Raw genomic sequence first — 111,964 nt, 5'->3', positions numbered from 1 at the left:
AAAACAGAGGGTCCAAAATGATCACTCGAATCATTAGGACAACCACAAGAAAGAACTTCCTTTAAAATCGAATCATTAGTTACCTGCATAAAGTTACAGGAAAACGAAACAGCTTGCAATCTCTTCACAACCGACACGTCTGGAATTTCATTGACCCAAATATGCCCTTTAACAAGTGTATAAGAGATCAACGTCACCCGAACAAGCTCATGAATATGTTTAACGCAAGTAGTGTCAACAAAAGCAAATAAAGAACCAATGCTTAACAAATCAGACCAAGGTTGAGACACCTTCACCACCACACCCACCCTACCATCAATACTCCTAATGTTCTCATCGAAAATAAACTTGGCCGAAAAATCCCGTAATTCCACCTGAACAAACCTGAAAACTCTTCAGTATTTGGAGAAAAAGGAACTACCACGTCGAAACTGGACCCCTCGCAAGAATGTTGGAATAAGAATTCAAATCGTCACATTCGATCACCCGAACCAACGCACCCATCTTACTGAAAAACAAAACACGTGCCTTGCAATTGAAAAGGAAATCTTTCACCTTGGCGTCCACCAGAGGAGCTGAATCAACAATGAGCACACACTGATCCAAACGTTCGATAATAGAACGAGTTGGGGCAAGCGTTACCATGATAGGCCCTCACAGCTAGACAATCCACCATCACGTCGACAAGGCCGCCCAACATAGATAGGGTTTTCGAAGACATTCGAGTCATTCATCTCTTGAATAGCCAAAGAAGCATGTGCAATTTCTTCAAGAGAAATAAACGCAAAATGTTGAAACGACCACGATTTGATTTCCTTAATCGGACCAATCAATTTACCTTCCACCCTATCCTTCAAGTTCTTTTGCCACCTCCTCAAAAAAGCTAGAAGATTTACCCGATGGATTACCTTCACCTAGGCCTAAATCAAACACATGTCCAGGCCCATCAAAACTTCCACGGCCCACAACTACCTCACAACCCATCTTCTATCGCTCTCTTCTTTGACCCAAATCGACCCGAGAAACATCAACATTAGCCATCATGTTACTAACAGGTTGATCATCAGGACCACCCTTAGCTGCCCCTAAGTCAGACATTCGATCGAACCACACACCCCATTAACCTTCTCGTACCCCCACCGAACCCATAATATCATCACCTGAACTTTAACAACGAGCTCGTTTGCGTTTGCGAAAGCCTTGAGAATCTGGAGCCGCTTGAATCTTATCTAAAGAAAACATAACCGAGGGTGACATATCAAAACTCAAACCAGCTTTAACAGAAGAATTACAATGACCATCTGCCTTTTTACCCGTAAGCACCGGATAAGAAAAACCAACATCAAATATCCATCAACAAAAACTCCAACACCTCGAGTAAAGTGCTTAGTCTGCAACCCAAGGATCGACGAAGCAACTGTATCCGTCGTAGCATCTGTATCACCAATTCGATCATCACCATAAAAAACAGAGGGTCCATGTAACACCTCGGTTTTTCTGTAGGTGGAACGACGTTCCGAAGTGGAGGAACGACATTCCAAATGGAGGAATGACGTCCCAAAACCAGGAACGACGTTGTGATCAAGGAAATGGGTATCATTGAACAGAACGAGAGGTCATTTCAAGAACGAAGTTATCATATTAAGGAACGACGTTCTTAATAAGGAACAACGTTCCATTTGCAGGAATGACGTTCCTTCGTCAGATCTGAGATTTAATGCGTTTTTAAAGGGTTTTAAGTGGGGACAATTTGGTCTTTTCACACATGGATGGCCTTATAGCTAATCAATCAGTTTTAGATCCATTTCAATTGCATTTTCCACCCACTCAAACACTCTCAAACTTTCTAGAGTGAGAAACCCTAATTCTTGAGAGAGAAAGCTTGATTTAGAGAAGAAGGAGGTTGAATCTCACCAAAGTGCAAGAGTTAACCTTGTTTATCTTGTTTCTAGCTATCTTGTGATACTAGTGGTACGTCCTAACTCCGATTTTCTTTCAATTTGGTGTTGTAGTTTGGTATTGCATGTTCTTGATAAAACCCATCTAGATTACAAATGGGTGTTTGAAGCTAGTTGTGGGTCTGGTTGACCCTTGTTGGTGGGTTTTGGGTTGTAAAATATTTTGGTCATGTGTAGACTTGCAATTTGGGCATAATCACTATTATTAGTGATTTTGTTGTTGAATGGAACCAAATGGGTGTCTTTGAAAGTTGATTTTGGGTGTAAACCCGATTTGGGTCAAAATGGGTCATTTGGTTGATTTGGGTTATGAATTGCTCCTAGCAATTGACCATAAGATGTTTTAGGTTGAGTTTGGGACCAAATCACTAGTTTTGGTGATTTGGGGAGTTTGGGTCTTGTTTGACCAAGTTGGTGATTTTGGGTGCAATTGGGGTCAAAGTTGGACGTATGGGTTTTAGGTCAAGCTACTAGTATTTATAGCTTGATGTTGTGTATATGATAGGTGACTTGCTCTTGGATCAAGCTTAAAGTCCTAGAGAGGTTGTGACTCGCCTAATTGCTCAAGGTGAGTGGAGTATTTATATGTGTGCGTATATAAATTGTTTGCTTGCGGGTTAGTGGCGAGTACTATCCGATTGTGAAGAATTTTACTCTTCATTGGCCACTTGGTGCATTGTGGTGAGTGATGTCCCTAATATAAGACTCGGTATTCGTTGGCCACATTGCGTTTGGGGAAAGTGGTGAGTGTGATTACTTTGAAGTCCACTCTTCGTTGGCCACTTGTGAGGATGTGGGAAGTGTTACCAATTGAGACCACACTTTTCGTTGACCACATTCGGGTGTACATGGTGGTGCCATCCGGGAGGCGCCTTCGTTGGCCATGTACACGGGTAACAAAATACGTGCCTTGCAATTGAAAAGGAAATCTTTAACCTTGGCCTCCACCAGAGGAGCTGAATCAACAATGAGCACACACAGATCCAAACGTTCGACAATAGAACGATTTGGGGCAAGCGTTACAAATGACCATGAATGACCCTCAAAGCTGGACAATCCACCATCACGTCGACAAGGCCGCCCACATAGATAGGTTTTCCGAAGACATTCGAGTCGTTCATCTCTTGAATCGCCAAAGAAGCATGTGCAATTTCTTCAAAAGAAATAAACGCAAAACGCTGAAATGACTACTATTTGATTTCCTTAATCGGACCAATCTTACCGAAAGCGTCTTTGAGCATATTTTGCGATACCCTTTCCAGTCTGCCGATAAAAATTGAATCACCCATCTGAGCAGGATCGTCGAAGGATATGATGAAGTGGAGTAAAGGGTTTTTAATTGAAATTAGTTGATAATTGAAGATGAAAGGAAAGGATCCCCAGCTGGAACCGTAGTGAAAAATGAAATTGATCGGAAATCAAACCCTCTGGTTGAAATTGGTACCGTTGAAAGAATTCACACGTGGCCACCAGCTTTCCCAAAATAAGGGGGATCTACTACTTAATGCTCAAGGAAACATCCAACATGTATAATTCATCCACCTATCTTTCTGATCTCCTTTCTTTCTATTAATCCTATTTTTGACTTTGACCCGTTCAAGGTAAAAAATGAGGTTGATGGTGTTGGCTACAACTGAAGGACAAAGGACAAAGGAAAAAGGACAAAGGAGAGCCATAGAGTATGCTTACTTCTTCATTTTTTTAGGTTCTCTTTAAATTTATGTGATGTTTAAGTTTTGTTTAATTGCTATATCTTTTATTGAAGTATCAATCTAATTTAATTTAACTTCTAATCTAATATATCTAATCTAACTATATATAAAAGAAAGTCATAATTATGTAAGCGTATTCAATTTCAAGTGTTACATAATTATTTTAAATCATAATTTCACCATTGATTAATGTGATGATGTCAACCATTAATTTGTATTTTAACCATTGATTAGAATTTCAACCAAAACATGATTTTGTCTCCTAATTAGTTACCAGTTTTCCTTCAAATTAGTTATTTGTATCCCTCATAATTAATCATTAATCATTAATTGTTAATGATTATTCAATATTAAACCACTTGAACATAGCTCAAGTGGCCACCGAGTTCGTAATGAAGCATAAGACCCATGTTCAATTCTTTTTAACGCTCAAGATTGAATTAATTAGACTCTTGACTAGAGGTGGCGTCAATGTGCACAATTCACCCTGTTACAGGTCTCGTCGCTTAGGGGGCTTGTTACCCAGGGGTTTTGCTCGCTAGTAAGGATCTAAATGTGGTTGTCAGTAGTGAAGTTTTTTCTACGAACCTAAAAAAGGATTATTCTTTATTAAATATTAAATATGAAATATTAATTATTAATTTCAACAAAATTTCCTCCACAACTACACATCACCCGCAACACCAACTACCATAAGAAATGAACTGACTTTACTAAGTGAGCATATAACATGCTAACATACACATCAGACTTCCCACAAAATGTGTGTTTGTTTTAACAGGGAAACAAAAGTTTATAGTGAGAGCTTAAGGCATATTGCGAATATACTAATGCCCGACCACGTGATTATATTGGGATGGTTTTGACGACACAAACAATTCAAGAAAACTCATCCAAGTTTTGATTTAACTTGTAGATCATTTTCCAAGTAATAAACCCACTTATTAAACATTGACTTGTAGCTTACCTGGTAGTGGCCTGCCTCTCTTAGCGAGAGGTCAGGAGTTCGACTCCGCTGGACTGACTCAATGTTATCCCTGACCTAAAGTATCCACCCAGACCGCCTTTCGCTTAATGCGGGGATAGCGGGGAGGGGAGTTTTACCGGCCATGCCCTCGGATTGGTCCGGGTTTTTTCCAGGGCAGTAGTTGGGGGCGGATTATACAACTATGGGAGATGAACCCGTGGGTGGTTAAGTCCCCACAGGTGATCCCAAACTAATGCCCAAAAAAATAAAACCACTTATTATTTAGAAAACTTGAACTTACCTGGAATTTCAATGCATCCTTGAGTTGTTTTACCACAGTAGCTATTGCAGGTCGTTCAGGCCGATTAATGAGTAAGCATTCATATGCAATCTTTGAATATGTAAACAAAGAATTTGAGTCAATTTTATCTTTCAAACTAGCATCAATTATTTCCTCTAGTTTATGTTCTTTGTAGGATCTTCGAGCCAGTTGATCTAGATAACGCCGATTGTCCTGCACATTCATGTAGCTCAACCTGCCGCATAAGACCTCAAACAATACTACCCCGAATGAATATATATCCGATTCTTTAGTAAGAATTCCTGTTCTCCTATACTCCGGATCCAAATAAGCATCCGTGCCGCACGCATGCGTCACAATATAACTATCATTATCATTTGTAAGACCTCTTTTGGAAAGTCCTAGATCCGCAATCATAGCTTTCAAGTTGTGACCCAACAGAATGTTTCCACTTTTAATATCCCTGTGGATAACTCTATGATTATCTGAAACATGGTTGTGAAGATGATCAAGACCGTAAGCTGCATCGATGCATATATTAATCCTTTGCTTCCATGTGAATGTACATGCCCTACTCAGGTACGTATCAAGGCTTCCATGCTCAGCATACTCATATATAAGAATTTTTTCATCTCCTTGTTTACAGAAACCAAGAAAGGAGACGATGTTTTGGTGTTTATAACGAGACAACAGTTGAATCTCTGTTAAGAACTCCTTAATCCCCTGACCACCTTTAGACTCTTTAGTACTAAGTCGCTTTACAGCAACCGTCCTAAGTTCCCCGGAGAGTAAGAGCTCTCCTTTGTAAACTTGGCCGTATCCTCCCTTTCCGATAAATGTTGTGAAGTTTTTGGTGGCTGTTACGATATCTTGGAAGGGCACACTGAGGTGATCTGACTCTATAAGAGACGTCATCTCATGAAATTATAAAGAGATTCAAATTAAGATAATTAGCAGCAAATGAGATGATGATCACTGCCTCTGAATGAAAAGACCAGACTTTTTAGATGTCTATATGAAAACAAAAGTCAGACTTGATTTATGTCTATCTACCTATACAAGAAAATAATAATAATAAAAAAAAAAATATTATGTTATTTAATTTCCACGTTTTTAGTTTTATTGGATTTTTAAATGTACCAGTTGAAATTGTTTAATCTCAGATCGATGGAATGTCATCTTGATGATAAACTACCTACTTGTTAAACAATAACATCTCCATCATGACCAAGCCTTTAGAGCCGGTCAAAAACTATAAAAAAATCCATCATTTTGATTTTTAAGGTACTTATGGAAATTGTTTAATGTCCATATATGACAACAACAACAACAATACCCAATCCAACGAAAGTGGGGTATGGGGGAGGTGAGTGTAGACAATCATTACTCGTACCCTAGATTAGAAGGAAGTCACTACTCCACCCGCGGGTATAGAACCCGCGCCTAGATAAGGTCGTCCCTCCCTCTACTCTAGCGCAAAAGAGATTGCTTCCTAAAGGACCTCCGGTCCGAAGAGCTCATAAGAACGAAATAGAGAGGGCAAATGATACGTACCTGTACGAGTAATGAGCGCCTAGCAAGAAGCAACCATACACAGTAACCATAAAGGGGGACACATATAGCAGTAATGCACAACAGTAGGGCAAAGAGCATGAATAAAATAGTGCACATAACCATTTAATTTCAGGTAGACATACAGACAAACAAAATATATACATATACATATACATATACATATACATATACATATACATATACATATACATATACATATACACACACACCGATATATATATATACCACACGAAAGCATGAAGAAAAAAAAAACTCATGCTTAAACATAAATACATATAGATACATTCGTAGATATATATACCTAGGTACAGATACAAGACAGACAAACATACATACACCAATACATGCACTTAGATACATAGATACATATATAGATACAAACATATACATCGGTACATATATATAGCCTAAAAACATATACATAGATACAAAGGCATATAAACCATGTAGAGGGGTATAAATAGTGTGGTTATTGAATATCTAGTTATAGTTATATATGTAGTTGTATAATAAAAGTAACTAACACAATGAAAAAAAAAAAAAAAAACCTACTCAATAATTCTAATTCTACTCCTCCACAGGCTCCTATCAGAAGTCATGTCCTCCGTCAGTAGGAGCTCTTTCATGTCAAGCTTCAATCTATCCTCCATCCTACGTCTAGGTCTACGCCTTCTCCTTACGCCGCCAACGGCGAGGGTCTCGACTCTCCTAACTGGGGCTAAAAGTGGGCGCCTCCTAACATGCCCAAACCATCTAAGTCGTCTGATGCAGAATCGGGTAAACATGTTGAACTTGTTAATGGGCTGAAAAATATTAGACCAATAAATATTAGGCTGACAAATATTAGGCTCCTACAAGATTACTTTGGAGAAACTCAAGTTGGACCTCCCATTTGGGCTGATGGCTTGTGAAGGAAGCAATTAGCAAGGCAGATTTGATGTTATTTGGAAAAAAAATTCGGTGGCATTTAAGCAATGAAATCGGTGGGATTTAAATTCCATAATTATCCATATTTTGTTACCTATTATCTTGTTTCTTTCCTATTATCTTCTTATTAGTTATTTGTATTTAAAGGGATTTAGATTATTTTGAAAGTCAGTCTTTGATATTATTATTTTTGAGAATAAAGAAGCCGAGGCTTTGTTTATCATATTCGTGTTCATCAATTGTTATTTCTGTTTGGCCACGATTCTTTTACATTATTTGGTATCCAGAGCTCAGGTTTTGGCCAAACAATGTTTCGTGGAGGTTATCGAGGAGGCTATTGCAGAACCGCCGACCGAGGCAACGATGGAGATAATCGTAGACACGCCGAAAGAGGCAACGAAGACCCTCGAGACACAGAAATTGAACGATTATATAAGCGAATCGTCGAGTTGGAACTGAACCAACAACGATTCCCTGCGCACTACGATTCGGATAGAATCGATTCATAATCCATTTATGATACTGAACCCATCTATGATACAGATTGTGAAGATGGAGAATCCATTTATGATACCGAACCCATCTATGATACTGATGGTGAGGTATCTTTTTCTTTTTTTTGAATGTGATTATAAAAGTGATTTGGAGGTAGTTACTAACAAAGACACCAATATGCACAATGAAGATGTTGATTTGAAAATTAATTTCAAAAAAACTGATCTTGGTCTAAACAATATTGGTGAGGACCACCTCCCCGTTGCAATATTTGGCACTTTCATTGAAAATAATATTGTTCGTGTTGTTCGTAAGGATCTTTTAAAATCTTCGGTCCTTGAAGTTGTAGACTCGAGGACGAGTCTTTTCGAAGAAGGGGAGAATGATGCAGAATCGGGTAAACATGTTGAACTTGTTAATGGGCTGAAAAATATTAGACCAATAAATATTAGGCTGACAAATATTAGGCTCCTACAAGATTACTTTGGAGAAACTCAAGTTGGGCCTCCCATTTGGGCTGATGGCTTGTGAAGGAAGCAATTAGCAAGGCAGATTTGATGTTATTTGGAAAAAAAGATTCGGTGGCATTTAAGCAATGAAATCGGTGGGATTTAAATTCCATAATTATCCATATTTTGTTACCTATTATCTTGTTTGTTTCCTATTATCTTCTTATTAGTTATTTGTATTTAAAGGGATTTAGATTATTTTGAAAGTCAGTCTTTGATATTATTATTTTTGAGAATAAAGAAGCCGAGGCTTTGTTTATCATATTCGTGTTCATCAATTGTTATTTCTGTTTGGCCACGATTCTTTTACATTATCGTCCTTCCCTAAGTTTGTTGATGATGTTCCCAACTTCCAATTTCTCCCTAAAAACTCCATTTGGTATCATATCTAGCATGGTCTTACCACACGTCCATCTAAGCATCCTCATTTCTGCCACCTCCATCCTCCTCTCTTGGGCCTTCGTCATTGGCCAACACTCTGATCCGTACAACATGGCTGGTCTAATTGCCACCTTAAAGAATTTACCTTTCAGTTTAAGTGGGACCTTCTTGTCGCACAACACCCCTTTCGCAGCCCTCTACTTCAACCATCCTACTCGTATACGATGCGTCACATCCTCATCTATCCTTCCCGAAATGTGAAGCATCGAGCCTAAATATGTAAAGGACTCTTGCGGGGGTAGAATCTGATCCCCAATTTTGATATCCACTATATCGTCGTGTTCCTCTTCGCCCCCCTTGAAATCGCATCTAAGGTACTCCGATTTAAGTCTGCTAATCCGTAGGCCATTTGATTCTAAGGCGATCCTCCATTGCTCTAGCCTCCTGTTAAGCTCATACTGAGAATCCGAAACTAATACAATATCGTCGGCGAAAATCAGGCACCATGGGATGTTGTCTTGTATCCTATGAGTCAACTCGTCTAGGATCAAAGCGAAAAGATAAGGGCTAAGGGCAGATCCCTGATGTAAACCAACCTCTACCGGGAAAAACTCTGTGTTTCCTACCATCGTAAGTATACGAGTCTTCGCCCCTCGTACATATCTCTAATAGATCTTATATATCTACTTGGGACTCCCCTAGCATTAAGAGTCTTCCAAATCAGCTCACGCGGGACACAGTCATAAGCTTTTTCCAAGTCTAAGAACGCCATGTGTAGGTTCTTTTGCTTTTCCCTATACTTCTCCATAAGGCTTCTAACTATGTGAATCGCTTCCATCAACGAGCGTCCTGGCATGAAGCCGAATTGGTTCTCTGAAACCTTTGTCTCGCGTCTGAGCCTCGTCTCGATCACTCTTTCCCAAAGCTTCATAGTATGACTGAGTAACTTTATGCCTCTATAGTTACTACATAATTGCGCATCTCCCTTGTTCTTGTAAATGGGAATAACCTCACTGAGTCTCCATTCCATAGGCATATTTGCGCTTCTAAACGTCGTGTTGAAAAGGTTTGTCAACCATCTAACCCCGTCACCTCCTAGGCACTTCCACGCCTCAATCGGAATTTGGTCTGGTCCTACTGCTTTGTTTCTTCCCATCTTTCGTAGGGCCAATCTAACTTCCTCCTGATTAATCCTCGTGCAGAAACAGTTGTTTTGAAACTCCTGAACCTCGTGGGGTTCACCGTTCCGCTCTGGTCTTCCCCTACCGAAAAGGGATGCAAAATATTCTTCCCATCTTTTCCTAATAAGGTCTTCTCTCACTATACTTTGGCCTGCTACATCCTTGATATATTTGATGTTACCTAAGTCCCTCCTTCCTCGCTCCCTATCTTTGGCTATCCTATATATGTCATTAGCTCCCTCTTTAGAGTCTAGTTTTCTATATAAGTCTTCATATGCTTTGTCTTTTGCAATTGCTACGGCCTTCTTAGCTTCTCTTTTAGCTTCTTTATATCTTTCTTCTACCCTAGTTCTCTCTTCAGGTGTCCCTTCTCCAAGAGTAATGAGCTCCCTAAACCTCATCTGCTTTAACGCGACTTTCGATTGGACATCGTCACTAAGCCACCACGACTCTCTTCTACTCTTATGGGCTCTCGATGTCCCTATAGCCACTCCTAAGGTCTCTTTTGCCACATCTCTGATAGCGGACGCCATACGATTCCATATCTGGTATGCGTCCATAGGGGCAACGTAATCCTCTTCTACACTCAATCTATTAACAAAAATTGCTCTAAAAGTCTTTGCATTCGCTCCATAGAGGTTCTTCCAAAGGATTCTAGGTTGTACAGCCCTAGCCCTCCTGCCAACTCTTCCCCTAGTGACTAGGTACATGACCAGCAATCTGTGCTGGGAGGAGCACGTCAAAGCTGGAAGGACCTTACAGTCCCTACATGTCCTAAGTTCCCCTTTACGAAGAAGCAAAAAGTCAATCTGGGTGCTGCGACCCCCGCTATGGAATGTGGCTAACTGAGCATCCCTCTTCTTGAAGAAAGAGTTTGCTACCACCAACTCGTGGGCAATGGCAAACTCAAGAATTGAGCACCCCTCTTCATTTCTAGGACCAAACCCAAAGCCACCATGGGCTCCCTCATAACCTTCTGCCTCCACTCCTATATGTCCATTCAGATCACCACCTATAATCAGTCGATGGTCGGCTGGGCACCTGATGTGTAACGTCCTCCCAATAGGGTCTGGAAGAAACGTTACTAATATCAAATAAACCAACATATTATAATACGAGAACAATACTAAATGAGAAAATTTAACTTTATTGAGTACGCAGCGGAAAATGAAATGTCGTTACAATAATGGAAATAACGATAAAGTAATTGTTCATATGCAGAAGTAATAAATGCGATATCTCTTGATCCTAAGTCCAAGTAGCATCACATAAGTAGTAGATAAGAAAGCTTGAATCAAACAGCACCTGAGACAAAACATGCTAAAGTGTCAACCAAAAAGGTTGAGTGAAGTTCATAGGTTTAACAAAAGTAGTTATCGTTGTTTTTAGACCACAAGATTTAGTTGTAAAGTTGATCTCCCGCAGGATCAAAAAGTAGATCTCGCAGATCCAAAAGTTATGCCAGTGCGTGATATTTAGACTAAACGTTCAAGTTTGCCCCATGACAAGTTGTGTCTGTCCTTGTCGGTTTAAATTTCATTATCAAGTAATACAAAGACTGAGTCAAATGTATCGGGGACGTTACTCCCGATAGGCCTACCCCCAATAAATAAGCATGCCGCAGCACTTAAAAATATCACTGTAGGGACTTAGTCGGACGTAGTCGGGTATAGCATAGTTTTAGCAGTTGGTACTTGTGTCTAAATTGTAAATAGTAAAAGCAGCATGTGTCTCACCCCAAATAAGTTAAATAAGTTTGCTAGCAATAAAGAGTGGGGCTATGAATTCACCTTAGTAAGTAGAGAGAGTTATTCCTCGGAATAGAGAGTTGAACGAGTGAGCAGGAAAGTCAACCTATTGACATTTAAGAGTAGTTAAGTGTTTTGCCCATGTTTAAGTTTAAGTATGTGTTTAAGTATAGTTTGTTTTACTAAGTTTCTATTCCTAGTAAGTTACTATTTTTATAAAGTTTCTATTTTTAGAAAGTTTCTTATTTTACTAAGTTTCTATGACTAGAGAGTTTCTACTTTTATGAGTGTTTCCATTTTAGGATACTTGCCGTATTAGATAAGCTTCCAATCACCCCTTTCCCTTCGAATGGCTAATTTAGATCTAGGGGCTTGAGCCATAGGACCCTTTAAATCGGAAATCCAAACCCTCTGCCTAGAATCTCGTAGAAACCATTCGTCAAGAAAGTTCGAAGATCTATACATCTCTAATACATATCCCAAAATGTTTTTGTGCTACAATATAATTAGTAGGTTATAGGTGCTAGTAATAGTAATAGTGTATACATGTTAAGTACTAGTATAAGTAGTATTAGGGTTTCATTAATTAGGGTTAGTTAATTAAAGTAGTAATTAATAACTAGGGTTTAGTAATTAATGTCCTAGGGTTTCATAAATGTTTAGAGTTTAATTAATTAGGGTTTAAGAATTATAGTTTAGGTGTAATTAGGGTTTAAGGTTTTAATATGTATATGTATATATAATTCGTATATATATGTATATATATATATAAATATTTTTTTTACATGTATATATGTATATATAAATCTAGGTGTGTTTATGTATATACTTATGAATAACAAGTTTATAATATGAATATGAATTATCAAAGATCAAAGTTTATGTAAATAGTTTAGGGTTTATGTTATACCTTTGAAGATTCAAGATAATTAACAAAGAAAAGATGAACACGATGAAGATGGAAGATCAAAGCCTTGAAAATCTTGAAGAACTCCTTGAAGATTCTTGAAGAACACGAAGAACAAGCTTGAAGATCCGAATACCACAAGAGAGGGAGAGGGAGAGATTGTTTTTGAGAGAGGATTTTGGTGTGATTTGTGAATGAGAAACTAGGTGTTTATATAGTGCAAGTATTAGAGTGTTAGTCAACATAAGGATGTTCTAATTAATGATTTTATTTTGTTTTATAATTTTTAGTCAACAATAGGTGGTACTAGTTTATAATTAGTCAACATAAGGATGTACTAGTTTACACTTTATTTTTAGTCAACATAAGGATGTAAGATTTTTTTAGTCTCATTATTATTACTATTATTATTATTATTATTATTTTTACATTTACTACATGATAAGTATTATTTTCTTTTTACTAATTCATGACTTGTATATATTTAGTTCCCAATTGTTTTATTATTTATATAAATGTCACTTTTTATTTATTACTTATAGGTTATTAGTTATAATATTACATAAATGCATAAATTTTAATTAGCAGTGAGTGTCGACTAACAGTTTATTATTTTCATCTTTTATTAACTTGTCAATTTTTGTACAAAGTTAATTAATATGTTTTCTAACTCTTAACACTTAACAATTGTTGATTAAAGTTTAATCATTAAGTTTTAATTATATTGTTTGGGCTTTTAATATTGGAAAAATATAGAATGGAAAAAATGAGGGTCGTTATAGTACCTCCCCGTTATTGAAAACTTCGTCCCGAAGTTTTTAGGTAGTTTCCTCGTTTGCATCAGCAGTTGAGAAGAGATGGGGATATTTCCGTTTCATATGGTCTTTGCGTTCCCAGGTATATTCGGGGCCTCTACGCGAATTCCAACGGACTTTAACGATAGGTATATTGCTTTTACGCGTTTGTTTGACCTCTCCTTCCATGATTTCTATAGGTTATTCAACGAAGTGCATTTTATCATTAATGCGAATATCATTCAAAATGATGATGTTATACAAGTCATTTCAGTAAATTGGATACATGAAATGTGTTATGAATAGTACTGAGCTCATTTAAAACCTTGAGCATTTTATGCCACAATATTAGGGCAGACAAACAAAGAGGAGTTCGTGAAAATCACAGTCATGAAATTTGATAGAGATCTTCATTGTTTACAACAAGAATATTTTAATGATGAATATAAGTTGAAAAATAAAGTTTTATCACTATTGAATAATATGGATAAAACAATTCGTTTATAGGAAGAGTATAAATGAAGCTATCATAAAAGAGTGAAATGAGAAAATTAAATGTTCGCCTTAACTTTTGACGTAGTCACGATTGATTTCCGGAATTCAAGGAATTAAAGGAAATCTTCGTAATCTATAAGATTTGATTCTCCGGTATTTACGAAATTTTGAGATTTGTTTGATTAAATGCGGTGATTTGCCTCGATTGATGTGTTTGGAATTTTGCTATAAATTAGCTTCTTTCGTTTCATTATCTTCACCACTTCTATACTTTCTTTCTCAATTCAAACTTTCAAAAGATTAAGAAAATGCTTAATCCAGTTCTGATCCTGGTTATTATATTGACCATCTATGCAGTCATTCTTCTTTTTCTTTTACCGCCAGAGGAATCTGTTTACTTCTACTATGCTCTTGGGGTTATAGTGTTTTTAATTATCCCGTGTCTTTATATTGCTATACGCATTGATATACACGGTTTGTAATTTCGGAGTCGTTATCGGGCTTTATATTTTCCCTTATATGTCGGAGCTTTATGCTTTTGTTTCTTCTTCCCGACTTCAAGTCAAGCGAGTAATGGTCCAGAATTCATAGGTATGAAGTTTCGAATGATCATAATATATAAAGTAGAAAGGAAATGTAATAGCACGATTTGATTTGTCATATTACCAGAATATCCGAAAAAGACCGAATCATCAAGAAAAATATTTTCTTGATATGTTTAGAGGTTAAATAGAATGTAAGAGTCGTGTAACATGGAAAATGATGATTATAAAATCTATGAATCATCATCTTCCATTAAAAACTTAGCATGACTTACTGTAATATAATCACGTTGGCCTGACGTCATTATATTATTCTAACTCATGCTTCAATTCCCAACACTTCTTCAAAGCATTTGTAATTTAAACTCGAATTTTACAGAATATAGAAACTAAAATAGTTTCCTTTATAAAGATATCGCAAAGAGATACTTAATTGCGGACATGAATCGTTATGAAGATATCTTCCGAAATATAGAGGATATTTATGATGATATTTTGGAATTTCTAAGTTCGAAAGTTGATGAAGAAAAATTTTTCGCAAGCTTTTAACATGACTTCGGAGCAAGATATTCTCTAAAGATTTCACCGGATCCAAAATTACCTGGATTCTTTGAATATAGGGTTTGGCCCTTATGTTTGTCCTTGGTCTCCTCCATGGTTAGCTCAATCCGTTTTTCAGTTCCAAATTTTCTTTTGAGCTTTTCCAACGTACCATTCTTTATTATCAAACTGTTGGCCCTTAAGACCATCTACAATTTTTCTGTTTCCTCTGCATTTAATGCAGCCATATTTGAATCATCGGTTATCAATCCGAAATGGTTTCAAGAAATTTCATTTTTAGATGATTAAACGCTGATTGCGATCGTCAAGATTCAAAGGATGTTTTCAAGAATTTTGAATTTGAAGTGTTTAAGCGTAAGATGCATCCATCAATGGATCTAACGGTTGACGAAGAAATGTTGTGATTTTCAAAAGTAAGGAATGGTAAGTTCGGTGGTTTGATTTGATAATTCATCATAGAATACGAATGAATATAATTCATGAATGTAGTGATCTTTTAGGAAGATAACACTTGCTAAAGCTTTACTTAAGTTCCGATATGTCAAAATCAGAGTATGTAACTGAATTTGTATGAAAATGGTTTTTCTTTGGTGAACATATACATATATCATGTGAATGTAAGTAGTATAGTTAACAACTGCTGAATCAGAATGGAAGAATGTACAATGTAACATATTTATATGAGATATGAATATCTCTCGGTTTTACTTACCCGTTAAAATATTTTTTACAATTAACAGTTTGTACAAAAGAGAAGATATACTTTCATATATGTATTCTTCAGATGTAATCATGGTTTTAATGAGTTAATATAATATTAAACTCATTTGATTTGCTGTTGAAACGAGAATAAATAATCTCCAAAACCTTAGAGATTTCATAATTGTCGTGAAATATTTCGCTAATGAAGTTATGAATTAATACTTCATCGTTCATTGTTATTGATATATTTCGGTATATGATGTTGGTGCTCTTGGAATTCTTGTGAAATTCATAAGGCACTAATGATATTTTCTAGAAAGTTTCGAGTACATCGAAAATTAAAGTATACAATCAATCATGTATTTGAGTAATACACTTGGTTTATTACGAAATGGAGTTTATTTTATTGAAGCAATGATTAATGATTGTTAAGTTATTAACAAAAGATGTACATCATAGCATATTGTGATATGAATTAACCATGTAGTACATACTAGTTAAGATTCACACGTAATAGCTTAGTACGAAAAGATTTATTATTGTTCCAATCCATATATATAAAGTATACATATGTAATTCTTTAGGAAGAATGAGTCAATACATCTTAACTCATTATTACTAATATTCCTTGGTATCTATGGGGCGTATGATGTTGATGTTTGAGGTACTGAGTGTGATGTTGAGGCGTGGAATGCGGATGTTGTCGTTGGTGAAGCTGGTGATGTTGGTGGTGATATTGGTGGTGATGCCGATGGTACTGGTGGTACTGGTTATGCTGCTGGTGCTGCTGCTGGTGTTCGTAGGTTTCGCACCATATTCTCCAGAGCCACTACTCGAGCGCGAAAGTTCGTTGACTTCTTCTATTATTCCGGGATGATTGGCGGTTCGGACAAGTGGATGAATAAGATCTAAAATTTTAGATATTATATATTCGTGACTGGATATCCTGGAAATGAGGGTGAAAATAGTGTTCCGAACGGGTTCGCCAGTAAGTGCTTCAGGTTCTTCACCAAGAGGTGAATTCGGTTGGTGGAAGGGATCACCTTCTTCTTGTCTCCATTGATTAAGTTTACTACGAACCCATCCCCAATTCATCCAAAATAGATGATGGCTGATTGGTTGGTTCATTCCGGTTACGCTGCCATTGGAGCTCGAAGAGTTCGAGGAATCCATATTATGTGTTCGGAATTAGGGTTTTTGATATGAGATTAGTGTTGAATACTGGATGATATATTCGTCTCCTCGAATACGTGTATATAGCAAAAAGATTTCCGTAATTTACGGAGGGAATTTAGGAAAAGTGTTAGACAAAATCTATTGGGATAGATACGATAAGATATAATAAGATATGATGTGTCTATACTTTAATAATGGCAGTATGACGTGTCGAGATCATAAAGTGATAAGTATGTAATCTAATAATCTTTTGATTAAAGACTTTCAATTCATATACTGTGATAACCCAATGACATTTTTCGATTCACAAACCGATGCATAAAGGCATAAGGCATATAGGTACGTGATATAACAGGGAGTTATATACGTTTGAGTGTGAGTAGTAACAATTATAAGAGTTTCAAAATCATGGATAATATTTCATGTAATACATATGTAATACACATAACCATGATAGATGACTTATGAATGTCAAGAATTTCTGAAATCATTGTGTCGCATTTAGATGCGGTGGTGTAATTGGATAGTACTCAGGAAAGTGAGCAGAGTTCTTAGATTAGCTCGGCATTCTAAGATAAGTAAAGTTTCTAAAGTATAGTGTAGCATTTAACAGTTAAAGGCAACAATTAAAGGCACTATGGTCAAGGAAAGTTGTAGTCCTACATTACGAAAGAGACTTTGATTAGAATCTTTAAGTCAAGTTTAGTAAAGCAAGATTGTTAAGATTATAAGGTAATCCTAAGTGCTTTAAGTGTAAGGCAGGAAAGGTTATAGTTTCCTAGATTGCTAAGGCACCCTAGTTAGCAAGTAAGGCACACATAAAATTGCAATCCTGGTTCTCTATAACAGCCTGGTTATGCTCTGATACCAATCTGTAACGTCCTCCCAATAGGGTCTGGAAGAAACGTTACTAATATCAAATAAACCAACATATTATAATACGAGAACAATACTAAATGAGAAAATTTAACTTTATTGAGTACGCAGCGGAAAATGAAATGTCGTTACAATAATGGAAATAACGATAAAGTAATTGTTCATATGCAGAAGTAATAAATGCGATATCTCTTGATCCTAAGTCCAAGTAGCATCACATAAGTAGTAGATAAGAAAGCTTGAATCAAACAGCACCTGAGACAAAACATGCTAAAGTGTCAACCAAAAAGGTTGAGTGAAGTTCATAGGTTTAACAAAAGTAGTTATCGTTGTTTTTAGACCACAAGATTTAGTTGTAAAGTTGATCTCCCGCAGGATCAAAAAGTAGATCTCGCAGATCCAAAAGTTATGCCAGTGCGTGATATTTAGACTAAACGTTCAAGTTTGCCCCATGACAAGTTGTGTCTGTCCTTGTCGGTTTAAATTTCATTATCAAGTAATACAAAGACTGAGTCAAATGTATCGGGGACGTTACTCCCGATAGGCCTACCCCCAATAAATAAGCATGCCGCAGCACTTAAAAATATCACTGTAGGGACTTAGTCGGACGTAGTCGGGTATAGCATAGTTTTAGCAGTTGGTACTTGTGTCTAAATTGTAAATAGTAAAAGCAGCATGTGTCTCACCCCAAATAAGTTAAATAAGTTTGCTAGCAATAAAGAGTGGGGCTATGAATTCACCTTAGTAAGTAGAGAGAGTTATTCCTCGGAATAGAGAGTTGAACGAGTGAGCAGGAAAGTCAACCTATTGACATTTAAGAGTAGTTAAGTGTTTTGCCCATGTTTAAGTTTAAGTATGTGTTTAAGTATAGTTTGTTTTACTAAGTTTCTATTCCTAGTAAGTTACTATTTTTATAAAGTTTCTATTTTTAGAAAGTTTCTTATTTTACTAAGTTTCTATGACTAGAGAGTTTCTACTTTTATGAGTGTTTCCATTTTAGGATACTTGCCGTATTAGATAAGCTTCCAATCACCCCTTTCCCTTCGAATGGCTAATTTAGATCTAGGGGCTTGAGCCATAGGACCCTTTAAATCGGAAATCCAAACCCTCTGCCTAGAATCTCGTAGAAACCATTCGTCAAGAAAGTTCGAAGATCTATACATCTCTAATACATATCCCAAAATGTTTTTGTGCTACAATATAATTAGTAGGTTATAGGTGCTAGTAATAGTAATAGTGTATACATGTTAAGTACTAGTATAAGTAGTATTAGGGTTTCATTAATTAGGGTTAGTTAATTAAAGTAGTAATTAATAACTAGGGTTTAGTAATTAATGTCCTAGGGTTTCATAAATGTTTAGAGTTTAATTAATTAGGGTTTAAGAATTATAGTTTAGGTGTAATTAGGGTTTAAGGTTTTAATATGTATATGTATATATAATTCGTATATATATGTATATATATATATATAAATATTTTTTTTACATGTATATATGTATATATAAATCTAGGTGTGTTTATGTATATACTTATGAATAACAAGTTTATAATATGAATATGAATTATCAAAGATCAAAGTTTATGTAAATAGTTTAGGGTTTATGTTATACCTTTGAAGATTCAAGATAATTAACAAAGAAAAGATGAACACGATGAAGATGGAAGATCAAAGCCTTGAAAATCTTGAAGAACTCCTTGAAGATTCTTGAAGAACACGAAGAACAAGCTTGAAGATCCGAATACCACAAGAGAGGGAGAGGGAGAGATTGTTTTTGAGAGAGGATTTTGGTGTGATTTGTGAATGAGAAACTAGGTGTTTATATAGTGCAAGTATTAGAGTGTTAGTCAACATAAGGATGTTCTAATTAATGATTTTATTTTGTTTTATAATTTTTAGTCAACAATAGGTGGTACTAGTTTATAATTAGTCAACATAAGGATGTACTAGTTTACACTTTATTTTTAGTCAACATAAGGATGTAAGATTTTTTTAGTCTCATTATTATTACTATTATTATTATTATTATTATTTTTACATTTACTACATGATAAGTATTATTTTCTTTTTACTAATTCATGACTTGTATATATTTAGTTCCCAATTGTTTTATTATTTATATAAATGTCACTTTTTATTTATTACTTATAGGTTATTAGTTATAATATTACATAAATGCATAAATTTTAATTAGCAGTGAGTGTCGACTAACAGTTTATTATTTTCATCTTTTATTAACTTGTCAATTTTTGTACAAAGTTAATTAATATGTTTTCTAACTCTTAACACTTAACAATTGTTGATTAAAGTTTAATCATTAAGTTTTAATTATATTGTTTGGGCTTTTAATATTGGAAAAATATAGAATGGAAAAAATGAGGGTCGTTATATGATGTGTCGCGAGGTGTATATAAAATACTATTAAATTTTACAAGGAAATACTATTAAATACGATACAATTTTACACAAGATATTTATTTATTTATAGAATGGATATACTTAAACCTTGCTACAACACTTATAGGCAGTGTACCTAATCGTACAGTAGTGTAGTTTTTAGTAAGTCCGGTTCGTTCCACAGGGAAAATCTTTAAACAAAGCTTAACGCTATATTAGTTTACTTTTATAAAAATACAAATATATATACAAGTAATATTATTATTATAAAGGGGGGTTTTTACCGTTTAATGACCGGTTTGTCGATTTTAAAACTTTAGTCGCAGTTAAAACCAAATGTAAAATATTAAAAATAAATACAAGACTTAAATTAAAGCGTAAAGTAAATAACGATAATGAAATTGCGAATAATAAAAGTGAGATAAAATAAACTTGCGATAATTAAAAAGTACGATAATTAAAAGTACAATTAAATACAATAACAATAAATAAAAATGCGATAATTAGAAGTGCAATTAAATATAAAATAAAGGAAATTAAATATGAAATAAAAGAATTATGCTTATTTAAACTTCCGTAATCATGATGTTTGACGTGTTGATTTTAGTTTTATGCCCATGGGTTAATTGTACTTTGTCCTGGATTATTTAATATGTTCGTCTGATTTTTGTCCATAACAGTCCATCAGTCATAAATATAAAGTGCGAGTGTCCTCGTCAAATTATTCTTATACCCGAAGTTAAATATTCCAACTAATTGGGGACTTAAACTGTAACAAGATTTTAATACTTTGTTTAATAATTACACCAGGATGTCGACTGAGTGTAACCCAAGGTTTTAATATTTTGTTATCAATTATACCAAGTGTCCTTGTACATAATTTCACCCGTGTTTTAATTATTCTAGTGGCTATTAATCCATTCCCGTGTCCGGTTAAATGAACGATTATTCGTACATATAAATACCCTGCCCATCGTGTCCGATCGAGTGTAAATGGTTATTTATAGGGACGCCCAATTGTAAATCTTTATATTGACATTAACAAACTATCATTTAGTTAAACAAATATAAAGCCCATTAATAGCCCATGGTCTAATTTCCACAAGTGTCGTTCTTTTATCCAAACCCCAATTATGGTACAAAGCCCAATTACCCAATTTTAGTAATTAGCCCAACATCATGATTACTTCGGATTAAATAAGCATAATAATAACTTAGCTACGAGACATTAAATTAAAAAGGTTGAACATAACTTACAATGATTAAAAATAGCGTAGCGTTACACGGACAGAATTTCGACTTACATCCTTACAACATTCGCTAAAATACCCTTATTATTAGAATTAAAATTAAAATTAAAATTAAAATATAAATTATAAATATAAATATTACGTATGAATGGAGAAGAGAAAGATAGATGGATTTTACGTTCACCAAACTGCGAATTTATAGGCCTGTGAACTGAAAAAGGAGCTCATGCGATCGCATGAGCTTTGCTCTTCAAGGCCATGCGATCGCATGGCCAGCTGGGGAGGCTCACATTTGGTTGTTTTCTTCTGCCGACGGTTTTATAAATAAATATAATATATTAAATAATTATAAGAATTATTTAAATATTATATTATATTTATGTGCATAGTTGATTTGTAATTTTTAGTCCGTTGCGTCGAGCGTTGAGAGTTGACTCTGGTCCCGGTTCCGGATTTTTGAACGTCCTTGCGTACAATTTAATATCTTGTACTTTTTGTTTTGAATCTTGTACTCTTGTAATTTTGAGACGTTTCTTATCAATAATTGGAACCTCGTTGATTGTATTTTGTACTTTTGAGCTTTTTGGTCGTTTGCGTCTTCAATTCGTCGAATCTGTCTTTTGTCTTCACCTTTTATTATTTAAACGAATATTACTTGTAAATAGAACAATTGCAACTAAAAGCTTGTCTTTCTTGAGGAATAATGCTATGAAATATATGTTCGTTTTTAGCATTATCAAATATTCCCACACTTGAGCGTTGCTTGTCCTCAAGCAATATCGTCTTGAAATACTAGAATCACTTCTTTATTCTTCACATTTGTACATCAGTGATTTCTATACGGCGGTATAAACAATGGTAGTAACGATATGGTTTACAGTCCCACATGACTATAAAAATTTAGATCCATTAAGGAAATTGGATCTTTATGAAAACATTTGATCTTTTGAAAATTAAATCTAGTTTTTACCCTAGATAAGTTTTCCGGAATAACCCTTCACCGGTGTTTGCAAAATATTTTTGTGGGCTTGGTGGGTTTCAGATTTGAAAATTTTAGCTCAAAACTTATGGTTTTATGTCACCCACTTGCTAACCTTGTATTAGGAAAGCAACACGTCCAGTTTACTTGTCCCGTATATTACCTTTTGGTAAACTACCGTCCGGTTGTAAAGGAAAGCGTTGAACAAGCAACTGTTAAGGCAATGTCCTCTGACATGCTTTTAATTATGGTCTATAACGTGTCGGACGCAATTATTATCCTTTGTAGGAGCAATAGTAAAGCTCACCCTTATAATTTGTAGGTTTGGCACAAGGTCCTGTCTTTGACCACTATGCAACCACCGTTCTTACGGTTGACACCCGATTTGGTTCAGGTGACCTAATGAATTCCAGGTGAATTCCTAGGATTTTACGTTCAATGGTAATGAACGCATTGAAAATAGGGTTTTCAGAAAACAAATCGGTTTGTAATTTTGATCAAAATATTTTCTCGTTCAAGCTCGAGTTTAGATATCATTGAATTCCATGAGTTTGAATTCTCAATCTTTAAGGTCAATCTCTAGGATTGAGTAATATCAGGCTTAAAAGCTGATTTTTAATCTTTAAGGAGATTATCCTTTCTGGGGATCTGATTCATTATTCTTATCCAGCTAATTTGCACGGTGCCCCCCATTTTACGAGATAAATCCTTCTCATGGTTAGGATAAATCTGACCACTTGGCGACCCTGTTTAATGCTGAGGTCCGTGGATTTCCTGCTGATTTTAGTGATGACTTTTCTAGGTTTTTTGTCAACCTACAGCTGGTCTGGACGACAACTTCATGACCTAACTCAAGAAGCGCGTTTCTTTTTCGGAAGACTTTACTTCCTTTTAATGATGGAATTGATTCATCGTGTAGATCCATCTCTTCTTTTCTTTCATCGGGTAAAATAGTTTAGTTTAGTCCAAAGCAAAAGTATTTTCGGTTATTTGTTACAGAAATATGTGACATATGTTTAAGATAACTTGGTAATTTTTCCCACACTTGGCTTTTATTTTCCTTTTTATTGTTCTCTATTCCATTTTAACTGAATTTTAACATTTTGGTTTGTTTCTCAATTTATGTCCTTTTCGAGGTAACAATAATTTCGGTGTTAACACCTAGTTTTATCGTTCATAAATATGTATAAACATGATTTTGAGTTCATTTAATTGAAAATTTTAAAAAATTTTACTAGAATTGGGTAGTTAGTATATAAGACTAGGGCTGTTCTTTATTATCAGAGAGCACTAGATTCTAATACAACTACTACGTTACTAGTATTTTTAATGGTAACCAAGTGTATAAAGATAAAAATTTTAAAAATCCGAAAGAATTTAACCCCTTCCCACACTTAAGATCTTGCAATGCCCTCATTTGCAAGAAATCAGTACAATTTAAATTATTGAGGTGATTAGCGTAGAAATGATTAAATTTTACCAAAGTTTCCAAACATATTGGCGTTTGTTTGCTGAATGATAAATGGTGCATATCATTTGTTCATTTCGTCTGTTGTTACATCACATTTATTTGTCATCTTGTCGTCAAAATTAGTAGCTTTTGCTGAACTTAATGCCAGCCTTTGAAAATGCGCTGTTTTACCCTGTTTTGTACAATCGACAATATACATACATACAAATATAATCATGCATGACAATTTGAAATGGGACTTAATATCCCACTTTCAAATTCTAAATATGAAATATTAGTACACAATAATAATAAAATAATAAAAATTACACAAATATATCCAATAACATAAGTTTAAACATGAAAAAGTCAAAAGATAAAAACATAAAAATCATAAAAATAACCAAATGGAACTAAATCAGTCTGGATATGGGTTCCAGTTCATCTCGTCAGGTGGGTTCCATTGTTGGTTATAGGTGTTTTGATAGGCTTGGTTATAGTCATACCGGTTAAAGGGTGGTCGGATATCGAGGCTATGTGGCGGAAAATGAGCAGGTCGCGTAGGTACATAGTTATTTGGTACCTGATATGATAGCTGGCTCATGATTTGGTGTTGATGAACTAACCAGCTATCGTGTTGGCGTCGCCTATAATCCTCGTATACTCGCTCGGAGTTCCACTGCTCATACATACTATGTCTTGCCGCGTTCGTCATTGCTTCCTCATCTATACGAACGTGGACGTCAAGAATAGCATCTCGAAAGACATCCCTAATGTCTTCCGCCTCCTCCATTCCCTCGTCTGAGCCTCTCTCTACCTGAGGATGAGATCCCTCATAGGGTACTGCCTGGTTACGTCTACTTTTCAATACCTTAGCACCCACATAAACTTTCAATCCTAAGGGCTCAACCTGTTCTCTACAAATCTGTAATGGACCCCCTTGGTTCCTATCAACACCTAAATACTCTCCAATGAGAGTAACAAAAATACCTCCTCCTATTATACTCCCGTCCTGCATTCCCTCTACCATTTTAGATAAATAAAAAGCAACACAGTAAGGGATATTGACAAAGCTTCTAGGATCCCGAATACACTTTAGGTAGAATAAAACATATAAGGTAATTTTTTCTTTATTATGACCTCTTTGTGTAATCGAGTTAGCCAAAAATCTATGAATAATACGAAGCTCGGCTCTGTCAATATGTGTATAGGAGTGTCCTCCTGCTCGTGTAAAAACATCAAAATGTGACATACGCCTCCAAATGGCGTCGGCGTCAAAGTTACTATCTACCCGTTCACCATAATGAATCAAGTTTGTACAATCGGGTAATAGCAACTCACCAGGAGTATATATCTGTAAGGCCCTGGCCATGTCCAGCATGGACATTCTGTACATCCTACCTCCAAGGATAAACCTAAGAAATCTTCTATCATCTATTCTAACTATATTTGTATCAAGTGATACAGTACTCATCAACTCAACACACCATTCCTTATATACAGGTCTTCGAATGGTGAAAAGACGTTCCCAATCTGTAAAAGAAGAACTGCCATACCTTTGAACTAAAAGTTGTCTAACACGGTCAGCTAGATGGACCGTTTCCAAAGGGGCCCAATCGATTACCCTTGGCACCTCTACATTTTTTGTTACCAATTTGAATTTGTTCCTTTGATATGTCTCGTAATCTCTCCATCTTCTATCAAATCTCAGATTAGGATGTAGAGTGTGCTCAGGAATCGTTGGGAATTCTACTGGCGGCCTCATTGGGAATACTATGAATTCCTCAACAAACTGTACCGGATCATAATAAGGTATGTGCTGATCAGGCTGTTGTTGTTGTTCCTGTTGTGGTTCTTGTTCGTGTTGCATTTCTGGTTCTGGTTCTGGTGCTGGTGCTGGTCGTCTAGATGATGATGCTCCTGAACCTCCAGTATCGGATTTCTGCAAAACACATTAAACACAAAATTTGTGCATCCAAATATGCATTAGTGTTAGCAAAATAACAACTTAAAACAATCACTATAACATGTTAAATCAAAATTAAACTTATACACATTTTCACAATTTTTCACAATTCTACATTTTTCAAATAAGCACATATGAAAATGTATACAAAATTCATAAGCATTTAACTCAAATAACATGTCAAAATAGTCATTACTAATAATTAAACAAGTCTCAAATGGCAATTACATCAAATTAATCAAGTTCATGAATTTTGGACTTAAAAAGTCCACTTTAATCTCCAAAAATCATGTTTAGGATCATTGTTTGGATCATTTAACTATCTAAACATGTTACACTACTCAATTTAGCAATAATTCATGACAAAAATCGGCCATAACCTGTTTATATCAAAAAGCCCCAAATTGCTCAAGAACACAAACCCTAGATTTCTAAAAATTTTGAAGTTTTTGGCTTCAAATCATGTTAAATAGCATCAATCTAGGTTATACATGCATAAAATACTAACAATTTAACACTAATTACACTAGAAATTAACAAAATTGCATTAGGTAAAAAAAATTGGTAATTATCACAAAAACTAGGAATTTATAGAGTTTAGGGGTGTAATTTTTACCAATTTGCTGAAGAATGAGAATCTAGGCATGATTAGAGCAAGAAATTTGATGAATTACGGTGGAAAAATGGCGAAAATTGGTGAATTTTTGGGTGAGTTTCGTGAATGTATGTGTGTGTTTGTGGTGAGGCAGAACCGAACTGCTGTATGTATCAGGCCCGCATTTAGTCCCCATGCGATCGCATGGGTTTCAAGTGCAAACCCCATGCGATCGCATGGGGTACCGGCTACAGTGATTTCTGATTTTTTTTTTTTTTTATAAAACCTTATACTTTATAAAACTTATAATTAATTAAATTTTAAAAATTTTGTTTTCCTTTAGGAGCGAGGGCGTTTCGGATCGTTGACATAGTCTGTCCCTCGACAAAATTTTAAAATTTGTCAAATCAAAGCGCGGTTTTTAAAAGTAAAGATTTTTTTTGGGTTTTTTAATGTTTTTGGCTTACTTTAATTCAATAAGATTAAAAATAATGATAATAAAAGTTCTCGTCCCTCCCTCGGGTAAAGCAATTTCGGTTCAAAGACCTAGTCTTCAACTTACGACGAATTTTAAAAATCATATTTTTAACTTAATGAGATAAAGTAAATTTTTGTTTTTAAATTCACACAACTTAAATATAAAATTCAAAATTAATGTTAAAAATTCACACCAAACTTAATTTAAAAATTCATATTATAAATTCACACCAAACTTATATTAATTTTTCAAATATTTACAATTTTAAATATATTGATTTTACAAAGTTTACAATATTAATTTAAGATTTATATATTAATTTTAAAAACATGGTAAAAATCAAATTAAAAATCTTTTTGGCTTTTTATCCCACTTTAATCAATTAAATATTATCAAAAATATACGCCCCTCTTTTCGGTAAAGTAATTTCGGTTCCAAAACCTAATTTAACTCATGACGAATTTTTGAAATATTTTGTGTTAATTGATTAAAGATATTTATACCTTAAGAATAAACGTTAAATTTCGCAGTGATGTAATAAATTTTTGTATGATATCAATAATTTCGGTCGCCAAACCTAATTTTATTCAATACCAATTTAATACCTTATAGCGAACAAATTAGCGTTTATTATCAAAAGGTTAAAAAAAATAAAAACTGTACAGACTTACCTGTGAGATAGTATTCTTAGTTATATGATCTATCCCATTCATTTTTCCATAGCTACATAGGCGTAACCTCGAGCATTCAGTGTTTTTTCTTCTAAACATATGAACGGTCCGTCTCTGCATAAAGTAACAAATTCGGTATTTGAATAGGTTTGATTATTTGAACATTTACCTCCATGTGACCATTTTCCGCATTTGTGACATCTTTCTAGGTGTCGTGCTCTTCTTTTCGCTGCGGATTTTGATTTTCCTTTACCAAATTGTAACTTATTATCTTCGCATCTGGATTCTTTTCTAACTCCGTCCAATCTTTCTCTGATTACTGATACTATTTCACTCGGTAGTGTATCATTATTACGTTTAGTGATCAAAGCATGTAGCATTAGACCATGGTTTAGTTCACAGGCAGTCTTCATTTCCTAAAAAAAATAAAAATTCAGAATGGGGGGAGAAGACTAGTTCTTTAGGGTCTGCTAGGGAAAGACCATTCGGATTCCATTTTCGAGAACTACATGAAAACAGACAATCTAACTCTAACAGAAATACATATTATCCTTTAAAGACTTGATTCTCCCTACACTTAGTTAGCTGTGGTGTTGAAATTGTGATTAACTTCGTTGTCGACTTCCATCGGACTATCTATGTAGTGTTTAACTCTGTGACCATTAACTTTAAATTCAATCCCATTTGAATTTATTAATTCTATCGTTCCGTATGGGAAAACTCTTTTAACTATGAATGGTCCAGACCATCTTGATTTCAATTTTCCAGGAAATAGCTTGAATCGTGAATTGAAAAGAAGAACTCTGTCTCCTTCTTTAAATTCTTTTAAACTTCTGATTCTTTTATCATGCCATTTCTTCGTTCTTTCCTTATAGATTAACGAATTATCGTATGCTTCATGTCTTAATTCTTCTAATTCGTTTAGTTGACTTAACCGTAGACGTCCAGCTTCATGTAAATCAAGATTACATGTCTTCAAAGCCCAAAATGCTTTGTGTTCAATTTCTACTGGAAGATGACATGCTTTTCCATAAACAAGTCTAAAAGGTGTGGTTCCAATTGGAGTTTTGTAGGCTGTTCTAAAAGCCCAGAGTGCATCCTCCAATTTAATGGACCATTCCTTCGGATTTGATCCTACGGTTTTCTCTAGAATACGTTTTAAAGCTCGGTTGGTATTTTCAACTTGTCCACTTGTTTGTGGATGATATGCGGTGGAGATTTTATGAGTTACTCCATATCTTTTAAGAACTTTCTCAAGTTGATTATTACAGAAATGAGTACCCCGATCACTTATTAAAGCTTTCGGTGTTCCAAACCTTGCAAAAAGACGTTTTAAAAAGTTGACTACAACTCGTGCATCGTTAGTTGGAAGAGCTTGTGCTTCCGCCCATTTAGATACATAATCAATGGCTACGAGAATATAGAGATTATTATGAGATTTTGGAAATGGACCCATAAAGTCAATACCCCAAATGTCAAATACTTCACATACTTGGATGACATTTTGTGGCATTTCATCACGTTGACTTATTTTTCCGGCCCTTTGACATGCATCACAGGATTTGCAAAGAAGGTGTGCGTCTTTGTAAATTGTAGGCCAATAGAATCCAGCATCATAAACTTTTCTTGCTGTTAGTTGAGGCCCATAATGCCCTCCTGTTGGTCCTGTGTGACAATGGTTTAAAATTTTACTAGCTTCATCTCCAAATACACATCGGCGTATTATTCCATCTGGACAACTTTTAAACAGGTGTGGATCTTCCCAAAAATAGTGTTTTATATCACTGAAGAATTTCTTTCGTTTTTGGTACGATAATCCTTTTTCAAGGAATCCACAAACTAAGTAGTTTGCATAGTCTACAAACCCTGAGATTTCATTATAATCTATCTTCAATAGATATTCATCAGGAAAGTTGTCTTGTATGGCCGATTCATTTAGAACTTCTAATTCGGGATTTTCAAGACGAGAAAGATGATCAGCGGCGAGATTTTCTGCTCCTCTTTTATCTCGGATTTCAATATCAAACTCTTGTAAGAGTAAGATCCAACGGATTAATCTTGGTTTAGCATCTTGTTTTGAAAATAGGTATCTAAGAGCAGAATGGTCGGTATAGACCACCATTTTTTCTAGAACGAGATATGAACTAAATTTGTCAAAAGCAAAGACAATAGCAAGGAGTTCTTTTTCAGTAGTTGTATAGTTCGTTTGTGCTCCTTGTAACGTCTTACTAGCATAATATATAGGTTGAAATCGTTTTTCAATCCTTTGTCCTAAAACGGCTCCCATTGCAAAATCACTTGCATCGCACATTAGTTCAAATGGTAGATTCCAATTTGGTGTTATCATGATCGGCGCATTAGTGAGTTTCTCTTTAAGAATATTAAAAGATTTGATACACTCATCTGAAAAGATGAATGGAGCATCCTTTTCTAGGAGTTTATTCATAGGAGTGGCAATTTTAGAAAAATCTTTTATGAAACGTCGGTAAAAACCGGCATGCCCTAGAAAACTCCTAACTCCTCTAACATTGGTGGGATGTGGAAGTTTAGCAATTACATCTACTTTAGCTCTATCCACTTCAATTCCTTCTTTTGAAATTTTATGTCCAAGAACGATGCCTTCTTTAACCATGAAATGGCATTTCTCCCAATTAAGTACTAGATTTGATTGTTCGCATCTAATAAGCATTCGTTCAAGATTAGCTAGACATGTTTCAAATGTATCACCGAAGACCGAAAAGTCATCCATGAAAACTTCCATGCATTCTTCTATCATGTCGTGAAAAATCGCCATCATGCACCTTTGAAAGGTTGCAGGGGCGTTGCAAAGTCCAAATGGCATGCATTTGTAAGCAAAAGTACCATAAGGGCACGTGAACGTGGTTTTCTCTTGGTCCTCGAGTGCTATTGGAATTTGAAAATATCCGGAAAATCCATCTAGAAAACAATAGTAACTATTTCCGGCTAATCTTTCCAACATTTGATCAATGAAAGGTAAGGGAAAGTGATCTTTTCTGGTGGCGTCATTTAATTTTCTATAATCAATACACACACACCATCCTGTTACAGTCCTAGTAGGAATAAGCTCATTTTTCTCATTTGTAATGACAGTCATGCCACCCTTCTTAGGCACGCATTGAACTGGGCTTACCCATGGACTATCAGAAATTGGATAAATTAGACCTGCATCTAGCAGTTTAATAATCTCTTTCTTAACTACATCTTGCATATTAGGATTTAGTCTTCGTTGGCGTTGCACATACGTTTTATGACCTTCTTCCATAAGGATTTTATGTGTGCAATACGAAGGACTTATTCATTTAATATCATGAATCTTCCATGCAATGGCTGGTTTATGAGCTTTCAACACAGAAATGAGTTGTGATTTCTCATTTTCAGTAAGAGAAGACGATATTATTACAGGTAATTCAGATTCACCATGTAAATAAGCGTATTCCAAATGGTTTGGAAGTGGCTTTAATTCTAATTTCGGAGGTTCTTCTATCGATGATTTATATCGATATCTGTCTTCTTCTTTTAGCATTTGAATTTCTTCTGTTGTTGGTTCATATCCATTAGCTATAAGTGTAGCTAACATTTCAGCTTCATCAATTGGTTCATTACCTTCTCCTAAAGAACATTCTCCTGTTCCTTGTAATTCTGGAAATTCTTCTAATAATTCTGCATGTGCATCTATAGTTTGAATATAATAACATGTATCATCTGCAGATTGTGTTTGTTGCATTGCTCTATCAACTGAAAAGGTAACACTCTCATCCTCTATACTTAGGGTCAGTTTCTTACCGAACACGTCTATCATTGCTTTAGCCGTATTTAAGAATGGTCTTCCTAATATGAGAGGAACTTGAGAATCTTCTTCCATGTCCAGAACAACAAAATCTACTGGAAATACTAAAGTACCAACTTTAACTAGCATGTTCTCCATTATCCCTCTAGGATATTTTATTGATCTATCGGCTAGTTGTATGCTTATTCTGGTTGGTTTCAATTCTCCAAGGTCTAGTTTAGCGTATAGTGAATATGGCATTAGATTTATACTAGCACCTAAGTCTGCCAATGCTTCTATTGAACTAAGACTACCCAGAAAACATGGAATTGTGAAACTTCCTGGATCAGATAGTTTTTCTGGTATCTTATTCAACAGTACTGCTGAACAATTAGCATTCATGGTAACAGCCGAGAGTTCTTCCATTTTCTTTCTATTTGAGATTAGATCTTTCAAGAATTTAGCATATCTAGGCATTCCTGAAATCACATCAATGAAAGGAAGATTTACATTTATCTGTTTAAACATATCCAAGAATTTGGATTGCTCGGCTTCAAGTTTCTCTTTCTTCATTTTACTCGGGTAAAGAAGTGGTGGTTGGTATGGTTTAACATAAGGTTTAGCCTTAACTGTGTTATCTTCATTAACCTTTTCAACTACCGGTTCTTTTTCCTTATCTTGATTAGGTTGTGGTTCTTGTGGAGTAGGAATAGCTTCATCAGAAGTTACAGGTATTTCAGGTGGTTTAAGTGTTGTACCACTTCTTGTGGTAATGGCTTTAGCTGTTTCATTCCGGGGGTTAGCATTTGTATCACTAGGTAGACTTCCCGGTTTTCTTTCACCTATTAACCTTGCTAGGTTACTTACTTCTTGTTCCAGATTTTGAATAGAAGCTTGTTGATTTCTAAATGCTTGAGCATTTTGTTCATTGGTTTGTTTCTGAGATGTGAAAAACTGCGTTTGAGTTTCAACTAGCTTCGTCATCATGTCTTCTAAATTCGGCTTTTTATCATCGGTTTGTTGTGGTGGTTTGTTTTGAAAATTAGGTCTTTGCTGATTGTAATTATTATTGGATACTTGTTGATTGCTAGGACCTTGTTGGTTGTTGTATGGAATATTTCGGTTATAGTTCTGGTTTTGATTGTAAATTGGTCTTGGCGGTTGATAATTATTCTGATAATTATTTCCAGGCCTTTGGTTTATGTATGAAATATTCTCTCTTTGTTCCATTGTTAATTCAATACTGAGACAATCTTTTGTCAAATGTGGTCCTCCACACTGCTCACAACTAATTCGTATTGAGTGAATATCCTTAGTCATCTTTTCCATTCGTCTCTCGACAGCATCTATCTTTGCGGAAATGGAATCTAAGTCATGGCTAGAATCGGCTCTAGCTGCTTTAGATGATCTAACGATATCTTTTTCTTGGTGCCACTCGTGTGAGTGGGAAGCAGTGTTATTAATTATTTTGTAAGCATCAGTTTCGGTTTTCTTCATAATAGAACCACCAGCTGCTATATCTATGTCTTTCCTTGTAGTGATGTCGCATCCTTGGTAGAATATTTGTACTATTTGACAGGTATCTAAACCATGTTGCGGACATCCTCTTAATAACTTTCCAAATCTTGTCCACGCCTCATATAGAGTTTCATTTGGTTTCTGTGTGAACGTAACAATTTCTCCTTGAAGTCTTACGGCTTTAGATGCAGGAAAGAATTGTTTAAGAAATTTTTCAACTAAAACATCCCATGTATCAATCGCCCCTTCAGGTAACGATTCCAACCAATCTTTGGCTTCTCCCTTTAAAGTCCAGGGAAATAACATGAGATATATTTGTTCATCCTCCACTTCTCGGATTTTAAATAGTGTGCAGATCCTATTAAAGGTACGTAAATGTTCATTTGGATCTTCCTTCGGCGCACCACTAAATTGGCATTGATTAGTCATCATGTGTAGAATTTGTCCTTTGATTTCATAATCTGGCGCATTAATGTCTGGATGAGTAATTGCGTGACCTTGGCCAGTGCGTTTAGCTCTCATTCGGTCTTCCATACTTAAAGGTTCCAGATTCTCCATAATTGAATTTGTTGAATCGGAATCACTAGAGGATTCTGATTTAATGGTTCGTTCCTCAACAATCTCTGTTTGAATGATTGGTGGTTCCGGAGGAAAATTTAATGGTTCAGGATCTAAGAATCGTTCCTGAATATTCTCCGGATTCTCAATTGTGAGGTCGGGTTCAAAAAATGAATTATCGGAAATTTGAACTGGAGTACTTGGTCGACTGGATGACGATTCTAAAGAAAAATCAACGGCAGTAATATTTGCTAAATGTCTTGATCTAGTTACAGGTGGTGAACGTACAAAAGGCGGTGAACGTCTTGCTCGGTGCATTCACTGAATATCCTATTAGTTTTTAAAAGGAAAGAAAAATTATAATAAGTTATCCAATCAATAGACTTTTCTGATTTTGCCCACGTTTCGAATAGCCAAAAGATGCAGCAGAGGGGCAGGATTCGTTTGGTCTCAATATAATTGAGGACTGTTTGGCTCCAATAACCCGGTCCACGTACAAATCCAACTATTACTACGAACCAGAAAATTTTGATGTCTATCAATTTAACCACTTAAAATAAATTTTCGTAATTTTAAGAAATTTAGATAAGAAGTAGAATAAAAATCTATGTCCTAAAAACTAGAATAGCGAGAAATAAGAAAGAAAAAGAGTTCGTCGGAAAAAGATCGAAAAAGAAAAATAAGAAAGAAAGATAAAAGGCGACGGAAAAATAAAAGAAACTTATAAAACTTAAAAACACTTGACTAACCCAACCTTATCACTACAACTAACTTAAAATTATAATCGCAAATTGAGATTACTAATTGGAATGATAATTGATACATAGGTAAAAGGTGTCTAAAAATATTAAAGCTTACAGGAAAAACTATATCCCAAATGGAAATAACTTAAAAAGAAACTAAAACTTAAAAAGGCGTCGCAAAATTCTAAAGTACCTAAATCTTAGTCTAAAGAAAAACACTTAAGGGATTTTACGGCAAAGCCTAAAAATCTAGAAGTAAAAATAACTATGGCAAAAACTAAGTTTAAAACTAAATATGAGCTAAAAATACAAATATTACGCTAAAACGATTAAAAAGGGACAAAATATAAAAATATACAAAAAGTTGTAAAAATTACAATTTTTATAAAAATATTATTTTTATATTATTTATTTTATAAAACTATTAATTTTACAATTTAATTAAACTAATTAAACTAAATAATACAAATAATAAATAAAACTAAATTAATATATTAATTAACTAATAAACCCTAATTAGGGTTTTAATAATAATAATAATTAAAATATACTCCGTAATTAATGCAGTTGCAGTCTGGCGTGTCAGATGGGCTCATGCGATCGCATGAGTCCTAAACAATCCGGCCATGCGATCGCATGGGCTAGGGTTTCGGGCCACAGAGTGGGCTGCTACAGTACCGGACTCGAGTTTTAATTTTTTTTTTTTCTGTTTTTGCTGTAAAATATAAAATATATTTATTAATTAAATAAAACTTATATTTTTACAAACTAAAAGAAATAGAAATAAAGAAACTTTATAAAACTTAAATATTTACCAAACTCTAAAAAAAATATTTATATTTTTGTTTTTCTTTTAATATTTTTGAATATTTAAAACGTGTTTTTACAAAAGCGTACTAAAAATAAAAATCTTTTTTTTATATATATATTAGCGTTGCGCTTCCGGCTTTTAAGCTAGATTGATTCCCCGGCAGCGGCGCCAAAAATAACTTGATGTGTCGCGAGGTGTATATAAAATACTATTAAATTTTACAAGGAAATACTATTAAATACGATACAATTTTACACAAGATATTTATTTATTTATAGAATGGATATACTTAAACCTTGCTACAACACTTATAGGCAGTGTACCTAATCGTACAGTAGTGTAGTTTTTAGTAAGTCCGGTTCGTTCCACAGGAAAAATCTTTAAACAAAGCTTAACGCTATATTAGTTTACTTTTATAAAAATACAAATATATATACAAGTAATATTATTATTATAAAGGGGGGTTTTTACCGTTTAATGACCGGTTTGTCGATTTTAAAACTTTAGTCGCAGTTAAAACCAAATGTAAAATATTAAAAATAAATACAAGACTTAAATTAAAGCGTAAAGTAAATAACGATAATGAAATTGCGAATAATAAAAGTGCGATAAAATAAACTTGCGATAATTAAAAAGTACGATAATTAAAAGTGCAATTAAATAAAATAACAATAAATAAAAATGTGATAATTAGAAGTGCAATTAAATATAAAATAAAGGAAATTAAATATGAAATAAAAGAATTATGCTTATTTAAACTTCCGTAAGCATGATGTTTGACGTGTTGATTTTAGTTTTATGCCCATGGGTTAATTGTCCTTTGTCCTGGATTATTTAATATGTCCGTCTGATTTTTGTCCATAACAGTCCATCAGTCATAAATATAAAGTGCGAGTGTCCTCGTCAAATTATTCTTATACCCGAAGTTAAATATTCCAACTAATTGGGGACTTAAACTGTAACAAGATTTTAATACTTTGTTTAATAATTACACCAGGATGTCGACTGAGTGTAACCCAAGGTTTTAATATTTTGTTATCAATTATACCAAGTGTCCTTGTACATAATTTCACCCATGTTTTAATTATTCTAGTGGCTATTAATCCATTCCCGTGTCCGGTTAAATGAACGATTATTCGTACATATAAATACCCTGCCCATCGTGTCCGATCGAGTGTAAATGGTTATTTATAGGGACGCCCAATTGTAAATCTTTATATTGACATTAACAAACTATCATTTAGTTAAACAAATATAAAGCCCATTAATAGCCCATGGTCTAATTTCCACAAGTGTCGTTCTTTTATCCAAACCCCAATTATGGTACAAAGCCCAATTACCCAATTTTAATAATTAGCCCAACATCATGATTACTTCGGATTAAATAAGCATAATAATAACTTAGCTACGAGACATTAAATTAAAAAGGTTGAACATAACTTACAATGATTAAAAATAGCGTAGCGTTACACGGACAGAATTTCGACTTACACCCTTACAACATTCGCTAAAATACCCTTATTATTAGAATTATAATTAAAATTAAAATTAAAATATAAATTATAAATATAAATATTACGTATGAATGGAGAAGAGAAAGATAGATGGATTTTACGTTCACCAAACTGCGAATTTATAGGCCTGTGAACTGAAAAAGGAGCTCATGCGATCGCATGAGCTTTGCTCTTCAAGGCCATGTGATCGCATGGCCAGCTGGGGAGGCTCACATTTGGTTGTTTTCTTCTGCCGACGGTTTTATAAATAAATATAATATATTAAATAATTATAAGAATTATTTAAATATTATATTATATTTATGTGCATAGTTGACTTGTAATTTTTAGTCCGTTGCGTCGAGCGTTGAGAGTTGACTCTGGTCCCGGTTCCGGATTTTCGAACGTCCTTGCGTACAATTTAATATCTTGTACTTTTTGTTTTGAATCTTGTACTCTTGTAATTTTGAGATGTTTCTTATCAATAATTGGAACCTCGTTGATTGTATTTTGTACTTTTGAGCTTTTTGGTCGTTTGCGTCTTCAATTCGTCGAATCTGTCTTTTGTCTTCACCTTTTATTATTTAAACGAATATTACTTGTAAATAGAACAATTGCAATTAAAAGCTTGTCTTTCTTGAGGAATAATGCTATGAAATATATGTTCGTTTTTAGCATTATCAGCACCCCCTCACCACCTCATCTAACAATTCCCAAAAACTCTTCTTTTCCGGATCACCTAAACCCGCATGAGGTGCGTATGCACTAATGACCGTGAAAGTCTCCTCCTTAATAATTAAACTAACCGACATAATCCTATCGCTAAACCTGCCCACGTCAACAACGTTATCTTTATGTAGTTTTCCTAAAAAGATACCTACCCCGTTCCGTGCTATCCTAGAACCCGAGTACCACAACTTATAGTCCTGAATCTCTATCGCCTCTTCACCCTTCCATCTAGTCTCTTGAACACACACTATGTCTACCTTACTCTTAAGAAAGGTATCAACGAGCTCAATCCTCTTACCAGTCAAGGTTCCTATATTCCAACTACCCACTCTAATCCTACCAACGGTGGCTACCCTACAACCTCCTCTAACCCCTCTAGGCCTACCTACATATGAAAAAGAACATTTCCATGTGAAAAAAAGAATATTTCCTTGAGAGCCGCAAAATATACGATTCACATTAAAACGATGCAGGTACAGATCAATTTAATATTAACGTCATTGGTCCAAATCACTCATTTTTGCAAACTTGCATGAACGTGTTCATTTTTCTTGGAAAATAAATATTTTTATTTATGACATGAGAGTGTATTTGATCAGTTCATTATTACCACCAGAAACCTGCAAAATCTATAGAATATCACAAATTTGCTGGCAGTAGTAGTTCAATGCAACTTTAAACAAATAAAGATTGAACTACTTGACTATATCTCAAAGAGCGTCAGGTGGTTTATTTTCTAATGTAAGATTGTGCCAGTGAATTGCGAGATGTAATGAAAACAAATGTTAAGCTCTATAAGACATGAACAACTAGAAATTTTTAGAAGACGCGGGTTTAGATAAATTCATTATTAACGTCTTGAGTCCAAATCACTAAATTTGGCATAGTTTAATGCTACTTAAAAAGATCAAATTAAATACTGACTTCAGGTTTTATACAAATGCTTCAATTTGTTAAAAATAAATTCTTAACAGCTTTGTCAGTTGTAGGCACATTCTTTTAAGTGAATGAAGTCTGAATCTGGATATACGTTAGATTGCAATAAGATTTAAAGGATGTAATGACCTTGAGCTGTTGAATCTGAATCCCCCAGATGGAACTTGAATATTAGTTCTGACTATAGGTGGCAAACCGAGGCACGACTCCAGATCGTATAACTTCCTTAATAGGCAGACTTCGTTATGTCAAAGAAGTAACACATCCACTAGCAATGACTAAAACCGTTATTTACCTACAAATCAATTTAAAAAACTGGCTAGTTGCTTCTATCTGGATATTCCTATCAACCATTCAAAGACCAATTTACCCACAGGAGGAATCTACATTTAACTTCAACGTGAAAAATGCAAACATTTAGCATATATTGACATCTTCTTATGCCCACACAAACTCAGCCACTACCGACACACTATATATAAAAATTTCACACCTATTTATCTAACACAACCTAATCATAATTGTTCATTTAACTGCAGCTAACAGAAAGCCTTTTCCTAAACAAGATAGCAAAAACAGAATTAAGAAAACTGAAAATCTAGGCACCAAATAAATTTACACACTTCAGTGCATTCATAAACATGAAAGTAGACAAACAAGCCAGAAACACAGGCTCCGAGTGTACACGTGATACAATTAGAAACGTAGGACAAGAAATACAGGTGAATAACAATACCATCTTAGGTGTGATAACAAACTATCAATATGCAGAGTGTTGATCCGAACTCATTGTAACTGTTGATCTGAACTCATTGTAACTGTTACTGATCAGAGTCGATCTCTACATCCGAGAAAGAAGGAAGAGGAAGTCAAACTGAGTAGTGGAGTCAAAAGAATAGGGCTGCATATATATCTCAACAAAATAGTGCATGCACTATTTTCCACTACTTAAGGATGTCACCCCATGATCACATACACGTTTCATGGGCGTGCATGATAGTTGCCTCAATTACTTAAATTGTTATAAATAGAGTATTTGAGAGAAAAGAAACGGAGCCTCATATTTTAAGTTCTTGCATACTTCAAATTTGAGAGAGATAGATTGATAGCCTTTTATCACCAAAAGATAAAAGAGAGGAGCCTTTAGTATTATTGTTATCAAAGAATGCATATACTAAAGAGAATGGGGAGAGCCTTTTAATTACTCAAGTCTATTTTGCATGTAGTTAAAAGAGAGAAAAGAAATAAACATCTTTTTACCCCATATTGTGTTTTGTTTTTATTTTCGTTACTTGTTGATCTTCCCAACAATTGACAAATACAACCTTACATTTCATCCTTACGAGATCGTAGTGTTGTTTTAAATCTCGTAACGGATCATAGGTATTCAGAGCACTCTTTTATGCGTGTGACAAATTAAAAGCTTCCGCGAGTTCTTTCTTGATTGCAAAGAGAATGGCCAAGAAAAAGAAAAGGAAAAAGAAAAAGAAAGGCTAGTAGGCGCTAGTCATTTTCGCCGGAGAAGAATAGAAGTTATCCAAGTAGGATCCTAACCAACTCCAAGAAAAATAAGTTGGAAGAGTCAATGGTGCAATAGGTTCCATTTTTTTTTCCACCAGAAATGTGGGCTTCACACCCATGTTCATCACACACCCATAATTCCATATCTTCATGCATGAGATATAGAGAATTAATTTGCTTCTTTTACATCGTATAAAAAAGTGTAAAGGAAAGAGAGAAGTCAAGCCTCTGAACTTGTAATTACTAATTTATGTATGCAATTACCGGAGAGAATCATAAAAGAAAGCATTTACCTCATAACTCACTTTCTTATGGGGTATGTAAAAAAATAAAAACAACGGAGTCCCACCAATCGAGTCTAATATGGAAGAGAATCAATGAAGAGAAAAAAAATGATTTTATCAGGGACGTGGCAAAACATCTTCATCATCTTCAATTCTAGGATCAACAGGAGTCGATCATTGCCGGAGAAGGGAAGGTATGATCAGGGTCGATCTCTACATCCTAGAAAGAAGGAAGAGGAAGTCAAACTGAGTAGTGGAGTCAAAACAATAAGGCTCCATAAATATCTCAACAAAATAGTGCATGCACTATTTTCCACTATTTAAGGATGTCACCCCATGATCACATACGCTTTTCATGAACGTGCATGATAGTTGCCTCAATTACTTAAATTGTTATAAATAGAGTATTTGAGAGAAGAAACGGAGCCTCATATTTTAAGTTCTTGTATACTTAAAATTTGAGAGAGATAGATTGATAGCCTTTTATCACCAAAAGATAAAAGAGAGGAGCCTTTAGTATTATTGTTATCAAATAGTGCATATACTAAAGAGAATGGGGAGTGCCTTTTAATTACTCAAATCTGTTTTGCATGTAATTAAAAGAGAGAAAAGAAATAAACATCTATTTACCCCATATTGTGTTTTGTTTTTATTTTCGTTACTTGTTGATCTTCCCAACAATTGACAAATACAACCTTACATATCATCCTTACGAGATCGTTGTGTTGTTTTAAATCTCGTAACGGATCGGTTACATACACCTGTACAGAATTCGATGGAGTATAAACTAAGGATGTCATTAGTCTCAACTGATTGAGTTACACCAACTATGATCATCATATGATGGAGTTTGATGAAAGAAATTAAAACAACGACACTCGAGAACTAGGCCACGTCTCGACCAGAATAGGAGCATCGCGGTCGCGACACAACGATAGAACGGGATGCCTGTTTGGATCAACACATCGCGACCGGGAAAGTCAGGTCGCGGCCGCGACACGCATCTGACGGGAAGAACTTTCCAGAATCGAGTTTAGCTTGCTCCCTAAGTCGTTTCCTTGTTGAGTTTTGCCCATATAAACACTCTATTGTAACCCATACATTGTATCACGAGAATAATCAATAAAATTTCCCTAGTTTGGTCCGTGGATTAAAGTAATCAATCAGTTGATTACATATAACCACGTTAAATCTTCGCGTTCTTATTTTCTTTATTTTTGTCTTCGTTTGTCTATTGTGGGAGAGTGATTTTCTGGGATCACTCTTATTGTTGGGTCCAAATAACCCTAACAATTGATATCTAGAGCTCAAGGTTTTCGAGTTGGGAAGATGGCGGAAGACGGAAAATTTAGAATTGATAGGTTTGATGAAAAAGAAATCCGCTTTTGGAAGATGCAAATCGAAGATTACTTGTATCAAAAGAAGCTACACCAACCCTTGTTGGAGGTCAAACCTGAAGGCATGGATGATGCCGATTGGTGTCTTTTGGATCGCCAAGCTTTGGGTGTGATTCGTCTCTCTCTCGCCAAGAGCGTTGCATACAACGTTGTGAACGAGAAAATGACTTTTGCATGTTTGAAGGCTCTCTTTAACATGTATGAAAAACCTAAGGCGGCGAATAAGTTTTTTATGTGACAATTGTTCAGTACGAAGATGAGGGAAGGTTCGAGTGCAACGGATCACATCAACGAATTCAACAATATTATATCAAGGCTTGAATCGGTAGATCTCAAGTTTGATGATGAACTAAAAGCACTAATCTTGCTTTCATCGTTACCGGAAAGTTGGTCGGGTACGGTCACCGCGGTTAGTAGCTCTACGGGAACTACTAAGCTATCGTTTGAAGGTATTAGGGATTTGATTCTCATTGAAGACACTCGTAGGAGAAACTCGGGGGAATCGACATTCGGATCCTTGTTAAGTGCCGACAACCGAGGTAGGAAAATTGATCGTGGTGGTGGTGAGAAGAAGGGTAGGAAGAAGTCTAAGAAGCGATATCCATCAAAGGACCGAAGTGAAGCTATTTGTTGGGGTTACAATCAAAAGGGACACTTTCAAAGGAATTGTAAAAATTCTCCGGCGAAAGGTGTCAACTTTACCGCGGAAGATACAGATGATGCACTTTTGTGTAGTGTTGAAGATTCGGTGGAGTCTTGGATTTTGGATTCAGGAGCTTCATTTCATGCCTCACCTACTAGGAGTTTGATGACGAATTTTCGATCGTATCAATGTAAGGTTAGACTAGAAAACAATAAAAAGCTTGAAATTGAAGGTATAAAGAGATGTTGTATTGAAGACAACTCTTGGTTCTAATTAGACTTTGAAAGACGTGAGGTTTATTCCTAAGTTGAAAAGGAAGCTTATCTCGATTGGTCAATTAGATGAGGAAGGTAACGCGGTTACTTTTGAAAATCGCCAATGGAAGGTGGTTAAGGGTAGTAGGATCGTGGCTCGTGGACATAAAAGGGGAACACTTTATATGGTTGAGGTGTTTGATGAAAACACGGTGGTTGCTACGGTTGATTTTGGAGATAGTTCTACTCTATGACACCGAAGGCTCGGGCATATGAGTGAAAAAGGTATGAAGATGCTTGTTTCGAGTGGGAGAATTCCGGATTTGAAGAAAGTGGAACTTGGGTTTTGCGAACCATGTACGTTTGGGAAGCAAAAGAAGGTGACTTTTAGGAAATCGGGAAATGCACCCAAGTTGGAGAAATTGGAGCTAGTTCATACGAATGTGTTTGGTCCAACGAATGTAGAATCACACGGAGGTTCTCGCTATTATGTCACCTTCATTGACGACTCCGCTAGAAAGGTATGTGTTTATTTTCTTAAGCTAAATTCGATGTATTTGATACTTTTGTGAAGTGGAAAGCTATGGTAGAGAATGAAACTAATTTAAAAGTAAAGTGCTTAAAGTCAGATAATGGAGATGAATATGGTAGTCTTGAGTTTAAAGACCATTGTGTAAAGCTCGGTATTAAGATATTAAAGACGGTACCGGAGACACCGCAACACAATGGGGTCGCCGAACGTATGAATCGTATGTTGAATGAAAGGGCTAAGAGTATGAGACTACATGCCGGTTTGCCTAAGATGTTTTGGGCAGATGCGGTTAGTACGGCGGCTTATTTGATCAATAGGGGACCCTCATCACCATTGGGCTTTCGAATTCTCGAGGAAAGTGGCAAGGTAAAAAGGTGAGTTATGGTCATCTTCGAATCTTTGGGTGCAATGCATATGTAAAGACCAAGGATGCGGATAGAGACAAGCTTGAGACTAAGTCAAAGAGGTTTACTTTCATTGGTTACGGTTCGGATGAGATGGGTAATCGATGTTGGGATAACGATGCTAGAAAAGTTGTTCGTTCGCGTGATGTTACCTTTGATGAAGATTCGGTTTATGGAAAACCGGAAACGGGGAGTCCTAAACCGGATTACGTTACTTTTGACGATGTTTCTATTGATGATCTTGCAGGTTCTAGTGGGAGTTCGAATAACAATGAATTGCCAAATAATGGTGAGGCGTCACAAAGTGCTAATGATGAAGATGGTTCGGAAAGCGGTGAAAGTTCCGAATACAGTGAGAGTTCTAGTGATGAGGAGGATGATGATGGAACCGGTCCAACGATACTGGTTGCTCCTACAATAAGACGTTCTACTAGATTGCTCAAGCCTAATCCTAGGTATTCTTCATCAACAAACTACTTGCTCTATCCGGATCCATTTTCTGGCTACCCAATACCTTCTTGCTGCTGATGTGGTGTAATAAAAAAAACTTCATTCCGTAAGACTAGGGTTTACGATCATGCAGTTAAACTAAGTTGTTCAAATACAAGCACAGATAAACTACATATAAAAATTTCAACGCGCTAATGCAGTCGGTGGGATTTTTAGTTTTTTAGTCAAACTGGTCAAATGGGTAAAAAATAAACCGAAATCAATCAAACAAGTTTTTTTTTTTTTTTTTTTTTTTTTTTTTTTTTTTTTGCAATAATAACTAAAACTCATATATAAAAGGAAGTCGTTTTCCAAAGGAAAACGCCCTTAACAGAGAATACAAAAAAACGAGATAAACGGGGAAGCTCGCATCTAGAAAACAACCATCTAAACGAAAATACCTATAAACAAGCCTCTCTAACAACCCGAATACCTTAAAACAAACTAACCAATACTAAACCAAATACTACATGTAAATACCAAGAAACAAACCAAACGATCAAAGTGAAATCAACAAACAGAAAAACTAAACGAATAAACACGCGACGTACCCAACCTATCAACCACTAAGTCCCGCCCTTTTCAGTCAAACAAGTTAATAATTGACAAAACTGTACATTAAATGGAAGCATGCATCCAAGTATGCTATTGGGCCGGGTTTACATAATCCCACGCCCAAATTCGATTAAAAAGACCCGTCCCAATCCGGACCCGCCAAGTCCCCATTTCTCATTTAGTTACTAACTAGCGTGCAAATAGGTTTTTTCACGGGTATTCGGGTCCCCATTTATTTATTAACTATTGGGTAAACAAGTTTTTCCAAGAGTATTTGAATCTTTTTTCGGGTATACGGTCCGGGTAATCGGGTATATGGGCCGAGTAATCGGGTTTACGGGTCTGGGCCCATTTACCCAGCCCGAACCCCGCCCAAACATATCGGGAGGGTTTCAGGTTTCACCATCGGGTACGGGTTTTCTTCCCATCCCTCCATCCAACCATCTGAATTGCTTAACTTGATAGCATGTAATCATTACGAACCTGTGTGAAGATTGCGGCTAGATCATCTGAACCATATTCTTCAGGACAAAACGTTTGAGTAGACATTCCATAATCAACGTTTCCATCCCTGATCCATGAAGGGTTATGATCAACATGGGTCCCACTACCTTCCCCATAATTAACATCTCCCACTCTTGGTCATGAAGAATTATCAGCAACGTGGGTTCCAATATTGTCCCCGGTCAAGAAAATTCCGTTACTACCTACTGTTATTTGACACGAAGTGTAGTTACGTTGAAGTACATTCAATCTTTCTTGAATATTATTTGTATGTTGAGACGGGTGGGCGGTCAAATCCATGGCTTGTGGGGCCCAGTCATGCGATTTGATGTGATTTACAATGTTTGCATAACTGTAGCTTGGAACAAACCCATCTATCGAATTTGTCAAAATTCATGAATTACCCATGGCAGTTGTAGACTCGGTCCTATGATTGGCTGAAAAATCCACCATGTGAGAGTGCTTGATTGGCACTCACAACACGTTGTCTCATAGCATGACTTTGACTGACCTATCATTGGTATCAGAGTTTGACTACTCATGCCTGACAAAGAACATTGCAAAGTAGCGAGTTGATTCGGCTCCATACTTACGGGAACCCCGTGAAGGAAATGTAGGATCGTTTCAGGTCCACCAACATGTACAACATATAAGCTCATGAGTTCCACATTACTCTAAACCAATTTGTGATAGAGTGAGGATCACCGAATTTCATCATCTTGCGTCCTGTTTACTTTCTCCCTGCTTCCGCTCTGATACCACGTGTAGGATCGTTTCAGGTCTACCAACATGTACAACATATAAGCTCATGAGTTCCACATTACTCTAAAACCAATTGGTGATAGAGTGAGGTTCCCATAAGCTTATATACATACATTTCTTTCTATCAGTTTCCGATGTGGGACTATCTTGCATTTCCTTAACCGATTATCTCCAGCAGAAAATTTGTTTGTTTGCTGATATTACCATTTTGTCCCTGCCAGTTCTGGGTGGGACCGTTTCTCATTTTGGGATTCTCAAAGCTAAATATGTTTCTTTGATTAGCCAGTGGCATAGAAACAGGAGAGTACGAGTTAGTTGACCCGTAACCTACGTTTGGCTTATCCATAAATGAGGTGTTAATCCCGCCTGATTGTTGGGACCCGCTGAGACTTCTAAGATAATTCCGATATTTCTGCAACAAATTTATATTGGCATTTTTAAAGCATATACAGGAAGAAGTCATCAACAAGCAACATCAAGGACATAACTGGAAATAAACAACAATAAAATCAACCAAATTCAATACACAGTGACTTTTTTTAACCGACGACTGATCCATAATATTATAATATAATATAATATAATATAATTGATTGATGATTGATGTATTAACTTACACATGTTTACAATGACTACTATTGAATACAATATCCAATATATGTTAGGAAGAAAAGTTAAGAGTTATAAGCATTTAAGTACACTTGGGGTGAGTTTTGACCCGTTTCATTATTTAACTAGAGTCTACCTGAAGATGGCTGGCTACATTTTCTCGTGTTAGTCCAGGAACATTCATGACCTCCAGAATTTTCTTCGGGACAGCATCTGCGTGGATACAATATTCAACAACGTAAAGGGCAAGTTGGTAATTTAGTAACCAGGCATTAAGACGATCTTAATATATAAAGAAAATGATAAAAGAAGTTTATATACTTTCATATCCAAGATGACAAACAGCTGCAACAAACTGTTCATGAAGGTCTCGGTTCCAAGCAACACGAGGCTTTTTCAAAGAAGAAGAATCATCTCTTTCGTATGTTTCTTCCTCATCTTCTTTCCTTTTCTTTGTGATTTTACCATTTTGCCCTTCATTTGCAGAAGATGACTCAGGATCTTGCTCATGTGATTTCTGCTCAATATCTTTCCATTCATGTTTCTTTTTTCTAATCACATGTTGCCAGATGTTACGTAATGCCTCTATACGCACGGGCTTTATTAGATAATCACATGCACCGTGTGTAACACCCTTCATTACTACACTCTTGATGTCATCAGCTGACATCACTGATAGCTGACATCACTGATATTTTGAAAATGTAGTTAGTTAAATTACCCTGTCGTTGATAAAATGTTGTGTATGTGGCAAAATGTATATAATTACCATTATGGGGTCAACATGAACTCATACCATTAATTTTGATCCAAATTCATGTTGTCCAAATTTTCATTAATTCTATTCTAATTCTAATAATATAATCAAGGTGCCAAATTGACTATAAAACTAATATAGTTTCAATAATAAGTTTATATATTTTTTAAGAAATAATCTAAGACTGTTATTGCGTTCAGAAAATACGTTGGATAAGTTTTGGATCCTTTGATGCTTTTCTCCTTAGGTAATTTGGTTACCTATACAGCCTGTTAGACATAAAATACCGGATCCATTAATACATAATTGGGTCGATTGTGCCACCTTTACGATGTTGCATAAGCTAGTGCAGCGGAATTTAAAATACACGATCATGGGTAATGCCATTAGTCCTAAGATTGTAAACTATCATTCATCTGCACATGCAATGCACATGGACTCATGATCCGGAACCAATCGCAATTTGCAAACAATGATAGTGTAAATGAATACTTACACGCTACAGATTAGAATTCAACAAAAAGTCAAACAAGTGGTTGACTTACTTATAACAGGAAGGTCCATTTCAAGTCCAATGTGTACAAGGAGTTTAAATCCATCCATGTCAGGCATATGAACATCACTAATTACCACATCATACCCATTTTTATTTTCCCTCAGTAATGATAAAGCAACCTCAGCTCTGTTGCATTTAGTCACTGAAAATAATAAATTAAAATGAATAATTAAATAATTGAATAAAAACCATTGGGTCAGTTACTACAAGGCATACATATTTAATATGTACGTATGTACACGAACTAACATCAGTAAACTGAAAACAAATACTCCGTAACAATTCTCAATTGGGGTGATTCACAAATGACAAGTCAGTGAGGATTTTATACAAACAGTTGGTGTGTGTACCTTGATATTTGCAGTTTGTTAACATTGTCCCTAAAATCGTTAGACAAACAGAGTCATCATCGACAGCAAGCACGCGTAAACCATCCGGAAACTGATCGGCGACATCACTATCGGCGACGCCGGAGGGTTTCCGAGAAGCACCACTTGAACTAGACATCATCACCTGTTAATGAATAGCCAAAATAGTAAAACTCCGTAAATATATATAGAACAGGGTAAGTTTTGACTTTTAGAGAGAGACAAATGGGGGATAATAATTGGTGGATTTGAGATTTATATTTGGACATGATTTTGTCCTTTAATGCCTCAAAATTTTTGGACGCTTTGTATTTTTGTCAAATTTATTGTAAAATTTCTTTTCATATTTAACTTTTGTTAATCATGGAATGTAACCCGAGTTTAGAAATTTATGACCCAATTCGGTTCCAACTTATTTATCTCGAATATGTGTATTAAAAAATTGGACAATGCTAATTATAATGAATATAATAAGTATTTATTAAGTGTTAATTAAATTTATAACGTATATTGTTTATACTTGATGGAATCACTCTATTAATGAGAAGCTCGCAATACCCAACTATGACAAGAGTTATCACATCAGCGCCACATCAATGTATTCTCACAAGAACTAACTTAAAATTAAACATTTTCAACCATAGCATACTTAATCAAATTTTAAAACTACAATAAAATTTAAAGTACATATAAATTTAAAATAGACTAAAAATAAAAGTAGAATACATTTAAAATTAGATTAAAATTATACTGTAAAACTATTCTTCGTCTTCGCTTGATCATTTTCATCTTCGTCATCGGACTTGTGTGAAGGTCCCACTTCATCTTGATTGTTTGAAGGTATCAATGTTGTGTCGAATACGATAATTAGGTGGAAGACTCCATACGTGTTCCACAAGCATATCTCGTAATAGTCGATGAATTCCAGCATATTGTAGTTTCACGTCCATCCGAAGTTCCGCGTCAACCCTTTCTTGGATTGTTCCTCGTGCACGCCTGATATCGGCTAAAAAGTCACGTTTTCACCCCGGTATTAAGGCCCAAAAACAATAAAGATTCGAACTTTGTCTGCAAAATACCCACTTCGTCGGTTAGAATTGAAGAACAAGTAATTACGAAGGCGGTGCAAAAAGAATCAAGAGAATCGGAGCTAAAACGAAGATTCTAGAGCGAAAACGGTGAAAGACAAGAAATCAAGTTACGATCCAGGGAATCAAGGCTGACCAGCAAGCCATACGGCCTGCCATACGGCCTGCCAGTATGGAAATGGCCTGCCATATACGTGCCACCACACGAGCCACCATACGGCCTGCCTTGCATACGGCCTGCCAAAAACGGGCTACCATACGCCCTGCCATACGCCTTGCCAGGCGTATGCTGGCAAATTCCAAGTCTATTTAAAGGGTCTTTGTCATTCATTCCAACACACACTTCAATTCACTTCTTTCTCTCTCTTGTACAATATTAGTCATACTCTCAAGGCCTTCGACTCCGTGCGAGAAACCTAGTACCCGGAGAATAACGCTGAAGATTGTATTAGGAGCGGTCTGGAGTGTTGAAGTTGTCACTTTTGTATTCAGAACTCGTTTAATCTACTGGTACTTCCATCCTTTATCTTATATAATGTTTTATGATATTATTGCCATGATTAGCGAGTAGTTATCTTTAGTGTATGCTATGATGTAAGCAGTTATAATGCCGAAATAATATTATGGTCTGTGTATGTTGTCGAAGTACTTTCCGATTATGCTTTAAACTCAATTGCTTTTCCAACTAATAGAACGTAGTTATAGGCTCTGTTATTGGGAAGTCGCGAACCCCGATTCAGAGTACACTATCTGTGTCACCCCTTGGTAAGAGAAGTCTATAGGATACAACGTAAGATCGACCGAGGCACACCGGTTGTAGTAAGTCTATCGAGCTTTGGATTCCGACTGAGGACTCTTTCGTAGTGAAACATCTTACTAGGCTCCTAGTAAGTCTATGAGCCAGCATTCCATAATCTCGGCAGAATAACTGATGAAGTCATAGTATGCACTTACTTTAACCTTATCTGAATTACAAATTTTATCGCATTTACTTTATCTATCTTATAAATTAGAAAATCCCAAAATAAATATTCACTACTCCCTAACTATCTTAGGCTACAATATATGTTCGATGTTACTGATATCTCAAAAATACGACTCTAGGTCATATTTCCCTTACTTATAAGGAGTAGTAAGATTTAGGCCCCGCTAAATATAAATTTAAAACAGTACCCTCTCCCACGAGTGGCTGATCCTGGCGAGTCGCGGCCTAACGACACCGCGCAAATAAAAACCGTCCGTTTCGGCCATATCAAGAGAGATACCTAGTTTTTGGCGTCGCTGCCGGGGAACTGGTATCAGGCAATACTGCTCTCTATCAAACTTATTCGCAAGCATTTAGCGGTGCCTAAGAAAGACAATTATACACAGACTTGGTTATTGGATTTTCCGAACAGTCGCCAATTATATTGGGACCAAAAGGATCCTGCCTCTCCGTAGTCAGCCTGGCCACTTGGTTTGTTGAATAGTTTGTGTGGAACATTGTTACCGAAATACCAGGGAATCAGTAGCCAGAACCAAAAACATATTCCACCATAGGATAGTTAGTTAATTAGATTAGATTACTTTAGATTACTCTAGTTTACCTTAGATTAGACCACCTTAGATTACCTTAGATTACTTTAAGATTAAATTAGATTACCTTAGAATTAGTTTAGTTTAGCTTATTATAATTTAGCTTATTTGCGAAAATTAAAAACAAAAAGGCATACCCAGTGTATGACCCAAACCCGATCTAGACCAGGGCCGTTGTTATTCGTACCTGATCCAGACACAATAATCTCTAAAGCACGCAAGGAAGCACGAATCAGAAACCAAATGGCGTTACGCGTTACTTTAGCAGAAAACACGAAACCCTCGATTGAAGGTCGAGGAGGACCAATCAGATTTCCAGAGATTCAAGGACACTCGTTCGAGTTAAAACATCACATCATCCAGCTCATTCAGAATAGCTGTCAATTTCATGGATTACCGAATGACGATCCTAATTCTCACCTTGATAAATTCATATCTCTTTCGAACTCCTACAAACAGCCAGGGATAGGACAAGATATAGTCCGGCTATACTTGTTCCCCTATTCTCTCACTCATCATGCTCAAACTTGGTTTGAAGGACTGGAAAAAGATTCCATCACGTCATGGACGGAGATGGCGACTAAATTCCTAACCAAATATTTCCCTCCTTCTAAACAAACCAAACTGAAGAATGACATCATTAACTTCAAACAAAGTTATGATGAATCTGTTTACACTGCATGAGAGCGTTTCAAAACCCTGCTGAAGAAATGCCCTAATCACCAGTTAGAATGGTCAGCCCAAATCTGTACCTTCTACAATGGTCTTACGGTAAATCAAGGACGACGATCGATGCAGCAGCTCAAGGGAATCTGATGAACCAAACCGCAGATGAAGCATGGGAATTGCTCGAGAACATGACGATGCATCATCATGACTGGAACAGTGGTGAAACAACTTCATCATCTGCCCCACTCTCTGCACTTAACAATCAAACGGAGGCCATCAAATCCCTCACGGACAAGATGGAATCTCTTGCTAAACAACTCGGAGAATTGAAGACGCAACCGCAGCAGGTTAACCAAGCTCAGGCTTGTGTTAATTATACCAACCCGCAACCTACTGAAGACTATCAAGTTGAGTACGAAAACCCTGACGGTTCAGTCTGTTACGTTCAATACCCAGCTCGTCCACCAAATCCCGGATTCAATCAACCACCAAGGGTTAATCAATTTCAGCGAAGCAATCAACCTTTCCGCTATCGCTATCCACCTTATCCAGCCCAACAATCTCAATTGACCTACGATCAACCACTTCCACTCACTGGTCCCCCAGTTGAGGAGAATTCCCCTACCACCTAGATTACAAAAGCAGCTAACTCCACTCTCGGAGCTGATGATCAGTTAACTCAGTTCATCCAAGGACAACAACAGTTAAATCAGAGAACTGCAACCAGACAAGATCAGACGGAGATACTAATGAGAAATCAATTGGCTCTGCTCAAAAGTTTGGAAACGCAGCTCGGACAGTTATCACAACGCCTTGAAACCCGACCGCAGGGAAGATTGCCAAGTAATACTATCCAGAATCCCCACATAGAAGAAGCAAAGCAAATGGATTCCGTAATCCCAGAGGAAGAACCACGAAGAAGGTCAACTAGGCTCAAGAACAAATCAACATATACTCAGAAGCTGACCCCTGAAACTCCAGTTCGCGTACCTTATCCTGGAAGGCTACAAGAAGAACCATCCAAGCTTGATTCCTTCAAACTTGATGGCAGATTCCTAGACACTATGTCCAAAATTCCCAACCAGAAGAGATACATCCGAAGGCTTCTATCTACAAAGGAGAGGATACCAGACTCTAACAAAATACCACTGAGTGAAGAATGCTCTGCATTACTCAGAAACTCTCTACCACCTAAGCTAGGAGATACGGGTCGATTCGTTTTCCCGTGTTCAATCTACCAATCTGGAACGATTCATGCGCTAGCAGATTTAGGAGCAAGTATCAACCTAATCCCCTACTCTCTCTACAGGAGATTAGAGTTAGGAGACTTGTCACCAACCAAAATGACAATCCAACTTGCCGATCATACAATTCGATATCCTAAGGGCATAGTTGAGAACGTCTTGGTGAAAGTCGACAAATTCTTGTATCCTACGGATTTCGTAGTAATGGATATTAAGAAAGACTAACACACCCCAGTAGTGTTAGGAAGACCTTTCATGAATACGGCTAGGACTGTCATTGATGTGTACAATCAAACCATGATCTTACGATCACATGGGGAGAGCGTTACCTTCAAAATTGACCGACCAACCGATCTTTCTGGACAGGCAGAGATGTTTGTTTTTTTCCACCAGACGGATCACTTCCGATGATGAGTCATTACCACCAGCCGACGATATCGAGATGGGTGTCGAATCACAGTCTGTAGACGACCCAGAAATGGAAGAAGAGGATCCCAGCGAAGAAATAGAGGAAAAGGAGGAATCTGAAGAGGAAGAGGAAATGGAAGACGTAAAAGAAACTGCGACAACACTCGTTCCAAGCACTGAGCGTCATGAAGAAATAATAAGGCTTGAAACGGCAGATCACAGTTTAATCATTCGCTTCAAAAAGAAGAACGACAAGGCTGAGGTTAAGGATATAGAAATTGATCCTGTAAGTATCAAAGTGGAGAATCAGAAAACTGAAGAAACCCGTTCATCAGACGCATCCTCAGAGGAACCGGATACCGATGATGACGAGGAAGAGCATCACGAAGACATTCTGACTAACTCACACTCTCCAACCGAAGTAGATCAAGGGGAGCCGGACTCTTCTTCAGATCAAATTCCGGTTATATCCACACATGCAGACATGATTACCTTCATCAATGATACCGATGAATTTGAAGACATTCTCGAAGCCATCCGAAAGTCAACCATTGATTTTTCGCTACGCTTAACAGAACGAATCATGGCTATCAGAGAAGAGCACCACCTCTATCTCCGAAGAAAAGACAATGATGTTGAAATCCTAGAAAAACGCATTCAAGACTTTATCAATTCTCTTCACGATCATATCTATCACGAAGAAAGGCAACAAGAGCATAATTCAGTGGTTCGCACTATTCTCGAGACAAGATTCTGTCGAGATCAGAAGATCATTTACTCTAAGGTTTATAACGCCTTAGCCGGATCTGCACTTCCGTTCTCACGAAACGAACGAGCACTACTGACTCTCATCCGGAAGCATATGGATCTTTCCACCGGCCGCTCGACTTATCACTCTGATTTGCAAATGATCGAGGATATTCACAGTCTTTTCGCTCTTCTGGATAGAGATAACTTCGAAAGCACACCAGACAGACTAGTGATTTACGTAACAATTGATCACCACGCTGATCTGATTATCAAAGAGTTACAAGACGCTGTTATGGAGGAAGCAAGACGAAAGAATCCGTTCTCTCATCTTGAACCAGATCGAGTCAACATTGCCACGAGTGGCTGATCCTGGCGAGCCGCGGCCTAACGACACCGCGCAAATAAAAACCGTCCGTTTCGGCCATATCAACGCCGAACCAGACAATAATTCTCCTCGAGTGCATTAAATGCACGGTCATTGTCATCGGTTACCATATTTTGTAAGATCACACATGTTAACATAATTCTTCTAATTTTGCGAATATAATATGGTCTTGCCGGTTGTTGAATAATTTGCCATCGACCTTGTAGTATTCCAAATGCGCGTTCAATATCTTTTCTTGCCGATTTTTGATATTTTTTGAATTTTGAGTTTTTTGGATTGATCAGATTTATGAACGACTTCACTAATATTGATCATTCCGGGTAAATTCCATCCGCCAAATAATAACCCTTGTTAAACGCACACCTTTTAATCGAAATATAAGTTTGATTGTTGTGTTTGAAGGAAATAAAGTGGTGTATTGTTTGAAAAAATATAAGTTTTATGTGTATATATACAGTGAATATAAAAATAGATAGATTAAATGTAAAAGAAATAAAGTTGCAACGTTCAATTTTCTGACCGTTACAATCGTCCTCGGTCATGCATGAAAATGAAAGAAACAAGGCGAATGGGCAGGACGGTAGCACGGCAGTTGGTAGGGCAACTTGATGTCATCGACGCCTTGCAGGGTGGTGGTCACATAGGCTGCAACACGGAAGCATCGAGATACAATACAATATACTCATACATTTTATTTACTAACTCCCACAATATACTCATACATTTTATTTACAAATTGACTTTATTTACTAACTCCCACAAGAAATCAACATACATTTTATTCTTATATATATATATATATATATATATATATATATATATATATATAGGGGCATGATCAATGGGGAACTAACCAAGCGGGGGGAAGCAATTTTTTTTTTCGTTTTTTTTTTTGAATTTTTTTTTCAGGCATCAAGATCACACGAAAATATGAACATTTAGAAAAGACACTTCGTGATGAATGATATTATTTAGGCGGGAAAACGATCGACAAAAATAACATTCAAGATAATATTGTTCGTGAAGAATGTTAACGTTTTTTTTTCTTCATGTTTTGTGAGGGATGACTTTCTCTACTTTTGAGAGTGTTTCACTCTGGGTGGAGAAATGACTTGTCTTTATTCTCGAATATGGGAAGGATTGTCTACATCTCACCTCCCCCATACACCACTCATGTGGTATTGGGTTTTGTTGTTGTTGTTGTTGTTGTTGTTTTTCATGTTTTGTGAAGTAAAATTTAGCCCGATTTAGGGTTTAGGGTTTGGTATTTTGGGTTTATTTCATAAACCCAAAACACCAAACCCAAAACCCTAAATCGTTCGTGTTAAAAACTCGATCTAAATCCTAAATCTAAACCCTAAACCCTAAATTTCTAAACCCTAATATCTAAAACCTCAACATACGCTTGAAAAACACGGTAATTGTTATATATTAGTTCTTCGAGCGTTTTCCTGCCAAAATAAAAACATTTATCACAAAGTGTCTTTATTAAATGTTCATATTTTCATCCAATCTATAATGTTCGTGAACAAAGTTTTTTCAAAAAACGAAGAAAAAAAAGATTTTGCTTCCCCCGATTGGTTTCTTCCCTCTTGATCCTACCACTATATATATATATATATATATATATATATATATATATATATATATATATATATATATATATATATATATATATATGATTACATATAATATATGATATAAATATAAGTAAGAATAAACAAACAATTTATTTTTGGAAGAGTGCTACGGCGAACGTGAACAACGGAAGTCAACAATTGTAATTATATATATATATATATATATATATATATATATATATATATATGGGCAAGATCAATGGGGAAGTAACCAATCAGGGGGAAACGGGAGGAAGCAAAAAAAAATTCGTTTTTTGAAAAAACTTTGTTCACGAACATTATAGATTGGATGAAAATAAGAACATTTAGAAAAGACACTTCGTGATGAATGTTATTATTTTGGCGAGAAAACGATCGACAAAAATAACATTCAAGATAATATTGTTCGTGAAGAATGTTAACGTTTTTTCTTCTTCATGTTTTGTGAAGTAAAATTTAGCCCGATTTAGAGTTTAGGGTTTAGGATTTAAAGTATTAAATGGAAGTTGTACATCATATGAGAAGTTTCAAGTTTCAGTGGCTCTGTTAAAAATGGGAGTTGCGTAGCTTGAAATGTCTTCGTCGGGTGACTCACGTAGTTGTCCAATAGTTAGGTACACATCTGATGAACGGATGAACTGTCTACAAGGTTGATGTTTACACATTGTAGCTAATGCGTGAAGAGTGCGATGTAGAGGTGACTCTTTGATGTCATCAATCATGTTTGGGTCGAGTGCAACAACAGAGTAATCTGCAACCACCTTAAACAAAGCCTGCAGGGACCCACCATGTAAAAGACATACATGTCAAACTAGATAGTCAAAAGTTGTACTACTTGAAGTTTATGTATCAGATATATTTAAATGAAAGATGATAGTGTATATATAGTTACTACCTCCATTGCTCCTTTAGAAATCATATCTTCACTAAGTTTATCTGAGTGGTAAGAAAGACTGTAAAGACAAAAAGCAACATTCCTCTTCGTTATGTTGGAAGTCTCTGCTGAAATCAGCAGTTTTCCAAGTTGATGTATGCACATCCTCAGGTGTTCATAGAAAAGATCACTATTGTGTGTTATACTGGAAATCTATACAATAAACAATGTCATGGAAGTGCTTATTCAGTGTATATAATTAAATATATATATTGTTGCAGAATAACTAGTTGAAAACACAAAGGCATCTTACAGCAAACACAGCCATTCTCTGGGCGTAGTTGTCCTTATCGAATAACAGATCAACCAACAGGCTAATGATGTTGTATTTCGCCTATAATATAAATAGCATCATGTGATGAAGAAATTAAAAAAAAAAAAAAAAAAAAAAAAACACACATGCACGATCAGTGGTGTTTGCCAGATATAGAGAATGATCACTATGGTTGGATTTTGTCAGCAAATAACGATTAGTGCTTACGAACAAGCTATAAAAGTAGGAGCTATGCTTGCACATTTCTCCTATAGCCCTGCACGTCCAGGCACGTACATCTGGATCTTCATGTGTAAGGAAAGCTTTCAACTGTTGTAAGATATCTGCTCCGTTTATTAGCTTATAAAACTCCTGCGTCCAAATGCTTGTTCAATAACGCATAATAATGATGATATTATCATTGCTTTTAACATGGCTATACCTATTTCTACTTCTATTTCTACAAAATTCACGATACCAGACAACTTGGAATTGCAATATATTGAATTTCATTTATAATAAAACTTAAGAAGACCTTCAAGTAGTGATTGAATTCCTTAAAATTATTAATTAAGGTTACTGTTGAAAAGTAATAACTAGCTTATAAAAAAATAAGATTTGGTTCGAAATGTTATTTATGGGTTTTGTACTCTTACATTTTCTCTAACACAGAGTTCTAACTTTTCCGGCAGACACGTCTTTAATTTGTAGAGGATGACTTACACCGGTAGAATGTCATCGGAGAAGTAGACGGATGAGCTTTTATTTGATACAAAATAGATAAATTATATAGTTCACTCATTCAACAAAAGAGTGGGGGATTGTGGAACCCAGACTGCGAGTGAGTAATTTGAACGGAGTGGAAATTTGAAAGTCACCTTAAGTCAATCTTTTAGGGAACTAAATTATTTTATTTAAAAATTTATGTTATCACATGATGTGTAAACATGGTTAAGCAAAGCCTATACTAATATAGAAGAAGAAAGTACTGACCTTGTCCATTGAAGCTAATTTTGAAACAAAGACCAGAAGTTTTAACTTGACATCAGTTGGTGATGAATCATCAAGTAGCCTTTTCATTAAAATCGGATTCAAGAGTCCTTTCCCAACAAGTTCAACAACCAGTGACCGATGATCTACCATTATGAATAGAAGGTCAAGAGGTTCTTCAGTATCCTTTAACTCCAAATGTTCCAAACACTTGATTATTTGCCCAGGAAGTCCTACCTAAAGATTTAATAGCATTAATTATTTGCAAAATTTGTGAAACAGAGATTGCAAAACTTGAGAAACACGAATAGCTAAAGGCCCACCCCAATATAATCTGAAACATAACAAAACCACACACCCATGCATCCCTGAAGATTTAGAAGCATTAATTATATCCGAAATTTGTGAAAGAGATCATGCAAAACTTGGAACACCTGCAATTTTTCTTTGCATGTGGGCTTTTTTGAAGATGTAATAATTACAACTCAACTATCTAGTACCCGGCCTAATTATTTTCAAACAAGTATGATAAAACTATAGAGAAAATGTATATAAATACATATACACACCTCTAAAAGGATTTGAATATAATTGTCCATGCTTGCTTTTATTTCTATAACCATATCTTTCATACTTTGAGTCTCCATGTCTCGAAGTTCACTACTTACCTAAGAAGCATCAAATGGAAACCTCAAAAGATAAAATACAAAATTAACCGCATCTTTGACTCCACTTTTCCCTCCACCAGGTCCAACCCAATACCGTAAAAGCTTAAGATGGACATCAGATATTAAATCACACAAAATTTTTACATTTTCACTTGTAAGCAACACCTGGCGATAAACTGAACTGCCTCCTTTAAGACACCATCTTAATAAACTAACTGTCCACAAAATTCCAAGAGGTGACAGTCCAATTTCATGTAAATGTTGCTGCTTGTTTCCTAACAAATTAATAAGACTTTGAGAGATATCACAGCTACCCAAGTCCTGAATAGCTAAAGTCCCACCCCAAAGTAATCTGAAATGCAACAAAACCACGCACCCATCCCTGATCCCGTGCCAGTATGAGAGCATAACTTTACCACCTTGAGCGCCTATGGTTGTTGGCATCTTGAGATAATCACAAAGTGTGGCACTCGGTGGGATCAAAGGTACGACTATTTCACGAATTGATGTTGCAACGGGCTCATTATTTTCAAGGGAGCACATGTATCCAAGTGCCAGCATAGCGGACACAGAATGGGAACGAAAATACTGTATTCCATCACACAAAGAGTAATGGTGGGCTAGATCAGATAGGCGTGAAAGTTGAGTTTCACGTGACGATGTAAGCATAATAACTGCAGTATTTCCTCCTTGCGAATCGTCTATGGAATGTGCAACTGAGGCTATTAAAAGGCACGAATGGAGAACCAAGTCATTTGGATCAGATACTTTTGATACTTTTTTCTGGCTGTTTGTGTCTTGTTGTTGAGGATCTCTATCGAATGAAGCACAAAGATTTATTATTGAAAAAACTTCTGAAATGATTGTATTTTCACCACCTCCACCAACCACTGATGAACATGAACTAGAGAGACCACATTTTTATACAGGCAACACCTTAAGATTATCTGAAAATAGATATTATACCACTCCTCAGGTAAGGTAATGCATGATCAACTACTTATTAGTGAGTTGGTTTGGATACATTTTTATACTCTTATCTGGGTCAAAAGAGTACAATAAAATAAAGATCAAAAGGGGTCTAATCGGAATCAGGCAGGTCCGATATTGCCGAGTGCATTACAAATGAAACAACCTCCAAAATCGTATCACTCATGGAAGTAGACCATTATATTTGAAACGGTTGTAGAATTAGCTTTAATCAATTGAAGTATTAGATTACTTTATTTAATATGGTGACGTATCACGTAACACTCAGGATGAGCATGAAGGTTGACAAACAGGGGATCATGATAATGAAGTGGAGTCCAAACAGATGTCGAAAGACTGATTTTCACCAATTTTATAAATAATTTGGGTTATCTCAAAGTAATAAACTTCGCTAAGTAAAATAACCGGTTATGACTTGATGTTTTTCGGGTTAGCCTGACCCATAGTGACATGTACCACAACAATTTCCCATTGTGACCCATTATCCAACTGTTAGGACTTAACTTTACATAGAAAGCCTTAACTATCACCTGAATTACAGACGGCCATGAGGCTTCCAAGCGCTGGCGAAGACAATAGAAGATAGCAACCCTTATAGCTTCGGACCTGAGGAGTTCTTGCGTAACTGTTTCCACTATTTCTTCATAATTTTTATCGATGAATGGTTCACATTCATCTCCTAAAATGTTAACTTGATCCAAAGAGTTGGAATACATTGAACTTAATGGAAATACAGGTTCATTTTCTTTTGTAGATTGAATCTCAAAAGCATGCATCAGTGACCAAATAGTCTCACATGCTTCACAAGCAGCAAGTAACAAATTTGAAGAGCCAGACATGAGACTTTTACCACAAGTCGCTACACATGAAAGCAAATCATCTATGACACATGATGCTTTAGCATGATCCAACATCTCTATAAGAGTGTTAGTCGCCACCTCGGCATGTTTGGTGTCCTTGGAAGCTTTGAGATGATGTGCTACATTGGATATAATAATTCGAATGCAGGCAACAGATTCATATACAAGTCTCCCCGATGCATCTTCAGCGCAACCAGTAACCTACATATACCAAAGTTCGAGATATATTCCCTAGAAAAGTTATGCATCTATTATAGCACAGGTTGAGATTATAACCTCTTTATAGAGCTCCACTACGGCAACCCAATGCCTGATATATGAATCTCCAACCCCACCTCCATTATTATCCAATAACTTTCTTAAAAGTGAGAAACACTGCAACAAAAAGAGTTTTCTTATAAGTAGCACCATCCAATTAAGAACAAGGCAACATAAAGAAAAATGAAGAGGGTAAAAAAAGAAATAAAATACATAGCAAACCATTGACCTATAAAATAAGGTCATATGTTTCAAAAGAAATACGTTGATTTCTTCACGTTGATTTTGGATTATGAATAATCTCATTATGTAAATGTAATAGTTGATATTTTCTTTTATACAATGTTTGATGGTAACCTAGGAGGCTCTTCATCTTACTGATGAGGAGTATTACTCTTATCTTTTATTTCAATTTTTTTGCCTGAAAATATAAAATAAAGTTCTTTAATAACAACCAAATGCTTTTTGTAATCTTGTTAACAAACATGACAGTTTCGTTGGAGAAAAAGAAATGTTATTCAACTTCTGCCAATTTACCCAAATTAGGTCTACTAGTTATTGAGTCGACAGCAAGCAAATCGGTGGCTTGACTGACTCTTAGAGCCTAAACTAAATTTCAGGCAAGATTTAAAACCCATGGAAATTTGATTTTACCATTTTCATGGCGCCTCAATTATTATTTTTTTTTAAATTTTTTCCTACTTATTGGTCGGAGGTCCACTCGGAAGCAATCTCTATATCCGTCGAATAGAGGGAGGGATGACTATCTCTACTTTTGAGAGTGTTTTCACTCTGGGTGGAGAAATGACTTTTTTTTATTCTCGGATAGGGGAAGGATTGTCTACATCTCACCTCCTCATACACCACTCATCTGATATTGGGTTTTGTTGTTGTCGTTGTTGTTGTAGGTCTATTAATTTGGGTTGTATTTTATCTCAAACCGGACAACAAAAAGTTTAGCCAAAAGATATACCGAAAGTTGTCTAAAATGTATTTCTGATATAAAGTAGTTTTAAGTTTTAATGCGGTAGCCAGCTAGCCTTGCATTAGTCAACAAAAAAAGTAGCATACCTTAATCAGCAAGTCATCTAGCAAATGTAACTGCCCTCTATTGTAATCTGACTTTTTCATTCGAAGAATGTTGACAGTAATACCCATGTGTTCCCAAAATATCTCATCTGCCACCCCTTTAGAATCACATGCACCAGTAGCAACTAAGTTTGTAACAACACTCAGCTCGGACTGGTTTGACGTTGAAACACCGTCATCCCTGTTGTCATAAAACCTCATAAGATAACAACACATTACAGAACACACAAATTCAAGAAACCAAGGTCGGACAATATGTTATATCTTTTACACTAAACAAAATATCAGGAATTTACATATACAGATTACTGAGTGTAATATTTTATTATATATATGTAGACATAGTCTAAACTTTTATTTTTTAGTAGGTAAGCAGTTGTGGTTCGCATATCTGCTTCAACAGTCCCCTGCAACGGACATTCGTTAAAAAATATCATTAAAATTTACTCATATGTGTTGCACACGAGGGTATATCCACCCTTTTATCTTTTTCTTTTTTTTCCTTAAAACAATTTACAAGTCACCCATTTCAATTTGAAGTAGAAATGCATATTCATCATGGGTTTGATTTGCGTAGTGAATCACAATGAAAATACAATTATAAGTGTTGTTTTCGAAGAAACAATCTTAAACCCACCTATAAAGTCAGGGCTCGAAAAAATCATAGTGTTGACTTTTGAGGGTTTCATATTTAAATTTACAAACCCTAACCACCAAAGTAAAACACCTTGTATCATCCTTACTCATTTTCAATTTTCCATTGTCATTTCCATACATCAAAACCCTTATCTTTATCAAACTGCAAGTCCTAGATCATCAAGATTATGTCGCTTTTGTTACTTTATTAGGCCTAAACAAATTTTTTACGAGAATGTCACAGAAAGATAAAGAGATGACCAAAATTCAGGCAAATTGATCAGTATCCAATTTTCTTGAAATGACATCGCCTCTGAGTTCCTCTCATATGTGTTTTCACCGCCGCCAATAGAATCAAGCAACTGTAACGTAACACTGATCATCACTTGAAATAAATAAAAATATTATCTATGTATATTTAGTGACATACTAATATTATTGTTATTACATTAAGATAGTGTAGTGCTAATATCAAAATATACTTTTGTAAAGATTCAACTTGTTTCTGTTTGGATCAATTTTATGTATGTATAAAATGTATAATATGGTTGAGTAAATACCAGTGTCCATAGTGATAAGGACTTTCTTAATGGGATTTGTTGTAAGCTCATCCCTAGGAGAATCTTTTATCCCTTCATAGTTCGCTAGCTTAGGGCCTTTATCCATTTCATCCTGAAATTCAAATTCTAAATTGTTAAGTATGTCGATCTTATGAATTATTGATCTTGACATAATTCCGGTTTCATCTAACATAAAAGATTGACGCCCTTTGAACAAACAATTTGAAATATGGTACAAAAAGATAGGAATTATTCCCATAGTTATTAATATATAGTAAACATGCAGTGAGATTATCATACTCCTTCCAATACGTACTGTAGTCCACTATTATTTCTTTTCTCATTGTTCTAAATTAATTTTTCATTATCAAATAAGAAAAGTAAATTTGAACAAATTTACCTATTGTCAATAGAGGAATATTCAAATGAAACCAACTTTTAAATTGAGATTCAAGGGACCAATCAGAGTGTGATACGTGGCGCGATAATCACAAGTGATTGAAAAAAAAAAAAAATTTAAAAAAAAATTTTTAATTTTTTTTCCCAATTTTTTTTTTCCGAATTTTTTTTTTAATCACATGTGATTGAATTTGACATGCAGTAAATCACATGTGATTCAGCATGCCAATCACATGTGATTCTGCATGTCAAATCCAATCACATGTGATTGAAATTTTTGTTTTTAGTAAAATGAAGTAAGTTTGCGCTAAAACATTTAAACGCCTTTGATCAAAACTTGGTCAAATCACATGCATGATCTAAAATCCATGAAAATTTGATTCTACCATTTTCGTGGCATTTTTTTATATTTATTTATTTATTATTATTATTATTTTTGGCCGGAGGTCCGTTTGGAAGCAATCTCTTTACCCGTCGAACAGAGAGAGGGACGACCTTCTCTACTCTTGGAGTGTTTCACTCGGGGTGGAGAAATGATTTCTCTTTATTCAAGGATAGAGGAAGAATTGTCTACGTCTCACCTCCCCCATACCCCACACATGTGGGATTGGGTTTTGTTGTGTTGTGTTGTTGTTGGTCAAATCACCGAATTAAAGTCTGAAATTTTGAAAATATGATCAATAAACGCTAACAAAATTGATCAAATCACCTAATTAAAGTTTGTTTCCGGTTGAAATTTTTTTTTTGGAAAAAAAAAAAATTTGAACTTTTATTTTTCAATCGCATGTGATTGGATTTGACATGCAGAATCACATGTGATTGTGTTTTACAATCACATGTGATTGGGTTTTACAATCACATGTGATTGGGTTTGACATGCTAAATTTAAAAAAAAAAAATTCAAAAAAAAATTTCTTAAAAAAAGATTTTCGAAAAAAAAATTTATTAAAAAAGAATTTAAAAAAAAAATTAATTTTTTTTTTCAATCACATGTGATTGTCGCGCTCTTATTGGTCCATTGAATTTCAAGCAAATTATTGGATTCATTGTCAATAACCAATACAAAATTTACATAAAGAAAGAAAATATGAAAGTTAATAGATTAAGAGTAAAATTATCATTGTATATACGAGTAACAGAATAATAATGATCGTGTTAATTTATGTAACAATTAAATTTAGACTAATTCTTCTACAAAGACACCCAACTGACCTCATGAGGTTGAAACCCCTCAATGACAAAACAAACCTAGGAATGTAGGTAATCTCTAAACAGAAAAAGCAATAAAACACCGGCTTGGCCTTTCGCCTAATGAAATTTAGAACATCAACAAACGACTCATCTGAGTTGAGCTGTGTGGGTGCAGCAGTGAGATGCAAGAGAAAACTAGATGCCAGAAAAACGAGACTACTTGGAGATAGGACAACCCTTATAGTTGTTGATTTGACAACAGGACTAAATGTCTCTTGAAAATCAATCCCCGGAATTGTGCCGGAATTGTGCCGGAATACGAGTCCCGAATTGTGTCGGGTTTTAACCTAGCTCTGATACCATATAATTCCAGGACAATTGTATTGTGTTATTATATCTCAATCAATAGATTACATCAAATATATATAGGCTAATACAACTTGGAACCTAAGTCAATACTAAACCCTAAAGCACATGGGCTTATATATGTCTAATAAAATCAAACTTCTGATTCCTTTTTCTTTCGATTACAACGTACCAATCATCATTGCTGATCCATACGAATCTTCACCGAGGCACCATTGTTACAATGAACAAGTCACCATCACACAACCGACTAGTTCTTTCTTCTTTTTCATACTAGTCCGCTCTGAGCTTGTTGTAGATTTACATTCTAATTTGGGGTTCTAAGGTTTTGTCGATTTCTCAAGATCACAATTTTTCATCAAGTTGAAAGTGATATGAGTTTACTGATTTGATCTTATTTTCTGAAGGGTTTCATTTGTTTGTTGGTAATTTGATTTTGTGGGAGTAGGTTAAATCGGGGAAAGCTCACAAAAATGTACATCTCACCGTCCGTTATGAAGCTAGGGATGGCACCCGTGACCAACGGGCACGGATCCTTAATACCAGCGACCCGCCTGCCAAATATTTTTTACCAGCGGGTATCCATTTACTCGTCAACGGGTAAATTTTTCTACCCGTACCCGCGACCCGCGGGTACCCGCAATCTCCGAGTAAACCAGCAATTTTACAAAATGTGCACTTTAACTAAGTTTTAGTCACATATACCCACTATCCGCGGTAAACGCGCGAATAATTATGAAAAAATTAAAAAAAATTAAATTATATAATATATAATTAAGTATATGTATTCGGGTAAACAGGATTACCCGCAGGTAGATCAAACGAGCATCACGGATTGACGGGTCGAGTATTACCACGACAGGTATGAAATAATGCGACCCGCCAACTGGTACAAAATTTATACCTGACCTGTGCCCGGGGGTACATTTTTCATAAATACCCGCCCGTCAAGAGCACGGGTACCAGCGGGTCACCGGTACGACATTGTCACAGAAATTACCCGCCAATTTCTCTGAATTTCAATTCCCAAACACTACCGTAACAAACCACCTGTTCCACAACATTGTCACGTCGGCAAAATCTCCTCCGCCACACAACTACACATCACACACATACAACAGACCGTCATACCCACAACACCCATTATCATGTGTCCATAACAAATGGTCTAACTATATTGACTAAGCATATAACAACACATACACATCAGGTTTACTAAAAGTGTATATATTTTAGAAGGGAAACACAAGTTTACAATGAGAGTGCGAGGTATTTGTGAAATTATTAATACTCGGACCACTAGATTATATGGGGATGGTTATGATGACACAACAATTCAATAAAACTCATCCTAGTATTATTCAACATGCAGCTCGTTTTCAAAGCAGTAAACCCACTTAATATTCAGAAAACTTGAACTTACCTGGAATTTCATTGCATCCTTAAGTCTTTGTACCACAGTAGCTATCGCAGGTCGTTCAGGCCGATTAATGAGTAAGCATTCATACGCAATCTTTGAATATGTAAACAAAGAATTTGAGTCAATTTGATTCTTCACACTAGGATCAATTATATCGTCTAGTTTATGTTCTTCGTAGTAGCATCGAGCCAGTTGATCTAGATAACGCTGAATGTTAGGTACATTCATATAGCTCAACCTGCCGCATAAGACTTCAAACAATACTACCCCAAATGAATAAATATCCGACTCTTTAGTCAGAATTCCTGTTCTCCTATACTCCGGATCCAAATAACCATCTGTGCCACACGCATGTGTCACCACGCAACTAACATTTTCATTCGCAAGACCTATTTTGGAAAGTCCTAAATCCGCAATCATAGCTTTCCAGTTGTAACCCAAAAGAATGTTTCCACTTTTAATATCCCTGTGGATGAGACTATGATTTTCTGAAACATGGTTATGTAGATGTTCAAGACCGCTAGCCGCATCGATGCATATATTAATCCTTTGCTTCCATGTGAATGTACATGGCCCACGCAGGTAGGTATCAAGGCTTCCATGTTCAGCATACTCATATATAAGAATTTTTTCATTGCCTTGGTCACAAAAACCAAGAAGGGAGACGATGTTTTGATGTTTATAACGAGACAGCAATTGAATCTCTGTTAAAAACTCCTTAAGACCCTGACCAGATTCTTTAGACATTTTAATATCAAGTCGCTTTACAGCAACCATGGTAAGTTTCCCGGAGAGTAAGAGCTCTCCTTTGTAGACGGGGCCATATCCTCCCTTTCCGATGAATGTTGTGAACTTTTTGGTGGCAGCTTCAATAACCGGGAAGGGCAAACTGAGGTGCTCTGATTCTTTAAGAGACGTCATTTGAAATCATAAAGAGATTCAAATCAAGATTGCAAAGGAGATGATGACTGCCTCTGAATGAAAAGACCAGACTATTTAGATTAGATGTATATATGAAAAGAAAAAGTCAGACTCTATGTCTCTATCTATCTATACAAGAAAATGAAAATTATATGTTATTTCCTCCTTTTAAGTTTTAGTAGACTTTACTAGTTGAAATTGTTTAATCCCAGATAGAGTGTCATCTTGGTAATAAGCTACCTACTTGTTAAACAAGAACATTTCCATTATGACCAAACCTTGAGAGTTGGCCAAAAAATATATAAAAAAATCCATCATTTCGAATTTTAATGTACTAGTGGAAATTGTTTTATCCCAGATGGAGTGTCATCTTGGTACAGTAATAAGCTACCTACTTGTTAAACAAGAACATTTCCATTATGACCAAACCTTGAGAGTTGGCAAAAAATTATATAAAAAAATCCATCATTTCGATTCTTAATGTACTAGTGGAAATTGTTTAATCCCAGATGGAGTGTCATCTTGGTAATAAGCTACCTACTTGTTAAACAAGAACATTTCCATTATGACCAAACCTTGAGAGTTGGCCAAAAATTATATAAAAAAATCCATCATTTCGATTTTTAATGTACTAGTCGAAATTGTTTAACCCCAGATGGAGTGTCATCTTGGTAATAAGCTACCTACTTGTTAAACAATATGTTAGGACTCAATTTATTGATGCAATTTGGTCTTAGAGCATTTTGTAAGAGTGTGGTATGTGACATATAAATACCACACTTGGACTAGAACTCAAGCTTAAGCCTTCATAATTCACCTCACCCTTACACCTTAATACACACACAAACACTCTAAACTTGTAACTAACCTTTCACCTATGTAATCTTGGCACTTGATTGTTCATAATACAGATTCATAACTGCTACTGCTTTGTTATTCATATCAGTCATCACCTTCATCATACCTATACATACATATACATATACGCAAGCTTATATACATATCAATAGATACGAATACTCACACGAACACGAATCCAAGCTAGATTAAAAATAACCTCTACATGTGGTATCAGAGCAGAAGAACAACAGTTCATCGATCCAGAAGCTTGAATTCGTCACTTTAATCTCTGTTCTTCATACTTTGACCGCAGTTGACTTTTTGAGCAAAAAGTTTGATTCATCTGTTTTAGATCAAACTGAAAGCTGTTACAGGTTCTAAATCGTTCACTAAAGCTTCTTCATCCTTCAATATAGGTTAAAAACGTCCAGAAATTCATTGATCACAAGTCAAGGTTTCGGTCAACTTTTGATCTAATCAAATTGGAACGAATTAGGTGTTGTCAGGATCTATAAGTGATCATCGAGTGTTTTTTAGACGATTTCAAACATATTTTGTGAAGGGATTAGTTCCTGAAGAGTTCTAGATCGAAATTTCAGTTTTCATGTTCATCAATGGCACCAAGCTTCTGTTCTTCATAAAATCAGAGGTTTGATTGAGTGTTTGCAATAGAAACTGATCGAAAAGTGTTATAGTAAGTTGTATACGGTTACCTGAATCTAAGTTTTGCAGTTGTAGTCGGAATTTTCATCGGAAAATTCATAAACTCGCTGGAAGTTCACCGGATTCTTCATCAGGTTGAATAACCGTTTTTCATACGTTTGATTAGACCATTGAGTTCACGAGTGATTCAATTGACTACTGAAACGTACGTTTAGCTAAACGGTTGATCAACAATTCATACGAGTGTTTGGAATTAGGGTTCTTGGTCGATCTGTTTTGGGGAAAACGTACAGGAGGAGGAAGACGTACACAGGAAGTAGACGTGCATTTGTGTTAATTGACCCATTGATAACTGATTGATCTTTAGGCCCAACTAGCTGAAATCTTGAATCAAGGCCCATTAGCTCAATTAAAGTCACCTGGTCCAATCAACTAATTTTTTTTTTGAACGGCGATTTTTTTGACATCAGTAGATCATTTTTTTCAACGACCCTCATTATTTGCACGTAACACATACGTTTGGGCGGAAACCCGAACCCGATCGACGGTACCCGGGAACACATCCATTCGGGCAGTGGTTCGGAAGGGGTCCGTGAACGAATCCGGTAAAACCTCCCTATAGGATCAATATATACCCCCATTATTTGTGTTCAATTGGTTTAAAGAAAATCATGTCATCCCTAAGGATCGAACTCATGACCTCTCCCTATCCCATGACACAAAGTACATGGGAATAACCGTTGGGCTATGCCCGCAAGTTGGAATTATTTGTTTTCTTATATAAAATAATAATAATAATAATAATAATAATAATAATAATAATAATAATAATAATAATAATAATAATAATAATAATAATAAACAACAAAGACTTAGACCACTCCCTATGGGAGCATTATCGGTAGTTACCCGTCACCACCCGTTCATTACCCACATAATGCCATAGGCACCAATTCATTATAGACATTAGTTATAGAGCTTTCACCATGGATTTAACAAGTGCCTCTTAATTCATTATAGGCATTAGTGAGGTCTACTAGTACCTTTTTGTAACAAAATACCCCATTCAAGATATGTACAAGCATTAATGCATATTATACAACCTTTTTTTATGAGCATTGTACAAGTATTAATCCATATTGTACAAGCATTCATATATATTTAACCGTATTTGTGTTTATTAATAAAAGTGTTGTTTTAAAAAAAATGTGATTATATGTACAATTGATGACGTGACAGTTAAGAGGAAGATATGTTAGCCATTATAGGCAGTGTGTAGTTATAGGATTTTATGAGTTAGTTATAGGATTTGGGTGTTGATGTGGCGCTGATGTGAAAGGTTAAAAGGTTAAAAGGATAAATAGTTTAGTTACGATAGTGAGTGGCCTTATATTAGTTTGTAAAGCCAAGTCCACGTAGGTTTATAAGTCCACGTAGGTTTATTAATTACATGTGCCATGCCATTTAACTGTTTCATGCCCAAATCATTTTACTAGTTCAAAGCCAAGTAAGTTTTTCAAAAACCATTTTAATTGAGAAATTCTGATACGAAATTTATTTTTTCAATAACTTTATCAAAATTTCGCAAATTTTCAGGTTTCGTCAGTTTTCACGAGAAATCTTGATACGATTATCAAATTGACTCTGATAAACAAGAATCAATTCTTGTTTGATATTCGATTTTCTTCTATATCTTTGGTATTTCACACCTTTTCCAGATTGTTTGAACCATTCAAGACTCGAAAACGACGACTAGAAATTCGTTACCTCTTGAAACAAATACAAAGGATTTGAATTATCTCAAGATACTTGCCCTGTTCACTAAAGCTGCGAATCATCAAATATCAAAAGCCAAATCTATAAACAACCAACTACGGATTACATCTGAATCTTCATCCAATCAAATGTCTAAATTCAAAGGTCATTTTGCACGGAATTGCACGAAACTCGTGAAAAACGATGAGTACTATTATCAACACATGATGCTATTAGCCAAACAGAAAGCTTCGACTGCGAATGAGCATGAAGATGATCAAGCAAGCTACTGTTATATGGCTCAACAAACATCATCAAAGGATGTTGAAGGATCTGTTTCTGCTAAATCGGAAGCAGAAGACACCAACCCTGAGGTACCAACTCTTGTCGAATTTATTGTATAAACTGAAATAATTAAAAAATTGGTCAGGGACGTTGTGTAACACCCAGTTTTTCAGTTACGCGTTATTTCGAACGTCATTCGAAATACGAGGCATGTAAGCGTATATTTGGATCCCAAATAAAGTTGGAGTTGAGGTTCTAAAACCTTACCATTGGATAGTAAATCTCATTACGTTTCCAACGATATTTGATTCGTCAAAAACGGAGCTACGATTTGAAAGTTACGACCAAAACAAGTTCCAGTTTCTGTCTCAGTTCATTGGGACGCCGTCCAGCCATTTTGGACGCCGTCCAAATGGCCTGACGGGCCAGCTGTGATATTTTGAAGTTTTTAAAAGAGGGTATTTGAGTCTTTTCACTTGGGGGTCGTTTGGGCCATCAAAACTGATCTAAATTCATTCTTATCCCCATTTCCACCTTCCCAAATACTCTCATCCATTCCTAGATAGAGAGGGGCCATTTTAGAGAGAGAGAGAGAGCTTGGTTTGGGGAAGAAGAAGGGTGAATCGGGTCGAGTCGCGAGTGTTAATGATGTTCACCTCGTTCACGGCTACGTTGTGGTAGTGTTGGTAAGTTCTGAATCCGAATTTCATTATTAAGATTATTGTTTGAGTTAGAGTTTGTGCTAGTTAGAGTAATAACCCACTTATTCTGAAATTTGGGGGTTTTTGGGTAAGATTCGTGTAAGTAAACCCGAATTGGTGACTTAGGGTTTTGATTGATGAAATTGTGAGTTTGGATCTTGCATGTGTTGGTTAAACTTAGAACACTTGTGTACTCGTGATTTTGGTGTGTGTTGACTTGATTTTTGGGTGTAAACCCTAATTTGGCTCAAATGGGTATTTTGGGTCAAGTAAGCTTGATTCGGTGTCAAATTAAGTTTTGAGTCAAGTTTTGGTAAATCAAGTATGTGAATACTTGATTTAGGTGTTAGTTGGTGTTTTGAAAAGTTAATCACTAGCCGTTAGGGATTAAAGTTGTTTTTGGGACTTATGTCAAAATGGGTTGACTTGATGGGTTAAAAATTGGTAATGACACTAGTTTGGTTTAAATGGTGTCAAGTATAATTTAGGTTAAATTGTACTCGTGTGATGGGCCAAAATTACCACCCGTAGTGGTAATTGGTGAAGTCCCCTTTAGGTGTCTAAATGGGCAGTTTGTGGAGGTCGGTATAAACCCTTGGTTGAGGGTGTTGGAGTTAAATTCTCTCGTAGAGAATGTATGTTGATTGTTTGTATATCTATATGCATATTATAGGTAAAAGGTTGCTCGGTTATAAGTGGAGGCGATTTACATACATGACTTGTGCGGGCATTTTGAGGTGAGTGGAATAATTATGCGTACATATATATGACGTATTTATTTGTGAATGTTATGGTATGAACCACGTGCTGGTAGTACCATAACATGTGTGTGACGGGTATTATGGTGTGAACCACGTGCCGGTAGCACTATAAAATCATGATGTGAACCACGTGCAGGTAGCATCAAGTGTTAACCACGTGCCGGTAGCACTATAAAAGAGTGAGACTCAAATGCGTATGGTGTGAACCACGTGCCGGTAGCACCATAGCGTTATGGTTAACCATATTGTGTTTGTTGATTGTTTAGCATATTATATTGTATTGTTTGAGTATATGCTATTGGTTATGCTAGCTTGCAGTATTGGAGGTTATTAGCTTTATACTTGAGATGGTTTGCTAATTATATTGCTAGCATGTATGAGGTATGTGAGTAAGTGTATGCAAGTAGGTACATTATATATGCATATGTATAATTATTGCATTCACTAAGCTTTATGCTTACCCCTCTCGTTGTTTACCTTTTTACAGGTATTGTGTTACGAAGCTAACTAGTTGTTAGACTAGATGCTTAGGAGCGCTTGGGCTCGATGGGGTAGCTTTTGGATATATGAATGCGGATTGGGGGATTGGTAGTCCTCGAGATTTTGCTCTTGGTATCGGGTTGAGTTGTAGAGTCCTAATCCGTCTAAAGATATAAATGGGTCGAAATCGCTATATTATTGTAAGACGGGTCGTTGTGGGCCCGGTGTAGTAAAACTTGTTTTTTTTATTGTGGAAATATCTTAGTTTTTCTTAATATGTCATGCTGTGAAAAGGTTTTCGTTTAAAAGTGTCGGGAAGCGAGTTTTCCGCTCATGTAAGTTGGACCCCGGAGACAGCAAACTTTAGTTCATTTGTACGCCGTCCAGATCTTCTGAATGCCGTCCAGGTCTTCTTTGCTGGACGCCGTCCAAATAACTGGACGCCGTCCAGATGTACTGCATCAGATTTTTTTTTTTAGTGTGTTTTTGAGATAACGAAGTCGGGTCGTTACAAGTGGTATCAGAGCATAGTCTAAGTGAATTAGGTGACCTTGGAATAGGTGCCTAGTCTTAGACTTATTGGCGATTATGCATTATTTGCGGGACTTGTTGGAATACGGGTCGGATTGAGATTGTTAGTGCCTTAGAGTAGGTGACTAACTATGACTTCTGTTAATCCAAAGTGTGATTATGTGGGGCCTTATTTCGTGTGTAAATTAGTGCCTTAGATGGATAGTGCCTAATGTAAGTAGGCGGACTTGAACGTTGTTTTAGTGATAGTCACCTAGGTTGTAGGTGGACTTGTTGTTGCGGTGTACTTGTGTACGGTTATTATTTATATTGTATATAGGTATATATACAGGTATCTATTTGGTGCGGTGTCCTAGGGATCAATCTATTAGAGAGATTCGAATGTTTGGCGGTTTTGAGTGATCAAGTTCAAGGTAAGGACTTTGGTCATTCGGGTACTAGGAGTTAATCGCGTGTTATTTTGTGTGAATGTCGCGTCAGTCTGGGTAAAGTACTTTGCGTGACCATGCGAAAATGGTAAGGTACGTAATTGTAATAGTGACTGATCACCATTATTACAACCGTGTATCTTGACATCAAGCATGACATGATGAGTACCGAACGGAGGAATCGTGGCATGGTTGGGGTAGATTCGGGATAAATAAGGAATCTTTTATTGGTTCCTAGGATATGGTTGTCTCGGGTGATGTGCTTGTAGTCACATCGGGTTCATTGCGAGTCGGGAAGTGTTACGGTGGATTTGGTTAGTTAAGTGAGTGAGCCAACTCACGAGTTTGGCGCGTACTTAGTCACCCTAAGTAGTGGGTGCACTATTGAGATTGACATTAGTTGTAGTTACCCATCGTAACTTGGATAACCGACTAGTGTGTATGTGTGTGCGACGAGGGCTATGTTTGGGGAGGAGCTTTTTGAAGCTTTTTCGAGCTTTTAGCGTTTAACTTTTATGAAAAAAGCTCCTATAAAATAAAAAGCTTCGTTTGGTTATGAAAGCTTAAAGCTTTTGTTGAGATGGAAAAAGCTTCAAGAAGCTAGTTTATGAAACGCTAAGTTGAGTAGCGTTGAAGAATTTTTACTAGCGTTTGGTGTTGACTTTACCTACATACCCTTCAAATTATTAGAACCCTCCACGTAAATCCAATTGCCAGGCATCCAGATTTTTAATAATTAATATATAGAGACATATCAATATCAATTAATATTTAATTTAATTAATAATCGATGTACTTTTTATATATAGAGATATAGATATAGATATACCGATATAAAAGATATAAAAGCTATTGATATTTTTAATTTATAAATATTCAATATATAATCGATGTATTTGAATATAGGATACTGTGATATTATTATATACTCCGTATTAAAACATAAATTAATATTATTATTATGATATACAAATATAATATATATATATTTACACATATATATGTGTGTGTGTGTGTGTGTCTGTATGTGTCTATATACATACCAAATTAATGATATTTTTTCCGTGTCTATTATATATGTTTTCGGTTATTTGGTAATAACTATGTTTTATTAAACTAAAATAATGATATTTAAGTATTTTTTTTCTAGTGTCCATTTTTGTCATTTTACTCATTTTATAACAGCTCCAGCTACTTTGTCAAACAATTAAATACATTTAAAAAGCTTCAGCTAAACGCTTTCAGCTAAACGCTTGCAGCTAAACGCTTGCAGCTAAACGCCTGCAGCTAAACGCTTGCAGCTTCCAGCTAATTTTACCAAACATACCCGAGGACTTAAATCCCATAATGGGATGTATCAAGTCTAATGATTGTAGAATTGGGTTACACTCCGTAGAGTGTGTGGTTAGAGAATCGTGTAAGGGTTCTAGTTGTGAGTCGCCTTGATATCGGCAAACCGAGGAGTGTTTGGGTCATTAAACTCATGGGAGTAGGACCCGTATGACGATGATTGCGTCAGTGTATTAGCGTGTTATGCATTATAGGGTAACATTCCTAACGGAATATCCCTTGTTGTAGTGGTTGTGTCGACATTTAGAAGGGTGTAAGACTTGGTGTTCTAAGCAGCTCTTAGCGTTAGACGAAAGGTTTCGTTAGGCTATATCATTTGGCCTTGTGAAAAATTGCGGGTAGCGTGTGATCGGTAGAAACTTTCGATAAGATAATAAACCGTAAGGTTGTCGGGTAAGTATGACTTCGGGTCATTATTATAGAGAGATGGGTGTATGGAACCTAAAGATCGATTTTCTAAAATTCGATTGATTGTGGTGGGAGTCTGCATGACACTGCGTCAGGTGCCTTTTTATACCTACTAGTGAAATGTCAAACTCCGGTAGTGGTGTGATCACTTTGTGCTTAGGATTCCCGTGAGATACTCTTGGAAGCAGCGGAGATTAAAATAGTGATCGATGGGTGATAGTAATTCGGTGGTTGCGAAATTCGAAGTTAGAGAGCATTGCAGTAAATACTTCTTATGAAGTGACGGGTGCGCGAAGCTTGTTGCTCTTAAGTGATAGACGGGTAAAGATGACCGGTGAGCTGGTGATGGACTTAATGGTCGGTTAGGCCAAAGGTTTTGGTGAAGAGTTGATATTGCGGTCGATATAATTATTGCGCCGGATTGGTCACTCTTCTCCATGAGAGTGAGGAATTGTTAATAAAGGTTCGTTGCGAGGAAGGTCGGGTTATCTCGACTGAGATGCACGACTGATTAGGCGGAGTGGCATATGCCTAGTCGTAGAGGTGTATGTGAGACTTTGGTGGAGTTCGCTTTGCGAACGGTGAAGGACTGTTATTTGTAATTGTGGTATGAAGGTGCGATGTTGTCGCGTGTACGACATCTTAAGTGAAGGTGCATGTCGGCTCTGAGAGCCTAAAGTGAATTCGTGGTGACTTGGAGTATATGACCGACGATGAGGATGGTCATGTGTTTCGTGGAATGATAATTCCGCAGGATGTTATCATCTTGGTGGTGAGAATGTGGATCTGAATCCTTAGTGGGGGAGTTTTTACTGCCGCCCGAGGAAACTTCGGTGGTATTTGTATAGTGAAATGTCGGGGTGTACCGTGCTAGGCCTCAGCAGGAATTCGGATTTCCTAACGAGGAAGAGTGACGGGTTGGTGATGTCGACTCGAGATCGTGCATTTACGATTGTGAGTTACGATTTCGGAATGATATGTGTAGAGATTGTGATGATAGAATCGAGCGTGGTGTAAGATTTCTTACGTAAGGTGGTCGTATGGTACCAAAGGGCGGTATGAGACCAAGTATGCAGTTGGAGACCACGGAAGTGAGAAAAGGAAGCTGTCATTGCGGGTGCTCTCGTAGTGAAAAATCTGGGTTGTCATGAAAACCGGATAGGATTATTGGATGGGAACGAGTTCGATATCGTGGCGAATGCTGTATTTTCCCTGTCGAAAAAAGTGATCTTAGAAATTGTCAGTGGATCATTCCACTTTATGGACGATTGTGAGGCGGAGAGTGTCGTTTCTGACTGTCTCCCGTAGAGACACGCGAATGTTGTTTGTTTGTGAGAGTGTGTACCCCAGTGATGTGACCCGTAGGTTGCATTGAAATGTCGAGGCCATCCTTAACGGACGGTCTAGGTAGGAAGGTTCACCCGGCGTTGGTAAATATTCTGTGAGTCGTGTGGCGAATTACGGAAATTTCGTGATGATAATTCGCCATTGACGTGATTCTAGTATACGATTAGTCTCCATGCTGGTACTAGGAAGCCGTCTTGTGTGGTTATGTGGTAGGGATTAGAGGAGGAACCCTGCGTCGAGTGTTGATGTTTTGCTCAGCACGTGGTGTATTATTGTCGTCCCTGATTAATCCAGTGACGGATGGTCATGTGCGGATCGATTGATTGAGTAATGTGGTTACGAATGTAGCGTGTTGCGAGTTGTAGCGAGAACCTGAAGGGATATGTGGTGTTTTTCGTATTTTCCTAAATGGAAATTCTGGACGTTGAGTGTGTGAGATATCGCTTGTTGCGGTAGTGCACGCTAGTGATTATTAGCGTGTGGTGAGATCTTAGAATTCACGGAAGATGTTATGGATGTCGGGCTTGTTTGTGTTTCGTAGGATTGAAAGGCACGACGATGATGGTTGTCGGTGAAATGCTCTACTTTTAAGATGATTGTGAAGTGTATAGTACGAGTTTGGATACTCGGCGTAGGAGCAAACGGTTGCAGTTGTTTTGACTCGTGGGTTAATTACCCGATATTGTTGTTAAATGTTGAGTCAGTGCACGAAGCGAGAATTCAGGTGCGTGATTACTACATGTGTGACTTCGCGTTGGAAGCGGAAATGTTCGAGGGATAAGTGCTTAACTTCTAGTGTTGGTGCGGATCACGAGGACGTGATCCAATTTAAGTGGGGGAGAGTTGTAACACCCCGTTTTTTAGTTACGCGTTATTTCGAACTTCATTCGCAATACGAGGCATGTAAGCGTATATTTGGATCCCAAATAAATTTGGAGTTGAGATTCTAAAACCTTACCATTGGATAGTAAATATCATTACGTTTCCAGCGATATATGATTCGTCGAAAACGGAGCTACGGTTTGAAAGTTACGACCAAAACAAGTTCCAGTTTCTGTCTCAGTTCATTGGGACGCCGTCCAGCCATTTTGGACGCCGTCCAAATGGCCTGACGGGCCAGATGTGATATTTTGAAGTTTTTAAAAGAGGGTATTTGGGTCTTTTCACTCGGGGGTCGTTTGGGCCATCAAAACTGATCCAAATTCATTCTTATCCCCATTTCCACCTTCCCAAACACTCTCATCCATTCCTAGAGAGAGATGGACCATTTTAGAGAGAGAGCTTGGTTTGAGAAAGAAGAAGGGTGAATCGGGTCGAGTCGCGAGTGTTAATGTTGTTCACCTCGTTCACGGCTACGTTGTGGTAGTGTTGGTAAGTTCTAAATCCGAATTTCATTGTTAAGATTATTGTTTGAGTTAGAGTTTGTACTAGTTAGAGTTATAACCCACTTATTGTGAAATTTGGGGGTTTTTGGGTAAGATTCATGTAAGTAAACCCGAATTGGTGACTTAGGGTTTTAATTGATGAAATTGTGAGTTTAGATCTTGCATGTGTTGGTTAAACTTAGAACACTTGTGTACTAGTGATTTTGGTATGTGTTGACTTGATTTTTGGGTGTAAACCCTAATTTGGGTCAAATGGGTATTTTGGGTCAAGTAAGCTTGATTCGGTGTCAAATTAAGTTTTGAGTCAAATTTTGGTAAATCAAGTATGTGAATACTTGATTTAGGTGTTAGTTGGTGTTTTGGAAAGTTAATCACTAGCCGTTAGTGATTAAAGTTGTTTTTGGGACTTATGTCAAAATGGGTTGACTTTGATGGGTCAAAAATTAGTAATGACACTAGTTTGGTTTAAATGGTGCCAAGTATAATTTAGGTTAAATTGTACTCGTGTGATGGCCAAAATTACCACCCGTAGTGGTAATTGGTGAAGTCCCCTTTAGGTGTCTAAATGGGCGGTTTGTGGAGGTCGGTATAAACCCTTGGTTGAGGGTGTTGGAGTCAAATTCTCTCGTAGAGAATGTATGTTGATTGTTTGTATATATATATATATATATGTATATGCGTATTATAGGTAAAAGGTTGCTCGGTTACAAGTGGAGGCGATTTACATACATGACTTGTGCGGGCATTATGAGGTGAGTGGAATAATTATGCGTACATGTATATGGCGTATTTATTTGTGAATGTTATGGTATGAACCACGTGCCGGTAGTACCATAACATGTGTGTGACGGGTATTATGATGTGAACCACGTGCTGGTAGCATCAAGTGTGAACCACGTGCCGGTAGCACTATAAAATTATGATGTGAACCACGTGCCGGTAGCATCAAGTGTGAACCACGTGCCGGTAGCACTATAAAATGAGGCGTGAACCACGTACCGGTAGCGCCAAAGTGTGAACCACGTGTCGGTAGCACTATAAAAGAGTGAGACTCAAATGCGTATGGTGGGAACCACGTGCCGGTAGCACCATAGCGTTATGGTTAACCATATTGTGTTTGTTGATTGTTTAGCATATTATATTGTATTGTTTGAGTATATGCTATTGGTTATGCTAGCTTGCGGTATTGGAGGTTATTAGCTTTATACTTGAGATGGTTTGCTAATTATATTGCTAGCATGTATGAGGTATGTGAGTAAGTGTATGCAAGTAGGTACATTATATATGCATATGTATAATTATTGCATTCACTAAGCTTTATGCTTCCCCCTCTCGTTGTTTACCTTTTTACAGGTATTGTGTTACGAAGCTAACTAGTTGTTAGACTAGATGCTTAGGAGCGCTTGGGCTCGATGGGGTAGCTTTTGGATATATGAATGCGGATTGGGGGATTGGTAGTCCTCGGGATTATGCTCTTGGTATCGGGTTGGGTTGTAGAGTCCTAATCCGTCTAAAGATATAAATGGGTCGAAATCGCTATATTATTGTAAGACGGGTCGTTGTGGGCCCGGTGTAGTAAAACTTGTTTTTTTTATTGTGGAAATATCTTAGTTTTTCTTAATATGTCATGCTGTGAAAAGGTTTTCATTTAAAAGTGTCGTGAAGCGGGTTTTCCGCTCATGTAAGTTGGACCCCGGAGACAGCAAACTTTAGTTCATTTGGACGCCGTCCAGGTCTTCTTTGCTGGACGCCGTCCAGATAACTGGACACCGTCCAGATGTACTGCATCAGAAAAAAAAATTTAGTGTGTTTTTGAGATAACGAAGTCGGGTCGTTACACGTTGGCAGCTTGAAAAGAGAAAATAAATACCTGAAAGAGAATCTTAATTCTTGAAACTACGATTTGCAAGAAAAATCATCAACTATTTTTGAACTCGTTATAGAAAATGATACTTTTTCTAAAGAGGTTGATGTTTTCAAAAGTGAAATCAATAAACTCAAAGCTGAAAACCTTACTTTGAGTTAAACATCATGTGTGTCACAAGTGACACCAGTTCAAGTTCAAGCTACCATTGTTGAACTTGAAAAAGAGATTGAGGAGTTAAATAAGACCATTAAGTCCTTGAAGATTGAAAGGACTGGGCAAACCTTGAGAGTAAATGCCCTTCAGGAAGAACTTGAAATTTAAAAAGCGAAACAAAAAGAATTTCAACCCGAGATTAAACAATTAAATGATAATATTTGTGATTTAAATCACGAGATTTTAATGAAATGTGGTGAAAATCTAAAGCTTTCAAAAGATATCGAGTCTTTCAAAAAGCAAATGGATATTTATGTGGTGTATGAGTATCACATTCCTTACAAGATGGAGAACTTTTTTTTAACTAAATGTCTCTTTCGAAAACGTGCATACGAAGGCCAAAAAAACAATGATTTGAAATTTAAGCATTGTGAGTCAAAATCTATGGTTGGGTTTGCGAGTCAGGCCCTGCATCATTAGTTTCGATGAGTGGAAGTCAAGTGATATGATCTTACTGGGACGAACTGGATAAGATCCAAAGCCAACCCTGGGTTCCTAAGATAGAAGGAAAGAAAGGAACCGGAGGAGAGCCCGACCAAGCTATAAGCTCAAGTGTAGAACTCATTCCCAAAAGCTAGCTTGAAGGAGGAGGGAACACCCAAGTTTATAACCACTAATTAAGTTTGTTCACCCACCGATGTGGGATCCCAAACCTTAACTAATGTGGATCGTAACAATACCCCACCCTTAAAGGGCCAACGTCCTCGTTGGACACCTCGAAAGATGAGGCTAGCTCTGATACCAATTGATATGATCTTACTGGGACGAACCGGATAAGATCCAAAGCCAACCCTGGGTTCCTAAGATAGAAGGAAAGAAAGGAACCGGAGGAGAGCCCGACCAAGCTATAAGCTCAAGTGTAGAACTCACTTCCAAAAGCTAGCTTGAAGGAGGAGGGAACACCCAAGTTTATAACCACTAATTAAGTTAGTTCACCCACCGATGTGGGATCCCAAACCTTAACTAATGTGGATCGTAACATCAAGCCCAAAAGTGAAAAGGAGTCGTGATCAAGTCATAAAATACAGTGTCGCATGAGCTAGAAATTTCGATAACCGTAAGGTGTAGTATGAAGTTTTGTATAAAGCAGTTTTCATTGTTTCTAGACAAAATTACGGGGTTTGTCCTTTAAGTTTGTCGAATATTGCACGGTTGACCTTTTCTTTTAATTTTGTTCTGGATGAACTTAAGCCTTGCAATTATAACGTGTGATGTCGTGCGAGGTGTATACGAAAATACTATTATTTTTTTTACTACGAAATACGTTACAATTTACACAAGTTTTAATTATTTATTTACAAATGGGATATACCTAAACCTTTCTACAACACTATAGGCAGTGTACCTAATCGTAGAGTAGTATAGTTTTTAGTAAGTCCGGTTCGTTCCACAGGGAGCTGGCTTATTTTACACTATATTTTTAAACAATTATATTTGTACAAAATATATTATATATATTAATAATATATAAAAGGGGGTTTACCGTTTAATGACCGGTTTGTCGATTTTATATTTTAAGTCACAATTAAAACCTAATGCAAAATATAAATGACGATAATCTAAGTGCATAAAATAAAATGCGATAAGAAATAAGATAAAAGTATTATGCTTATTTAAACTTCCGTAATCATGATGTTTGACGTTTTGATTATAATTTATTATCATGGGTTAATTGTCCTTTGTCCTGGATGTATTTGAAACCTATCTGGTTTTTGTCCATAATAGTTCATCGGTCATAATTATAAAATGCTCGGCAAATTTAACCTTATACCCGAAGTCAAATATTCCAACTAATTGGGGATTCGAACTGTAACAAGGTCTTAATACTTTGTTTAATGAATACACCAGGTTATCCACTGTGTGTAAACCAAGGTTTTAATACTTTGTTAACAATTACACCAATTACCCTTGAATGTAATCCACCGCTGTTTTAATGAGTCCATTGACTATTAATCCATCCCCGTATCCGGTCAAATGAACAATAATTTGTATTTATAAATATCCCGCCTATCGTATCCGATTAAGCGTATGTGGTTATATATAGATACGTCAAATTGTAACCTTTATATTAAATTAACGAGGTATCGTTAATTTAATATAAAGTTCATTAATAGCCCATAGTCTAATTTCCACAAGTGTCGTTCTTTTGTCCAAACCCCAATTATGGTCCAAAGCCCAATTACCCCATCTTAATATTTAGCCCCACATCACGATTACTTCGGCTCAAATAAGCATAATAATAACTTAAGTACGAGACATTAATTTAAAAAGAAGAACATAGCTTACATTGATTATTTATCGCGTAGTGTTACATGGACATAGCTTCGACTTCAAAACCCGTAAAATAACATTTACATTACCCAAACTAATCTAATATAAAACTAACCTATACTATATATTATATATATATATATATATATATATATATATATATATATATATATATATATATATATATATATATATATATATATATATATAATACTTAAACAGAGGGAGTAATATCTATATTTGGTGTATTTAAACTCGATCAGAAGTCTGGTATTTATAGATGTGGCCTGAGTTTTGGCCCCATGCAATCGCATGGAATTTGCTCTTCCAGGCCATGCGATCGCATGGCCAGCTGGATCCAGCCACATTGCTTTGTTTTCTTCTTTGTCGACGTATTATTTAAATATATATAATATATAAATAATTTATATAATTATTTAAATATTTATATTATATTCTTATGCATAGTAGACTTGTAATTTTTGGTCCGTTGAGTCGGGCGTTGATAGTTGGCTCAGGTCCCGGTTCCGGATTTTCGAACGTCCTTTCGTACTATTTAATATCTTGTACTTTGCGTTTTGGAATTTGTAATTTGCACAAAAAATTATTTTCCTTAACTCCCAAAATCCGCGCAAGTCTTTTAACTCAATTTTTGGGACGCTTTTGAGTGCACTATGACTTTAAGGACCCTTTTCCAGTTTTAGGACGTTTTTTCTTCAATTCTTTAATCTTCGTGCTTCGTCTTCGCATTTATTTATTTAAACGATTACAACTTAAAAATAGAATAATTACAACTAAAAACTTTACATATTGGAAGGATATTGCGACTAAATATATGATCATTTGGAGCACTATCAACGTGGATGCCCCCGACACTAACGATCGTTACTGTTTTTTCGTTAAACCCATTCATGTGCTAAATAGGATGACGTCGAGCCGAGGATGGACCGAGCGTATGTAATAAGAATGGAAATGGCTGAAAATAAACTTGAAACGAAAATTTTGATCGCAACGATGATAAAAAAAAAAGGTGGATGTGGCGACATCGTTAATCAAAGAATCGTTTTGTGTAGATTGGAAACAACCTCCATGACCTTCGACATATCCTTAATCCATGTCAGATTGGGATCTCGGAGGTTTCGGAATTAAGAATTAGAAATCACTGATTTTGAATTTGTGGTGTAATTTTTAATTTTGTATTTGTATGAATTCAATTTTGTGTCGTGATTTGTAGAAATTTAAAATTGGAAACTAAAATGAAAAAAATATCCTCATATGCCATCCAAATAATCTATTTAACGAAAATTACTAACGATCGTCATCCGCATTACAATTGTGAACATTAAGGTCATCTAGATCAAAATGAAAGAAAAAGGTTATCTGTGCAATTTCTAACAAACTTCAGAGACCTAACGCGTAATTTTGTTTTGTTTCTAGGGTTTGAGTGTTTTGCTTCGCTCCTTGTAAATTGTTTCTGGTGTATATTTCAGCTCTGGCGATTAATACAAAATTAGCTTTTCAAACAAAATTAATTGATGGATTTGATGTATAATAATAATAGTTAATAATGATTAATTAAAATTAGATAATGGTCAAGGGTTCAATCAGAAACTAATAAAATATACAATACAGAGTCATATATTCATAAATATAAATAAAGCATAATACTAAGAGCATTTTGATAGTTTGAAAAGCATTATTATCAATCACAACAATTTAATATCTAATTATTAAACTTATATACAATATACAATATTATTTTTATTAAACTTATATACAATATACAATGTTATTTTTCTTTTTAATCTTTTTTATTTAACTTCTAATAGAATTGAATAATATAAAGACATAATTACACGGATTGTCCTTGTGGTTACTCTAAATTGCATGCTTCATCTATAGACTTTTTTTCCCTTTCTAGTCCCTTGAATTGTATTTATATAACGTGCATCATCACTCTGTCTAATGACCGTCTATTTTTTACGTTAAGTCAGGTCTGCCAGGCATGTGAGTGTATTTTAGTCATATCAAGATATGACTAAAATACACTCACAGGCCTGGCAGACCTGACTTAACGTAAAAAATAGACGGTATTTAGACAGAGTGATGATGCACGTTATATAAATACAATTCAAGGGACTAGAAAGGGAAATAAAAACCCCTCAAAGAAACCTCTTTTTTCGAAAGAGTCAGAAAAGAGGTTCCAAAAGTGAATAGAAACCGGTTTTTCAATGAGGGTGAAAAACCGGTCCCTATAAAGGACAAAAGGAACCTCTTTTTAACAAGAAACCGGTCTTAATCTTTAGGAACCTCTTTTTTAGAAAAACACTTCTCAAAACTTTCAATTAAGAACCTCTTTTCTTCAAAAACCTCTCTCAATATTTTAAGTTTTTTGAGCGGGAGATGAAATTTTAAATCCTTGTCATTGTATTGTATAGTATTTGAACCAAGAATTAAAACCCTCACTTTACCTCCATCAGCTCTACATACTTCCACCTCTCCCTAATTTACTAAAAAATTGTCCACTTGTGATTAAATCATCAAAATCCTCCCACGTCTTCTTCAAAAATTTTGATATTGCGATAACATTGTTTTTTATTATTATTTTGTCACATTGAAACAACAGTACTGCTTACTCACTTATTTTGTTTTAAATATTTCTAACCTATATCATGTTTTTGTGCAGGTACGTTGCCATCAAAGGTGAGACTCATAGAGTATTATCCTTGAAGTCATCAAACAATAGTTGAATTTAAAGGAATAGCTGGAAAGACAAGACAGAAACCAGAGTTTGTACAAGCGAATGGGTAGAAGTAAAGTGTGATTGACTTTTATAGTATACAAGAAAAATGAGCACTAGCATTTTAAATAGCAGTTGCAGTTTACTAGTTATGACTTTACTAAGATTTATTGAGAGTATATTTATGTAGATTTGTGTTGGAGATATGGAGAACTTTAACAATTAGAGGGAAGATTCTAGGAAACTCACACGAAGCTTCCACGAAGTTGTTAGGAAACTCACATGTAGCTTCCACGAAGTTGTGAGGAAATTCACATGTAGCTTCCACGAAGCTGTCAGGAAACTCACATGTAGCCTCCATGAAGCTGTCAGGAAACTCACATGAAGCTTCAAGAAATTGTTTTTAGCTTACTCCTTAAACCATTCTATAAATAGACCTCTTGTAACTCATTGTAAACACACCACAAATATTCAGTAATACATTCTCTAGTTGGTCCGTGGACTAAAGCAATCACAACGATTGCATATAACCACGTTATCTCTTGTGTCGATTTACATTTCTTGCATTTATAATCTTTCGTTCATTAAGTGGGTTAATAATCTTGTAGAATTACTATCGGTGAGTGATCTCGTTGAATCACTTGCGTTGTTTTGGGTCCTAATATCCTTACAACTGGTATCAGAGCACAAGATTTCGTTAAGGGAACGATGGCGGAAGACGAAAAGTTTAGAATCGACCGATTCGATGGGAGAGACTTTGGCTTCTGGAAGATGCAAATTGAAGATTACTTGTATCAAAAGAAGCTACATCAACCTCTGTTAGAGACCAAGCCCGAAAGCATGAGCGATGCCGATTGGACGCTTTTGGATCGTCAAGCTTTGAGTGTGATTCGTCTTTCACTTGCTAAGAACGTTGTATACAATGTTGTGAATGAGAAGACGACGTTTGCTTGCTTAAAAGCACTCTCTAACATGTATGAGAAACCTACCGCTTCTAATAAGGTATTTCTCATGCGTCAATTGTTCAATACAAAGATGAAGGAAGGTATGAGTGCAACGGATCATATCAATGAATTTAATAATATCGTTTCAAGGCTTGAATGTAGAAATTAAGTTTGATGATGAACTAAAAGCACTAATCTTGCTTTCATCATTACCGGAAAGTTGGTCGGGTACGGTTACCACGGTTAGTAGCTCTACGGGAACTACTAAGCTAGCGTTTGAAGCAATAAGGGATTTGATTCTTGGTGAAGATACTCGTAGGAGAAACTCGGGGGAATCAACATCCGGTTATTTGTTAAGTACTGACAACCGTGGTAGGAAATTTGATCGCGGTGAGAAGAAGGGTAGACAGAAGTCTAAGAAGAGGTATCCATCGAAAGATAGAAGTGAAGCTGTTTGTTGGGGTTGCAATCAAAAAGGGCACTTTCAAAGGAATTTTAAAAATGGTCCGGCGAAAGGTGTGAACTTGACCACGGAAGAAAGTGATGATGCACTTTTATGTAGTGTTGAAAATTCTATGGAGTCTTGGATTTTGGATTCGGGAGCTTCGTTTCATGCTACTCATGTCAAAAGCATGATGAAGAACTTCCGTTCATATCAAGGCAAGGTAAGATTGGCTGACGACAAACAACTCAATATAGAGGGCATTGGAGATGTTGTATTGAAGACTCTTCTTGGCTCTAATTGGACCTTGAAAAACGTAAGGTACATTCCTAAATTAAAAAGGAAACTTATTTCGGTTGGTCAATTAGATGATGAAGGTAACGCGGTTACTTTTGAAAACCGCCAATGGAAGGTGGTTAAGGGTAGTTGTGTAGTGGCTCGTGGACATAAAAGGGGAACTCTTTATATGGTTGAAGTGTTTGATGAAGACACGGTGGTTGCTACAGTTAATGTTGAGTCCGAATCAACTCTATGGCACCGAAGACTCGGGCATATGAGTGAGAAGGGTATGAAGATGTTTGTTTCGAGTGAGAAAATTCCGGATTTGAAAAAGGTAGAACTTGAGTTTTGCAAACCATGTGTATATGGGAAGCAAAAGAAGGTGACTTTTGGGAAATCAGGGAATGCACCTAAGTTAGAGAAATTGGAGCTCGTTCATACGGATGTGTTTGGTCCAACCAATGTAGAATCACATGGAGGTTCTCGCTATTATGTCACCTTCATTGACGACTCCACTCGAAAGGTATGGGTTTATTTTCTTAAAGCTAAATCCGATGTATTTAATACTTTGTGAAGTGGAAAGCTATGGTAGAAAATGAGACTAATTTGAAAGTCAAGTGCTTGAAGTCGGATAATGGAGGGGAATATGGTAGTCTTGAGTTTAAAGACCATTGTGCAAAGCTCGGTATTAGAATGTTAAAAACGGTACCAGAGACACCGCAACACAATGGGGTAGCCGAACGTATGAATCGTACGTTAAATGAAAGGGCTAAGAGTATGAGACTACATACCGGTTTGCCTAAAATGTTTTGGGCGGATGCGGTTAACACGGCGGCTTATTTGATAAATAGGGGACCCTTAACACCGTTGGGTTTCCGAATTCCCGAGGAAGAATGGCAAGGTAAGAAGGTGAGTTATGGTCACCTTAGGATCTTTGGGTGTAATGCATATGTGAAGACCAAAGATGCGGATAGAGACAAGCTTGAAGTTAAGTCAAAGAAGTGTATTTTCATTGGCTACGGGTCAGATGAAATGGGTTATCGTTGTTGGGATAACGAGGCTAGAAAAGTAATTCGTTCTTGCGATGTTACTTTTGATGAAGATTCGGTCTATGGCAAACCGGAAACGGGGAGTCCTAAACCGGGTCATGTTACTTTTGACGATGTTTCTATTGATGATCTTACAGGTTCTAGTGGGAGTACGGGAAACAATGAATTACCAACAAACGGTGAGGCATCAGAAAATGCTAATGATGGGGACGGTTCGGAAAGCGGTGATGATTCCGAACATAGTGCGAGTTCTAGTGATGAGGAGGACACAAATGAAACCGGTCCAACCATTTCGGTTGCTCCTACACTAAGACGCTCGACTAGAGTGCCCAAACCTAATCCTAGGTATTCTCCATCAGCAAACTACTTGCTCTATACCGAGAATGGTGAACCCGAAAATTACTTTGAGGCAAGGAAGATAAAAGAATCCATACAATGGGAGCTTGTCATGAAAGAAGAGATGGGGTCACTTGAGAAGAATAAAACTTGGTCACTAGTGAAGTTACCTCATGATAAAAGGGCATTGCAAAGTAAATGGGTGCATTGAATCAATAATGAGTTGGATGGCAAGAAAAGGTACAAGGCTCGTTCGGTGGTTAAAGGCTTTCAACAAAAGAAAGGAGTTGACTACCAAGAGATATTTTCACCGGTGGTGAAGATGACTACTAAAATGTCCCGTTCTTATTGATTAAAAACGTTCCATATTAATTGATTTCGTTGCGAAGTTTTGACCTCTATATGAGACGTTTTTCAAAGACTGCATTCATTTTTAAAACAAACCATAACCTTTACTTCATAAATAAAGGTTTAAAAAGCTTTACGTAGATTATCAAATAATGATAATCTAAAATATCCTGTTTACACATGACCATTACATAATGGTTTACAATACAAATATGTTACATCGAAATCAGTTTCTTGAATGCAGTTTTTACACAATATCATACAAACATGGACTCCAAATCTTGTCCTTATTTTAGCATGCAACAGCGGAAGCTCTTAGTATTCACCTGAGAATAAACATGCTTTAAACGTCAACAAAAATGTTGGTGAGTTATAGGTTTAACCTATATATATCAAATCTTAACAATAGACCACAAGATTTCATATTTCAATACACATCCCATACATAGAGATAAAAATCATTCATATGGTGAACACCTGGTAACCGACATTAACAAGATGCATATATATAAGAATATCCCCATCATTCTGGGACACCCTTCGGATATGATATAAATTTCGAAGTACTAAAGCATCCGGTACTTTGGATGGGGTTTGTTAGGCCCAATAGATCTATCTTTAGGATTCGCGTCAATTAGGGTGTCTGTTCCCTAATTCTTAGATTACCAGACTTAATAAAAAGGGGCATATTCGATTTCGATAATTCAAACATAGAATGTAGTTTCACGTACTTGTGTCTATTTTGTAAATCATTTATAAAACCTGCATGTATTCTCATCCCAAAAATATTAGATTTTAAAAGTGGGACTATAACTCACATTCACAGATTTTTACTTCGTCGGGAAGTAAGACTTGGCCACTGGTTGATTCACGAACCTATAACAATATATACATATATATCAAAGTATGTTTAAAATATATTTACAACACTTTTAATATATTTTGATGTTTTAAGTTTATTAAGTCAGCTGTCCTCGTTAGTAACCTACAACTAGTTGTCCACAGTTACATGTACAGAAATAAATCGATAAATATTATCTTGAATCAATCCACGACCCAGTGTATACGTATCTCAGTATTGATCACAACTCAAACTATATATATTTTGGAATCAACCTCAACCCTGTATAGCTAACTCCAACATTCACATATAGAGTGTCTATGGTTGTTCCGAAATATATATAGATGTGTTGACATGATAGGTCGAAACATTGTATACGTGTCTATGGTATCTCAAGATTACATAATATACAATACAAGTTGATTAAGTTATGGTTGGAATAGATTTGTTACCAATTTTCACGTAGCTAAAATGAGAAAAATTATCCAATCTTGTTTTACCCATAACTTCTTCATTTTAAATCCGTTTTGAGTGAATCAAATTGCTATGGTTTCATATTGAACTCTATTTTATGAATCTAAACAGAAAAAGTATAGGTTTATAGTCGGAAAAATAAGTTACAAGTCGTTTTTGTAAAGGTAGTCATTTCAGTCGAAAGAACGACGTCTAGATGACCATTTTAGAAAACATACTTCCACTTTGAGTTTAACCATAATTTTTGGATATAGTTTCATGTTCATAATAAAAATCATTTTCTCAGAATAACAACTTTTAAATCAAAGTTTATCATAGTTTTTAATTAACTAACCCAAAACAGCCCGCGGTGTTACTACGACGACGTAAATCCGATTTTACGGTATTTTTCGTGTTTCCGGGTTTTAAATCATTAAGTTAGCATATCATATAGATATAGAACATGTGTGTAGTTAATTTTAAAAGTCAAGTTAGAAGGATTGACTTTTGTTTGCGAACAAGTTTAGAATTAACTAAACTATGTTCTAGTGATTACGAGTTTAAACCTTCGAATAAGATAGTTTTATATATATGAATCGAATGATGTTATGAACATCATTACTACCTCAAGTTTAGTAGGTAAACCTACTGGAAGTGACAAGAAATGATCTAGCTTCAAAGGATCTTGGATGGCTTGAAAGTTCTTGAAGTAGGATCATGACACAAAAACAAGTTCAAGTAAGATTTTTACTCGAATTAAGATAGTTTATAGTTATAGAAATTGAATCAAAGTTTGAATATGAATATTACCTTGAATAAGAAAGATAACCTACTGTATATAACAAAGGTTTCTTGATCTTAGATGATTACTTGGAATGGATTAGAAAGCTTGGAAGTAAATTAGTAAACTTGAAGGGATTTTTGAAGTGTTCTTGAAGTGTTCTTCCTATGATGATTATAGCTTGATTCTTGAAGTGATTTTTGATGAAGATGATGATTAACTACTGGAAAAATACGTTCATAATAGTGTGTGTGTGTTGAGAGAGAATTAGAAAGAGAATTGGAAGTGAAATGGAGTGAATGATGAGTGGTAATTGGTGAGTGGTGAGTGGGGTTAAAAGGAGTTCTAGTTAGTTGACTAGCTCATGGTAGAAGTTAAAATTGATTAGTCATACATGACATAATCAAGAGTGGAATCCCATGCTAGTTCCTATTGGTATATACTCATAGTAAGTACGTTTTGAAGCTGTGTATAATACGGGTAAGAATACGACTAGAATTCTTGATGAAAGAAAAGAATGGAAAAGTAACTGTAACCATTTTCGTTAAGTATGAGTGTTTTGATATATGTCTTGAAGTCTTCCAAAAGTATTTTAATACATCTAAATACACTACATGTATATACATTTTAACTGAGTCGTTAAGTCATCGTTAGTCGTTACATGTAAGTGTTGTTTTGAAACCTTTAAGTTAACGATCTCAATTAATGTTGTTAACCCATTGTTTATTATATCTAATGAGATGTTAAATTATTATATTATCATGATATTATGATATATTAATATATCTTAATATGATATATATACATTTAAATGTCTTTACAACGATAATCGTTACATATATGTCTCGTTTCGAAATCCTTAAGTTAGTAGTCTTGTTTATATGTATATAACTCATTGTTAATATACTTATGGAGATACTTACTTATCATAATCTCATGTTAACCATATGTATATCCATATATATATCGTCATGTTGTTTTTAAAAGTTTTAACGTTCGTGAATCGCCGGTCAACTTGGGTGGTCAATTGTCTATATGAAACATATTTCAATTAATCAAGTCTTAACAAGTTTGATTGCTTAACATGTTGAAAACATTTAATCATGTAAATATCAATCTCAATTAATATATATAAACATGGAAAAGTTCAGGTCACTACAGTACCTACCCGTTAAATAAATTTCGTCCCGAAATTTTAAGCTGTTGAAGGTGTTGACGAATCTTCTGGAAATAGATGCGGGTATTTCTTCTTCATCTGATCTTCACGCTCCCAGGTGAACTCGGGTCCTCTACGAGCATTCCATCGAACCTTAACAATTGGTATCTTGTTTTGCTTAAGTCTTTTAACCTCACGATCCATTATTTCGACGGGTTCTTCGATGAATTGGAGTTTTTCGTTGATTTGGATTTCATCTAACGGAATAGTGAGATCTTCTTTAGCAAAACATTTCTTCAAATTCGAGACGTGGAAAGTGTTATGTACAGTCGCGAGTTGTTGAGGTAACTCAAGTCGGTAAGCTACTGGTCCGACACGATCAATAATCTTGAATGGTCCAATATACCTTGGATTTAATTTCCCTCGTTTACCAAATCGAACAACGCCTTTCCAAGGTGCAACTTTAAGCATGACCATCTCTCCAATTTCAAATTCTATATCTTTTCTTTTAATGTCAGCGTAGCTCTTTTGTCGACTTTGGGCGGTTTTCAACCATTGTTGAATTTGGATGATCTTCTCGGTAGTTTCTTGTATAATCTCCGGACCCGTAATCTGTCTATCCCCCACTTCACTCCAACAAATCGGAGACCTGCACTTTCTACCATAAAGTGCTTCAAACGGCGCCATCTCAATGCTTGAATGGTAGCTGTTGTTGTAGGAAAATTCTGCTAATGGTAGATGTCGATCCCAACTGTTTCCGAAATCAATAACACATGCTCGTAGCATGTCTTCAAGCGTTTGTATCGTCCTTTCGCTCTGCCCATCAGTTTGTGGATGATAGGCAGTACTCATGTCTAGACGAGTTCCTAATGCTTGCTGTAATGTCTGCCAGAATCTTGAAATAAATCTGCCATCCCTATCAGAGATAATAGAGATTGGTATTCCATGTCTGGAGACGACTTCCTTCAAATACAGTCATGCTAACTTCTCCATCTTGTCATCTTCTCTTATTGGCAGGAAATGTGCTGATTTGGTGAGACGATCAACTATTACCCAAATAGTATCAAAACCACTTGCAGTCCTTGGCAATTTAGTGATGAAATCCATGGTAATGTTTTCCCATTTCCATTCCGGGATTTCGGGTTGTTGAAGTAGACCTGATGGTTTCTGATGCTCAGCTTTGACCTTAGAACACGTCAAACATTCTCCTACGTATTTAGCAACATCGGCTTTCATACCCGGCCACCAAAAATATTTCCTGAGATCCTTGTACATCTTCCCCGTTCCAGGATGTATTGAGTATCTGGTTTTATGAGCTTCTCTAAGTACCATTTCTCTCATATCTCCAAATTTTGGTACCCAAATCCTTTCAGTCCTATACCGAGTTCAGTCTTCCCGAATATTAAGATGTTTCTCCGATCCTTTGGGTATTTCATCCTTTAAATTTCCCTCTTTTAAAACTGAAATGTCCCGTTCTTATTGATTAAAAATGTTCCATATTAATTGATTTCGTTGCGAGGTTTTGACCTCTATATGAGATGTTTTTCAAAGACTGCATTCATTTTAAAACAAACCATAACCTTTATTTCATCAATAAAGGTTTAAAAAGCTTTACGTAGATTATCAAATAATGATAATCTAAAATATCCTGTTTACACACGACCATTACATAATGGTTTACAATACAAATATGTTACAACAAAATAAGTTTCTTGAATGCAGTTTTTACACAATATCATACAAGCATGGACTCCAAATCTCGTCCTTATTTAAGTATGCGACAACGGAAGCTCTTAATAATCACCTGAGAATAAACAAGCTTAAAACGTCAACAAAAATGTTGGTGAGTTATAGGTTTAACCTATATATATCAAATCATAATAATAGACCACAAGATTTCATATTTCAATACACATCCCATACATAGAGATAAAAATCATTCATATGGTGAACACCTGGTAACCGACATTAACAAGATGCATATATAAGAATATCCCCATCATTCCGGGACACCCTTCGGATATGATATAAATTTCGAAGTACTAAAGCATCCGGTACTTTGGATGGGGCTTGTTGGGCCCGATAGATCTATCTTTAGGATTCGCGTCAATTAGGGTGTCTGTTCCCTAATTCTTAGATTACCAGACTTAATAAAAAGGGGCATATTCGATTTCGATAATTCAACCATAGAATGTAGTTTCACGTACTTGTGTCTATTTTGTAAATCATTTATAAAACCTGCATGTATTCTCATCCCAAAAATATTAGATTTTAAAAGTGGGACTATAACTCACTTTCACAGATTTTTACTTCGTCGGGAAGTAAGACTTGGCCACTGGTTGATTCACAAACCCTAAGTTCCTTGGATAAACCTACTGGAAAAGAGAAAAATGGATCTAGCTTCAACGGATCCTTGGATGGCTCGAAGTTCTTGAAGCAGAATCATGACACGAAAATAAGTTCAAGTAAGATCATCACTTGAAATAAGATTGTTATAGTTATAGAAATTGAACCAAAGTTTGAATATGATTATTACCTTGTATTAGAATGATAACCTACTGTAAGAAACAAAGATTTCTTGAGGTTGGATGATCACCTTACAAGATTGGAAGTGAGCTAGCAAACTTGAAAGTATTCTTGATTTTATGTAACTAGAACTTGTAGAATTCATGAAGAACACTTAGAACTTGAAGATAGAACTTGAGAGAGATCAATTAGATGAAGAAAATTGAAGAATGAAAGTGTTTGTAGATGTTTTTGGTAGTTGGTGTATGGATTAGATATAAAGGATATGTAATTTTGTTTTCATGTAAATAAGTCATGAATGATTACTCATATTTTTGTAATTTTATGAGATATTTCATGCTAGTTGCCAAATGATGGTTCCCACATGTGTTAGGTGACTCACATGGGCTGCTAAGAGCTGATCATTGGAGTATATATACCAATAGTACAAACATCTAAAAGCTGTGTATTGTACGAGTACGAATACGGGTGCATACGAGTAGAATTGTTGATGAAACTGAACGAGGATGTAATTGTAAGCATTTTTGTTAAGTAGAAGTATTTTGATAAGTGTATTGAAGTCTTTCAAAAGTGTATAAATACATATTAAAACACTACATGTATATACATTTTAACTGAGTCGTTAAGTCATCGTTAGTCGTTACATGTAAGTGTTGTTTTGAAACCTTTAGGTTAACGATCTTGTTAAATGTTGTTAACCCAATGTTTATAATATCAAAATAGATTTTAAATTATTATATTATCATGATATTATCATGTATGAATATCTCTTAATATGATATATATACATTAAATGTCGTTACAACGATAATCGTTACATATATGTCTCGTTTCAAAATCATTAAGTTAGTAGTCTTGTTTTTACATATGTAATTCATTGTTAATATACTTAATGATATGTTTACTTATCATAATATCATGTTAACTATATATATAACCATATATATGTCATCATATAGTTTTTACAAGTTTTAACGTTCGTGAATCACCGGTCAACTTGGGTGGTCAATTGTCTATATGAAACATATTTCAATTAATCAAGTCTTAAAAAGTTTGATTGCTTAACATGTTGGAAACATTTAATCATGTAAATATCAATCTCAATTAATATATATAAACATGGAAAAGTTCGGTTCACTACAAAAACTCCTTGTTGCGCCTCCTTTATTTGAGTAGTAAGGTTATTATGAATCATTATATTCATAGATTTTACTCGAATGGGTTCTCTGTCCTTCCTGCTCAAGGCATCGGCTACCACATTTGCCTTCCCCGGGTGGTAACGAATCTCAAAGTCGTAATCATTCAATAATTCAATCCACCTACGCTGCCTCATATTCAGTTGTTTCTGATTAAATATGTGTTGAAGACTTTTGTGGTCGGTATATATAATACTTTTGACCCCATATAAGTAGTGCCTCCAAGTCTTTAATGCAAAAACAACCGCGCCTAATTCCAAATCATGCGTCGTATAATTTTGTTCGTGAATCTTCAATTGTCTAGACGCATAAGCAATCACCTTCATTCGTTGAATTAATACACAACCGAGACCTTGCTTTGATGCATTACAATAAATCACAAAATCATCATTCCCTTCAGGCAATGACAATATAGGTGCCGTAGTTAGCTTTTTCTTCAATAACTGAAACGCTTTCTCTTGTTCATCATTCCATTCAAATTTCTTCCCTTTATGCGTTAATGCAGTCAAGGGTTTTGCTATTCTGGAAAAGTCTTGGATGAACCTTCTGTAGTAACCAGCTAGTCCTAAAAACTGGCGTATGTGTTTCGGAGTTTTCGGGGTTTCCCACTTTTCAACAGTTTCTATCTTTGCCGGATCCACCTTAATGCCTTCTTTGTTCACTATGTGACAGAGGAATTGAACTTCTTCCAACCAAAATGCACACTTTAAAAACTTAGCGTACAATTCTTCCTTCCTCAATACTTCTAACACCTTTCTCAAATGTTCACCGTGTTCTTGGTCATTCTTTGAGTAAATAAGTATGTCATCAATGAAAACAATGACAAACTTGTCAAGGTATGGTCCACACACTCGGTTCATAAGGTCCATGAACACAGTTGGTGCATTAGTTAAACCAAACGGCATGACCATAAACTCGTAATGACCGTAACGTGTTCTGAAAGCAGTCTTTGGAATATCATCTTCTTTCACCCGCATTTGATGATACCCGGAACGTAAGTCAATCTTTGAATAAACAGACGAGCCTTGTAGTTGATCAAATAAGTCGTCGATTCTCGGTAGTGGGTAGCGGTTCTTGATGGTAAGTTTGTTCAACTCTCGGTAGTCGATACACAACCTGAATGTACCATCTTTCTTCTTGACAAACAAAACAGGAACTCCCCACGGTGATGTGCTTGGTCGAATGAAACCACGCTCTAAAAGTTCTTGTAATTGGCTTTGCAGTTCTTTCATCTCGCTGGGTGCGAGTCTGTAAGGAGCACGAGCTATTGGTGCAGCTCCTGGTACAAGATCTATTTGAAATTCAACGAATCGCTGTAGGGGTAATCCCGGTAATTCTTTCGGAAATACATCGGGAAATTCTTTTGCAATGGGAACATCATTGATGCTCTTTTCTTCAGTTTGTACTTTCTCGACGTGTGCTAGAACAGCATAGCAACCTTTTCTTATTAGTTTTTGTGCCTTCAAATTACTAATAATATGTAGCTTCGTGTTGCCCTTTTCTCCGTACACCATTAAGGGTTTTCCTTTTTCTCGTATAATGCGTATTGCATTTTTGTAACAAACGATCTCTGCTTTCAATTCTTTCAACCAGTCCATACCGATTATCACATCAAAACTCCCTAACTCTACTGGTATCAAATCAATCTTAAATGTTTCGCTAACCAGTTTAATTTCTCGATTCCGACATATATTATCTGCTGAAATTAATTTACCATTTACTAATTCGAGTAAAAATTTACTATCCAAAGGCGTCAATGGACAACTTAATTTAGCACAAAAATCTCTACTCATATAGCTTCTATCCGCACCCGAATCAAATAAAACATAAGCAGATTTATTGTCAATAAGAAACGTACCCATAACAAGCTCCGGGTCTTCCTGTGCCTCTGCCGCATTAATATTGAAAACTCTTCCGCGGCCTTGTCCATTCGTGTTCTCCTGGTTTGGGCAATTTCTAATAATGTGGCCCGGTTTTCCACATTTATAACAAACTACATTTTCATAACTTGCTCCGACACTACTTGCTCCGCCATTACTCGTTCCGACACCATTTGTTCCTTTCGTTCTGTTAACCCCTGGTCCGTAGACCTCACACTTCGCCGCGCTATGACCATTTCTTTTACACTTGTTGCAAAATTTGGTGCAGAACCCCGAGTGATACTTTTCACACCTTTGGCATAGCTGCTTCTGATTGTTGTTGTTGTTGCGGTTGTTATTGTTGTTGGGATGATTGTTGTAGTTGCTGTTGTTGTTGTTGTTGTTGTTGTTGTTGTTGTTGTTGTTGTTGTTGTTGTTGTTGTTGTTGTTGTTGTTGTTGGGCCGTTTGTTGTAGTTGCGATTGATGTTGCGATTGTTGGGATAATTGTTGCGATTATTGTTGTAATTGCTGTTGTTGTTGTATTGGTGATTCTTATCACCGTTTTCCTCCCACTTTCTTTTGACTTGCTTCACATTGGCCTCTTCAGCAGTCTGTTCTTTAATTCTTTCTTCAATCTGGTTCACTAGTTTGTGAGCCATTCTACATGCCTGTTGTATGGAGGCGGGCTCGTGTGAACTTATATCTTCTTGGATTCTTTCCGGTAATCCTTTCACAAACGCGTCGATCTTCTCTTCCTCATCTTCGAATGCTCCCGGACACAATAGGCACAATTCTGTGAATCGTCTTTCGTACGTGGTAATATCAAATCCTTGGGTTCGTAACCCTCTAAGTTCTGTCTTGAGCTTATTGACCTCGGTTCTGGGACGGTACTTCTCGTTCATCAAGTGCTTGAATGCTGACCACGGTAGTGCGTACGCATCGTCTTGTCCCACTTGCTCTAGATAGGTATTCCACCATGTTAACGCAGAACCTGTGAAGGTATGCGTAGCGTACTTCACTTTGTCCTCTTCAGTACACTTACTTATGGCAAACACCGATTTGACCTTCTCGGTCCACCGTTTCAATCCGATCGGTCCTTCGGTTCCATCAAATTCCAAAGGTTTGCAGGCAGTGAATTCTTTGTAGGTGCATCCTACACGATTTCCTGTACTGCCAGATCCAAAGTTATTGTTGGTATGTAGCGCAGCCTGTACTGCGGCTATGTTTGAAGCTAGAAAAGTACGGAATTCCTCTTCATTCATATTCACGGTGTGTCGAGTAGTCGGTGCCATTTCCTTTAAAATAGTCAAATGGAACAAGTTAATCATACAGAATATTAAGAGTAGTTAATAGTATTTCGTAGCATAATATGAACTCATTTATAAAAGCTTTTTCTTCATATTAGCGTTTTATAAGTTTAAATTCGGGTAGTACCCACCCGTTAAGTTCATACTTAGTAGCTAATATACAATTCAACTACTACAATTCTATATGAAAAACTGATTGTAATAATATTTCGCGTTCAAACTTTTATACAATATTTTACAAACTTACAATACCGCTTATTTTACATAAAGCATGAAATATAGCACACAATAACTTTGATACAAGATAGTTGTAAAGATAATTCTAGCTAGTACACAAGTCGTTCAGCAAAGGCAATAAAGACACGTAATTCATACGTCCAGAAACAAGTCATGCATTCTGGTTTTACTAGGACTACTTCCCATCCTTGGTCTTGTGGAACATAACCGTTATGGCCATTGATAAGACAGCGTGTTGTAACGTCGTCAAAGGGACGAGGGTTACGTAATGACCAACAGTCTCGTAATAACCTAAAAACCTCATTTCTTACCCCAATTACCGACTCCGTCACTTGTGGGAACATTTTGTTTAATAGTTGTAGCCCGATGTTCTTGTTCTCACTTTGGTGAGAAGCGAACATTACTAACCCGTAAGCATAACATGCTTCTTTATATTGCATGTTAGCCGCTTTTTCTAAATCACGAAGTCCTATATTCGGATATACTGAGTCAAAATAATTTCTTAACCCGTTGCGTAAAATAGCATTTGGGTTCCCCGCAATATATGCGTCAAAGTAAACACATCGTAACTTATGGATTTCCCAATGTGATATCCCCCATCTTTCGAACGAAAGCCTTTTATAAACCAAGGCATTCTTGGAACATTTTTCGAATGTCTTACAAACTGATCTCGCTTTAAATAGTTGTGCCGAGGAATTCTGACCGACTCTAGACAAGATTTCATCAATCATGTCTCCGGGTAGGTCTCTTAAAATATTGGGTTGTCTATCCATTTTGTATTTTTATACTGTAAAATAGACAAGAGTTAGATTCATAAAAAAAATACTTATTAATACAAGCAATTTTTACATATATCATAAAGCATAAGCACACTATATTACATATATTACACCACACGAATACAACTATCTTATTTTAACTCGCTTGTTTCTTCTTGTTCGGTTTTGGTTCGTTTTGCCAAGTTTCTAGGGATATATGATGTTCCCCTAATACGAGCCGTCGTTGTCCACATTGGTTTAGAAAAACCTGGTGGTTTAGAGGTTCCCGGGTCATTGTTACAACTTAAGGACTTCGGGGGTTGACGATACATATAAAGTTCATCGGGGTTGGAATTAGATTTCTCTATTTTTATGCCCTTTCCCTTATTATTTTCTTTTGCCTTTTTAAATTCAGTTGGGGTAATTTCTATAACATCATCGGAATTCTCGTCGGAATCCGATTCATCGGAGAATTGGTAATCCTCCCAATATTTTGCTTCCTTGGCGGAAACACCATTGACCATAATTAACCTTGGTCGGTTGGTTGAGGATTCTCTTTTACTTAACCGTTTTATTATTTCCCCCACCGGTTCTATTTCTTCTTCCGGTTCCGATTCTTCTTCCGGTTCCGATTCTTCTTCCGGTTCCGACTCTTCTTCCGGTTCCTCTTCGGGAACTTGTGAATCAGTCCACGAATCATTCCAATTTACATTTGACTCTTCATTATTATTAGGTGAGTCAATGGGACTTATTCTAGAGGTAGACATCTATCACATAATATCAAACACGTTAAGAGATTAATAAATCACATAATATTCATATGTTAAAAATATATAGTTTCCAACAAAAATGTTAAGCAATCATTTTTAAAGAAAACACGGTCGAAGTCCAGACTCACTAATGCATCCTAACAAACTCGATAAGACACACTAATGCAAATTTTCTGGTTCTCTAAGACCAACGCTCGGATACCAACTGAAATGTCCCGTTCTTATTGATTAAAAACGTTCCATATTAATTGATTTCGTTGCGAGGTTTTGACCTCTATATGAGACGTTTTTCAAAGACTGCATTCATTTTTAAAACAAACCATAACCTTTACTTCATAAATAAAGGTTTAAAAAGCTTTACGTAGATTATCAAATAATGATAATCTAAAATATCCTGTTTACACACGACCATTACATAATGGTTTACAATACAAATATGTTACATCGAAATCAGTTTCTTGAATGCAGTTTTTACACAATATCATACAAACATGGACTCCAAATCTTGTCCTTATTTTAGTATGCAACAGCGGAAGCTCTTAGTATTCACCTGAGAATAAACATGCTTTAAACGTCAACAAAAATGTTGGTGAGTTATAGGTTTAACCTATATATATCAAATCGTAACAATAGACCACAAGATTTCATATTTCAATACACATCCCATACATAGAGATAAAAATCATTCATATGGTGAACACCTGGTAACCGACATTAACAAGATGCATATATATAAGAATATCCCCCTCATTCCGGGACTCCCTTCGGATATGATATAAATTTCGAAGTACTAAAGCATCCGGTACTTTGGATGGGGTTTGTTAGGCCCAATAGATCTATCTTTAGGATTCGCGTCAATTAGGGTGTCTGTTCCCTAATTCTTAGATTACCAGACTTAATAAAAAGGGGCATATTCGATTTCGATAATTCAACCATAGAATGTAGTTTCACGTACTTGTGTCTATTTTGTAAATCATTTATAAAACCTGCATGTATTCTCATCCCAAAAATATTAGATTTTAAAAGTGGGACTATAATTCACATTCACAGATTTTTTACTTCGTCGGGAAGTAAGACTTGGCCACTGGTTGATTCACGAACCTATAACAATATATACATATATATCAAAGTATGTTTAAAATATATTTACAACACTTTTAATATATTTTGATGTTTTAAGTTTATTAAGTCAGCTGTCCTCGTTAGTAACCTACAACTAGTTGTCCACAGTTATATGTACAGAAATAAATTGATAAATATTATCTTGAATCAATCCACGACCCAGTGTATACTGTGACGACCCGGAAATTTTCGGCCAAATTTAAACTTTAATCTTTATATTATTCCGACACGATAAGCAAAGTTTGTTAAGTTAAATCTCAAGAATTTTAAACTGTGTTCATACATTCATTATAACCTCGACCAAATTCCGACGATTCACGAACCGTTATATATAAATAGATATGTATATGTATATATATATATTATAACTTGAGAATATTAATAAAGTATTAAACGTATAATACTTTACACGAACGTATTTGTTTCAATATGATTTTTGACGAAATAAAAAAAATATATTAAATGATTGAATTATCAGAAACATTGAATTATGATTACAAGTCTCTGTTGAGAGGTCCACTATGATTTGAGAAAATCTATTCCTCTTAACGATATTCAGAATAATTTGTAAAGCTATTTATAAATAAAAACAAAAAGTGTCATTTACGAAAGTTAGACAAAAGTTAGTGGAGAATTAGTTTCCATAATATTCTATTAATCTATTTTCAAACGTACAAAGACGTTTTCAGTTTAAAAAGAACTTTATTATTAAAACGTATATAACTTTTATAAATATCTAGAATCACTTTTGACAACTCATTACTTAACCAGTATAATAAATATAACGATATTTATATTTTATTTCATTAAATATATATAACGATTTAAATTAATATTATATATATTTATACGCGTATTATACATACATAGTTTTTATAATTTTACTATACTTTAACTTTACCTTTACTTTACTTTTACTTTACTTTAACTTTAATAATTCACTTTAATAATTCATACTTTAATAATTCACTTTAATAATTCATACTTTAATAATTCACTTTAATAATTCATACTTTAATAATTAGCTTTAATAATTCATACTTTAATAATTCACTTTAATAATTCATACTTTAATAATTCACTTTAATAATTCATACTTTAATAATTCACTTTAATAATTCAAAAATCTATTATAAATAGAATTCAGTAGGTTTCATTATTTCATAGAAACTTGAAAATATATTTCTCTAAACTCTCTCAATCGATTTATATATATAAATATATATATTTGCTCTATATTATTTCATGATATTATTAGTATACATAAAATATTACGATGGAGTGCTGTCCAAGTGATTTCAAAATAGTTTTTTTGAATGAGTCGAAGCTAAGGAAATTATGGGTTATAGCTATGGAGGTGATGGGTATGGTTCATGGGTATGCTCGTGAGGTCAATCTAGTGTTTATCATCTCCATTGCGTCTACGTACTTTCCTGCAATATTGAATCTCAATATTGATACGTTCGTGAATCCGAGGCCAACCTTGCACTTGTTAAATGACGTTATATGTATTTTTACTACGAAATACAGTATTGTGAGTTTCATTTGCTCCCTTTTATATATATTTTTGGGACTGAGAATACATGCGCTATTTTTATAAATGTTTTACGAAATAGGCACAAGTACTAAAACTAATTCTACGTGGGTTTAAACAAGAAATATACCCTTAGCTTGGTAACATTAAACTACTTGTCTATGTACGGTAGACGCGAATCCTAAAGATAGATCTATTGGGCCTGACAAACCCCATCCTGACTATGGGATGCTTTAGTACTTCGAGGTTATTTTAAACACACCTGATCTGGTGTACTTCAGAGGGTAAAACATGAACGTTAAGGCTTGTTACCGGGTGCCTACAACTTATAGAATACTTTTATACACTTGCGAGTGTACATATATTTATAAACGGAAATCTTGTGGTCTATTAATATATTGAAATGATTGTTATGATAAACCTATGAACTCACCAACCTTTTGGTTGACACTTTAAAGCATGTTTATTCTCAGGTATTAAAGAAATCTTCCGCTGTGCATTAGCTCATTTTAAGGATATTACTTGGAGTCATTCATGGCATATTTTGAAAGACGTTGCATTCGAGTCATTGAGTTCATCAAGATTATTATTAAGCCAAATTATAGTTGGATGTATTATGAAATGGTGTGCATGCCGTCAACTTTCGTTGTAAAGAAAGTTTGTCTTTTAAAAACGAATGTAATGTTTGTAAAATGTATCATATAGAGGTCAAATACCTCGCGATGTAATCAACTATTGTGAATCGTTTATAATGTATATGAACGGGTCCTTTCAGTTGGTATCAGAGCGGTGGTCTTAGCGAACCAGGTCTGCATTAGTGTGTCTAACTGATAGTCGTTAGGATGCATTAGTGAGTCTGGACTTCGACCGTGTCTGCATGTCAAAAGTTTTGCTCATCATTTTTGTCGGAAATTACCTGCTTATCATTCTTAGTCTAGACACATCTTATTGCATTGATTGCATGAGTAGTGTATAGACAAAATTCATATCTTAGCGTATCTGCTAATTCATATCTTAGCGTATCTGTTACTGTAAACTTTGCCTGACATATTCCGTAAATTCCTCCGTAATCTACGAAACCTTTTGCTCTATATAATTAGAATACCACCCGATAGCCGGAAAATCATTTCATATCAAAAAATTCTTTATTCAATCGTACGAAATGGAATTCGTCATTAGTTCAAGTCCCTCGGATTCCGAAATGGAATCCCACTCAAGTTCCGAAAGCAATGTGACCGGAATGGATCAACCAATTATTCATCATCTATTCTGGATGAATTGGGGATGGGTTCGTAGCCTCCTTAATCATTGGAGACAAGAAGAAAGTGATCCTTCCATCCACCACATTGCCCTCTTGGCGAAGAACCTGAAACACTTACCGGCGAACCTATCCGAAACACCATTTTCTCTCTTATTTCTAGAGTATCTCGTCACGATTACATACTACACCAAATTCTAGATTTTATTTATCCGCTCGTCCGAACCGACAATCATCCCGGTGTAATAGAAGAAGTCAACGAGCTTCGCGCTCGGCTAGTGGCTTTGGAGAATATGGTGCAAAGGTTACAAATACCAGCAGCACCACCAGCAGCATAAACAGTACCACCATCAGCAACACCAACAGTACCATCACCACCACCAACAATAACATCTACATCCCACACCGCAACATCACAATCTGTATTTCAAACATCAACGTCATACGCCCTGTAAATATCCAGGAATATCAACAACAATAAACGATGAAGTATTAATTCATAAACTTCATTGAAGAGATATCTCTGCGGCAGTTATGTAATCTCCAAAATCTTAGAGATTATTTAATTCTGACCGTAAATCGGATGAGTGAACGGAGATGGTAGAGTAGAAACTTTGATCAAAAATGGTGTACGATTTACAAGCTAGAATTGTTTTACGAACAGCATCAATAGGACTGTAGCATCATCAACACAGCCAGTGCCATCAGTATCGTCAGAATCAATAGCACCTGTAACATCACAAACTCTGTCAGTTCAAGAATCATTGTGGACATCATTACGAATCAACAACAAATATATTGTATCAACGAGTTATGAAGTATTAACTCATTTCCAATCGAAAGATTTATATGTATATTTTATATGTATAAATTTTTAAACCATAATAAATCTTCCCGTACTAAGCTATTATGTGTGAATCTTAACTACTCAGTTAATTCATATTACAAATATGCAATGATGTACGTCCTTCGTCCACAACTTAACCATCGTTAATTTCAATCTCTGTCTCAATTCAATAAAAATCCAATTCATAATAAATCAAGTGTATTATTCGAATATATGTTTTATTTTACACTTTCATCATCGATGTACTCGAAACTTTTCAAATAACATCATTCGTACCTTGCGAAGTTCACAAGAATTTCACGAAAACCAACAAATAACAAAGTAATGATTCATAATTTCAATATTATTGAAGAAATACTTATGCAATTTATAAAGTTTTAGGGATTACTCAATTCTAGTTCCAACCATAAAACAAATGAGTTTAATTTAATATTAACTCATTAAATCTATATTACATCTAAAGAAAAGATACACATATATTTTCATAAAGACTGTAATAAACTTCTTTTGTACAAAATATTAATTGTGAAATTTTTTTAACGGGTAGGTAATACCCAAGAGATATATAAATTCACAATTAATAGATTACATTTTTCGAAACTGATTCAGCAATCATCAACTATACTCCATACTTTCACAACAATATCCATTCTTTCATATAAATCAAAACAATCATACTCATTCAAGTTCAATTACATATTCTGATTTTGAAATCGCATAATTCAATTCGAAATATAACCAGTATCATCACTCTTAGATTCCTATATCTTTCAAAGCTATTTTTTGACTTCAAAACTGTGTTTGAACATCATATGTATTAACGATTACAATATGTGCTCAAACCCTTCGAAATTCCTAAAGACACTTCAACTAAGGAACAATCGAGATGATGATCCAACCACATGTTACCCACAGTTATACACCTGAAAAACTCTCAAAACCCAAGTCATAGTTCGACACGTATCCGTGTTAGACCCTTTGGCATTTACTAGCTAAAATAACTTTTCAATTCCGTTTCAAAATAGACAGTTTTGTCACAGCTCCAGCAAGTCAACTTCGACTTCTCAATCAAAACAGTCTTATTATAACCTCGATAGATACGTTGCCCTTTCGCCAACGTTACCGGGGAATCGTTTATATTCACCACATTAGCAATAAACTTACAAACAACTACACTGATCTTTGACTTTCCAAAAAAAAAAATCATTATAATTATCGAAACCCTATCATATACTCATTCGTACCTTATAACAAGAATTGCCATACCAATTACTGAGAATCAGCAATCAGTATTTTGAAACCTCACAGCATGTCTACATCAACAATTACATATACACACAACGTCTACCTCCAAGACTTACATTCTTTGAATGAGAAATTTATGAAAAACACCCTAAACTGCGAACCAGTTCTCAAAATTTTGAAAAATGCTGATGAAGCAGCAAAAACTGTAAACGACCTTAACAGTAAAAAGTTGGATGATAAAGGATAGTATATTGGCAAAGCTCAGAAAAAGAGAAGCTTTGGAATTAAAAAACGGATTGAGCAAAGTATGAAGGAGGCTGTGGACAAATCACAAAGGCTGAACCTGCCTTCAAAGAATCCAAATGATTCAGTACTTGCTGAAGTCATTAACGAATACCTTGCTCCTGACTCTAAACCCCTACGGACAATATCCTTCATCATCCTCTGATATTAGACATTCTAAGATATCATCGTATCTTTCATTATAAATATCATCCATACTTCTGAAGATATTTTTATAATTATTCTTATCTGAAATCATTTACCTCTTCGCGCTATCTGTATTATATCATAAAAGAAACTATTTTAGTTTCTAAATTCTGAAACATTCGAGTTTAAAATAGGAATATTCTTGAAGAAGTGTTGGGAGCTGAAGCATGAGTTAGTATAATATAATGACACTTGATCAACGTGATTATATTACAGTAATTCATGTTGAGTTTCTAAATAGAACATGATGATTCACAGATCATAACATCATCATGTGCTATGTTACACGACTCTTGTATTCTCTTTGATCTCTAAATATCAAGAAAATATTTCTTGATGATTCGGCCTTTTCCGATGTATTCTGGTAATTTGACAAGTCAAGATCGTGCCATTACAATTTCCTTCCTAGAACATTAACAATGTTCATTCCGAAATTTATATCTGCGAATTCTGGACCATTACAATCGGTGCTTAATCGCAAGAAGCAGAAACGAAAGGACAAAGCTCCGAACTAGAAATGGGAGTATAAATCATAGCAAATAGAAGAGAGCATTAACTGTGGATGACAATGATTATAGAAGAAGCAAGGACTTTAAAATATAAGGGAAGATATAAAACCCAACAACAACTCAGAAATCATAAACCGTATATATCAATGCATATAGCAATATAAAGACACGGGAGAACTAAAAACACTATAAAACCAAGAGTATAGTAGAAGTATATAGATTCTTCCGGAGGCAGATGAAAAAGAAGAGCGACAGATATGAAAGTGAGGAGTATATCAAGAATCAACACTGGATGAAGCATATTGACAAATACTTTAAAATATGAGTTGAGAAGGTGTGAGTTGTAAGAAAATAAATGAGGTGGATTTATAGTGAAATATCTGACAGAGAAATCAAAATGGATTATCGCATTAATTCGAAGAGGATCATAATTTCCTTAATCGCCGAATAATCAAATCCAATATAGATTACAAAGATTTTCTTTTCAGAGATCAATCGTGATGACGTCAAAAGATACGACGAATCACTATTATTTTATTTCATTCATTTACGATAACTTCACTAACACGCTTCGAGTAATCGAATTATTTTATCCATTCTTCTTGAACATGATAAAACTCTATAATCGTTATAATAACATTCTCATTGTTAGTCATGACGACCTCTATCAAATTTCGGGGACGAAATTTCTTTAACGGGTAGGTACTGTGACGACCCGGAAATTTTTGACCAAATTTAAACTTTAATCTTTATATTATTCCGACACGATAAGCAAAGTTTGTTAAGTTAAATCTCAAGAATTTTAAACTGTGTTCATACATTCATTATAACCTCGACCAAATTCCGACGATTCACGAACCGTTATATATAAATAGATATGTATATGTATATATATATATTATAACTTGAGAATATTAATAAAGTATTAAACGTATAATACTTTACACGAACGTATTTGTTTCAATATGATTTTTGACGAAATAAAAAAAATATATTAAATGATTGAATTATCAGAAACATTGAATTATGATTACAAGTCTCTGTTGAGAGGTCCACTATGATTTGAGAAAATCTATTCCTCTTAACGATATTCAGAATAATTTGTAAAGCTATTTATAAATAAAAACAAAAAGTGTCATTTACGAAAGTTAGACAAAAGTTAGTGGAGAATTGGTTTCCATAATATTCTATTAATCTATTTTCAAACGTACAAAGACGTTTTCAGTTTAAAAAGAACTTTATTATTAAAACGTATATAACTTTTATAAATATCTAGAATCACTTTTGACAACTCATTACTTAACCAGTATAATAAATATAACGATATTTATATTTTATTTCATTAAATATATATAACGATTTAAAATAATATTATATATATTTATACGCGTATTATACATACATAGTTTTTATACTTTTACTATACTTTAACTTTACCTTTACTTTACTTTTACTTTACTTTAACTTTAATAATTCACTTTAATAATTCATACTTTAATAATTCACTTTAATAATTCATACTTTAATAATTCACTTTAATAATTCATACTTTAATAATTAGCTTTAATAATTCATACTTTAATAATTCACTTTAATAATTCATACTTTAATAATTCACTTTAATAATTCATACTTTAATAATTCACTTTAATAATTCAAAAATCTATTATAAATAGAATTCAGTAGGTTTCATTATTTCATAGAAACTTGAAAATATATTTCTCTAAACTCTCTCAATCGATTTATATATATAAATATATATATTTGCTCTGTATTATTTCATGATATTATTAGTATACATAAAATATTACGATGGAGTGCTGTCCAAGTGATTTCAAAATAGTTTTTTTGAATGAGTCGAAGCTAAGGAAATTATGGGTTATAGCTATGGAGGTGATGGGTATGGTTCATGGGTATGCTCGTGAGGTCAATCTAGTGTTTATCATCTCCATTGCGTCTACGTACTTTCCTGCAATATTGAATCTCAATATTGATACGTTCGTGAATCCGAGGCCAACCTTGCACTTGTTAAATGACGTTATATGTATTTTTACTACGAAATACAGTATTGTGAGTTTCATTTGCTCCCTTTTATATATATTTTTGGGACTGAGAATACATGCGCTATTTTTATAAATGTTTTACGAAATAGGCACAAGTACTAAAACTAATTCTACGTGGGTTTAAACAAGAAATATACCCTTAGCTTGGTAACATTAAACTACTTGTCTATGTACGGTAGACGCGAATTCTAAAGATAGATCTATTGGGCCTGACAAACCCCATCCTGACTATGGGATGCTTTAGTACTTCGAGGTTATTTTAAACACACCTGATCTGGTGCACTTCAGAGGGTAAAACATGAACGTTAAGGCTTGTTACCGGGTGCCTACAACTTATAGAATACTTTTATACACTTGCGAGTGTACATATATTTATAAACGAAAATCTTGTGGTCTATTAATATATTGAAATGATTGTTATGATAAACCTATGAACTCACCAACCTTTTGGTTGACACTTTAAAGCATGTTTATTCTCAGGTATTAAAGAAATCTTCCGCTGTGCATTAGCTCATTTTAAGGATATTACTTGGAGTCATTCATGGCATATTTTGAAAGACGTTGCATTCGAGTCATTGAGTTCATCAAGATTATTATTAAGCCAAATTATAGTTGGATGTATTATGAAATGGTGTGCATGCCGTCAACTTTCGTTGTAAAGAAAGTTTGTCTTTTAAAAACGAATGCAATGTTTGTAAAATGTATCATATAGAGGTCAAATACCTCGCGATGTAATCAACTATTGTGAATCGTTTATAATGTATATGAACGGGTCCTTTCATATACGTATCTCAGTATTGATCACAACTCAAACTATATATATTTTGGAATCAACCTCAACCCTGTATAGCTAACTCCAACATTCACATATAGAGTGTCTATGGTTGTTCCGAAATATATATAGATGTGTCGACATGATAGGTCGAAACCTTGTATACGTGTCTATGGTATCTTAAGATTACATAATATACAATACAAGTTGATTAAGTTATGGTTGGAATAGATTTGTTACCAATTTTCACGTAGCTAAAATGAGAAAAATTATCCAATCTTGTTTTACCCATAACTTCTTCATTTTAAATCCGTTTTGAGTGAATCAAATTGCTATGGTTTCATATTGAAATCTATTTTATGAATCTAAACAGAAAAAGTATAGGTTTATAGTCGTAAAAATAAGTTACAAGTCGTTTTTGTAAAGGTAGTCATTTCAGTCGAAAGAACGACGTCTAGATGACCATTTTAGAAAACATACTTCCACTTTGAGTTTAACCATAATTTTTGGATATAGTTTCATGTTCATAATAAAAATCATTTTCTCAGAATAACAACTTTTAAATCAAAGTTTATCATAGTTTTTAATTAACTAACCCAAAACAGCCCGCGGTATTACTACGACGGCGTAAATCCGGTTTTACGGTGTTTTTCGTGTTTCCAGGTTTTAAATCATTAAGTTAGCATATCATATAGATATAGAACATGTGTGTAGTTAATTTTAAAAGTCAAGTTAGAAGGATTGACTTTTGTTTGCGAACAAGTTTAGAATTAACTAAACTATGTTCTAGTGATTACGAGTTTAAACCTTCGAATAAGAAAGTTTTATATATATGAATCGAATGATGTTATGAACATCATTACTACCTCAAGTTTAGTAGGTAAACCTACTGGAAGTGACAAGAAATGATCTAGCTTCAAAGGATCTTGGATGGCTTGAAAGTTCTTGAAGTAGGATCATGACACAAAAACAAGTTCAAGTAAGATTTTTACTCGAATTAAGATAGTTTATAGTTATAGAAATTGAATCAAAGTTTGAATATGAATATTACCTTGAATAAGAAAGATAACCTACTGTATATAACAAAGGTTTCTTGATCTTAGATGATTACTTGGAATGGATTAGAAAGCTTGGAAGTAAATTAGTAAACTTGAAGGGATTTTTGAAGTGTTCTTGAAGTGTTCTTCCTATGATGATTATAGCTTGATTCTTGAAGTGATTTTTGATGAAGATGATGATTAACTACTGGAAAAATACGTTCATAATAGTGTGTGTGTGTTGAGAGAGAATTAGAAAGAGAATTGGAAGTGAAATGGAGTGAATGATGAGTGGTAATTGGTGAGTGGTGAGTGGGGTTAAAAGGAGTTCTAGTTAGTTGACTAGCTCATGGTAGAAGTTAAAATTGATTAGTCATACATGACATAATCAAGAGTGGAATCCCATGCTAGTTCCTATTGGTATATACTCATAGTAAGTACGTTTTGAAGCTGTGTATAATACGGGTAAGAATACGACTAGAATTCTTGATGAAAGAAAAGAATGGAAAAGTAACTGTAACCATTTTCGTTAAGTATGAGTGTTTTGATATATGTCTTCAAGTCTTCCAAAAGTATTTTAATACATCTAAATACACTACGTGTATATACATTTTAACTGAGTCGTTAAGTCATCGTTAGTCGTTACATGTAAGTGTTGTTTTGAAACCTTTAAGTTAACGATCTCAATTAATGTTGTTAACCCATT

General features: G+C 35.5%; 4 protein-coding genes, 1 non-coding gene and 1 pseudogene across 5 annotated transcripts; all 6 read right to left on the bottom strand.

Annotated features, from left to right (window-relative positions):
- Positions 1 to 987: 987 nt before the first annotated feature.
- Positions 988 to 5,853, bottom strand: LOC139859226 (receptor-like protein kinase HERK 1). The gene is made up of 3 exons (XM_071848020.1): positions 4,939 to 5,853; positions 1,176 to 1,305; positions 988 to 1,085 (listed from the first exon to the last, which is right to left on the bottom strand). The coding sequence occupies exons 1-3, from the start codon at positions 5,851 to 5,853 to the stop codon at positions 988 to 990; spliced, it is 1,143 nt and encodes a 380-aa protein (XP_071704121.1).
- Positions 5,854 to 9,392: 3,539 nt separating this feature from the next.
- LOC139859225 (uncharacterized) lies at positions 9,393 to 41,434 on the bottom strand. Its single transcript, XM_071848019.1, has 6 exons — positions 41,425 to 41,434; positions 37,414 to 37,615; positions 37,189 to 37,329; positions 10,403 to 11,047; positions 9,902 to 10,225; positions 9,393 to 9,447 (listed from the first exon to the last, which is right to left on the bottom strand). Exons 1-6 carry the CDS (start codon positions 41,432 to 41,434, stop codon positions 9,393 to 9,395), a joined length of 1,377 nt encoding a protein of 458 aa, XP_071704120.1.
- A 4,212-nt stretch (positions 41,435 to 45,646) lies between these two features.
- Positions 45,647 to 48,732, bottom strand: LOC139859223 (two-component response regulator ARR2-like). Its single transcript, XM_071848018.1, has 6 exons — positions 48,553 to 48,732; positions 47,784 to 47,946; positions 47,423 to 47,575; positions 46,442 to 46,783; positions 46,257 to 46,333; positions 45,647 to 45,923 (listed from the first exon to the last, which is right to left on the bottom strand). Exons 1-6 carry the CDS (start codon positions 48,730 to 48,732, stop codon positions 45,669 to 45,671), a joined length of 1,170 nt encoding a protein of 389 aa, XP_071704119.1. The 3' UTR covers positions 45,647 to 45,668.
- Positions 48,733 to 51,085: 2,353 nt separating this feature from the next.
- LOC139860632 (small nucleolar RNA R71) lies at positions 51,086 to 51,192 on the bottom strand. The gene has a single exon (XR_011763259.1). It is a non-coding gene; the product is annotated as a small nucleolar RNA R71 (small nucleolar RNA).
- A 4,812-nt stretch (positions 51,193 to 56,004) lies between these two features.
- On the bottom strand, positions 56,005 to 66,293 carry LOC139858772 (serine/threonine-protein kinase TIO-like; annotated as a pseudogene).
- LOC139859222 (receptor-like protein kinase HERK 1) lies at positions 65,753 to 67,074 on the bottom strand. The gene is made up of 2 exons (XM_071848017.1): positions 66,157 to 67,074; positions 65,753 to 65,830 (listed from the first exon to the last, which is right to left on the bottom strand). The coding sequence occupies exons 1-2, from the start codon at positions 67,072 to 67,074 to the stop codon at positions 65,753 to 65,755; spliced, it is 996 nt and encodes a 331-aa protein (XP_071704118.1).
- Between the last annotated feature and the right edge of the window lie 44,890 nt (positions 67,075 to 111,964).

The sequence above is a fragment of the Rutidosis leptorrhynchoides genome, chromosome 7 (genome assembly GCF_046630445.1).
Source record: "Rutidosis leptorrhynchoides isolate AG116_Rl617_1_P2 chromosome 7, CSIRO_AGI_Rlap_v1, whole genome shotgun sequence".
NCBI lineage: Eukaryota > Viridiplantae > Streptophyta > Magnoliopsida > Asterales > Asteraceae > Rutidosis > Rutidosis leptorrhynchoides.
The sequence above is the reverse complement of the archived record's forward strand: the minus strand, read 5'-3'. Positions and strand labels throughout refer to the sequence as shown.

Excerpts from the sequence above, each read along its gene's own strand:
- LOC139859226 (XM_071848020.1), bottom strand. The coding sequence starts at position 5,853 with ATGACGTCTCTTATAGAGTCAGATCACCTCAGTGTGCCCTTCCAAGAT. Across the intron at positions 1,306-4,938 it reads AGGATGCATTGAAATTCCAG|GCAGATGGTCATTGTAATTC; the intron begins GTAAGTTCAAGT and ends ACGGGTAAAAAG. Across the intron at positions 1,086-1,175 it reads TCGCAAACGCAAACGAGCTC|GGGCAGCTAAGGGTGGTCCT; the intron begins GTTGTTAAAGTT and ends TGTCTGACTTAG.
- LOC139859225 (XM_071848019.1), bottom strand. Across the intron at positions 37,330-37,413 it reads ATTCAGGACTATAAGTTGTG|GTTTAGCGATAGGATTATGT; the intron begins GTACTCGGGTTC and ends TGACGTGGGCAG. Across the intron at positions 9,448-9,901 it reads GGAGGTGACGGGGTTAGATG|GAAACACAGAGTTTTTCCCG; the intron begins GTTGACAAACCT and ends TTACGATGGTAG.
- LOC139859223 (XM_071848018.1), bottom strand. The coding sequence starts at position 48,732 with ATGCTGGAATTCATCGACTATTACGAGATATGCTTGTGGAACACGTAT. Across the intron at positions 47,576-47,783 it reads AACAAACTGCAAATATCAAG|TGACTAAATGCAACAGAGCT; the intron begins GTACACACACCA and ends TATTATTTTCAG. Across the intron at positions 46,784-47,422 it reads AATGGACCTTCCTGTTATAA|CTGATGACATCAAGAGTGTA; the intron begins GTAAGTCAACCA and ends CAGTGATGTCAG.
- LOC139859222 (XM_071848017.1), bottom strand. The coding sequence starts at position 67,074 with ATGACGTCTCTTAAAGAATCAGAGCACCTCAGTTTGCCCTTCCCGGTT. Across the intron at positions 65,831-66,156 it reads AGGATGCAATGAAATTCCAG|TTGTGTGGCGGAGGAGATTT; the intron begins GTAAGTTCAAGT and ends TGTGATGTGTAG.